Here is a 111,553-nt window from a genome sequence, read left to right on the forward strand (position 1 = left end):
GTTTAATTCCTCATTTATATTAGGTTTCTCTGTTACAGTTTTGTGTAGGTGTAATTACTTGGTTGGGATCTATTTCACTGATTTGTAGGAGATTTAGTTCAAGTTCACTGTACATGAGCTGATTTCAATTGTTTTGAACGTGAGCTGTGTTCAGCCTTTTATAACCCCAGTGGTTTATCCCTCCTTACTGCTGACTGCCTTCCTGCTGTGCCCGCCTGGCACCCAGCGCTAGGTGGCAGCTGCGGTGTTCTTGTGGCGTGCTGAGTTGAGCATTGGCCGGTAAAGTCCGTCATAGCCCTCCTTGTGATTTCGGTGGCAGGAGAGTGAATACACCGCTGCTCTCCACAGTGAGGGACAGTCTGAGACTGAGATGTAAATCAAACACCTGGCAAAAGTTCCATGCTGGATGCAGCTAACAAGGCAGAACGTACTGCTTCCATTAAGTGTTTGTATCAGTAAGGTGCCATTCTGCAAAAACTCAGGAACAGAAATTCCCTTTTAGCTTTATGATTCTTCAGGTGAAGACGGTTGTAGTTTTTAGACTATATATTTAAATCAAAGCCATTCAAGACATTTTCTTGATATGTATTCTTCTGATAGAGGAAGTTTAGAATAACTGAAATAAATGCTCTTATTTACAGGTCTAACATAGTAGGTTTCAAAGTAAAAAATCAGCCTTCCACAGAGAAGTGTAAAACATTTATTTTATTTAAGCAGAGTTATATTATTTGATTCTATTCTTTAAAACAAAAAGGCCAACTCCCATGATTCTCCAATATGAAAAGCCTATCTCCTAGGTTAATTTGCAAACTACTAAGTACATAGACATTGAACAAATCCAGTTTTAAATAGAGGTATGTTAAAAACAGGGTTTTGTTTTTCCTGTGCTAGACTGAGCTGCATGCAAAACACAAAGTTGCAATTCATCTTGTGCCATCCTGATTTTGGCATTTAAAATCTGTTTCTATCACATGTAACTAAAAAAACACAGCAAAACACCTCTTTCTGTGAAAGTTAAGCAATGTATAAAGTACTGAAATGTGTACGTTCTACCAAGTGTTTCTTTTAGTAAGACTCTTCTTTAAGTGATTATATTCTCTACAGGTTAAATAATGCAAAAAATAAATTTCAGTACCTAGTTTTAATGAAACTGTGTTTGTTCTCTTAAACCACATAAACTGTCCCAATCTTCTTCTACCAGCACTTGCTCTTGTTGCAGTGTTTACCTAAAAGCAGTTCCTCATTGAGTGAAACAGCCAACCCCAGCCAGCCAGATGTGCTGGGATCTTCTGAGACCCTACAGTGTGTGTATGTGTCTGCACAGAGCTGACAGGGTGAAAATTTAACCTCTTCTAGGGCTGTGTTTATTGGTAGCTAGAAAAAAATTTCTACCAGAAGTTTCTTGTTAGCTTGGAAATTAGGCTTGTTGTTTCAAGTGCACTGCCCAGCACTCCCTTATGTGAGGAATGGTTACTTCTACCTCAGATGAAGTTGAGGACTGAAGATTGTTTAGCTTTTGATAAAATACAAAACAATCCTCAAAAATGCTTGACTGCATTTAAAAAAAAACCATTTTGCTTGAAATCTGGAGGTGTATCCTGTGAACACAAATATTGCAGCAAATCCTCCTTTTCCCAGCCTTTAACATGAGAAAGCTGTTTGACAGATGAATTTCTGCTCCTTGCAACCTCTGAGTAGTCCCAGGAATGCAGGGGCAAGTAACTGCAGGCAGTGGCTCTTTATCCATAGTACAAGCTTTGGTAGCTCCCAGACCATGAATACTAGATCTCAATGAAATTTGCATGGTAGGGATGTCTTATTTCTCAGGACAGGAGTGTTCAGCATATTTCTAGCAAGCACATTTTGATAATTTAGGTGATTTAACTTTTCATGTTTAACATAGTATCAAGCATACTTCCTCTTTAGGAGAGGAAAAAGAATTCACCTGTTGTGATTACAGACTTTGTAAGGATGAAGATGATTGAGAAAGACTGCTACTGTTTAGTCACTGCCTGGTTTATATTCCTCTTGTTTTCATCTGCATTGCTTAATGGCCTGAAGAAGCTGAACTGTGAGGAAGAACATACACAGTCACCTGTCTTCCTTGTTACAATAGTGGTAGAAAGAGTGACTCTGAGGTGAGCAGGTCATTTTGACTCCCTTGTATCTTTAAATCTTATTTCCAAGTGCAGTCTCCTCTGTTGCTATGAATACTACTGATCTCTGTCACAGAGCTCTTGCTGGTTTATGCTTAAAAATAGTTTAATGCTTGCCAGACTGCAGTTCATGATCTTGCTAGTAGGCAGCCTGTCTCTGCCGATTTAATCTCCTGTGTTTTGGAGTGGGGCTGTGCTAGTACATGTGCTGGTGGCTGAACTGAATTCCCAGCTCACAGGAGGAAATCAGCTGAGGATGGAAGTGCCTGAGGCATCCTGGAACATGGCTGTACACCCAGCCCAGTCCCGTGTCACTTTGGGGTGTTCTCATTCTGCTCAGTACCTGTTCCCCAGCTCTTGAAAGTGCATGGTGTTGTTTTTCATGGCTTCTTTTCATGGGATGGTTTGAGTATGTGGATAAAAACACTGACTACTTCTGTTTGTATTTTTGATGCTCACTTTAATGTCAATAGATTTTTTAAATAGACCTAGCAGCTTCTTTTAGCTTCTCTGTTACAGAAGGCTAGAAAAACTAAAAAATAAATTAAAAGTGACATCCACCTAGCAAAAATTCCCTAAAAAAAATGTATGCATTTGGGTTTTAAAAGTTTGTAGTGTTGCCTGCAGGAAGTTGACATTAAATGAAACTGACAAGTTCATAAGAATGCTGCTAAGGAGAAAACCTTAGATCTAGTGATACAGCCAAGAACTATCAGCTTATACAAAAGGTTAATAGGCCAAGGATATCAATTAGATTATTTAATACAAATCAGAGTCAGCTGGAGTCAGACATGCATGCAGTATGAAATTATCGTTTAGAGGGGATTTGTATAATTTGCTGGTGACAATTAGGATTTTTGTTAAGTCCTATTATACAATAAAGCTAATAAAAGAGCAATATTGTGCTTGCCATTTTTAGGTAACTGACCATTTCTCCATGTCCTACATCCTTATGCTAGAGATCCTGTAAACACAGTCCCCAGCAATGTATTATATGGAGTTCCTTTGCACAGGACACAGCCTCAAGCTGTGCCAGCAGAGGTTCAGGTTGAACATCAAGAGGAATTTCTTCACAAAAAGGGTTGTTAAACATTGGAATGGGCTGCCCAGGGTGGTGGTGGAGTCACCGTCCCTGGATGAGAAATAACTGGATGTGGCACTTACTGCCATGGTCTAGTTGACAAGGTGGTCTTCAGCCAACATTTGGACTCAAGTAACTTAGAGTTGTTTTCCAACCTAATTGATGCTGTGATCCTGCAACATTCAGCACCAGAACAAATTTCTACTCTTTATCTGACCCAAAACACAAATCTAGGGCCTGTTTTCGCAGGAAATTTGTTTGAAAGTATTGCCATTCAGCTTCATCTCCAAAATTATTATTTAGCATTTTGGAAAACAACCCAGACAGTCCCTGATAGCATAGAGAAATATAATAGATAACCTTTTCTTTGGGAACAGGCTTATATTTGTCTCTTAGACAGGTTTGTATTTTCTCTCTTAGAAGTCCATTTTAGAAGCCACAAATGCATATGAGGAGAGCTACACAGCTTAAGACAGGTTATTATTGGCCATGAATGTTAACAGCTGTGAAGTTATCTTCTAGGATTTATACAACTAAAACATCCCACTCAATTAAAAATGCCCCCTGTATCGTACTACAATCCCTTCAAAAAATTTGAATTTAAAAATGGGGAGTAAGCAGCACACAGCTGGGTCCTGGACACTGCACTCTGTTATCTTCTATTTTCTGGAAAACTCCCCTCTGCATTTAGTTAGAGCTTGGTAAATTTCCTCTCCCAGTCCTCTACATGCTGTACATGTCAGCAGCTGCTGACATTGGTAGTCCAGGCACTCAGAGGACCTGCCTACATACAGTAATTGAAGAGAAAAAAGCTACACTCTATTCTTCATGCTATATAATGTTGGTTGAAGGTCTCAACAATTTGAAGCCAGTTAATCTGAACCTGGGAAAAGCTCCTAATTGAAAAAGGAATGATCATGCTGCTGTTGAAAAGTTATGCTGCTGTGTATAGAAGGCACTCTGTGGCAGGGAGATGAAAGTTTGAGTATTTCAAAAACTTAAAGTCCTGGCAGCTTGACTTCAAAAAATCTGTATTATATAAAACTTTTTCTGATGCCTCCTATTCATGTGTCTGTAGCTTGTGGTCCAATCCATAAAAGCCTTTATATTTTCCCAACCAAATAAAATTTAAAAATATTCATGTGAACAGAAGAGCAGGCCCAAGAAGAGGACGTTCATTGAGACATAACTTCTATTCCTTGTTATTAGCTGTCTCTGAAACACATGGAGAAAATTAATTTAGCAATTAATTGAAGGTATAACTTGATATTCACTAAATCTGACAGGAACTCAAAGTGAAAGTTCCCTGGAAGTATCACAGGATGAAGGGGGTATCTGCTCTTCTCCCAAATCTGTAAGAATGTTCTGTATGGACCTAAAAGCAGCCACTGGTTCTGCTTCCTCTTCCGCCATCCCATCATACACAGTTACAGTTCCTGTCACAGACATTAACATCACCTCTGTGAGTCACTGCTACAGTCTCTTCTCCTCCTCACCCTGCTGCCTTTTCTCTTAACAACTTTTGAAATCACTACATCCTCCCAGTCAGATTTGACACAGAGGCAGGCATTTCATGGACAGTAAATCCTAAGTAAGGACAAGAGACAAAAAGGGCACAAACTGAAGTGCCCTTTTAAAGACAAGATTATTTTTTTTTCCTTTACTGTAAGGACAGTTAAGTTATGGAAATAGGCTGCACACAATTGATGGAGTCTCCACCCCTGGGGATTCAAAATCCAGCAGAACAACCTGTTTCTGCTTGAGCAGGACTAGACAAGCTCCAGAGGTATTTTTCTACCTCAGCTATTCCATGACAAAGTATGGCTGAGGAACTGTGTCCAGCCCCTGAAGCTACTGTTGGCCATCAGCAGCTGAGAAGCTCTGGGGCTCACTCAATGGCTAAAAGACAGTGCCCAAGGGGGTGACTGGCTGAAATCACAGGGTCTGGCCATCCCAGCTCAAAGTACTCCTTTCCCAGCTAGGAGACTCAGCAAGGGTAGGGAACATGAGAATGTGGGACTTCCTCACACTGAGTTGTGGTGTTCCATGAGGGTGGGTAAGGAACACAGGAAAGGTGGGAAATTTTGCATGGGAATGAAGGTGACCAATAAAAGACATCCAACTACAGTGATTCTCTGTGACTAAGAAGATTGTTAATATAACATGAAAAAAGCCAAGTCCCTTTAATGGTTTCAAATTCAACACTTAGTATGTTACTGAGCATTCCCTTGTTCTTAGGTGGATATCAGCTACCTTTAGAGCCCTATTTTAAACTTTTTTTGAACTAGGATCAGCTTGTATCCTCTTAGTCATACCCTCCTAGAGACAAAGCTGTGAATGTTTTTGATGTCTCTCAAAGTAAGAATTTTTCCATTCCCTTAAGCAGTCTTGCATTCCTGCCCAGAATCTTGCTTTATTTCTCCAATATCCTTTCAAGATGGAAGAATTGCTCCCTTACACAGAATCCCAGGTTTAAATGATCAGTATTCCCTTCTTAGCATTGTTTGCTCCTCTTGCCTGCAGCTGTTCTCTGAGCTGGGTCAGTGCACTCCCATCATCTGAAATGCATTACAGACACAGAAGTAGGGCTGCTCTTTCTGCTCCCTTACAAAACTGTTGGGGAGAATACTGTCAAAGCATGCAAATGCAGGAAGAATTTCAATAAAGCTGTAATCATCACTGGGTGAAATTTCTAGTAATGTTCAAGACAAAGTTGGAAGGAGCTCTGACCAACCTGATCTAGTGGGTGGCATCCCTGCCCATGGCAGGAGGGTTGAAACTAGGTGATCTTTAAGGTCCATTCCAACCCAAGCCTTTCTACGGTTCTCTTACTCCTCAGGAGCAGGAAGATGTTCTTTGAGGTTTCCTAGAACCAAGTTAAGTGCTTTGCTGAATTCATAGCACAGAGAGATGATTCTTTGCAAAAGCATAGGAGTTTTTAACAAAGAACACCATTTCCCTTAGCCCTCTGGCAGGAGCATTAGCAGCAGTGCAACAGCTGGCTTGCCCTAAGGCTGTGACACATCCTAGCACTGGGAAGGAACCAAAGACTGCTCACCCCAGGTGCAAGGGGCTCCTTGGGAAGTCATGAAAGACACTGATGTAAGGTATCTGCCACCCTTTCTGCTGAAGCTGTTCTCTTCTGAATTACAGAAATACCTGCTAGCCCAGAGAGATTTTGAGCATGACCAAGTACTACAGTGATTAGGGGGGAGGGGAGAGGGAGAAGGTGATTCCAGCTATTGCAATAACATTTGCTGGGGGAAAGGGGCAGCTGCATTACCTACTCATCCTTTTCCACATTCCAGCAATACCACAGGGTAACCTGTGGTCCTGGAATTACCATCCCTGGAAGGTGTTCAAAAAACATGTGGATGCAGCACTTAGGAACAAGATTTAGTGATGGACCTGGCAGGGCTGAGTTAACAGATGGACTCAATGGTCTTTTCCAACCTAAATTATTCTGTGATTCTAATTCTGCCTTCTGTGGCATGTGAGCACCTTACATGATAGACTCACATGTGAGGTTCTTAGTGAATGTGAAGGAAGAAGAAGAAATAACTTTTGTAGCAAGACAGTGGTGACAGAATTTTGACCATAATCTCAAAGTCTGCCAGAGGGATAATCTTATCCCCTTTAATTTTTCTCTTCACTGATGTGACAGTTTTCCAGAGGAACTTTATTTGGCCTGTGACTTTTCCTTCCCACCATGTGACTGAATATGCTGTGTAATGTGCTTTCATCACAGCACCACACTGCTGATTTCAGCTGATAAGGAGAACAAGGGGATCTAAAATGACTGGCACAGAATGGAAATCACAAAGCAGCATTAAGGCTTAGCTTACAAAGACAAGCCTGCAAATAATAATAAGCAGAGTCATGACTTTAACAAAGGTTTTTTATTTTCCAAGACTGCATGTTACAGTCTACCATTCTTCCCAAAGTGGGAAAAGTTATCACTGATAAGGCTCGTGTATTATATAAAGATGACCCATGTAAAAAGCATGACTTCCAATTGGTTGCTTCCAAAAATGTCTTTTACTGTAAAGTATTTTTGATTCTCTTGTGTAAAAATGCAGAAAGCAGCTGTATGCCTACAGGGGAATAACAAGATATGCTCAATAGGGACAGGACAGTCTTTGCTGTCTCTTAAACAATAACCCATGTGGTCCTTCCCTCCTCTGTCAACATACCTATCTCTGTCGCTGCTGCACTATCCACAGCTTCTCCTGTTTCTTCTTCTTTTGTTTCAGGCCCTTCACTTACTGTCTCACTGAGCAGCTCAGTTTCCACCTGTTCTCCCGTCTCACCTGGGAATGGTAACCATGGAGATCAAATTAGGATCCACTAAAAAAAGCACCAAGTGTCCCAGCTTCTTTCTGTAAACCTGATTCTGTTTTGTAAACTCTCCAATGCACATTATCAAGGTATCCCCTGAATGAACCCAGAGAGAACAAACAGGAAAACAAACACTTTTCATCATCCAGCTGAAATATGGTTGCCTCATGCTCATGAAGTTCTCCTAATGCTTTCACAAAATCCCCTTGATGCTGTATCCAAAGGAAATAATGAGTATATTTCTGCTCAAATTATTTTTTCCTGTATTTTATTTCATAGATGTGCAGTTTTATTTGCAATTGGAAAAGAAACAGAAATAGAAAACATGGTAACATCCAAGTCTGGCTGAAACCCTGCTTTCCCAGGGAAGCTGCTGCCTAACTCATTTCCTCCCATAGCTATGAAAGCATAAAGGGAAAGCAAAACAAATGCTAAGTCTCATATGTACCATAGCATCAAAATAGAAAATCCCTTCTTCCTCAGAAGAGAGGAAGAGAGTGCACACAAGTTAAGGCATTCCTTCTACCATGGAAATAATAGGAGCAAAACTTTTATCCCCAAAAGCTTCATTCACTCACCTTGCACACATGACTTGGCGCTAGAAGCCACACAACTCATCTTCAGAGAGACAGACAACTGTAAACATGTTTCTACTGATGAGATATGACAGCACAAGGTCCAGGGTGTGCTGCTCTGCCTCTGGCACGCCCCTCAGGCTTACAAATGGTGAATAATGAAATTGGAGTTTGCAGCTGGGCAGGATGTCTGTTTAACAGGTGAGCAACCCGTCATTTACTGCTTACATAAAACAAGGCTTTATTCCAAAGGATAGATGATTATGTAGAGGACAAAACTCTTCCATGAAGAGACACAGGAGAGAACAAAGCACTCCAACAACTATGCTCAGCTACAAAGGATGAGCAAAGACTGGGATTCATATAGCCAGTTCAGAGACAAGCAGCACAAAGCCACAGGAGTAGTGGCAGTGTGTGTAACTGGCTCTGGAATTCACATGGATCAGTCCTTCTGCACCTCGCACTTCTGCAAGGCCCAAGTGGAGTGAGGATGTCTCCCTGCAGGGAAATACTCCTCATGTGCTTCACCTGCTTGTTCCCTGAAGAAGAGCTACCCCAGGAACGCATCTGATTCCTTACTGAGCTACTTCGTACCTTTTAGGAGAAATTTTATTCCTCCTGTGAAGTGTTCATCTTTGGCAAGTGCAGTCCATGTCCTCTGGGCACTAGCCCAAGGAGGAGCATAGCCTGCAATTTCCAGGAAGGAGCACACCTCCTGCTAGAGGTCCTCCACAGCACATGGAAATCCCCATCACCTCAGACACCACTGCTTCCCCACCCAGTCATCTCCAAGCATTGGTGCAAAAACAGCCCTATATCTCTCCACTACTGCTTCTATTCTGCTTGTCTTGTAGCCAAGCTTCAAGGACACACTGGAGATGCCAAGTGTCCAAGTGTGCATCAAAGAGATGCTTTTTCTTCTACATCCAGCTTTATGTGTGCAGGGACAGTTGACACACAATTAATAATTAGTAATTCATAATTTAATATATAGTACGTGTGACTAAATAATTGAGCCTTGGGCTGCGCAAATATTAAGGAATGTCTCTGAGATACCCAGAGATACAATGTTTTAAGTGAGGGGTATGGTGGGACATTTTACCTGCTAAGAATAAAAAGGACATGAAATTAAATAGAAGAGGTGGAAATGCTGATTAAATTTCTTACAGCTTGGACTTGTAAATCCGAGGCTTCCCCAGCCACATTCTTCTATGCCTCACATTGTACAGACTCCCTGGACCAAATTCTGACTCCAGAAGCTCATTTGAGGCTCTTAGTACAGCCAAGAGGACCCACACAGAAGTCCCTGGAGGTAAATTTTGGTCTCCTGAATTTATGAAAGCACAAATATTACCCTCAGCGAGGTGCTCCTCTTCAGTAATATGTACTTTCTCGACGACTTCCACTAGAGAGCTGTCACTGCCCTCTACCAGCCCACTGTCCTCTGCTGGTTCTGGAGATGGTGCCCCAGCATCTTCTCCTAGTGCCGGTGGTGAGGGGCCCCTGCTCTCCTCTCGCCACACAGAGGGCAGCTCGGAGCTCTCCTCCTCTCCTGCAGGCAGCGGCTCGGTGCCCTCTGGCTCCTCCCTTTTACTGACCGACTCTGTCTGTCCCTCCACGTCCAGGAGCGTGGCTGAAGCCTCCTCTCCCGGCAGCTGCTCGCCTGGGCTGCTCTCCTCCGAGGCAAGGCTCACACGCTCTGCTGGCTCCAGCTGGGCTTGGTCAGCTGCAGTTCCATGGTCATCTGCAGTCAGGGTGTTTGCACCTGAGGATGCTTTTAGTTACAGCCGGGCAAGGAAGGAAAAAGAGAATTACAGATAATTGGTGAATGGGCACATAAGCTGGATGACAACTAAACCCACAGTGAACCACACAAGCAGTACCTGACAAAGAGCTCCCTCCTGGCTAGGGAAAACACTCCCTCACAGGTCTGCTGCACATATCCACACATATCCAGTAGAAGATGGTGTGGCTCTTACAGTAAAAATAAGTTTTCATTTGATGCATGCAATACATTTTTATATTAAGAGAGCAGACTTGTTTGCAAGTCAATGTTCTATTACATTTCCCCTTTTGAATCTGCAGTGTGCAGGTGGTGTGCTGGTGATGGGATACTGCAAGGAAGCACCTTTTCCTGCCCCAAACCAAGCACAGCATCAATGTGGGGAGTGTGAGGGAGCTGCTGTCCTGGGCTGTGTGTGAGAACTTCTGGTGGTACCTTCAGGTGAACTAAATAAAACCCCTGAAAGCCCAGAGGATGAGCAGTATTCACCTCTTAAAACAAAAACCACTTTGTCTTTTTCAATACTAAACTACTATTCATACTATGATTTGTCTAACAAAAAAAATCAGCAACAGGAAGCCTAAACAAATTAAGACTTCCACTTCTTTCATCTTTCATCAACTTATTGGCTAGCAAAGCAATGGGGTTTGGCAGAAAAAAAAATTATGAGTAAAGAATTGACAAAATTACTTTGACAGATATTTAAGGATAAAAGCTGAAGACTCAAAATGAGTTATACCTACCTATCAGACTGACTTACTAACATTCTAATGAAATTCAGTTTGACAGGATTTTGTACTTAATCTTTTCCTAAAGAATGTCAGGATGAAACCCCTGGTAATTCAAGCATGAAATCTGTTTATATAATAATTACAAAACTGGAAAAACTGTATTTTCTGAAAAAAATATGATCGCAGTGTCAAAGCCAGTAAGCAGAACCATATGATACTGTTCACAGATGAACACATCTACACATGTTCATATAGACATAGATGAACAGGAAAAGAAGTAGTACACCCTGCTCTTAAAACATCTGCTTGAATACTGCTGCCATTAAAGTAAGTTTAGAGTTCTTTCAAACAAAACAGCTCCCCAACAAGAGTCACCTTGTCAGCATGTGCCTACAGACCCAGGGAAGGATGGCTAAGCCAGAAGAAGAGCAAGAATTGAGAATCTGGACTGTCGAGACAGACAGAAGGCAATTTTGACTATGAGACAGATAAAGTCTCATTTGTCCCAGGAACTGTCAAATCATCCAAGTTCCAAACAACCCCTCCAAATCCACAGTGGTATGGCAATTTAGAATGCAACAACAGGATGCAAACTCAGCAATGGGTCTCTGACAACAGACCCCCCCCCAGGGCAAGACCCTGCATCTGAGAGCTGCCAGGGGCAGGGGGAAGGGCAGAGGGCCCCAGCCCATGGGGCTGAGTGTCAATCTGTCAGTGGAATTCTTCTGTCAACCTGTTCAAGCCCCTTTGCAACCTGTTTACACTCAGTCTCCACTATACCCAATGGGAATGAGGGCTGCAGCCCACTCACACCCCCTGTAAAACACATCTTCGCTGGTTTTAAGCCTGCTGCTGGTCATTTCATCAAGTGGCAGTTCTTGCACTATGAGAAACAGCAAATATATTTCCCTGGTTGCTTTCTCTAGATCTCTATTACACCTTGCCTCCCAAGCACTCCTTTTCCTAAAATGAAGTTCAAAGTGAAACAGATACCAAATCAGAATAATAGTGAGTAAATGTTTAACTTAAGCTACTCTAAGCAGTGATTAAAAAAGTAATGTATGCTCAGAGACCAGAAATTTGATGTTTTCATTTTTATTTTTCATCGCTTTAGACACTTTTCACACCTTCACCTTGCTCATTGCCAGATGGAGAGAGATCATTTAAAGCCTACAGACAGAAACAAATGAGCCATGAAAATTAGCATGTTATACAGAGTTTTAATTCATGTTAGCAGTAAAAGAAACAATTCAAATGTATTATTACTAAGAATTTCCTGCAGCTGCTATAAGCACCAGCCCTATAACTTCCAGCTAGCTCTCTCTACATCAAAATGTTTTATATAAATTGGATTATAAAACACTGCCATGCAACAAGATCTGCACTGCTGGAAACCCTGGAAGCATTCCTGTGCTCTCATTTGAAATGCAAAGAATTCCCTAATATGGAAAAAATAAATCCTCTCAGTAATCTGTTCAATATCTTTATCCCCAAGAAAAATGAACATCATGTGGCAGTCAGCATTCCTAGGATTCCTTTGGTTTATTTTATTTTTAAATTTAAAATTTTTATTTTTCCTCTGTAGACTCTTTTAGCTGGAGAAAAAAAGAAAAACACAGTGAATGTATGTGGACCATGGCTACAGTATTTTCTCTTTGACTTCTTTCCTTTTGGAAAAGCCTCAAAGTTTTATGAATTACACATCAATGGAAGAAAATGAAATACATTTTCCCATTTTCCTCTATTGACTTATTTAGAGAAAAATAAGAAAATTATCTTTTCTTATTAAAGTAAATAGCAAATTGTTAACATATCTGGTTAGTGATTGCCAAATTAATGCAGATCTTTCAGCTGTAATTACAAACTGCATTTCATCCTTGCCATGAAATTAGCATATGTATTTAGAATATTTCATGACCCATCCTGCCATGAACACGCTTTTATACAGAATAATTAAAATACTCAGAATAAATGACTTCTGCTGTTTCTTTGAGCCCTTTAGTGCTCTTGTGCAGGTATCATTTAGTGGAGGTTGGAAAGGCAGAGCAATTGGTACATTGACCAGGTGACTGAGACAGCAGGTACAGCATAAAGAGGTTTCTCCTGATACTTTCAGCAGATCTGTGCTGGCTCTGTGGGGGCACAGACAATGCTCAGCCCACAACCTGCTCTCCTCTCTGCAGTCACAAGCCACAGCACCACAAGACAACACACAGACTATAAACCCATGCAAAAACCACGGATGCTGCAGGCAGAGAAACAGCAACAGATCAGAACTCAAGAATATAGGAAAGAAATGCAGTAAAATGAAATGCAAACAACTTTTTGGGTCTGCCTTCGAGATGTATCTTTCTGGAGAGGACAATTCCTGTAATTGCAGCATTCAGGTTCTTACAGAAGTGTTTCCAAACCTTCCTTGGAGCAAAGAGTGAAATATGATGAATATGGAAACAAAGTTCTGTTTAGTTCTACTGAATAGCAAGGATATTCTTATGGAACATCCCACAAATATACCTTGCTCACAAAATTAGTCTGCTGTGACTTGAGCCAATTAAAGCCACAGGAACATTGTCGATGCTGCACACTATGTCGGGGTGGATTTTGTAAGAAAAAGGAAGGACAGCGGGGTCAAATATTGCCAGTTCATTATTCTTTTAAAGAAGGAAAGAAAGGGCACTAGACTGGCAAGGTACTACACAAAAAGACCAACAGCAGGATGTATCTGGAAATTAAACAAACAAACAAACAAAAGCCTGCGGAGCGGAGTGGAAGTGACTTGGGCACTCATTCACAAGAAACACCAGTTTCGAAGCCATCACTCGCGGGGCGCAGCTCCCTCCACGGCGCGGGCAGAATTAAAAGCCGAGGGAAGCCCGAGGGCTCCTGGCCCCGCTTCTGGGGTTTCTGTGGGACGCGCACCCGCGGCGCCTTCCCCGCGACGGGACTGAATGGAATGGGACGGGACGGGACAGGAGGGAATGGAATGGGACGGGACGGAATGGGACAGGAGGGAATGGAATGGGACGGGACGGGACGGGACGGGACGGGACGGGAGCACCTGAGCGCAGCGCGGCCCCGCATCCCCGAAGAGCTCTGCGGGCTCCCCCCGCCCGGCTCGCCCGCCCCGCTCACCCGGCAGCTGCGGCGGCTCCTGGGGGCGGCTGCGGGCGCTGCTGGAGCAGCCCATGGCGGGGCCGGCGGGCTCTGCAGCCGCTCCCGACGGCCGGCTCGGCTCGGCTCGGCTCGGCTCGGCTCGGAGCGCGGCTGGCGCGGCCCCGGGCAGCACCGAGCTGCGGAGCCGGGGGGCGGCCCCGGCGCTGGAGCCTCCCCCGGCGCTCAGGCCTGGCCAGCTGCCCCGGGGCGGATTCCTGCGCCGTGTCAGGGTGCCGCAAGGTGTGAGTGGCAGCCGCAGGGAAGGGACTGCAGGTCCGTGTGCCCCGGAGTTTAACCCTGGGGGTGTGCTCGTAAACCTCGCTAGCAAGCTTCGAGCCACGATAGCAGCGGGTAGAGGAGACCTGCAGCCCGGCTGAGAGGGTGCAGGTCTGGGCAGCTGTATTAGACGGACTCGGAGGCCACGCCGGTGTTCGGCGGTCCGTGAATGTGGCTGAGCTTGTGAACCTGAGACTGAGGGTATGGGGTGTCTGCAGGGAACCCCAGACCGGACCCGGGGATAGGAGCAGCAGGGCTGGGTTATCTGCATTACCTGTATGTGGTTTGGGCATCCCGGGGGTGGGCTCCTACACACACAGGAGCCGCAGCCCCGCTGCCAGCCCTCTCTGCACACAGGAACAGCTGCGGGATGCACCCGTGGGATTGAAAGGGACAGACAGACAGATCCCTGGGGTCTCAGCAACTCGGAGGCAAAAAGGAATCCCTGGTTTGCGGAGTCCTCTGGGTTCAGCGGCCACCCGCAACATCCTTACCATCAGCCTGAAAGGTAAAATAAAGATAATATTTTTATATTTGCTTATAGGCAAATCAACAGATGTCCAGGAATGCTGAGGTGACCTAAAAACTTCCCAGAGTGTAAGAATGAAGAATCTTTGCCACACATTTGCTTGCATGAGCAGATAATGTATGTATTGCACCCAAGACATAGAACATAATTTGATTATGTTCTAAATGAACTTTTTTTATCCACCCATAAATTTATTCAGACAAATCATATTGTATTTGAACATTTTTCCAGGGTTTGTGATGTTCCACAGCCAAGGTACAGCCGTAGCAATTACTCCAATAATTTCTGCAATAGTTTCTGCTTCCTCAGTTTGAATTAATTTTCAGGATGCTTTTAGAAAACAACAGAAAAAATATCCATTGCTCTATAGATTTCTATGTAGCTATATATAAGATTACTATGAGACACTAGACACTGAAATGCTGGTAACTTTACAATTAGCAAAATGTGTTGCTCTGTGACAACAAAAGCAGAAGTGCAAAAAGGGGCTTAGCAACTTGAAAATTAATTTCAGAAATATTTAACATTCATGCTGCTGGTGTGAAATCCTTACTGCTGTGGTGGGAGTGAGCTCAATTCCCTACACAGCACGTGGGGATTTCCTGTACAGCACAGATGGAGACACCCAGGCATCCCACTGCTCTGCTGCCACAGGTAGGAAATAGAAGTGCCTGGGACTCCGAAGCTGAGGAAGCCTGACATGCCAGGAAACAAACCTGATATCCCACCTTTCTTCTGTGACCTTTCAGAGAAGTAAGTATGGAGCATGGGCTGCCAGGACAGGCTCGTCAAACACTGGGCACTGAGGGAAATAAGAAAGGGAAGTTTATATTCAGTTCATTCTCTTGCCTGCAGTGCTTTATACCTGCTTCCCTCCTGTCCCAACTAAAGGGTGAGCTGTGCAGAGTGCATCTCCCATCCAGCTGACTGATGCAGCAGAGAAAGGAACTCAGGGTTTACAAGGCCAGAGAGAGGAGCACGGGTCAGTGTGTGCTGGCAGCAAGGCTCACCAGGGGTGCTCTGTACTTCATGTTCTTTAAACAGGCCTTGGATAGGATACAGAAATAGAAATGAGAGCCCAACGGCATTTTGGCAGGTGACTCCCACAAACACTAATTAACAATGTCATGGTCTTCCCTCTTCCTGTGTGAAGGAGAAGTTGCATCTTTTGGGCAGGAAGACTGGGCATAACAGAGCCAGTGCTGGAGCTGGGCATGGGCAGGGCCACGCTGGGACAGGGCTGCACCTCAGAGTTTCGGCCGGATCGCCACGGCCAGGCCAGGCTTGGCCAACGTGTGCCCTCTGCAGAGCACTCAGCACAGACACATCCCCCAGGATAGCTACACACTGCCTCTCTGCCACCCTCCCACCTTCTGGGAGCACGGGATTGCACAGACCTTGTACAGAGTCCCAAAGAAATTCATGCAAGTGACACTGTGGCTGCAGCATGATGTTGGCAGATGAAAATCCTTGGTAGGTTTTCCATCCCATCCCTTCCCCTCGGCAGGGCACCTCTCCACAGACTCTCTGCCTCTAATCCAAACCACCCAGGTACTGCCCCAGCTGAAGGCAGTACCAAGGTAGTGTGAAATACAAAACTTTGTTTCGTGTCAGGTACAAACAGGTGACGTGTGTATTTGTGAATGTGAAGTGTGTGGACCCCGACAATGGGAGAGCTGTGAATTCTAATAACTGAGGAAAATAAAGCATGGAAAAAGGCCTTTGAACCTATCTTTTGTTTGCAATTAACCCTGATTGATTTAGAAGCATTGGAATTAAGGTGTTAAGGATGTTGCTTTTTGCTTGCATTTAATCCATAAAGAGCTCTGCAATAATAACCTTTTGAAGTATAGTATTTTAGATTTGAAGTATAGTAATTTTAGAATATTACTTGTATCCTTGAAACTATAGCTTTGGAATATAAATAAAGGAAATATGCTTGTCTCACGCCTTATTTGAAGCAGAGAAAAACAGCTTGAGAAAGGAACATGAACATCACCTCAAGGATTTATGGTTTCAACCAAAGGGAAGCTGGACATTACTGTTGTTAGATTTGTAAGTCTCTGCAATTAAAAGGTGGACCCACATCTGGGGAGCTGGACTCCACCAGATGGGATTTGTCTTTCTTCTTTCGGAAACTGGACCGCCACCATCTGGGATCCTCCTTTTGAGATACATCCTGAGAAACTAAGATCACAATAGTGTATAGAATTGTGATGTAATAATTTGGAATAAAAATTGCTGATGAGAAAAAAATTGGAAATAGAAACTGCTGAAAAAGCTGATGAGTACCCCTATAAATACCTGTAACCCTCAATGATCGGTGTGCAGTTGGAGGGAAAACTTCCCCCACTGTACCCAGCGCTGTATTGCTCATACTTTACCATATTAAATAATAAATTGATTGCTGCTTGAATATTGGCCTAGTCAAGCTTCTTATTCATAACAGTAGCTAAAAAAAACCCCAAACCTTTAAGAGCAAATAAATGAAACAATTATATTAAGCTAGTTATTTTATTCAGGAATACAAATTGGGAAATTAAAATTAAATGTAAACTATGAGTATTTAGGGATAGCTGTATATCCAGAGGCAAAGTAACAAATACCTATGATCCATTATATACAATCAGCAATCAGCAATACACTTCCAAAAGCAAACTTCATGAAGATTTCTCTAAGGCCCTGATAATTTTTAAGTTCTCCAGGCCAGTACTATATGACCAAACTTGTTGCACTTGAGAGCTCACTAGCTGTTAAGATTTTTGAGTATTTTAGATATTATTCCTACTGCAGCAATTAAATTTATATCTATTTTCTGATAGATATAAGAAAATCTTTTATCTATCAGAATCTTGTTACTTTCCAAATCACAGTGATTTTTCAAGACATTATGTTAATCAAAAGTTTTCTTTTTGATGACTTCTTTTCTCAACTCTTTGGGTACAGGACGACCAATACCTAAACAAGTAATAAAATATTCTAAATTGTTTATTGTGTCAAGTAATTCAGGCCAAATGTTTAATTGTTTCAAATATTTGTAGGTCCATTGAAGGCTGTTCTGTGATGCTGATTTATGAACTGCAGAGAGCTGCCTTCTGAAACAGCTATTTTTGTTTTGCCTGGGATAGCAATGACCTTGAAACTTAGCTCCTAGTACATGCCTTGTAATTTTCTGGAAAGGAGGCAATCTGAAGATTTTCTCATCAAGCTAATTACTGTCTTTAGAAATCTGCACCTGTGGATTTCTGCACAATTTGACCCTTAGAAAATGCAGTTTCTCATTGTACTGGCACTGGATTTAAGCTGGCTACACATAGAGGTATAAAAATGTATGTATTTATACATGTATGTTTTTATGTATGTGCACACACACATCCTTAGCATGCGTTTATTGGCTGAAAATCTATCCAGGTCTGCAGATATCCCGGTATTTGCAACAGACAGTATTTAACCTCAAGGTTTTCCCTGTTCCTAATGAGATAGCCTTTCTCCACCTGACCCATTTTCCTCCACAGCTCTTTCCTTTCCTTTCCTTTCCTTTCCTTTCCTTTCCTTTCCTTTCCTTTCCTTTCCTTTCCTTTCCTTTCCTTTCCTTTCCTTTCCTTTCCTTTCCTTTCCTTTCCTTTCCTTTCCTTTCCTTTCCTTTCCTTTCCTTTCCTTTCCTTTCCTTTCCTTTCCTTTCCTTTCCTTTCCTTTCCTTTCCTTTCCTTTCTCATAGTAAACCTGCTTCAAGGGTGGCTGAAGAAAGGTTTTAATTCAGATCTTACTGTGCCTTACTGTGATTCTAAATTCCCAGTAATCTGAAACAGAGAGCTGCATTTGTCTGCCTGACAATACAGGGGATAGTTCAGTGCATGGCCCTGTGAAAATCAGATGAACATGTTTGCATTTGCTGTAAATGCAATGATTATCAGAGAACACAATCTGTCACTTTTAATAGCTCTGATGTGCAAAACTAGAAAATAATGGCTGCAGGTGTTCACATAGCATTGGTGTGTAATTGTGCAGAGACTTGACCAGACTATAAATCAAAGCAGGACTGTATTTTTTGCATATTTTCATCCTATTGAAAAAAATATGTTCTGTTCATATTTGTAAAATGAAGATATAGGCCTAGCTTGTCAGAAGATCAGTTTTCTTTTTTGAATTGAATCTCATCATTCAGGGTTAGCATGTGACCTGTGGCACCTGAAGGATGGCTATGGACATGCTGTCTCTTTTGCAGTGGCTTTAGCAGAGGTTACAATCTGAAATCCCCCCAGTCACACCACACATTTACTGGAGATTCCTGGTAACAGATCAGTATTATTATTAAACCTTGAGGTTAAATACTGTCTATTGTGAATACCTGGATATCTGCAGACCTGGATAGATTTTCAGCCAGCAAAAGCATGCCAAGTATGTGTGTTTGCACATAACAGTAACATAACAGTACCTGTTACCATCTCAGGCACCTGGCAGCTCTGACAAGGAGCAAGTGCTGAGTTCTACACATTGCCTACTGACACTCAGGGGAAGGGGCTAAGCAGGGGTACAGCTTCAGATGTTCCTCTGCATCACTGGCTGCCAGAGTGATCCCCACTTTTCTCTGAGGATCAGCAGCACTGCCACTTCAGCTTTATAAAGACCTCAGAAGTTCAGAGAATTTAACAGAATGATCCATCCCAGACTGTACCAGAGGGTGCCCATGTACTGCTCATTTTTCAGACTTCAGAATGAATTTTTCTCATTATTCTCTTTCTCTTCTTTCTAACCTTTTCTCTCAGTTAACTATACACTGTCTACAACAGCACACATAATTAGAACACAAACCTATTTTCTTAGTACCTCATTTTACTGTTCATTGAATTTTCCAATGAGTAGTGAGAAAAGCTGATGATATTATTACCACTGCATTTGTGGGGGCAGTGCTTGGGGTTCTATAACACAGAGAAGAAGTAGCTTTGGGATTTCTCTTCAGAAAGGCATGCTGCTTGGATGAACCCACATATGCACTATGTCCAGTGATGATTCCTTGCAACCAAATTGCTGCAAAAGACTCCATGGACGCTGACCAGCTCCATGAACTTGCTTATCTGTCCCCAGGTGTGTGTACCCCTGCCACCATGGTTTGTTGGCTGATGCACTGGCATTGGTGTCAGTGCTGCTGCAGGAGATTGCCTTGATGCTTTAGGATTTTAGCTTTTATATTTTTCATATATTTCTAATCCTGCAATTCTTTAGTGTATAACTTTAAACTCCATATAGAGTGTCAGCTACTGTCTTCCTCATTTTGGTCAGACAAAACAATTCCTCTCTAGGCCTGGGAATCAAGGACACCTTTCTGTCTCAAGCCCCAGGAAATGTAAAACAAAAGTGAGTTGGGAGGGGAGCAAACGTGGGGTAAATGACTTCATTACCTGAAGTTGTAATTGGAAGATTAACCCCCAATATGCAAATGGGAGAAACTTATAAAAGCATGGAAACCATGACAAGTCATTAATTTTTTTGGGTGTGGGTAGACAGGGTGGACTTTATCTGCCTAAAGTGTACCTGAAGGCTTTTCAATAAATATAACCACTTTTTATACCCTTAATTTTGTCTGGCCTCTGTTTTTAATTAATCCTAACAAGGCATCACCGTGACTTCCCTTTTTTAGATACCCTGAGATGGTTTCATTCATCCAAAATGAAGTTGCTTTCTAATTTTGGGGATAGATCAGTGTTCCACTACTGACTTTTCTAGTAGTGCTCTCACTCTTCTACCTCTTCACACCTCCAACTGGTGCTTTCTTACACAACCTTGTCAGCATTTTAGTGGGGAAAAGTGGTGAAAGAACTTCAAGACCACTGCTCTCTGGATTAAGTTCTCCCTCTGTGTTGGAAACCCTGCTTCTGGCCTCTCACCAGAGATTAGTTAGGCCAGGGTGAGGAGTGCTCCTGCTTTCCCCAAGTACTCTGCATTCCCTGCATGCTCATCTCCCCTGCCAAACTGAGCCCCAGAGCCAGGGGAACACCTGGCTCAGCCTCAGAAGGAGCTGACCTCCCTGGCTGAGCATGGTGGGGCAGACAGGGCAGCTGGATGAGACCACAGTGCCTGCTGCTGGTGCTGGGAGAGTAGCACTGCTTTTCCTGAGCTGCTCCCTGGGTCACTCCATCTTGAGACTTGTTTGTTGGAGAGAGAGACATTGTCTGCTGCTTCCCTGCCTTTCTTCTATTTCTGCTGTATCACAGCCCCGTTGTGGAGGGGAGCTCAAGATCCCTGAGGGTGCTGAGGGTACCTGGGTGCCAAACTCCCTCTGATGTGCCTTCCCCCATTCCTTAATCCTCAAACAGCTGCTGTCAAGGCCCATGCACTCCCAGCTGCAATATTCCAACATTAGACAGTGGCTGTATAATACCATTTAAGGATTTTTAGTGGGGCCAAAGCCTTTTCTTTCTTCTAGTGTAATTTTCATCTGGTTTGGACTAGCCCTTTGTCTTTATGAAGGACATTTTATGGACCACAGACCCCCAGGAGAGGCCTTCACAGAAGGGAGATCTGGGGGCTGAGAGAGACAATAGTGCCCATTTCTGCATGGATTCCCACCACCCCCAGCCCAATCCTTATTCCACCTAGATTTAGAACAGAATTTGGGGTCTAATGACAAAAGCGTCTATCAGAAAGTTTCTTTGGAAATGCGGAGATTTTTTAAAAGCACGTTACTAGAAAGACGTAGTTATATAAACAGCTAAAGAAAGTCGCTCTCCTAACCTGAGCGGAGGCTGTAAGGGTATCCTTGGAAACAGCTCCCTCTCCCGGAGCCATGCAAGGCTCCCGCATCTTGCAAGGCGACGTAAAACCTGGAGTAGTCCAAAGGAATGGCACCGAGGACTTCAGGAGGCCCACTGAGCTTTATATTCCCTTGCCAGGAATTTCAACAAGGATGAAAGATGAATGTTTCACCAGACCATAAACAATCGAGTAAAAGTATAAAGAGTTAAAAGCAAAGTCACAGTTTGATGGGGAATAACAGCAATGCACCTGAGTGCTGAGACAAGGGCAAAAAGTGGAACAGGAAAAGAAAAAGACATAGAATGGAGCTTACTTTTCAGTTGCCAAAGAAAAGTTTGAAGTATACTTCAAAATTTATTTAATCATACTCTGTAAAGTATGGGATAGAAATGTGGTTTTTCTTCAATAAAAGATATTGGACTATAGAGACACGTCAAAATGTAACATGTTCATATTATTATTAATATACCACATGTATAATTTATGTGCTTAACATAGACATTATTCCTGAAGAACTTTACCTTTAGAGATGGACAAATGTTAGTTTCACTTGTGGTATTTCAGCTCCATTTAAGTTTAGTACATTTTTTCCAACATACCTTTGTCTCAGTGTTACTTTAGGTCTTTAGATGCTTAAACTGATCTGTCAAAACCCAAGGTTGTTACCCAGAAAAAAATGTTTGGGGTGATGGTTTGCATTTTGACCAAAGGCTGCCTGTCACTGAGAAGGATATCCTGTTGGAAATATTTTTGTTAGGTCTGTGATCATACAGAAGAAAAAGTTACCATGGAGGTAGCCATAACAGGAGAAGGGCATACGGTATATTGCTATAAATTATTTCCCTCATTTGAAATAATACCTGTTAATAAAAGCATACTAGAATAACTGAATGCAACATATTTTCTTTTGGCTTTTTAGTTTGTTGCTCCATATTCCATATTGATAAATGTGTCACACTTCCTAAGGCCAACAAGCCCACCACTTTGCCATGCTTGTGCTAACCTGGGCGAGTGTAGCAAAGCTCCTATGCTGATTTTGTAATTTCATAAGAGATGTACACACTGTGATGCCTTTCTGGGGCAGTGTCTCAAGAGCATCAAGTCACACCAGCAGCAAACCTGTTGTCCTGTCCCCAGGCTGGATCCCTGAGGATCCTCTAGGGGGATGTCATAGGCAACCCCCGCTGCTCACACTCAGAGCATCCACACTGCTCATCCCTGCAGGCACCAGCTGAGCTGCTGCTGCTCCCTCTCCTCCCTGTGCCAGCCTGGCCTGCTTGTTCTAGGATGGACAGCACTGTGGGATTGAGAACAAATGTTCTTGGCCTGAAAATGGCAGGCTCATGTCGCGGCCCTGGTCCTAGACATTGCAGTGTGTGTGTGCTCAGTGAGATCATTTTCAAGCTGTGGTTTCCAGAGTGCATGGAGGACAGGAGGAAGTTTCCCTGCACCATCACTCTGGCACAGCCAGGGACTGAGCTGCTTGAGGACAGGCTAAGGACACTGCACAGACACTGCACAGCTGGTGGGAGTGCAGAGCCATCGCCCCGGCAAACCCGGGAGCTGCACTGAGGGCACCCAGAGCTGAACCTCTAACATAGGCAGCGTCAGGCCCAAGTCTATTCCCAGGCTCAGTGGCTGGTTTCATGAAAGAAACCTGTCTGTGGGCTTGGGCTCATCCCGGAGCTGCGTCGCATTGGGACAGGCCAGTCATGCAGGACTGGGGCCTGCCAGGGGCTGTCGTGCAGGGCTGCTTCAGCAAGGCAGTGCTGACAGCAGGGACATGGGGCAGACCACCACATGTCCCCTGTGCTGGTACCTTGCATTGCCCAAGAGATTTACCTTCTCCATCCCACCATTTCCCCCGTCAGCCCTGTGTCAGAAGTGACAGTCCCCAGGGACACTGTTCTGGTGACATCCCAGCTGGAGTACCGTGCTCAGCTCTGGGGTCCCCAGCACAGGAAGGACATTGACCTGTCAGACCGAGTCCAGAGGAAGCCACCAAGATGATTAGAGGGGTGGAGCTATGAGGAAAGGCTGAGAGAGTTGGGATTGCTCCATTTGGAAAAGAGGCGGCTTTGGGATGACCTGATTGTGGCCTTTGGGATGACGTGATTGTGGCCTTCCAGGACCTGAAGGGAGCCCACAGGAAAGATGGAGAGAGGTTTTTTTAACAAGACCATGTACTGCTAGTGACAGGAGAAAGGGGAATGGCTTCAAACAGAGAGATTAGGTTTACATTAGATACTGGGAAGAAGCCCTTTACTGTGAGGATGGTGAAGACACTGGTACAGGTACTATGGATACAGCCCAACCCTGTGAGGTATTCAAGGCCAGGTGGCATGGGGCTCTGAGCAAGCTGGTTTAGTAGATGGCATGGCAGCGGGGCTGGAACTAGGTCAGCTTCAAGGTCCCTAGCAATCCAGGCCATTCCGTGATTCCATGATGGGAGGCTCAGGCCGCTACGGCTCTTTCCGGATCAGCTCCTGAAGCCTTCCGCGAGGTTGTGATGTGTAACATGCGTTAATGCCCCTCTGCGGAACAACGGAGGCGGCGGGGTTGGGAAAGGGCGGGAGCCGGCCCCGCCGCCGAGCCGGCCCCGCCGCCGAGCCGGCCCCGCCGCCGAGCCGGCCCCGCCGCCGAGCCGGCCCCGCCGCCGAGCCGGCCCCGCCGCCGAGCCCCTCACACAAACCCCGCCCACACACCCCAAACGCCGTCTCTCGTTCAGCCAGGCCGCGCCTACATTAACTCAAGACCCGCCCCCACTCAGTGTAGCCCCGCCACTCCGGACAAGGCCCCGCCCCTCCCGGGGCCGCCGCCGTGGTACGGGCGCATTGGCAGCCGTGGGGCGGGGTGCGGTGTGCGCGGTTCTCGCGAGAGCTGTCGCGGTCTTCGCGCGGTGCTTGCCGGGCGCTCTTTCCTTTCTGGCGGCCCGGCCATCTTGGCGGCGCGTCTGCGGTGAGCGGGGCCAGGCCGGGGGCGCGGGGGCCGCTGCGGGCGCTGCTGCCGGGTTCTGACCGCTCCCCTCCATCCCCCTGTGTTCCAGGTACCGCCCGAGCCGCGCGAGGCAGCAACATGGTGGCCGCCAAGAAGACGGTGAGTGAGAGCGGGGCCGCGCCGGGCGCACGTGGTGGCGGAGCGGCCGGACAGCGCCCTGGTGCGCGGGGGGACCCCGGCGTGGCCTGGGTTGGGGGCCGGGGGTGCTGGGAGCCCTTGGGCACAGCCCATCACGGCCCTCAGAGCTCGGACCGTGCCCTCCTGCCACTGGCCGCGCCCCTGGGCCGCCTCCCGCTGCGCTCGGTGTCCTCAGGTCCCTCCCGTGCGATGTCCCGGGGGCTTGCAGAGCTCCTGAGATGGCTGCAGGAAGGGAGAGGTGGTGCCGAGGGGGTCCTAGTGCGGGTGGAGTTCAGGTTTTGCCTTTCCTGCCATGTTCTGGCCTTTCTCTTACAGTGGTTCTGACAGATCTGAGTTTCTTGGTCAGAGGTGGTGATTTTGTCTGTCAGATGCGCCTAACCTGTTGTCATGAGCATCACGCTCCCATGTTGTAATATCAGTTCGATATCGCACAGAACTCTTTCTGCTTCTCCATGTAACGTTGTCAATGTGTGCCCTGGGGAGAGAACCTGGCTTAGATTTGCAAGGCCTTGACCAGCAGAGCTTGACAAGAGCTTGTCAGATACATGCAGATGTCACTGATTTATGTACATAGCAGCAACAGTGCTTTGAGATGTATTTTTCTATTGAGAGATGTGGGGATAAGAAAGAACTTTCTGAACTTGGGAAAACCCAGTATCAGCAATGCCCCTGTCCATAAGCTTTCTTATACTCTGGTGACTGACTGGCCTTTCCTATTCCATGTTTCAGATTATAGGGAGATTATGAAAAGTGCTCATATTTGAAATTTCTCTATTGTGTTTTCCATTGTTTTGAAAAGCATGAAGTAACACAATAACACTTCTCTACATCTTTTTCAGAAAAAGTCCCTGGAGTCCATCAACTCTAGGCTTCAGCTGGTTATGAAAAGTGGCAAATATGTGCTTGGGTACAAACAAACTCTGAAAATGATTCGTCAGGGCAAAGCCAAGTTGGTCATCCTTGCCAACAACTGTCCTGCTTTGAGGTAAGCAGATGTGGGAGAAAACAATTCTGAGACGGGCTCTTTGTACAAATGCAGTGCGTGCTTCATGCTAATTGCTCCAGAGACTTAATACAGAGGGTTTTGCTGGCATACTCTAGGATGCTCTGAAATTTGTTTGGTAGTTTGCTGTGTAATGATTTCAAGTCTAGAAGTGTTGAAATGCTTCCTGGTGTTTTTCTGGCTTTCTGATTCAAGGAGTTTGCACTAGAGAAAGTCTTGGAAGCTTTTCACACTTGATAGCATTCACTAAGAGTGTAACGGGGCTGAATTCCTATGTTTTTCCAAAGTAGTATATTGGAAAATAATTTTATAGCTAGAAAAACTGATAACAGATGTAAAATATTTGAAGCACTTTGTCAAAGTTAGTTATAAATTTGGGGTCCTGGCCAGTGAAACTGATTTCTTGAGAATGTAATTTGTACTAGTATCATGATGTTTTCCTCATTGACTACCTGGGCCCTTTCTGTTGTTGAGGGATATTGACAGGCTCAAGACAATGTCAATGCACAACCCAGAAATTAGATACTTGAGAAATAGCAAGACTGTTGCAGTGGGCAGCAATCCCCAATATTAGTGGGGATCTGAAAATGGTTGGGAAACAGTATTGACTGCTAGACTCTCCTAGTGGAAGTCAAAAGAGAGGGCAGCATAGATGGACTTTTTGTTTTAAATTAAAATACATGGTTCCTTTCTCAGCTGCAACACCTGTGTCTCTCTGTTCATCATCTGGTCACCACTGGCCATCAACATTAACTCTTAGTTTATGCACTTTGGCACATAAAGAAAGGCCTTCCAGAGGTCTGCAAGTGCTGAATCCTTCTACCATGTAAAAAAGAGCCTGAGTAGGAGCAGCCTGAAGGGTTTGTTGTTACAAACCTTCAGCAGACACCTAAATAAAGGTTCCTGAGCCACAAGTGTGGAGTGATGCTGCCTCACAAGAAACAGCTGTGTTTCTCTGGGTGAGAAGGAAAAGTTAAGGGTTAAGTGTGGTAGGAGTTAAAGCTGCTCTCTCTGTATTACAGTTGGTCAGAATTGTTTGTGGTCCTGTTAACACCCAGTTTTTGGATTTCAGAAAATCAGAGATCGAGTACTACGCTATGCTTGCTAAGACTGGTGTCCATCATTATAGTGGGAACAACATTGAGTTGGGCACAGCGTGTGGAAAATACTACAGAGTGTGCACACTGGCCATCATTGACCCAGGTAATTCCCTCCTGCAGTGTAGGGGCCAAATGAGGAGGTGTCTGTGGATCCTCCCTTCTCCTGTGAGTAGCAGCACTGAGCAAGGAATGAGCAGGAGTGATGACACACTTCACTGCATGTTTCCATCAGGTTTAACACTTAAAATTTTCTCTGACCAAGATCCTGCTCTTTTGTGAGTCCAAGGTTCTCAGAACCTGGAAGCACTGCTGCTTCTCTTGCACATAGCTCTTTTACTGCTGAGCCCTGTGAGCATTTTGTCAGTCTGTAGGGAGGTTTTGGTGTCTGGGAAGCAACTGTATGGGACCTGTTTTTGAACCCATCAGCTAGGACATGAGCTTGCACAACATACTGTTTACAACAGCCCTGTTTGACTGTTCTTAGTCTGAGACAAAGGGTTGTGACTTGTCCTGCTTCCCAGAATAGTATATAGAAAAATAACCAATAGGCAGGTGGATATTCATCAAGGGAATGAAAACAATGTTAAATGCTTCATTTTAAAACTACATTTGTATGTAATTACTATGGTTTGGTAACAGTCTTTGCCCCAGAGAGTTGCTCAGATTCCTTATATAGAATGCTAAGTAGGTGACTTCCCATCCTCTTTCCAGAATGTTTTAAGAGAAGAGTCAATCCCTTGTTCTGTTTGTTCACCAGAATGCATACACATAGATTTAATGATTTCTGTAATGACTTTAACCAGATATTCCCCAAGTCACAATTATTTGAATTTCCTACTGCTTCAGGAAACTTTATTTAGCTTCCTTGTATTCAAATAGTAGCTGTAAACTTAATTGTCAAAATGTCACTTTCAGGTTTGGTTTTGGGTGGGGTGGGAGCTGTAAGTCAGTCCTAATGCTCTGGAGCTGACAATGCGAATATTCTCGCTGTCCTGATATCTCTGTGATCAGGGGAGGCTAGACATTCGCTAGAGTAAAACTATGCATTGTGTCCTCCAGGACTAGATTCTTGTTTTAGTCCTGGCTTTGTAAATGCTGGTGACAGGTGTGTAATTATTGGAAAATACTGTACTTGGATTAGAAAAACACAGTTACAAGTATTCTTATCATCAATTTTATCAAAATTATTTGCTTTTTTCCTAAGCAGACTGTCTGTTCTTTTAAGTTGTTTTCTTTTTCTAGAATCATTGTGGTGATTTTATGAGTAGGGGGTGTTTTTCTTACTTTTATTCCTAAAATCATCTTTCCATGGGTCCTCTTCTAACAATACATTTTTGTTTTACAGGTGACTCTGACATCATTAGAAGCATGCCAGAACAAACCAGTGAGAAGTAAATGCTGTAAAGGTGTTATTTCTACAATAAAACTGGTTACAGATCTCTTTTAAAGAAAAATTTGTATTATACTTTTGTTGGTTTTAGGGAACAAACTATATAAACGAAGATTCATTACCACTGCTGTGCTTCTTGTTCTGTTAGAAATAACCTTCACATGGCCAAATTTGCCGTTCTGTCTGTAGGCATTGTGGATCTTAAGAGGTAAGTGAAGGAAGGCTTGATCATGGCAAGTATGGTGCCAAATCCCAACAGGCTGAGGCTCCCTTAGTGTTTGCTTTTGGAGTGTTAATGCAAACACAAGCTGTAACATAAGGGACAATAGCAAATTTGGGATGTTGGTGGGGAACCCTAAGGGTTTACTTATGATAAATATTTCACACTGTTTTTACCAAGTGAATCAAGTACTAATGTGCATCAGTTCCTTTGTCTTTTCCATCCAAGAGTACATACCTGTAAAAGGACAAACAGGATATAGCTTCTAGGTGTGTAGTATAGGCTTTCAGTAAGATACCAGTTAACTTCACAAAGCTGTTTTTAAATCAGTAGCCTTTTTTTTAAGTTTTCTGAAGATAATGGAGACAGATGAGCTGGTGTTCTCAAGTCAGTTGCTGAGAATGTCAGTATCTTAGAGATTTATGCCTGTTTTGTTTGAGACCATGGCTGCAGGATCTTCCTTATTACTAGGGATTGTGAATTGAGGTGGCAGTGATTTTCTGACATGGTAAAAGCAAACACCTAATGAAAATCAGGATGTACCTGTAACCTCTCAGAATTCCAGAATATGCCAAAGCATGAGGTATCTTTCAAAGCTTGCTGTTGTATATCCATGCACACTCACCAGCTTGTCTGACATCACTTAATCACTTAAGTTTTGCTGCAACTACTTCTGTTATAAAGTGAATGAAGTTTGGTGTTTCCATTTGGAGATAGTCAAGAGGCAGACTCCGAGGTGTGTCAGAGCAAAGGAGTAAGTGCTGGTATATTTACCTATTAAACCACAGATCTGGATGCTTGCAGTCAAGGGAAGGGAGTGAGACTTGAAGACACTTCAGGTGGCCAGAATAGAAGCAGTTTGCTTGGTTTTGTTTGTATTTTAGTGTTTGACAGGTGTGCACCTAGCTGAATTGACCAAGTAATATTTTCAGAATTAATATACTACTTGCATTCAGGAAAGTTAGAGAATCAGTGAATACTGACCAAAGGACAGCAGGGAGAAGTTGAGTAGTCTAGACATCAGGAAAAATTTTTGAAACTTCCAAGTTGTGATGCCCTGATAACCCAGCAGACTTCCCACTTTGATAATTTAATTCCATCATAGTTTAAACACAAATGTGTAACTACATTTTTACTTCCTACTGATTCCAGTAGTAACTTTTTTGAAGAATCCAAGTCAAGCCTAATGGCTGTGAATGCTGTCTCACTTGTTCAGTGTATATCTGTACATAGAACTATATATATACACACACAATCTGTGTGCTTAAAATACTAGGAGTGGAGGAGGGAAATACAGAAAAGCAAGTCAAATTCATACCCTAAAAATACTTCAAAACATGGAGGTTTCATTTCAAAAAATAACACCATTTTATTTTTTTGCATAGCTTATTTCAGTTGTTCTGCTTAATTAGAACTTCTGCTAGTTACTAAATTGTTTATATAAAATTATCAACATTTCTTATCTGCAATCAATGCAAGACAACACATGGCATATAAATGCAAGGGTCCAGAATATTCTTTTCAACTTCAGACACAAAGATGTTATTTTACTTCAAATCAGTTTAAGAAAATAGCTCTGACAAGTTTGTATGTATAAATATACAGTGTAGGGTACACTTCAAATTCTGATCAGTATTTTAGTCTGTTTTCCAAGTCTTCCATTCTCTTTGTCATTTCTTCCAGTAGATAAAAGTTAAGGAAAGAGAGCTACTGATAAAATGCATTAAAAAGTCAGCTACCTGATTGCTATGGTCCATAAACATTCTTGTTTCTCCTCTTAGAATCCCAGTAGTTTCTCATACAATATTCCTTTATTTTCTTTTGATTTGATCAGCTGAGTTGAGAAAGCTGTGTGAAGCCCCATTATTTAACAGGTTTACCTTGACATGGAGTTCAGACTGTAGCTTATTAAAAAGGCTGGTTCTACAAATTGATTGTTTTTCTCTATTTTAAAGTGAAGGTAAATATCTAGTTAATGCTGTTTAAAAATGTTTCACTTAATCATGTGGAAAACTGCACATAACTAGTAATAGATTATAGAATTATGGGGCTCTGAGACCCCAGTAAGAATGTCTGCTCCTCATGATCTGTTCCTGTCCACAGTTGTGACAGTGGTTTCCAGATAAATGTGGAATAGAGCACAACAAAGTCCATGGGATCTAGGGCTGGTTCCAGTTGCAGTAAAAAGCTGTAGCAATACAAAGTAGTGTACAGTATCCCTTTCCTGATAAGCGCTTCCAGTTGGCAGGAATGCTGTCTCCTGCAGGAAGATGTTGGACCAGTACTGTTTACTTCAGTCCCTCTCTGAGTGCCATGGAAAGGCTGTAGCCAGGGGAAGCTGAGAGGAAGAGGAGGCCTAGCATCAAGTGAGATCTGAAGTCACTGAGATCTACCTCAGAAGGAAGAATTTGCTGCACCTCACTCCTTGCTTGTTTGACTAGAGTCTTGATTTCAACATTTTAACATCTTGCACAAGGGAAAATGGAGAACTGGGCATATAAATTGGGATCTTTGACACATTGCTGTTAGGAATTTTTTAGGGCAGACAGGCAAATAGAATTTGGCCTCTAGAGGTTGGCCAGAACAGCTACTGTCCCCCTCATTGTCAGCAGGAAAATCTCTTGCTAGTTAGGAGCAAGGGTGTGTATCTTGCTTCTGTGGGTGTTCGGTCTGCCTGGACATTGGGTTTGGTAATTGCTCATCTGTCTGCTGTGGCAAGGTAACTCTGCATAGGAGCATCATGTGAACTGCATTTTCTTCAACAGCCATATTTCTCAAGTGTTCACAGAGGCAAAGTTGAAACAGTGATACTGCACTCAATTTACTGATAAAAGTTAATGTAGCTGAACACAAAACAGTTTGGACTGGTCCCTCTGAATTTGTATTGTGCAAGTGGAGCTACTTCTGTAGCCAGTTCTCCCTCCCCCACTCCCCAGATCTCTGGATGAGGACTAGCCAGCAGTCTGCAGTTACCAGGGACTAGTGTAGCACCTCATACCTGAGCTTGCTCTTGAGATAAGGCAGAGAAATTAGGTTTGTAATAAAGAGGAAACTGGATTGTTCATACTCTTCAAAGCAGCAGCTGCACAGTGCTCTGAGGAAGTGCTTAGCACTATTCCTATCAAAATTTCTAGTCTCTGGTTTGGTATTGACAGGTTTTCCATTACCTTGAGCCATCGGAGTAAAAATCCCAGTTGCCTGCTCAAATGGTAAAGCAAAAAAGCACACGTTGCTAAGCTTCTAAGCTTAGTAACTAAGTTCTTTGAATAAGCTCAGACCTCCTCACAGCTCAGCTGCAGGAGATTATGGTAAAGAGCTTCTGAAGGGGCAAGAATTGGTCTTTCTTGTCAGCATGCAGGCTGGAATGCTGCATGTCATGTAACAGTAAAGGATGTGGGAAATAACCTAGAAATTTTTCTCCAAAGTTGTTGGAAGAAGTCCTGTCAGAGCAGTATGTGCGTTGATGAGCATTTGAAGCACCTAGCAATAACCTTACATGATGGCTTTCTCCTCTTTTATGAAATCTGCTTTGCATGGAGTTATTTAATAAAGTGATTAGAACATAATTCCTTAAATGTCTGCCAAAGGATTCACTTGGGAAGGTGAGAGATAGGCTGGCTGTTGCAGGTAGGCAATGTTCTGCATCAGGTTACCAGCCACCGAGGGCTCTGCTTGCCTCCCTCTGGACTGACTGTTCACAGTCTGAAGCTGTTCTGTCTGGGAAGCAGTGATGAGCTGTTGGTATCACTGCACTCCTCTGTGCAGAGGAAAAGTGCTTACTGCTCTTGCACACAGTTACACAACTCAAGTAGAAGATGTGATGTCTTGTTAGGGTTTATTTGATCAGAAGCAGCTTTCATGAAGAAGATAGGAATTTGCTGCATAAATAGTGCACAATGAGTTGTATTGCCAGTTTGCTGCTGTTTCCTGAGATGTGGATATTGCAGGCTGGGTAAAGGCTGCTGCACTAGCAGCTCCCTTGAAATAGACTGAGTGGCAGAAGCTAGTGATCTGCACTTTGCTAACTTTTATCTGCGTTTCTTTTAATGCAAGATTAACCAAACCTGAGTCCTCTGATTTCCTCCTTATCTAGAGTATGGTTTTAAATGACTCTGCATATGTGCCTTACCAAGGACTTCAGCAGGGAAACATCTCCTGTACCCCTGTAGCCAGTAAATACTATTTCAGTAGCATCTGAAGAAGTAACCCAAAGCAAAGCATGTTAGTCTTGAATTTGACCAGTTGTTTCTTTACTATTCCTGAAGGTATTTACTGTAAGGAATTATTAAAATTCAAGATCCTTGTTAATATTTTGGTTCCTTCTATGAAGGAGAAGCAGATCAAAAGTTAAAGGCGTTGCTTATTGGCAACTATTACGTAGTTTAGATTTTCATAACAATAAACTGTTTATAGCTATGGAGGCAGTTTAGCCTTGATCCAAGAACATGTAGTTTGTTTTAACCTGCCTTATCTTACCTGTAAGAAGCAGTTACTCAGAAAGGATATATCGCTGGGTGAGTTTTCTTACTTCACTGGTTGCATAGTTCTGGAATGTCACAAGGTTTTCACATTTGCACTGGTCATTGTCTTTTGAGGCTTTTGCTGAAAAACAGAAACACTTAAGTATAGGCTAAACGCTGAATAAATTGAATAGGATGGGGAGGAAATGACAAGGCATTATAAATGCAGAGCAGGTTTATTATAGCTGCCTGTTCTCAAAACAGGTCAACATCCCAAGGAACACCCTGAGGCAGATTCTGTTGGTACTGGAAAACAGTACACAATGTATATTCCTCCATGTTCAAAGAACAGTCTGGGTTGTTCTAAACAAAGGAACCCAATTACCTGTTGTTGAGTGGATGTGACTGTCTTCAAAAAGATACTTGTGGTGTACTGCAAGATGTGGACAGTCAATGACATCTGTGATGGCTATTGTGGTTGATTCAGGTCCTGCAGGAAACCCCCCCAACACTCTAAAAATCAGACCCACTAAATTATAATTTTTTTTCCTACTTGCATGCACTGAGTTCTCCTTAATTAGTAAGTAATCTCACTCAAGGAAAGGATTAGGGATACAAAGCTATGAAGGAGCCAGGCTGTTAGGCTGTATTTACTATATACATGATATAAGTTGTGGGTTGCAAAACTGAAAGGGAATTATGAAGATTCCTGTGAAAAACCGAAGTGATTGAAAGCTGAACATGCTTTAAGTGTGAAGCCCAGTGTTGAAATACAAGCCTCCCCATGAAGTATTTAATTCAGATGATGTAAGAAGCATGCAGCCATGCTTTTCTTATAGTGAATCTCCATTTTTCACATTGCAGGGTGATTCAGAGGGGCGAGGAGGCAGAGACATGGGATAAACCATTCTAGCTGAATTGTGAGAGTTCTCTACAGAAGGCAGCATGAAAAGGCAGCAGGAGAGGACACTTGAGTTAAAACAGCCAACCTGAAGGCTGTGGACCAGTCCTATGAAGCCTCCCAGATGATGCATCCTGCTGGTGAGGTGACTCTCTCAAGGCTGGTAGATAGAAATTTCCAAAGGAAATGATATCACAAAAGAGCAATAAAAATGTTCACATTCCCTACAATTGATGTTTCTTGCCAGTAGCTTGATATTTGTCTTTCATAACACGCAGAGAATGCCTCATACCTGTGTAATTTAGAAGAGGTCCAGTGTTGAAACTCCACAATTTGCCCTTCAACTCAGACTATCAGAATAATTCCTCCAAAACCAAAGTGATTATTTAATAATAGTGAAGCAATCTAAAATGACAGCAATCTACTTTGTGTCCTACAGTGAAAATTCTTTCATGTTTCATTATCATCCATCATCCTTTGGGGTGAACTGAATAAGAACATTGCTTGGAGAACGAAAAAGTTTCTTCCTGTCCTTCAGTTTTCTTCTTTATAATGGGAAACATTGATCAGGGAGTTGGGAGTTTTTAGGTGAGAAGGGTGCAGCAGAGTCTATTTGATACACTACAGGGAAAAAATACACATTTTTAATTCATGAAGCACAGCCTTTAAAATGTAAGGATTTATTTCAGAGTCCGCACCCCGATCTTTTCAGTCAAGAGATGGAGAGGAAACAGAAACCTGTTGGGAGGCGGAACCGCAGCCATTGTGTGCCCTGCCCCTTTCTTGCCGCCAGAGGGCAGCGTGGAGGCGGCTGCGGTTCCTTAGGCGTGGGTCCTTCCCTAGGAAATAAACACTCCACAGTCCACTGACTCCGGGGCCCTTCATGGCCCAGATGAGCTGAAGAGCAGGTATTTAACAACTGCACGTGACCCATGATGCCAGGGTGATGGAGCATCTGGGACACAGCCCCTCCTCTGGAACCCAGAGCTCCTTCCCTGAAAGTGAATGCATGGGGGTAAAAGGTGACAGTGCAAACTCGCATGATGATGATGCCATGAAGATGCAGTAGGGATGTGGAAGATGCTTCTGTGACATCCAGGTTTGCTATAACTATTGGAGTCCCTGCTGGTTTAGTCAGTTTTGACAGATGCATAATAATATACAGCTGTGCTAAATTGCACTGGGAAGAAGATGAGGCCCTTTTGAGTGGAGGTTGAAATTACTGAGCATGAATATCAGGGAAGAACAGATGAGTGGTTGAATAAGGAGACCAGAGACCAGGCAGCAGAACTACAATATTTATATAGAGAGCTATAGATATCTCAGTCTGCATGGGAACCAGCTGCTGGAAGGAACTCAGAATTCGGAGAACAGTTCAGGGCAGACAGGTGTGGGATGAAATCACAAGGGAATGAAACAAATGAGAAATAGAGTCTAGCTGAAGAATGATCAAATGGGAACAAGGATGGTGAAGATTTCTGTTGTAGGAGCAATAGAGCAGGTAAGATGAATTTTGAGTGTTTGACCCTGGTTAATGACTTGCTCTAGAAGTTGTTCAGGAGCTGCAAGCTAATGAGGGGCTTGTTTAGGAAGGGCAGAGGAACTGACCTGAAATGTTTGAGCTTTGGACACTGGGCTGGTATGGACATGTAATTAGGGACAGAAAAATGACAGATGCACTGGTAGAGGTGTGGCAGGAGGTCTCCATTTTGGAATAGCAGTTGGGCATTTAAGAAACTCCTCTTCAGGCTTGAAGAGTAGTTGGGGCTCTAAGATTTCTGATTTCATTGCCTCTGTGAAGCTGAATAAACACACAAGTAGTGACAGAGGCTGATCACCCTGAATCCCTTGGTGAAGTCAATGCAATGAATAAATTTGTTGGGGAACAATGCTGAAGTTGAATGTTGGTTTTTAGTGTTCTGTTTTGTAAAAAAACCACTGATTTGTTAGGAGGAGCCTGTGAGAGTGTCATCAAAAGCAGTGTCTGAATATTTGCTGAACTGATAACGATCCACAATTTGGAAGGAGAACAGAATGTTAACCAGCTGGCTGCTGAGTACTGTCATCTGATCAGGGCTGGGGTCTTGTGACAAAAATAGTATATGACCATGTAATTAAAAGCTCCCACAATGCACATGCCCAGGGCTGAAGCTGCAATCATATTGAGTGCATATTATGTATGACATTGCTGGAGCCTCGTTAGTGCTTCCAGTCAGATGAGAAATTAACATTAACCAAGGCACTGAATGGGAACCTTCCAACTGAATTCCTTTTAATAAGAGGCAAGAGGAAAAAAAGCCCCTCCTTTTTTGCCTTTACTACTAGTCATCAAGAATAATTAATAGTAATCAGCAGCTATTTTACAAGGCAGATCCTTTCTTGCAGAATAAAAGAAAAAAGCCTAACCCTCAAAAAAACATTTGGAGAACTTCTACTTTAGTTGGAAACATGCAGTGCATCCACAGCTGGGATTAGGGATGAGAGGCTCTGTCAGTGGAGTCCATGAGGACAGGATCTCCTACTGTTCTCACAAGGTGGAGCCTCAGAAGACCTCAGCTAAGGACCAAAGCTGGAGTAAAGATAAAAGTCATTGCTACTGCAAAGGAGGAGAAAAACTGTGCTGTATACAACAGAGGGAATAAAAAAAAAGAACTTTTAGATTATGTAACAGGTTTGGAGGCAGAATTTCTGGTGGAGTGAGTTGATGAGTAATAGGTAGTTCTGGAGTGTCCAGAAAAACAAGGCTGGTCAGTCCTCAGTTCACAGGTGTGAGGCATTCATTGACTGTTGTTGAGAGAGGGGTAGGACAGAAGCTGAAGCATCAGTGCTGCCCAGTTACTGGAGGTGTAGACAAGAAACTGCCACAAAGGGGCAGGATTTACTTCTTTTTTCATATTTTAAATAATGTAGTTAAAAGGAAAAAAAAATGTGGTTGCTAACCACTGTTGTGGGTACCTGAAGGATGCATTTCCATCCCTGAGCTCTGGGGTTTGCTGGTCAGTGAGAGTTATTATACTGGGGTTTGCTAATGAGTGAGAATTATTGTTCGGGCTGCCAGATAGTTTTGGGTTTGGCTTCTCCAAAAGCTTTTAAGATGACATGCTGTCAATGGAAGATTGTCTGCCTAATAAGGTTAATTGAACTGACTTGGTTTTATGTTATCATTTAGTATTTCAGAAAGATAAAACTAGGACTTCTTAGGACTGAAGGACAAAGAGTATGCAAGCTAAGAAACATCCTCAAAGTCTTTTTTACAGATTCTTTCTTGAGATCTGTATAAAGAAATGTCCTGCAGCTAATTTTATACAATAATGTAAAAGAAAAAAAAAGAAAAGGCAACACCTGTTTGAATTTAATTCCAAGAAAAACAACCAGATAAAATCTAGTGAAAATTAAATAATCTTGCACAATTCTAATCTTATGACAAACATCATTCCATGTGTTGTTTCTGAATTTTGCTTCAGGTACCAGTTTGAATGTGCAAAAAAATACTGAGTCTTGGAAATGTGTGAGTGGGAGAGATATGCTGTCCTCTCTCTGGCTCCATAGCTTTCATCTCAGCTCAGATTCCCCCTTCCCCTTGCAAAACTTCATCTGGGAAGGTTTATATAAAAGCTGTTTGTTCCAGAGTGAAGAAGGGTGCTTTCTGAAACAAATCTTCCACATTTGTGTAGCAAAACTCAGAGCTTATGCAAAACTGACATCCACTCTTCGTAGCTGTGAATGTATGTTCAAGGAACTATTTTTAGTCTATAAATACACACAACAGGTCTTGATGATTTATTTTGCTGTGGTTTCAGTTTTTGCTGCTGGTCTTAGGATTTTTTTTAAAATTTTCATTAAGGTATTACAAATTCCTGATTATTTTCCCATATTCCTAATGAAATATATCATGTTTATTTGGTGGAGTGGGGTTCATTGCATGGCTGACTTAACCAGAGAAATAGAAAAGAGAAGAAGCGATTAATTCTTCTAGGCATAGAATTGTACATTTTATGCAACTTTCATGAAAATAAAGGGAAGATAATTTACCCAGTGATGGATTAACAGTATATATTCTTCATGTATTCAAGGGCAGAAAAATCCAAAAAAGCAAAACACCTGAAAACATTCACTTCTATAAGGAAAATGGAATTTTTTTTACCTTCACAGATTTGGGCTCTTAGCTCTTCACTTATGTCCTCCAGAGCTGTGAAATCCTCAGCATAAAAGAGATGTTTATATGATGGCTCAGAGGCAATTTCCAGCAGTTCTTCCTCAATTGCTTTTCCTATTCCAATGGCATAGATGATTATACCTGGATTCAAAAGAAATTGCACATACTTATTATTTCAGCAGTTCTAACTCAAAGCACTTGTTTGTCCATGAAAGGAAAATAAGAGAGAAAGGGAGAGCCCAATAAATGTATATTATCTATAACTTTAAAATCAGTGAAGAGGCTTAATATGTTGTAATTACTGGGAGATTTGCAGAAACTCTCTTGTTTGCTGTAATTTGATATACAGTTTTTGTGTTAAAGAGATGACACTTGCCTGGCCACTACTGATAGTAAATGGTCCCTGAAAGAGTATTACAAACAATCCAAGAGAATCACACAGTTCAGCCTCACAATTGCACTGCAAGTCCCTGGTTTGTGTGTGTCTGTAGGGTATATGCAATGCAGGGTTGATGGGAAAACCTGTTGCATATTAGCAAATGGGGCAGAATCCTGAAAGATGGCGGTAATTTTTCAGAAAAATACCTAAGTGATTCATTGAAATCCTCAGAGCAGAATGAGACTTGATTCTTGCTCTCTGAGGGGCACTAACAGGCTGGAAGGCCCATGCAGGGGGGTAAGAATGGGAAAACAGAAATTTATGGGGCTAGGAAAGAAAAAGCCTTACAACAGGGATGCTAAGGACAAGTATTTCCACAGCAGACGTGCTAGGGAGAAGGTAAGTGAGGATGTGTAGTTTTCTTAACTGTGGAAGCAGGGAAGGAGGGAGTGATTCAGAGCCCTCTCACCAGATAGATTTTAAACAAGTAATAACTACAAAACATAGAGATCTTCAATAATCTCTTTTCCAGTAGTTATGTTTTTATGCTCATGAGCATATGATCTGATAGAACATTTCTCTTTATATCAGTTCTGGCTTAGAAAGTGTCCACAAGAAGTACTGATTTTGTGATTCATAGTACAGCTATGAGCTTCATAGCTCTTACATGATTCAAGAGAAGAAGCTGCCTTCTCTGGTTGGTTTCAGATAAAACTTGAGATGAGGAGGTTTGATATCTTTATTTAACATGAGATGATAACTGCTGCACACTCACTGAATTGCAACTTTTAACCTTTTTGCTGAAGAATCGTGGGCCTGATAACACCTCAAAATATGCATTTTCCAAGTTTTTAACTTTTAATGTATCTCTTTACTTTTCTTCATGAATCTGCCTACCACTGCACTTTATCCAGGAAAGGAAATTGTCCACCAGAAGCTATCTCAATTTAATGGATGCACCAGTTATTGCTGAAGTTATTGCTATTTAAAGACTTGGGGATATCAGTGATAAAGTATTCAAGGTCCATTTCATATTGAGCATTACTCTATTGGTTTTGCTGCAATTACGCAGGGAGTGGGTTTGGTTTGTAGCATTGCAGTCAGTGTAAGCAGTCCAGAGCTGAAGTTTCATTCAGCAAGTAGGAAGTTGGTTTGTACTTCTTTCCTTCTGTAAATCCTCTATGTAGTTTCATCTCACTAGCAAGCCTGTAAATGTTTGGGGGTTTTAAAGTTTTTAAAATCACTTTATCTTTCTTTGGAATGCCACTCTTGTTAGCAGGTGCCCTTCTCATATCCTTGGGTGTTTTCCCCTTTTCTCCTTATAGAGAGGTATTGATCCTGATCAATGCTCTACTAATCATGTATCAAATTCTGATTAATATGTCAAATCAATAAAACAAGCACAGAAAAAAAGATGTGGAAAATCTTTTGAAGTCTGGCTATTTTCTCTGTGTTGTGGCCTATCAGCCATGGTTCTTAAAGCAGTTTCTCATAAAATTTAAAAAAAATGTTTAGCAAAGAAAAAAGAGATAGTTTATTTTCTTGACAAGTTTTGAAAATTTTCAGTTCCCTCTGCTAAACAGATGAAAAGATTCTGTTTTGTGGTACAGGTGTTCTAAAGGATGGATGTCTGCCCAAACATATTAGAAATTAAAAATCACCAGTTTTCAGTCATATTTCAGCATATAAGCATGTAGAAACAGTAAGATAGACAGCACTACAGTTATCTTCTTTCCAAAAGAGTCATCTTCCTTCCAGAACACCATTAGTGCTATAAAACTGGTTAAAAATAAAGAATATACCCTATAAACACAAATATAGCAAATTATTACCATAGTATTTCTCACAAGAATAGATTGCTGTATTTTGAAGAGACAGCTTGGGGTTTCTTTTCTTGTTTTCCTAAAATTTTTGATGAAGTTCCCAGTGTTCCCATGTCTCTATACCTAATGTCTATCCTTAGAGAATACACTCAGGGCACGCCAGGTGGGTGGCACCACTACCCGTGGTGAGGCATTCCCCAAGAGTCCTGCTGTGGGGAGAATGCACATGCCTGGCAGCAAAGGCCCTTGTGAACACAAAGATCTGATGGCCACTGTCTGGTGGCCACTGTCACTGTACTGGCCAGACTGCTTTGGCAAACACTCTCTTGATTAGACATCCAAACTGTTACTGCATCTTATTCCTAACAATATTTGCCTTTTAGAATGAGACAATAAAAACATTGACACCAAGCATCCACTTACCACGTTGCTTTGCTCTGGTAGCCCACTCAGACACTTCATCCTGGGCCCGTCCATCCGTAAACACAATGGAGATTCGAGGCACATTTGCTGAGAATGGTCTTGCTCCTTCTGTCTCTGTGAAGCTTCTCTCAGACATTTGCCTCAGTGCCAGTCCTGTCATGGAACCTCTGCCCATGTATTTCATTTGTGACACAGCTTTCTTCATGTCTTTGGCTGAGCTGAACTGCTTTAATGTAAACTCTGTACGAACCTCAGTGGAATACTGAAGCAAACCAACTCGAGCAGCTTTGGGTGAAATCTCAAGTGTATCCAAGACTCCTGAGACAAATTGTTTTACAATTTCAAAATTATCCTCTCCAAGACTTTTTGATCCATCAATCACAAACACCAGGTCAATTGGGCCTTCAGTGCATCCTGTGAAAAGAGCAACAGAGTGTACAGATCAAGAAAAAAGTCCACAAGACTGGGAAAGGGATCCAGATACCCTGGCAAAAATTCAGGGATCATTTAAAGTACCCTGTTCCTGGCTGTTCCTACTGTCAAAATGTGTCTGAAGATGTTGTGTACAGTCTGTCTCAAAAGCTAAGAGTGGGCCAATGACTGAGAATTTAACAAAATTATAACCACAGCAAATATTTACTGAGACATATTCTGCTTTGCAGAATACTACATCTGTTAAAAATGCTTCAACAATCAGCAAATGTTTAGAATTACTCTTCAGTGAAGAGAACTGAAGAACATAGCTAGCACATAGACAGAGTTGCCATAATTTTCTTCCAGAGATAAGCCTGTATACTAAGCTTGCATTTGTCAAATTTGTCAGCACTAAGAGACATGGAAGAGAATCACTGAAGTTGCATTAGTGTTGCAGGCGTTATAAAATAGTTTTAAAACTATTTAATTATTGAGAGAATCAGTATTGGCGAGCTAAGGGTTTTTTTGCTTGTAAGTGTCTACCAATTTTGTAATTATGTAGAAGACTTACGTATTGCTGCTGTATTTCTGGTTGACCCATTAGAGCTGGGAGTTTGTCAGAAGACAGGCAAATTTGTAAAATTTGTATTTCTCATACTTTTTTGCAAATGCACATGCAAAAATCAAAGTAGTTTGTAGGGCATCAATAACAAGGTTAGGGATTTTAGAGATTGGAGAATGTCTTCCAAGCTGCAGACTGCTTCTGCCAGGTGGGTTGTCTTGTTTTGCTTTGTTTTATTTTAAATTCTGGAGAGGAATTGCCTTCAGCAGGCAGAGATTAGTGTGTTTTGTGCAAAGGCTAGTTGCAGGACTCCTATTGGAGCTAGTTCCTATTGGATCAATGTAGCTTCCAGGGAAAATATGCCATACTAAGGAATGTAAGATTTGCCTCTTAGTCTGGACCAAATAAACTTTGACCTCCACTCATCTCTGATCTTTGTACAGGCAGAATGCTGTAAGCACTACACAAAAGAGAATTATTCAGCAGAAATCACTCTGTAGAAATTATTGGAGATATTTGTTACCAAGTCAAAGTACAAGTAACGGATTTTCAGCTTTCAAGCCTGGACTTCTCTTCTTAGGAAATATCTATTTTAAAACTGCTCAAGAAACCCTTCATGCAGTCATCTGAGAAAAAGACACCTCACATGTACTAAGGTGATGAAAATGCAATTAATATACATATCAGAACCACCTCAATACCACTGCATAAGTCAAGAAAGGACAGCATCGTGCATGGTGTCAGTTAGGATCGAGAACAGCCAGAACTTGTTACCATTCTAACCAGTCTCCTCAACTAAGGCATCCATTTTTGGCAGAATAAATGTTTTTACTCAATTCCAGTAGAATTTCTCCTCCAAGTATTAAGAGATGATGAGATAAATACATGTTATGTTGGAAGATAAGCAAATAAAATTAATGAGATTTTAAAATGTAGTACATAAAGATAAAAGACCCACAGTATATGGACCTGATTAAAATGTACATTCCTTAATAATAAGATTCCCTTTTGGCTTTTCCCTGATGTTTCAAAAGAATTATTATTGTACTAAAACAACTCTTCCAATTTGATAGATTTTTGCTTATGTGAGCATCAAGTTAATTGTTTGTGACATCTTCTGCCACACACATATGCCCTGGGATTTCAAATATTATATCATCTTTGAAATGAGAGGTTGTGGCAGTGTTCAAAGCCAAGCTGTATTTGGCTTGGAGACACCTGGTCTAGTAGAAGGTGCCCTTGCCATCAGCAGGGAGATTGAACTAAGTGATCTTTAATAAGGTTCCTCCAACCCAGACCATTCTATGATTCTATAATTTTTTTGAAGGGAGGTAAATTAATTTTAGAAATAAAAGAAACAAATGCTTTCAAAATAAAATATACTTACTTCTGCATGTTTTCTGATCCTCTTTTAGTACATACCCCTCCTGGCATTTGCAGATATAGGAATCGCCATTATTAACACACGCATATTCACAACCATGGTCAACTGATTTACAGACATCTTTACCTAGGAAAAATTGGAGTATTTATCTGTATTCTATTTAACATTTTATAAATCCAAAGACCCCAAACAGGATATCTGAAGAACATATGATAAAGGAGTACAATATCTTTGCTAATTTATGTAGCAATGCCAGAGAAGAGGGGCTGACAGACATAATGAGTTACTTACTTCGACATGTCCTCCCATCTTGTCGCAGGACAAAGCCCTCATGGCACTGACAGCTGTATGAGTTGTTATTATTAATGCACACATGTTCACAGCCATGGTCAATGGATTTACACAGGTCTTTATCTGAGAATTGTTAAGAGAATCCCCTTATTAGACTATTTCTCTAATACAAAACTGTCAAGCTTTGAGTGAAAGTAAGTATGTTATTTCTTTTAAGACTGAAAAACATATTCCCCATAGAAGTTTCAGCTACTCACTCCTGCATGTTTTCCTGTCTCGCCTCAATATAAATCCCTTGTGACACTGACACATGTATGAATCGCCAGTTGGAACACAGACATGTTCACAACCATGGGTGACTGTTTTGCAGACATTTTTACCTTGGAATAATGAAAATTGTATTTAGCACAGTTAGCTAAGTAAATAAATTTCACAAAATATAAAAAATTTGGCTATGATTTTCTATGAAGGAGCTCACATTAAGCTGATTCTATAACAAGGACACAAATGGCACACTACTGTTGCGTAGTGTGTTTGATTAACAGATCAGGAAGTACAAAACAAGATTAAATAACTTACTCCTGCAAGTTCTTCCATCTTCCCTCAGTATGAAGTCTTCATGACACTTGCAGACATAGGAATCACCGGTATTAACACAAATATGCTCACAGCTGTGGTCGACTGAGTTGCAAACATCCTTATCTGAGAAAAGTGGATGGGGTTTGTGAGGTGAGGCTTCTTAGGGAGAGACGGTATCTTTTTTTAAACCAGCCCAAATAGTTGGAAATCACAAACATACATGTGTGCACTCACATCCACAACACTTGAAGACCTCAAATAAAAGCATACTTTTATAGCTCAGGCTACTCACATCTACATGTCTTTCCATCTTCCTTCAGTATGAATTCTTCATGACACTGGCAGGTGTAGGAATCCTCAGTATTCACACAAACTTGTTCACAGCCATGGTCAACTGAGTTGCAAATGTCCTTGTCTGCAAAGAGGAGAGTTGGTAGTCAGCACACATCAGCAGAGGCCTTGATTACTGAATGTGTAATTCATCCAATTAAGTTCCTGTGCTGCTTACTTCTGCAGGTTTTCCCATCTTCTCTCAGTAGGAACCCATCATGGCATTTGCAGGTATATGAATCACCAGAATTAACACAAACATGTTCACAGCCATGGTTGACTGATTTGCAAAGATCTTTATCTGAAAACAGATGACAGCTTTTGCTGGTTAGCCCATTTCTACACGAGCACGAGCTGTAGATAAAGAGTATGTTGATAAATATCAGACTACTTACTTCTGCAAGTTTTTCCATCTTCTCTTAGCTGGAATCCCTCCTGGCACTTACAAACAAATGAATCACCAGCACTAGCACACACATGTTCACAGCCATGGTTGACTGATTTGCAAATATCCTTGCCTGGGAATAGTTAGATAATATTTACATGGCTTGTTAGTTAAATTATTTTTTTTTAAATAAATACAATGACTGGGGGATCAATCCCATGAGCAAAAAGAGATGGAAGCTTGCAAATTGAAAGCAAATCTCTCTCACACTAGTTAAATGATGGACATCTTAGCTTACACTGAGTATCTATTCTTTATCATCTGACCAGAACGTCATGGTTCGGATGACCTCCAACTGAAAATAAACCATTTTAGGATTAATCTGACTAGATTAAGGAAGAGGAGTTTACATTAAGAGCACTAAGAGTGAAATGAGGGAATAATTTAGTACAGTCATTTAGCATAAATGCATGCTGGTAAAAACAAAACTAAGAAAAACACCATAGGACATGATTTAACCATAATTCTTGACATCCTTATATCAGTGCCAAGAGTCTGCATAAACAAAACCTGAAAGAACAGGAACTACTTATATAAGACAATAAACAAAATCTAATTGGATTGCTGAAAATTGATGCGAGGACTTGTATGACTGCAATGTTAAACCACTTAGTTAACCACTCTTCAAAAAGGATAGATGGGGAGAAAGTGCAGAAGAAAGTGGAGCCATCTACCAGCATTCCCTTTTTCTTCTTCATGCCACACAAAAGAAATATCAGTTTCTAATGGAGAACTACCTTTACACAAAAAGTGGCCTCCTGAGAGCCAAGTTCAATTTGACTCTTGAGGTTTGTGTTTTTAGAAGAACTTCAACCTGAGCCAAATTTCTTGGGGGTCTCCTGCTACCAAAAGAAAAATTCCAAAAGCTACTACATAAGACAATATTCTAACTCAAAAATAATTATATTTAAGATATGGCAATCTAAACTAGATCTGGTCACAGTAGATAAGGGAGAAATTACAACATAAGTAAAAATTAGCATCTGCTTATACACAGCTGTGCACAACTCAGAAACATTTGTTTATAAACAGAATAAAATACAGACCAGCAGCAGACATGACTATTACTTCAGAAGGATAAATTTTATGTAGCTGAAAGTAAGTATGAGCCAGACTATTTTGGGATGCAAGAGGGAAATAATAATAATAATAATAATAAAAACCGTCAATGATTGCACTATTTAAGGTTATATTACTAGACACCCCCAAGAAGCCACCTACACTGGCTTGGCTTGGATTAACTCTGGCTAGAAAGGGCTTCAGAACCAATTCTAGATGGGCAACTATCAAGTAACTTTCTTTCTGAGAATTCGCTTTGCTTCTCTACTACTTAATATTTTTATGGACAACCCAGAATAAGCACAAAATAATAAAGTTTGTAGATTACTTCTGAGAGAATAGCAAATAAATATTAAGCAGCTGCTGATAAAAGGTAACATGAATCTTTTTGGATAACAGCAAATCACATGTATTTTAAAATAGCCAGAATTAAGGATATAAATTTAGAAACAAAGAATGAAGGCTGTACTTACAGCCTTAAGGACATGGGACACCTGTAATTCTGAGAATCTTAAATAACTTTTGATCATGGTAGATAACTAATTGCGTGTGAGTATTAGCAGAATATTTTGGTCAGAAACTAACACTGTCTTTTGTCAAAAAAAAAAGATTAAACAAAAGATAAATTATTTTTAAAATGATAGGTAGATTCAAATAAGAATTAGATGGGTTATTGTTCCTCTGCTGTGGATCCTGCTGAGTCTCCTATTAGAAGACTTCCTTTCACTGTGGTGCATCCACAAGAATGCTGATAAACAGCAGAGGTTTTAGGGGAGCAAGAAGAGAGTTATAAAAAGATTAGAAGACATAAAAAGCCTGAAAGAGTTTCATTTGCTTATAATTTACAAAAAAAACCCACAAACATGCTAAGAGGTTACAGAACAAGTTAAGTCATGATCTGCATGAATATAGACAGAAGAACACAGTACAGTAAAATGTAGCAACATACTATGCTCAAGATTAAAACTCAATATACTTAATTTGGAAATGAATGTCCAAATTTCACATTTTAAAACCTACATTCAAACCTTAAACTTGGCTGATTTTTCTGAAATGTATCTTTAATTCAAACAATCCTTAATTCATACAAGTCTTATGGTCTATAGATAAAAATATTCTATTCTGGCTACTATGAACCAGTGAATAATATTCTAACAAGACAAAAAATACATTTCTTCTTTTATTAATAACCTACTTACTTCGGCATGTTTTCCCATCTTGCCTTAGTACGAATCCATCATGGCATTGGCAAGTGTATGAATCATCACTATTAACACAAAGATGTTCACAGCCATGACTGACTGATTTGCAGATGTCTTTATCTAGAAATAATTTAGATTTTATTTACTACAGTTTGATGAATAAGAAGACTTCCAAAACTTTAAAGACTAAAAGTAGTAAACCCCTAGTAAACAAAGAATTTATTCTCCTTTTTGCAAGGAAAAATCTCCTATAAAAAGAACTGCCTCTAAATAATATATTTTTTCTGTAGATGTCTGAATATAATAAATATAGTAACATTAAAATAACTTACTTTTACATGTTTTCTTATCATCCCTCAATACAAAACCCTCATAGCACTGGCAAAGGTATGAACTATCAGTATTCACACAAATATGCTCACAGCCATGGTCAACAGAATTGCAAACATCTTTATCTGTTAAAAAATAAGATTTCCATATTTAAAATATATCTCCAAATGCGCAGATTATAAAGAAATCTACTAAAGAGAAGGAAACTTACTTCTGCATGTTCTTCCATCTTCCCTCAGTGCAAATCCCTCATAACACTGGCAGATGTAGGACTCATCAGCATTAACACAAACATGTTCACAGCCATGGTGAACTGAACTGCAAATGTCTTTATCTGGGAACAGTTGATGATATTTGGTTGAAGAACATCTACAGCAAATGGATCATATTTTCTGTTTCCAGTTTGTTAGTTGATCTATTAAAAGACACTATTTTTGTCCATAGAGTCTCTTACAAGTATTTGGAAGGTCTAAATGTATAAATATATAAATACTATTCCTATATTATACATATGAAGACTACTCCTTTATCATGACAATAAACTCTTGTATTTGTTTGAATGCTTCTCAGATGTACATACTGTAAATAAAATTCTATGAGTAATTCTCAGAGTACTTACTTCTGCATGTTTTCCCATCTTCTCTCAGCAGAAAACCCTCATGACACTTGCAAACATAGGAGTCATCTTCATTAACACAAATATGCTCACAGCCATGGCTGACTGATTTGCAGATGTCCTGTCCTGGGAATGATTGATATCAATGTAGGTTTTGAATGAAAACATGTTAGAGAAATGTAGCTGTCAAAAGGAAGTTTGTTGCTTCTTTTCCAATAGGAAGTAAAAAATCCCCTTTCCTTCCTTGTACATGCAAAAGTGTTCAACAGATACCAGTCACTCACTTCTGCAGGTCTTGCCATCTTCTCTCAGTACGAATCCTTCACGACACTTGCAGATGTAGGAATTGTCAGCATTAACACAAATATGCTCACAGCCATGGTTGACTGATTTGCAGACATTTTTACCTGGAATGAATTTAATATATAAAAAATTCTGTCAGTTAAGGGGAGTAAGTTCAAAGTTAGCTTGCTTTTAGTGTATCCTAACTTTTTGAGACAGGCAGAATCTGTCTGTGCACAGAATAACAAAAGAGGGTGATGTTGTGAAAGAGCAGCTAAGAATAAGAAGCTTTTAATTCATCATGGTAATACCTGGATGCCTTTACTTTTTTTCTGTAAGCATTTTTTAACAGCAGATGTTGATATTAGATATTATAGGGATTGCTGCTAGAAAATACTGAATGCCTGTGAGTTTTTCTGAGACTTATCCATGATTCTTCTCCACTTGGTGACTTATGCTATAAAAGTTGAGAAAAATTTGCTATTAGTTTTTTTCCTTGATATCTGACACTCATCACAACTGTGTAATACAGTCAAATTTGTAACCCAATTATGATATTTCTGTTGCAATCATCTTTATCCTATGTTGGACAAAATAAACTTTCCATTAATGTTGCAAGCGTCATACTGGGTAAGACTTTATAAACATTATATATTTTTGCCTTGAAATTTTAGAAGAAAATCACAGTTGTCCCAGCTCTGGATAGTTTTGGGTCCACAACTGTCCAATTTCAGGGCTATTTTTTAAATGTCACTGATGTTTAGGATGTGATTCAGGTGCCTAAAAGTAGGCATTCAGTACTATTTCAGATGCCTCTGCATATTCAAGATATCACCATACTGCTGGCAAATATGACACCAAAGGGGAAATATGACCTCTAGAAATCCTTGAACATTTAGGCAATCTAATCCTACCTTACAGATTTCTTCTGTGTGTGTAATATTAGACTCTGAGTTGCTGAATAATAACTTACGTTTACATGTTTTCCCATCGTTACGGAGCCTGTATCCTTCAAAACATTGACAAGTATAAGATCTGTCACCATTTACACACAAATGTTCACAGCCATGATCACTTAGAGCACAATGGTCAACTCCTGCAGGAGCAATCAAAGTTATTTAAAAATTTAACCAATAATGACTCAATTATTTTTCATCTCTAGTGTTTGCATTCCATATAAGCAAGTAAATATAAATACACTGAATTGCCTAAACAGGAATTCAATTTCTCATCCAATTATAAAGCTTCAATAAAATGTAAGAGGTCCTAGTGAGGTCCTAGGGGTCCTACTTTTCATTTACTTTAAGCAGAGTTGAGAACTCATACTTTTCTGTGTTTAACATAACTAAACAGAGTCCATGTCTGGATTGGATTAAAGCGGATTAAAAAAACCAAAATATTTTGGCAATGATTTATATAAGACACTGGCAAAGACATAAAAGCTACCTTGTGAACATTCTTTTAATAGTCTCTAAATGGCCTGAAGTGAAGGTGGCAGCCCCCAGAACTCACTTGTGGACCTGACCCAGTTCCTGTGTCAGCAAGAAGAAAACTATCTCTCAGATGTCAGTGGGATTTGGCTTGGACTATTCAAGATTTTACAAAGAATTGCAAATGACAAGTACTATCAAATGTGGTCCACTTTTCATCTCAAATTTCCCAAGTGTTTCTATGTCATGTAAAGACATAGGGCTCCTCCCCACAGGGCAAACAGGACTTGCTTCTGTCTATTGGCTACACACACTTATTTTTTTGTAATGAGTACTCAGAGTACAGATTTGGTTACCGTTCAGGTGTTCCCATAGCTTTCTTAAGATCCTTGAGCCAGTGTATATAATACTAGAACATCCCTCCCAGATGTTTTCTCACAAGGACTGGTGTATGTTAAGTGCTAATCCCTTCCTTTCAATTTATCTTTCAGGAAATTGCAAAGTGCCAAAACTTTCTTCATGGTAGCCTTAAAATTTTCATGAGGTTTCAACATCTCATCTAGAGCTTAGGAACAGAACAAATCTTTCCTAAATATATATGAGGATAGGGTTATAGGGTTAGCTATTCAAAAAATAGTTTCATTGCACTCAACACAATTTTCATAGAATCATAGAATATCCTGATTTGGGAGGGACTTGCTAGGACCAATCAAAGTCCTGCTACTGGCCTTGCACAGGACAGCCCCAAAACTCACACCATCTGCCTGAGAATGTTGTCCAAATGCTTCTTGTACTCTGCTGCTGATAGGTTTCCAAGTACAGCCTGGAGAAAAATAACTCAGGAATGAAAAACAGTCTCTTGTTACTAGGAAGGAAAACGGATTTTCCGTTTGCAAGTTGATAAACCTCCATTATTTGGCTGCTTCTAAATTTTCAGTGGTACTACAGATGAATATCTAAAAAAAATGTTTTTAGTAGACCCTATTGTTGTTACATGTACACTAATCATACTTTTGTGTTACTGTCGGCCCCCTTCTAGAGAGTTGCAGTGGCAGACAGAAGCAAAGTCTGTCAAGGTATTGGATGGGGCTAAAGAGGTTAGTGTGGAGGCAAACACAAGGATAAATACAAAGGCAAATTACCTTTGCTGCTTTGCCTCACTTCTCTCTAGATATTTTTTGTGACTGAGGACTTGAAGTTTGACTTCTCTTAAAACTTTGTGCCTGAGAGCAAGAAAAAGGGTGAACTCTGGAGCTCCTCCAGCTCTACAAGGTTGAAAGATAATGTACTTCCAAAATCTGGAAAAAGTGGACAGAGCACTCTCACCAAAGAGGTCCATAAAAAGTCAACAGGTAAAATGCAGTCATATTCTTATTTTTTTTTGGCATTTTCAATACATTATTTTTTCAGTGAAGGAGGCCATTCAACTGTGTGTGAAATTGTACAAATTCTCAATGATCATTTGATTTATGAAGAGTGGAGGGCTGCCAGGACAACTGCTCACTTTTTAAGGGTTTCCATGCTAAATGTAAAGCTCAGTGTGGGGCTCTCAGTTCTCCTCCTGCCCCAGGTAAGGTGGGGCACTTTGCCTTGGGGACACTGCTGTCCAGATGACCTGTCAGATACATTTGTCATGTGACTGAAAAACTGTCCTCAAACCTGGGGATGAACAGGTCTCCCAAAGCTTTTCTGAAGTCCTGAATATATGAGGACTAACAGTTATCTTGACAAATATTCTTTCCTAAATACTTTTTCTGTTTCTGCTTTCAAATAATTACTAAAGTATTACTGAAATGCAGACAGTAAGAATAAATTGAAGGTGAGTCTTTTTCCCTGTATGAAAACAAAATCCTTTCCCAAGGGAGTTGAAGTAAAGGATGTTCTTGCAAGACTCACGTGAGCAGGTTTTTAGGTCCTCATTGATGACAAATCCTTCAGTGCACTGACAGACATAGGAGTCACCTGTATTTAGGCACAGTTGCTCGCAGCCATGGTTGCTTTCAACACAGTGGTCCACTCCTATTGATTTGTGTTAATGATTGAAAAAATCACATTGATGTCTTAGATACATAAACTATGACACTGTAGTTAGCACATGATGCCTTTGCAGAGCAAGGCAAAAAGATTAGTACAGCTTTTTATTTATGCAAGTATCCCCACCTACTTGAGTAACCTGAGTTGATTAACAACACCTAAGTGGAATTAATACAATACTACAATGAGTAGTCTAAAATACATGTGGTATATAGCAAACTTGGTGAAGTGCAGATTTCCTTTGCCAAAAATCACAACGTGATTGAACTAACACAAAGTGGAGAGAAGGGAGAATTCTGAAGCCCAGTTTGGTCTCACCCACAGAATCATGCTTTCCTTCTTTAAAAAGCAGGCCTCTCTCCTTGGTTCACCATTAAATTTTCACAGCAAATATTAGTATTAGTAATTTTTGAAATAGAAATTATGGCTTTCAGATTGTTTCATAAAGATTAAATTCTTTTCTCAACAGGATAAGAAATCACCAATTTAAAACTTTAACTGGCCAACAGGTTCAAGTAATTAAAGACTCATGGGGGACAGAGAGAAATTATGAGTGAGAGAGTGTCTTAACATGTTTCATTTCTTTGATTTTCCTATTCCTATTCCAAGTAAGATAAAATGGAATATGTCTTTTAAGTCTTGTATGCAACTAGTTGTGTGAAAGACAAAAGGTGGGGGAAGGGAGAAAGGTGTGAACTGGGGGTTTAAAAAATACATGTCCTCACAGTAGACAGCAAAGCTGTAGGGTGAAATACATGCACTTGCACATGTACTATACAATTTGCTGTCTCTGTGAGTTTAGAAAAAGGACATTTTAGGAAAAAAGCTTTGAGCTTCCTCATAGTGTTTTACTGCTGGTTTGTTAATGGCTAGTTTTAGTTATATAGGCCCAAATCACTTTAGCTTGAATTGATCAAAAGTAGTGGAGTTCCCTCAGACACACACACATAGTCTCGCATGTCTCCTTTGCAAATCATTTACAGATGTGAACAGACAAGTCTTCAACAATTTGTTTACATTAAAAAAAACTGTACTTAATATTAAATCACTTATTTTAAATATTTCTATTTATTGGTTTATTTCACTAAGCAACGATATTGCAGTAATTGGTCCAGATTTGCCATTATGCACAGAGAGACAATGTAGGCTTGAACAAATGAAGCTGAGGTGTCAGTTTCTACTAGCTAAAGCAAGTTCCAGCTGGAACCTCCTCCTTTTTCCAAGAGTTCACATCATCATGAAGGCTTGTGTAACTTCTCAGAGCACACAAAAAATGTGGAAACAAAAAAAAGAAAATACCCATATTCTCTGTGAAAAATTACATCTGTTTGGCTCCATCTTTTCAATACAAACACCCACACCAATATGAATTTTTAACGTTTAAATATTTGGGGGTCTTGTGCAGAATTTTGTAACACACTCTTTTGAAGAGTGCAGTAATCACAAAGGTGCTAATTACCAGGCTTTGGAAATCATTATAACTGTAAATGTTGTAATCATATGTGCTTTATTACATGTGTAAAAAAAATGCAAGCTGGGGAAAGGATGAGGAAGGCTCAGTGTTTTTACAAACAAGGAATGTCTTGGGATATATTAATTTTTAGAAATTCAACTTGAGATAGTCTAAAAGTATAATTGGCAAAAAGTTGCAACTCATCCAGGTTACCTTAAATATGCCTTTATCACAGTTTTTTTAAAAGTGATTATTCCCTGTCCTACCAAGTGTTTTAAAAAACTTCAGTGACTGAGTATTCCTTTGGAAAAGTAGGTTGTAACTACATCGGGGAAAAATGCTGCCAATGCTTTAGGTGATATGCAAAATGGTTCTCTGCAATAAAACTATCTTCTAAAACTGGGTGATGCCAAGTGGGCAGTGCTGTTGGGTTTCTCTGGGGAAATACCAATCCTTCATTTAGCAACTTTCTTCTGAAAAAGGACACTTCATTGAATGGATCACTGAAGGTGCAAACACAGAGAAGAGATGGGTCTCTTCACATCCCCACATAGCAGCATAGAGCAGCAGGAGGTGTGCAGGTTACACAGCCCATAGCAATGATATGGGTGTTCAGCAGCAAGCACTGCCTTCGTGTTACACAGTGCCTTTGAGTGAAAGGCTGAACACATTTCCCAGTTACTCGGATTGGAGAAAATGATGCTTTAGTTCTCTGTTGGATCAGGGATCTCACTATAGCATTACTTCACTAGGCCTGGCTTCTGGTGAACTTTGCAGTAACAGAGGTTTGCATGACTCAGAAGCATTTCAAAAGGGACCCAGGAGTGTTTTCTCACTCTGTTCACACCTCTCCCTTGCAGCAAACTACAGATACATGCAGTTCATGAGACACACTCATTGCTGCATGTATCACCATGGTGTTCTTGGGTGTATCTGGGATTACATTTGCACACAAACAACTCTTTCATGTTAACACATTCGTGTTCACAGTCATGCTGACCTAAAGCACAGAAGTTTACTTCTGTGGAGAGAAAAACTGAAGCCAGCCATAAGGGCTTCTAAGGTAAAATGGCTTAGAAAAACTCACTTTTCTCAAACAATACTGGATTCTGTGCTCTGGACACCTACTAAAGCTGACAATGAGATGAGGATCTGAGAGCAGACTGCAAACACTCAGCTATGTAAGGCTTCACTCTGACCCCCACAGATCTCCTCCTGTAGTCATCAGAAGTCACATGTGGTGGTGAAGGAGGAATGCCTGGTGCTTGTCACCACTCACCTATTGTCCCTGATTTCTGAAAAGGGCATATAGGCAAACATTCTGCTTTATTTCACAAGCTTAGCTAACATGACCCTTGTTACAACAAGATTTGGAATAGAAACCTAATCCTGGAAGCATCACCAGATTTGCAGCCAAATCCAAAGCCCCATAAGGAAAATTACCCCAAATGGGAATTACAATTTGCCTTGAAGTTGCAATTACATCCTTGGCAATAAATATTTTATACGATTCTGTTCTTTTGCTCTATTGGCTCTATTTGCTCTACCAAGGCTATTGAATCTATAAAAACCTGAATGTATTAAAATACCATATAGATAATAAAAAGCAGAATAGCATAGATTACTTTAAAAGCAGCATTGTGTAGACAGAATTGCTTTGTAAGAACATATCTTTAGGACTGAACAAAACTACAGTTTCAAAACCAGATACATTTTATGAGTGCCTAGAAATAGAATTAGATTGCTCCAAACTAGTTTTTTATTCATAAAATATCAGTAGTACAATTTTCTCCCCCCAACAACTGAGTCACGAGATCAGCTATTCCATTTTGCTGAATATCTTCTCTCTAAACTTTAACACATCACAGTAAAAATCTGCTGTGATTCCAGGCCTCCAATCAAAAAGAGCTGTAACACTAAGTCATTCTAAAGTAAATGGCACGTGTGACTGGTTTATAACACTGACATTGCTCATGCTGTTTTTACAATTTTTTAGGAAACTTTCATGTGTGACTCTAAGATGATTTTGGTACCTGTGTTGTCTGTTCAATACATTTCCAAGCTGATGAAATGCATCTGTCCTTGGCTAAATCAACTGGATAAAACAAAGTGATTTTTTTTTAAATTTCAAAGCTGCTCATGTCTTTACAAGCCAAGGCCAGAAAGTTTCAGAAAAGTAATGAACTTTAAGTAATTTTTGTTCCTACATTAATCCTCAGGTTTTCATAAAAGTCTTCAAAAAATGTCTAATATACAAAGTAATCTACAAAACAGAGAAATGTATACATTCTCAACATGATTCATTCAGTTAAAATTCAAGTTTATAAAGAAACATTTGTTTCAACCTTAATTACAGAGAAAACTTCCATCCTTTCAGAAGGGAAACAATTCACTCAGGTTCAAGAAATAAAAGCAGATGAACTTTATTATGTCCAAAGGATTACTCACTTTTGCATGTTTTCTTATCTGGATTAAGTCTAAACCCTTCTTGGCATTGACAAAAATAGGAATCATCTGTATTAACACATTCCTGTTCGCAACCATGGTCCTGAAGAGAACAATAGTCTGGTTCTAAACAACAAAAACATTTGTGCCAGTGAGTAATACAATTTCTTGGAAATAAACTAGGTAAAAATTAGTTATTTTCTTTTCTTTTGCCTTTTTTCCCCCCTTAGGCACCATTTTGGCATTTTACCATATTGTTTCAAACCATGAAAATAAAATGCTTCTTTTTTTCCAAATATCTGCTATACTGATGTACACCTGACATATACTACAAAGAATTATTACAGAACACAAATAGTTCATGCAGTAGAGAAGTTAGAACCTTAAATATTTCTTAACATTTTGCAGCTAAGCCTTATACATTTGCTCATCAAAATTGCCTCTACTCACTCAGAGCATGTTAGACATGATGTGTAATAAACACACAAACATGCTTTTGAATGCTGTTTATTAGATCATAGCAGGACAAACAGGTCATCAGGAGTGTGGATGTTTTTAACAGATCTGAGTGCTTGCTTCACAATTCTTCCACTTGAAATGCCCATGGAAGAGAAGATGAGCAGTCTAGAAACAGCTAGCATTGTGGATAAAGTAACTTAAAAAGGACAGCAGTTGTGCACTAAGCACTGAGATATTTCCCCTATAGAGTTTATCATTATTGATGAAGTCAATGAACCTGACATTCACTTAGATGCAGTGTCTGCCCATCACTTAGTTTTGTGTCAGTGTAGTTAATTTACATTAGTGAAAAATGCTCCTAACCCCTTATCACTGCCGAAAGTAGATAAACAAGTCACAAATTACATAAATCACACTTCAAAAAACGTCCAGGCACTTTTGAACACCTCATTATACAACCTGAAAACTCAGGGGGTTTTATTATTCCCAGAAGTTAACTAATTATTATTCCCAGAGGTGATTTGCTTTCAGAGGCATGGACAGTTCTTTCTTTGGATTTGTGGAAGGTTAATGGAATTGAGTGTTTATATATAATGAAAGCCCTTTGTGATAATAAACCACCTATATTTTCAGAATAAATTAAGTGGAATGTGACTTCCTAAGGAAACTCGTAAGGACTATGTTATAATTTCTGTACATCACTCTGTATATTAATTAACATTGATAACATTAATTAACATTTCCTTTACCAAAGCTTTTTCTGACAGCATATGCACATACATTTATACATAACATGGAGATATCTGTTTACTAAAATGAAAATTAGAAAATATATTTTTGTTTAAGAGGGCACTGAAGAGACAGAACCCACAAAGCCTCGTGTGTGCACCAGAGGAATGCAGCTGTATGCCTTCTGGACCTAAGCAGTGCTGTGGTGCATTTACCTGCTCAAATCCTTGCTCACTCAAGGAGAGACTTTTCCTGGATAACTGATTCTGAAGATGACCACAAGGGCTGAAAAATATGTATTATCTTTGTTGCAACCTTGAGGCTATTCTGTTTGGGACACTAAAAACACTCTTCTAGTGTGTTTATCAACACAGCCCAGGTTAAGGATATTAACAGAACCTTGCCCAGCTACAAATTATGTGAACCCAGAACTGAAACAGGTCCTTTGTAAAGAACAGTTGAGGCTCAGCAGCACCCAGTATAAGCAGAAACTGCCATCTGTCCTCTTGAGGGGATCAGCAAGAGTGGCAGGAGTCTCCTTAATAGTGGCTTGAATGTCCTCCACCTACCTCACTGATAAACCAAACTTGTTGTGCTTTTCCAGCAATAGAGCACTCTGATGGTGTTGGCAAGGTTGGCTTCATGAGCACTGCTCCTTGTGTTTCATTCTAAGAACTTTGGAATAGCTCCCAGAGAAAACATTTGTTAGATATGCATGACCATACTGACAACACTTGTATTTCCATGCATTTCTTTGTTGCCATGAGCATACAGGCTTACTTTCTGTTTTTGAAAGGGAAGTCAGGCTTGTGAGACAATCACGAGATGTCAGGAGTGGGTGCCTCAGGCCTGCTTGCTGATGCAGAGAACTGCTCTGGCATGTGTGAGTCTTGACTAGTTGGCCATGCTCCCTGAGACTCAGTACATAAGCCAAATATGTAGAAATTTATGTTAAATTTTTAAAGTCACAAACATTTTAAATCCAGTGATCTGTAGTTTGTTGGCATTGTTTATGCAGACTCAAACTCAGTGTGATCTATAACATATGAGAACTAGGGGACACTTTTGCTCTGAAGAGCTCCTGTGCTATCTTGACTTTTGCAGCATTAAGAGCTACACAGTTCTTTCATTCATGCTTTAATTTATCCACAAAGCTCAGAGGATATCAAGTGTAAGGAATAGTGGCTTAGTAAGTCTTATTTGTGCTTATTTATGCCTAATATACTGTCTCAAGCAACAGATAAAGGATAGAGACAGGTCAAGCCTGAAATACTACTTTCCCAGAATACTCCCTCAGATGTCAACATGCTGTGAATCATCAATTTAAGTATGTTAAAATAATGCATACAGTTAGGCCATAAACTAAAAATCAGTCAAGGAATATGTCTGTTTATGCAGTTTTAAGGACTTTCTTTGGTTCAAACTGGAGGAGAAAACACTGCTCAAAATCCAAATTCTTAAAACAAATTAACAAAAACTTGTGCTTGGGCAACTAAAATAAAATTTCAAATAGGTATGGATGTGGAAGTATAATTAGCCAGCCCTTAGCTGATAGATACTTGACAAATGGGAATGTTAATACAATCTACAAATGATGTTAACCACTACAAATACTCTGGCCCTTGGGAAGCAGAAATTTCACCTTCCCTGACTCTGACCATCTAAAAATTATGTGTCCAGTCTGGCAAGTCATCGAGACCCCCTGTATATTCAAGGAAAATACAGGCACTTCCATAAATTTGTGCCAGAACTGGAAGGGTTCACCTTTGAGAAGTGTATTTCTCTTTCCCTTGATGGTAAGAACACATATACAGACTGGATTACATGTTTTCTCCCTAAATGTTAAATTTAAATGGAATAGATATCAACCATAATACACAATATAAATACAACCTATGGGCTAACCAAATCTCTCACCAGAAGGACTGAAATGCCCCTTACACAAAAATGCAGTGGTATATTGATGTATTTTTTCAGAAATAATGTTTGAACATATTATTCAATGATACAGGCTAAATTCATCACTGGCAGCAGCAATAGTCTAAAACTAATGGAGCTTTCCTGCTTACACAATAGTAATATTTCTTTATCCAAGCCCACATTTTTGAAGAAAGGTAACCAGGAAGGTACATTAAGGTTTTCCCTTGACATTTCCTTAAAGGGAGTTATGAACTTTAAACACTGTGGAGGTTTTAGCTTGTTTTCCCAATTATGGGAGGCCTTGGCATGAATATTTTCTGGTCTGTCAGATCTCCTCCACTTCATGTCCATTCCTAACTCCAGTAATTTTTGATCTTTTTAGCCTGTTATGAAATTTGACAAACAACAAACAAGGAAAGCCATGAAGTTATTACATGGAAGCCTGGTAGAAGACACTGATACTGACAGAGCTTTGCCACACCATCAGAGAACTCACTCTGGAGAAAAATCCACAGAAAAACAGACTGCAGTGTTTCTTCTGATTGGGAAACTACTCATTATTTTAGATCATCTTACAAATATAAATTGTCTTGCACAGACTTGTTTGTTTACCCAGATAGGGAGATTATATTCTAACAAAAAAAAAAAAAAAAAGAATAATCAAAGAGAAATCCAAGACAAAGCTTCAGCTTTTTGCTTTTGAAAAAGAGCTGGGTTTCATGTTAAAAGCTTCCTGTTCATAGGAGGGACCTCTACCCTTAGACCCTCCCCTCAAAACAACTTGCTTTGCTTTCAAGACCTTTGGCTTCCAGGGCACTCCAACCTGATGCATTTCTATACCTGATGCATTAGTCAGCATTCCCAGGACCAGTGGGAGGATTACTGCTGGCAGCTGGAAGACCAAAAAAGTATAAACTGTTCATAATTAAACTTTATCACAACTTACTTCCACAAGTTCTTTTGTCTGGATTTAAAATGAAGCCTGGGTGGCATCTACAGTAATAGGAGTCCTTGGTGTTAACACATTCATGTTGGCAACCATGGTTATCCAAAGCACAGTAGTCCACAACTGAAAAAGAACAAGACAAACGTGCAATTAGGAAAAGAAAATAGAACTATTATGCATGGATATTATGGGTCTAGAGATACACAGTAGCTATAAAAAAAGGAAAAGCTGATGTAATTGCTGTCTTGAAAAGCTTGTCTGCAAAAAGTAGTGCACTCACAACAACAGTTGGTAAATCAGATTTCAAATGAGTCCTGAATCATTTCTCAACTTTGAACATTTATCAGCTATCAGACTGTCAGGAGCCTTCTCAACATGTTTTCTCAGATCTGGAAACCATGCAACAGTGAGTATTTCTGTCCAGATGTTCACACTGTAGGCCAGGGCATAGAAAAGTTTGTTTGATTTAGTTCTGTCTTCTGTCTCTCAAGTCCCAGTCCTGGAATTGCTCTACTTTTGTTTAGTTCCCTCCCAGCTGTGTTAATTCTCAAGAGCTGTTCATGTAGCCCAAGTTTATAGGAGAATCTTGGCATTATCTTCTACACTGAGAACTGTCACAGTACATTCATTTCTTCTAATGTGCTCCAGATTTGTTCTGTACAAAGCAGCTACAACTGCAAAGCCTGAGAATTTCAGGCTGATATTCACCATGGATATTCTGCTTATATAATGCAGGGGGGGAAAAAAGTCACAGGCAGCCCTGTCACCTATTTCTAAGTCTGGTCATTTATTACACAAATCCATATTTAAAAGTTAGATTGCCAAAGGATAATAAAATAATAATTCAGAGTTTATGCTGTCAAGCCCATTCAAAGTTGCTAAAGAAATTAAAGGATTTTTAAAATTTCTTTGCAGGTTAAGCTTCATCTTCACAACAAAAGTCTTAGAAGAAATTAAAGATAAGTCACAAAGCTGGTGCTCTGCCCACAAAGAGCTGCCAGGCCTACATTACAAAAGCATATCTGATTCTTTCTGCAGATGACTACTTAGCTTCATACCAAGACAGGTTCCTCTTTGCCAACTAAGTAAATTTTTTCACAGCTTTATACTGCTGAGCCTCATAAATTTCTTTAAGAGGCAGTAATTTGTTTTAATGCAATAAATTTTTTCTTCAATTGCCTCACCTATGTAAAACATGTACACTCAGGTGTGCTACTATATTTAGTCAACATCATCTAGTCAGGAAAATAGATAACCTATTCAGCTACTTTGAAAGAGTTTCTTTTAACCCTTCAGAATATTTGTGTTGAATAAGTCAAATTACTTACTGGTGACCATGTGATACCATTTTCCTGGCAGGAACCTTCCTGTTTCCAGACTGAATCAACTCATATTAAAACTTATTTACTGAATACATATTTCAAGGATATGATGTGTCATCCAATTAGCTTTCCTCTTAAATTAATTCTAACATGCACACTTTCAAGTGCTTAAAAGGCACATTAAGAAATAGGTAGGCCAAAGAATGCATGCAATTTAGCATCATGCCTGGGAAATAGCCCATATGGATGTCTTTGTAAAGTTATCGCCTCCTCTGCATTTAAACCTTAACAAAATTAATTTCTATTGCAATATCTACAACTGCCCAACTAATTATTATAACAGTGAAAATAGAATATTCAGTTGGAAGAGATACACAATGACCATTTAGCTCAACTGCTTGACCAATTCAGAGTTGGCTTTGTCCAAATGCCTCTCACACACTGACAGGCTTGGACCATCCACCTTGTGTAGGAAGCTTGTTCCAGTGTTTGACCATCTTCTTGGTAAAGAAATGCTTCTTAATGTCCAGTCTAAACCTCCCCTGGCACAGCTTTGAACCATTCCCACATGCCCCATCCCTGGGAGAAGAGCATATTTTATGCAAAGTCATGAGATATACATGAGAATGTGAAAACTTGCGATTTCACTGTTCTGAATTCTATCTCATGTCTATTTAAATAAGAATTTTTTCTAGATGATTTATTAGTATCCTTTTTAGTGAGCAAACTATTAATTCAGTTGTCATCTCTGCATATTTGTTCCACCTTGTTTTTCTCACTTGGTATTAGTAAGTGATGAAAACTATCTTTGACTTCCAGTTAGCAGTTCTGCACTCTGGGTGCTTACATTGCCCTCTCTGAACCATGGACTGCATGGGCCACCTTTCTCATAAGGAGTTGTTTAGCCCTATGATGTTTATAGAGGTTATTCAGGTGTGGGATGATGAAGGAAGTTAAGGAGAAGGGTAGGAGGAAAAGGCGTAAAGCAAGTAAAGGCATAAGGAGGGTGAAAAAGAATGTGAGGGAAGAACAAATCACACTTAGAGAAGACTCATAAAAACCTAAGAAGCAGCCAAAAAGATCCAGCAGTGCCAGGACTGCAGAGAGGTGCCAGCAGCCAAACCACCGCCAGGAAAAGGGGATCCAAGCCCAGCAACTGCAGCAAGATGGATACGGTCTAGCACTAGTGCCAGGAAAGAGAGGACAGCATGTCAAGCAACACCAAGGTGGAGAGACTGAGTGTCCAGCAGCATGATGGAGAAAGGGTAGCTCATTACCAGCAAATATCAGCTGACAGGACTTTGTCCATTTGAAAAACAGTTCAAAAAAGGCAAAGTGATAGTGCCCTGCCAGCCAGATTTACTTCTGAGCAGACAGTTCCAAGTACTGTTTATTCTACAAATTTGTTCATAAACTGCATTGCAAACTCTCAGATTGGTTGGTTGTTCAGAGGTCAGTTTGAATGGATACTTGTGACTTCTGGCTGTGAGATTTCATGTAATTATTGCCATTCAGGTAACTGGCTGGCACATGTCAATAAAGCAATTAATACCACCACTGATCCTTAAATTAACCCATCAGAAAAATTTAATAAACATGCCCATGAAATGAAGTTTTGGTACTTTCTAATTTGCTTTTGCTGGAGTTAAAACTTTAGAAGCCATAGAGATCTGAGATGGAAACCTTTGACTCTTTCCAAGAATATCACAATGTGTATTTCCTACTGAAATTCTCTTTTCATTCTCTGGAAGGGGAGGAGTGACTAACCTTAATGAAGTCACTGCTTTTTGCAAAATTATTATTATTCTCAGTGATCTCTAGTATATGTGTGCATCAAGATCTTTCTTCAGATCCTGCTCATTTGATAATAAATACTTCACAGAAAGGAAGGGTTAACTAGCTTAGGAGTAATGAAAACTGAGAATTATCACTACTGATTCAGTACTACACATATTCTCCCTTAAAAAATTTTCCAGCAAGGATGATTATTCATTGGTGATCACATCTGCAGAAGCTGTACATTCTTAGTAGTAGCATATTCCTCAAAAATCTCAAATTGTTCAAACCTGAAAAGTCAAATTCTAAAGGCTGACAATAGGATTTGCAGACAAATTAGCATCAAATTCCTAAATTACCCAGACAATCTTTTCCTGTTCAAGAAATGTAGAGAAACTAAGTTCTGCATAGACCAAATATAATTAATATACATTGAACCATTCTTGTACATCAATAACAAATTTAAAAGTTAAGTGCCAAATATGCAACTGAAAAAGAAAAATAAAAAATAGAAATGTTAATAATGTGCTTTAAAATTCCAATTAATACTGCTAATTATTGCAGTGGTATGAATAGCATGTATTCTTGTTTTGTTACTAAAAGGTATAAATTAATAGAAATCAAGTGGAGAAGTAAAACTCCTATAAAAGACAAGACAGTGAACCCATGCATGCTCTATTTTGAAAACAATTGAAGAGAGAATATGAAATCTTTAAATGTCAACAATAGTGCTCATAATAAATGTGTATCTCTTCAAGCCAAAGAGAGTCAGTGAGGAGGTAGGAAAAAAAATGTGAAAGATGTATCATGCCTCCAAACAGCAATTGCCCCAGACTTTGCAGATAAGTTATTAACAGACAAAAATCCCAAACACCAATGCAAGAAATTTAATAAGTGGCATAGAAATATTCTGAAGTTTTAAATAACAAAAACATATTTCGCATTTTTACAAAATATAATATTAGACTTGACATATGAAGAATTTCACCACAATGAAAGCTCTGGTAGCTACTTTCCTGGTAAGAATATCTTGGGCTGTCAAGGAACTTCAGCTTAATAGAAAATAGTAACAACAGCTGATGACACTAAGCATGAATGTTTTGGATTAGAATACACGGTAGGAAAGAATCAGGGATGAAAGAAGTTACCAGAAGTCACGGATTTTCTGTCTCAGGATATAGTCAAATAAATAGCAGAGAAGTATATCCTTTATTCTAACACAAGTAAAAGTCAAGAGGGTCAGCTAAGGTTATTAGGTGAATGTTAGATATAGAAATCTGGGCCAGAACATAAAAACTTACCTAAATAACCAGTACTATCTCCATTTTCAAAATGATTTGGTTTCAAGAAACAGGTTCTTGAAATGGTGGCCAAATTATGCTGGAGACAAATTATACTGAGACCTTCAAATACTCCTATACTGAAATCATGAAGCCACAAGTAAAGGAAACATTTTTGAAGAGTAAGCACAGACTGAATATTCTTCAAAACCTCATGTTATCCCAGGCCTAAAAGATCTCAAAACCTTTTTTGTGTGTCTTGCATGAAGCTACATGAAGAAAGTTCCATAAATTTTCACCTATTTTGCATCTCAAAACAGCATTACCCTGGAAGCCAAGGTAATAAAGGTAATAAAATAAAGGTAATAAAAGAAGATATGCTAGAGCTGTCTTAAAAGGACAAGAAAGAGTAGGCTGTTGGAGAAAAGCATTGTGGCAGCCTGTGGCAGCTTTGAGGCCAAGGACTGACTTGGATTCATTTCCATGGGACTTCAATTTGTGTTTGAAATTAAGCATGCATCTAAGTGCTTGCCTGAAGAGAATACTTAACAAATAATGTAATTTTGTATCCAGATCTCACTAGGGCTTTTTGCAGTGGAAACCAGAAGACAGTATTTTCTCAGAATGGAGCATGGAATGAAAGGTGTACAAGAATAGGTACATAGGATTGTAAAAGAGATTGTAATAGAAGTATTTACCACATATGAACAGAGAAGACGACAGATATTTACAGAGTAATAGAGAGGGAAGTATGTTTTGTGCTAAAGAATTATTGTACCATATTTCCACACTCTCTCTTTTGAGCTGTAATTCTTGGAAGTGATATTTATTTCTGCATTGCCCATAGTGAAAATAAAAGGCACATAGTGGATGGGTTCCTCAAGTGGCTAAACTGTCCTTAAAGTCACCTTTCCAAAAACAAGTTGAAATCTCTCCTCATATCACCATAAAATCAAGTGAAAAAACATCAAGAAATTGTCCTCTTTTTAAGTTTTTCTGTGCATAACTTCTGTCTGAAGAGCAGCTACCGACTTTGTCCACCTTTGTTTTTTTAATGGCCACATATGTCATGCCAGCACATTGCTGGCCACCTACATGGATCTTGAATAAAACATCGGGTGTGTTGTCAAAATGGAAAATAACTTTCTGTGTGAAATTGGTTGGAACAATTTTCCCAAGACACCATTCATTATCAGTAAAGGCCTACAAATATGTCAATTATGTGTGCCTTCTCATCTACCACTCATACAGGAGAACATAATTGTCTATAGCTAAAGTGGATACTCATTTATATTGAGTTTTGCTTTGGTTTTGTCAAGAGATAGACGTGAATTGCTGAATTCACACTCACCAACACAACTCTTTCCATTTGCATCAAGTTCATATCCTTCATAGCACTGACAGACGTAGGACCCAGGTGTGTTCACACAAATCTGCTCACAGGCATGTTTCTCCACAGCACAAAGGTCCTGAGCTGCAACACATAATTGCATGAGTATGACATTCTTTGACCTTCTACAATGCACAGGTAAACCATAGATCAAAATAAATTTCAGGAAACTATGGACAGCTCTTTAGAGATGAGCTCATTTTAACACAGATCATGCCAATGTTCTGTCAAACAGTGAAAGACAATAGGATCAGTCACTCAAAGCTGAGGCACTCATTCCTTCAGCTGGTCAAAGTCAAAGACTATTAATGGACCAATGGTGCCTAGTAGAGTTCCTTGAGGTATGTTTCCCTAAAATGTTCAAAGCGCATTTTTCAGGGATTATTTTTTAAAGAAAAGTAATTGTGTTTATTTGTGTATTTTTGGGGCTTTATTTTGCATAACCAGATACACGATGATGAGGTTGGAAAGAGAAAGAAAAGGAAAACACAACAGCAAAAAACTTGGGGATAATTTATTTTCTGAGTTTTAGAATTTTTCATTTTTATGCAAAATACCATAGCAAGTTACCCCTCCCATGCAAAAGATCTCAAAAAAATGACCATGACAAATGAGGTCAGTTCAGCACCTAGCCAAATAAAGCACACTGGGCTTTCTTTTCAACAGACTATAAAGCTTTATGAGAACCCCAAGTTTCCCTAGTGAAAGCTCTGGAAAGCAGAGTACTTTGTGTTGCTCAAAGACTGCTCAACACATAATGGTCATTTACAGCTACAAAATAGGCTCTTGGAACATGTTTGAGGAAATCAGCCAAGCAAAAACAAATTTTCTTTTATAGCTGTCTGCTTCATATCAAGCGGCATGATGAACAGCATAAACAGTCGCTTAACTCTTTTGTTCCAGTGTAAATACCCACAAATAGATAATTTTCCAGCTTGTTTCAGCTACATTCCTCTTTTGTATCATTTTGTTTATTAATGTAAGATTTGAGCATCTCTAGAGAAGAATGGGAGAGATTAGTTAAACAAACAAATACAGTGTAATAAGTAAGAATACCCATTATCTGACACAAACACTCTTCTCTAGAAAAGTTAGACCACAGTACATGAAAGGAGCATCCTTTCAGGGATGCGAAACTATAATAATTAAACAAATGTAAGAATATTTTTAGTTTAAAAAAAAAACCCAAACATTTCCTAGCATGAAATGAAATTGCCAGTTCATTGCTGATTGAAGCCATTTGGTTAAGGGCTTTAAAGAACTGAGTACTGATAGCATATACTCTCACAATATTAAAAAAAGGGAACAGAACAATAAAAACAGAGTATAACAAAAGAATGAAAAGAGAGTATAACATTAGCTACATAGCATTCATCTTTTCTGCACTAATTCAGAAAGTGTTAAATTTTGTATGTAAAGAAACTATTTGTTCATTGAGGAGGTGCCAATATAACCCAACCTTAGATAAATACATCTGGTTGATGTTGATCATGTATTGTACTTAACATAAACATGATGAAGATTTATTTTACTTAGATGTCAAGTGAGGAATCCATTGTCTCTGTGCACTTGTGGGCAATTAACAGCTAGTGAAGGTAACTAAAATACTCCCATACTGTGCATTTTTCTTTCACGGTGGTTCTCCTGCCTCCAGAACAGTCCCCTTTGTCCAGGCTTGACTCCCCATCCTCATGAATTCTGTTACATCTCTGTGGGGGTTTTAGACTTAATTGTTTGACCTCCTCTAGACTGATAGTGCATCATCTCTCTCCTTCACCAGTGATTTGCACCATCCTAGCACATTTAAGGCCAGTTTGATGACTCTCAGATTTCCAGTGCTAATTGCTAAAATTAATTTATAATTTGGTGATGTAAAAAACCCAAAGGCTGCAAACACATTGAAGGACTAATTTCCCTTTCATGTTGATCAAACTGCAATCTGGTATCATCTGATTGATGATCAAAGCAGCTCAATCAAAAAAATAATGTGAGAGGTAAGTGGGGAACACTAATAGATATCATAGCTAATAAACAAGGTAAAGCAATGCAGCAAAGGGCTTTGAAAAATGGTAGAGAGGGAGCATATTGAGGGCTACTGTGCATGGGCCACCAGCAGGAAAATTACATATAATTCCAAAACTCTTGGAAATTAACCTGTATTTGAAGCAGCGCAGTGTCCAAATGTTGAACTGCTGGCTGAGAAAACTATGGAAACGTAACAGAGTAAAAAGAAGAGACAATAAAGAAAGATTTTTTCATACTTGTAATTAATTTTTTTTAAATTTATCGACCTACTTCCACATTTTCATTGGTGTATTTGATATAAAACAACTCTAAGCAAGAGAGACTAAGAATCCACTAATCTCAAGAGACCTGGTAGTTTTATGGCACTCTCCTGAGATACAGAACATCAAATACAATGATGGGATTTAAGTCTGCAGTGTTCACCTTCGTTCTAAATTATCGACTGTAAGAGGTACATCCTATGCTCTCATGATGGCTGCCTCCCACAGTTTCTTGAAAAGATGTTTTCCAAAATTTTTCTTCTGGCTAAAATCAGTTTAGCAGCTTTAATTTGAATCCATGCACTTTCATCTGAATCTGTACACTGCTGTGTAATAAAAACTTGAATTTTTAGCACGTACATTTTCCGCAAGTAATTAAATATAGCGTTACATAATTTCTTTAAAATAAGGTGGATACAGAAATAAATTTGGCATATCTCCCTGATGTAAATTGCTGTTAATTACTTGGAAATATGTTAAAATGGACTAAGAAAATACTGATGACAAAAATCAAAATTAAAGCAAAATAAATTTTGTTATTATAAACTATACAGCCAATTACTCAAAACTGAAAAAAGTCAACTTTTAAAGAGAAGAATGAGAGCATAAGCAAGACTTCTAAAACCATTCTTTAAAAGGTTGCAAACCCTTGTATTTCCACCAGCAGTTATAAAGAGCTTTTCAGAATGGCAGGTTATTTCACAATTTTCTAGTATGGGGTTTATTGCACCATTCTGTACCTTTTAGTACTATTGCTAGCTGAACAAGTTAGTGAAGTATATAAATTCACTTCATTTGAAATTATAAAGTTATTGATTTGGTTGTTTTTAATTGTTGAACTTAAAATACCAATAAAATTCAAATGTAATTTCATATAGTTACAGTGTACCTCTGCAGAGCTCTGTATAAAATTCAGCTGGATGTATTTCAGAGAGATTTATAAGAACATCACTTAAAGCAAGAAAAAGAATTACAACTTCATCTTTCTAGACACTTTCTGATGATTATCATTAAATATGTACTGACCTCAGTTCTTTATGAGCCCAACAGAAAGGGTAAGTGATGTTAAACACTTTTTGGGAGTATGAAAGAGAAAAGAAAGATAACATACTGCTGCAAGTCTTCTGGTCAGCATTCAGAATGTATCCTTGTTTACATCTGCACAGGTAGGAGCCAGGGGTGTTTATGCAGAAGTGATCACAGTGATGCTCAACTATACTGCACATATGAGGCACTGAAAGAAAAAAAGGAAAGCATTATTAGCTGCTGGTCCTAATTACTTGTGGTCACAACTGAAAAAAAAACTGATGTTGAAAATTCTAGTGAAGTAACTCATAAATTTCAAATTAAGTGTTGCTAGTAAAGACAAAAATGAGATCTTGAAAAAATAAAAATGAGATCTTGAAAAAAAATACACAAAGGAGTATTTGAAAAAGCTAATCATTTGGTGGCTCTATGAAGACAATGAAACAAACCTATTATAATCAACTTTAGAAAGTAAGTCAAATTTAAGTGTAAGCTGATATAGAGGACATTCAATTTCTTGCATGAAGAAAATCACCATACAGTACCCAATAATAAAGAAGAATTATTAAAAAACAACTTGATGAAGATACTGTTTTGCTTGGTTAGTTAGTAATGTTGAGGAACGTGCAAATAATACATGACACTGAGGATATGTATCTCCAAGATTCATTATGCAGGAGCTGAGTTGAGCTACCCTCCAGAATGTAAGTCTTCCTGAGTCTATTTTTGTTCTGTTTGTATTTTATGTCTCTAATAGCAGGTATTAAAATGCAGCAGACAGCCAATGAAAGAGAAAAAGAATGAAGGCCCATTCAATCAAATTAATTGTTGAACTATTTTTCTCCAGAGCAGTATTTGGGGATTAAGAAAATCTTGATTTTTTTTTTCCACAGCAGCATTGCTTGTATGTAATCTCTATAATATATAGGTGAATTACTTCTCAGAGAACTTTGTGTGGAAAAGTATCTATTTTGCTCAACAGCAATCAGGGATTGGTGTGTTCCTTAATGTGCTAGGTCGACAAAACCCTAGTAAAAATTATGGAATAGATATTGACAGTAATCTTCTGGATACCAGAACAGAAGCCTGCAAAGTACCTTAACCCGGTAGGTGTGATACTGGTGGAAAAAACCCACATGTGATTTTAAGATATATATTATGTATCTGCTCTTTGGCATGGTTACTAGAGTTAGGTATTTATTGCTAACACACAAACCAACACAGTTCCCTAATTTCTTAATCAGCTTCTTGGATCTCACAAATTTCTCCCATAATAAATCTTCTCAAGTACTTTTATTTATGTGAACACAGATCTTCTTTGACTTCTTGTCTTGTCATCTTTCTGTCATTCTGAAAATGAAAGTGTTCAATGACAGGAGTCCAATAACTCTGTTCCTTCTAAGAGTACATTGTTGCTGTCTGTTACCAATCTTCCCATCTACCACACAAGTACAGTGTACATATTCTGAAGTGTTTCTGTTGCTCCCATTTCAAAGCAGTGATACTCTGGTCATTAGTCTGATTCCTGTGGTAGAGTCTGCTCTCTGAATGATTTCTGCAACCTCATCTCTTGCAGAAGGTGTTTGGTGATCACAGGAAGGTAATAGAAAGGATGATCTCATAGTTAAGGAATCTGAACATGAGCCTTGTTGTGAATTAGATCTTATCTCTATATCACAGTACTTACTTACTGATTTTGGGCAAGACAATAGTATCAGTATCTTCAAGGAAACATCAGCCTTCACACTGTAACTGTTCAGATAGACACCTGAATCTGGATTTGCAAGAATACAAGTGATGGCTGTAGAGCTGTGAATAACATGTTGTATTAGTCCAAATATGTTACACGCCTGAAAATCACATCAGGGATTGCACTGAGTCAAATATTTAAAGTTAGTGGGTGGTTTTGACAAACTTAACCCTGTTTCTGTTCCTCCATTCCTCCAGTGTAAAATGGGGATGACATCGCTATTTACTTTACAGGAATATAATAAAGACTTTATCTGCTCCTGATTGCTCCATCCCAAGTCCTGTCTTTCTCACACTTCATCTAATCTCCATCTCCTTTCCTGGATTCTGTTCCCATTTCCAGTGACATTTTTCTGAGTTTTCAACTCTTGTCTTATTCTTCATGCCTCTGATCCCCCAGGATACTCTTTGCTTTTGTTTTACCTTGCTGACTAGCAATAAAAAGGGGTCCTGGCTTCATCTGGTGTTTCTGACATCCCCAAACCTTTAATAGTCAGGGGCAGCAACTGTAGGGAACTTCTGACTTAATAGAATAGAGCACATCCAGTTCACAGCGATTCTTCTGAGAATATAGGTCCTGGGTACTTAGTAGTCTCCCCCATCCAGTAGTAAGTAGTGGCTAATTTGGCTTACTTCTTGTTTTCCCCACAAAGCTTCACCATTTAGCCATGGTTTTCTCTTGTCATCACAGGAACCACGAAGAGACATTCCCACAGACACAAGGGTGATTCAGACACAAGGACAGCTCAGGGGACAAGGTCTTTTCCCACAGCACGAAGCCCAGCAGACAGCATTCCAGAAGACTTGACCAGAGGGGTGCCTTCAATTGCTTTAGCAAAGAAACAAGGTGTCCAGATGTTCCACTCAGCTAAAATGATACTGCCTCTGGGTCCACACCTGGGAGGACTTAAACTAATCACATTTCTTGGAGGAATGTAGGTGCTCTAGGAAGCAGAAGCTATGATTACTCTCTTGAAATTCATCAAGCTGAATGCTGCTTCACAATCGAGAGCAAATAAAATGTTATGGATCCTATCTCCAATGTAGTACCTTATGTTGAAATCCATATGAATCTAACGGTTTAAACTCTCTGTTGAACCTGGTCTGAGTTTTTAAACATGTCTTAGGATCTCACTTTGAATTCTCAGCACAGCAAATCCTGTGGAGGCATTCCCTGGGAGCAGGAGGCAACTGCTATCCTTGTCACCTCCATAGTCCTCCATCAGCAGTGAGGGGTGGCTTCACTGAGGAACACATAATTTTGATTAAAAGTGAGCTAAAAACTGTAATAAATTTATTGGATATGGCCCAGTGAGAAAAAAATCCCAACCAAGTAAATGGTATTTGTATGGGATTTGTTTCTAAAACACAATCGAAAAAATCAGCATTTGCTGCACATTCCATTCAAACTCTGAATCCATGATTAGTTTACTCTTTCTTGGTTTTTAAATATATCCCACTATGCCAGATAATAATACAGCAAGGAAGAAATGGGAAAAAAATCTATTATCTGATTCATGTCTGTGTTGGTGTTTTGTGCTGAGACAATTCAGCTGCTCTTTGAAACAATTTTGGAAAAGATCAAGTAAGGAAAATCCTCCAGACTATCCTTACAATAAACTGCAGTTTTTTTCTGGCAAAAGCATCCCTAGACATGAGTGACCATTTAATCTTAGCCTGCATTCTTTTTCTGGATTCTAATGAAAAGACATCAGCTAAAGGCCAAAGTTGTAGGAACTATTTTCACATTTATCTCAGGAATAAATAAAAAAGTCTACTAAGCACATAGATTAAAACAAAATTAATTACAAATGCCATGATATTTGCAAAAGCTAATTCCTTATCAGGGAATTACAGATGGAAGTGATATCTCTATTGTAAGTTAATGCTTATTTAAATATTTACCTTATTGTATGAATAAATAATGTCACTGTAAAGGTTTTTCCTAATTTCCTGTATTTAAAACAGATGGAATACAAAACCTGCTAAGTCTGTGTTTCACTTCCAGTCACAAGACATATACAGAAATTATTCTTTGCATAGAATTCGTATGTAAGCTTTGGAAGAGGAATTCATGGACTCTCAAGACTATTTAAATTACTGAAAGACTGTCCAGCAGTTAAAAGTTTCACTACTAAGGGAGACCACTCTTAAAATGAAGAGATGAAAAACCTTATCTAATATTCAAATATCAGAAATCATAAATTTATTGCTATTATGCAATAAATAGGAAAATCATTATATGTGTGTTTGCCTAACTGCTTATGACCATGAGCAATGAAATAATTTTTTATGGCACTTAAAAGTAGCATGAGTTTTCCCCACGTGTGTGACTGCTGTTCTGGATATTGTTTGGCTTATCTCCCTTCAATACATATGTTCTAACAGATAAGGTTTCATGTAAAAGAAAAGTTTAATGATAATGCTTATTTTTTCTGTTTCACTTTCACCTATATATTCAAATCTATAGATAAAAATCTTACCACAAAGTTTAGTCTGGAAGGCAGAGGTCAGTGTTTCAATCTGACTGAAATTAGCAACCAGAAACACATGTTCTTCATGTGGTTCACTCCCAATGGACTTCAGAGTGTTCATATCCACTCTTCCGACTCCAATAGCAAAAATTAGGATTCCTGAGTTACGTGCTTTAGCAGCAATCTCTGCCACAGGATCCTGAGGTCTCCCATCTGTCACTATCATGATAATTCGGGGCACATTCTGCCTCAGGGGTCGAGCCCCCTCTGTCTCTGAAAATGCAATGTTCACTGCATACTGCAGAGCCAGTCCAGTCATGGTGCCAGTGGAGAGGTGCATCATCCTCTTCACTGCTCTTTCGATGTCCTGCTTCCGCCTGAAGGTCTTCAGTGAAAACTCCTGCTTGACAGTGCTGCCGTACTGAAGCAGACCCACGTGCGTGGCATCAGGGCTGATGTCCAGAAACTGCAAGATGGTCAAAATGAACTCCTTCACTTTTTCAAAGTCATAATGACTCACACTGCGAGAGCTGTCAATGATGAAAACAAGGTCCAGACGTTTGTTGTTGCAAGAGTTTTCTAAAAGGAAAATGTAAAAACAATATTTTACAATTTCAAAAGGCAAATAGGTTCAGGTTTACTGTCTAAACAAACTCTGACAAGTGCTGTGAAAATTCAGGAAAAATAGGACAAAGCACAATTAAGAATACTTGGGCAATATAAATTTGTTCTCCAGTATATAATAAAAATGGCCTGATACTTGATCAATATATGTATCTCTGTGTGTGTGTGTGTGTGTGTGTGTGTGTGTGTGTGTGTGTGTGTGTGTGTGTGTGGTAAGTGCCCAGAATGGTTAATGGCAGTGGAATGGTGAGAAATAATCACACAGAGCTTGGGTTGAAAAGGACATTAAAGATCATGTAGTCCAATCCTCCCTGCCATAAGCAGGGACACCTTCCACTAGACTGAGTTTCTCAAAGCCCCATCCAACCTGGCCTTAAACACTGCCAGGGATGGGACATTCACAACTTCTTTGAGCAATCTGTTCAAGTCCCTATACCTAATCTAAACCTGGCCTCTTTTAGTTTATTATCAGTTCATTCCTTCCTGTCCTACCACTACATGCCCTTGTCAAATGTCACTCTTCAGGTATTTTGCGTTACCCTGTTGTGTCACTGTTGACATTTTGATCTCATTCCCCATGCAAGGGTGGAAACCCTCTCTGAATGACACTTAACTATTTAAGTGGCTGCACTGTGATGCTTTATGTGGCAGAGCCTGAAAATTTAGCAATCTAATACTGTGACAAGTCAGGAGGATATAAGCGTTTCATTAAAATCAGAGAAAACAGAACACTGGTCATAAATACAGGTCAAAAACATCTGTTAATTGCACTGACTGATAAGAGAAGTGAAGGGACTGATTTTTCAAGGAAGTTGGCACTAAGCAGTACTTTGCATGTACAAAGTACTGTTCTCAATGATGTCAACTGCAGCTGTGAATGCTCAGCAGTTCTACAAATCAAATGTCATGATTTCAAGCATGTAATTAATACCCATCTGGGGAAAGTTTCATGTATTGGACTAGCTCAGCATCACAGAGAAATTATATGGGTGCATCAGAGAGAAAATCCTGTTGTCTGCAGTGGCACTCCACTTAGCCAAAAAACCACTCATACTGAACACTCCCTGAAATCTTTGTCAGCTATCAGAAACCTTTTTTTCCAAGAGTCACTGAAGCAGAAATATTACAGACAGAGCATGTCTATATCTGACTATGGCACAGATGGGCAGGCCAAGCCATTAGGGATAGCAGCAGAAGTGAAGGTTGACTGTCTTCTAGGAATACTAAGAGCTTTCTGGGACTGTGGGTACGTCCTCTGGCTTCTGCTGAGCATACTTTTCTGAAAGAATATGAGAAATATGAGACACATGCATGAATTGCATGATGCGAATGCGTCAAGACTGACCATTCACAGGAAGCCAGCACATGACAGGCTTGAGGCAAGCCTGTGAGTTGAGCTGCCAAACTTGCCACAGAAAAAGACAGCATGTGGAAAAAGGACTTTGATGGGATGCTGATGAAAAGAAACCAACAGAGGTTTAATGTGTACACTAAAGACTCCTCCAAATTAGGAAATCCCTGCATCATAAAAGCATTGCAGTTCAGGGAATAACTGCAGGTGGCATTTTCTTGCCCTTAAATTATTCCACATGCATCTGCTTTTGACCTCTGTCAGTCAGAACATAGGGTCAGATATACCTATGGCTTCAATCATTGTGTCTGCTCATCTTAAATTCCTGTGGCTATGAATAAACCTGTGAGGTTCTTAGTTGTGTTTGTATACCTGGCTTGAAAGATTAAAGATGGGAAGAATGCTCATCCGACTGCAGTGGAATCCTTATTTTACTAAGATGAGACTCCCCTAATCAGTAGTTTCCTGTATTGCCAAACCCAATTCAATTCCCAGCACACTGTCATCCATCGTGTACAGGGAATGAGGCACTAGGGAATGTTTGGTGGAAAAGCAGTGTCTGACTGTACAATCAAAGGACATGCCATACTGCACTAGTACAAGTGGGCCAATCAAGGACTCAATTGGAAAAACATCTCTCTGTAGATTGTCCTTTAAACAAATCCACTTGTGACTGCTGACGAACACTCACCATGCACTTCTGCCAAGGCAGGGGGTGAGAAAGATGCCTGTTTTCACTCGTTTATTCAGAAGCCTCTTTCATAGATTACCAAGAACATTTTTTGGCATAGAATAAAAATGCTCTTTAATGACAATAAAAATGACTGCCTGGATTTATTCATGTGCAGTCTACAGTACAGCTTTATTCATAAGCGTAGGAATATGCTCGGGTTGCTTATTCTTTCAAAATCAGAGCAGGCTGAATAGAAGCCAAGCTGAGCAGAAACAAAATTCCAGTTCTAATGGGATACTGACATAACTATTTTCCACCTTATTATCTTAATTACCTTATATATAAAAAATTACAAATTATCTTTACTAACATAACATGAATGATTCCAGCAATACGAAGATAATGCTAAGTTATGATTTGTGGGAGCAGACCAAGAGGAAAGAAGGATAATTACAGAAAAAAAGGTATAGTGTGCATATGAGGGGAAGGACAGATAAGAAAGAAGGGGGAAATGGATGCTATTTTATTTTCCTTAAAACATTTCAGCATTGATTCAATAAAGGTAAATCATAATTGACCAGCCTGATTGCCTTCTATGATGAAATGACTGCCTGGATGGATGAGAGTAGAGCGGTGAAAATTGTCCACCTAGAGATCAGCAAGGCTTTCAATGCTGTGTCTTTACCAAATCCTCACAGGCAAACTCAGGAAGTGTGGACTGTTTGAGTGGACAGAGAGGTAGTTTCGTTTGTTTGGCACAAGGTCTGTAATTACAGGCTAAATGACAGACCCCAGAGGGTGGGACAGTAATCAGTGGCACAGGGTCTGGTTGTAGGCCTGTCACTGGTGGTGTCCCCCAAGGTTCAGTACTGATCCCAGTATTGTTTAGCTTTTCACCAATAGCTTGGGTGAAGGGGCAGAGGCCTCCTCAGCAAGTTCCCCAACAGCACAAAGCTGGGAGGAGCGGCCCATACCCCAGAGGGCTGAGCAGCCCTTCAGAATGACCTTGGCAGGCTGGAGAGATGGGCAGAGAAAACCATCTGAAACTCAACAGAGGTGAATGCAGGGTTCTGCACCTGGGGAAGAGCAACCTGCACCAGGACGGGATGGGGGCTGACCTGCTGGAAACAGCTCTGCAGAGAAGGACCTGGGGGTCCTGGAGGACAATGAAATGTCCATGAGCTGCCACTGTGTTCTTGTGGCCAATAAGGCCAAAGTTATTCTGGGGTGCACTAGGAAGAGCATTGCCAGCAGGTCCAGGGAGGTGACCCTGCCCCTCTACTCGGCCCAAGTGAGGCACTGCCTGGAGTGCTGTGTCCAGTTCTGGGCTCCACAGCACAAGAGAGACGTGGAGCTGCTGCAGTGGGTCCAGAGGAGGGCTACAAAGATCATGAGGGGACTGCAGCATGTCTCATATGAGGAAAGGCTGAGAGAGTTGGGCCTGTTCAGCCTTGAGAAGAGACAACACAGAAGGGACCTCATCAATGTCTATCAGTCTCTGAAGAGAGGGTGTCAAGAGGATGGACCAAGCTCTTCACGGTGGTGCCAAGCAATAGGACAAGAGGCAATGGGCAGAAACTGATGCAGAGGAAGTTCCACCTGACCATAAGGAAAATCTTTATTTGTGTGGGTGCACTTGATCAGGCTGCCCAGAGAGGTGGTGGAGTCTCCCTCACTGGAGATATGCAAGAACCATCTGAACACAATCCTGTGCCATGTGCTCTGGGATGGCCCTGCTTGAGCCGGGAGATGGGACCAGATGACCCACTGCACTCCCTTCCAACCTTGTCCATTCTGTGATTCTGTGAAAACAAATCAGACCTACAGCCATGGTGTTGAATCCTTTTAATTGGAATATAAAGATTTGGATCCCAGTCTGAAGAGACTCATTTGTCTATTCTGAAGTCTGGAATGAATCTTGGTAGGAAAAAGCCCAGAGAGTTTGGGTGGACAGAAAGACATCACACTGTGCTGAATTACTTTGGAAAAATCTATTAAGCTGAATGAAACACAGTGTTTTTCAAAACAACTTCAACCAGCAAAGTTCTGTCAATAGAAATACCAAACATTTCCAAATAAAGATGTATTTAAAATCTTTGTCTTCTGATTTGGTATGAATTTTTTTAAAAACTCTGTAATTATTAAAGTTGATTTAACTTGGGCTCAGTGAAAAAATATTATGTAACTCTTCTACAGATAAAAAAATCCAGCTTGGTGGTATTTTGAGGAGTGACAATCAGTAGTAATGACTGACAGATCTAAACACTCATCCCCTCAGATAAATTTTCAGTCATAGTTTTTTAGCAGTTACATGTTTCTCTGTTTGTCCTGTAAACTATAATCGCTTCCTCTGACCTCTCATTTTCAACAGTGAACTTTCTCACAACTTTGGCAAACATCTTCATAACCAAAAGTAATTCCCTTTCACTCTTATGAAAATTTACTCACTGAAAAGAGCTACTCATCCATAAACCTACTTCTAAGTCAGCAGAGGTCTTTTATTGCCAACACAAAAGTTAAAAAAACCCTCAGTGTGGGTTGTATTATCCAAAGGGGAAGCCAGGAGAGGGAAGACAAAGACAGAAGGAAAGATCAAGTCAGTAGTAAATATGTTCATCCTTCTCTACTAAATATCTCCTTCGTAAATGACAGCTACAGTGATGCCACCTTTGGAAAACTAACAATGCAAAGAAATTTCAGTTCTACTGGGAAGAATCCAGCTAGGATCCAATTACTGAGAGAATCATAAAACAAAGCTCAAAAAATAATATTGAGCATCTTAATTTTCTCTAAAGCTGAAAATTTAGTCAAATAATTTTGTCTGATGACGGCAGGTTTCCTTCTATTCCTTTCTCAAGGCAAATTATGCTGAGCCTGTTTTGGCTTTGACAAAGCTCACAGATTTTGCTCACCCATTTAGGGTCTGTGTCTTGAGAGCATGTTTCTATCCTCTCATTTTTCACTAATGTTACATTCCCTTAATACAACTAAAGTAGCACTAAGGAGCTTTCTCGGGCATTCGAATTGACTCCTCTAGACTGTTAAATCATTAGAACAGTTCCTGATACTCTTGTCTAAGGACAGTTCATATTTTCTCAAGCAGTCCTCAGGCATGATACAGGAAACAGCATGAACCAGGGATCCATTCTTTGTGGACAGAACTGGTCTGTGAGCTCAGGGTATTCCCCAGCACAGAAGCAGGCCATGTTGCACCACTGGTCTCAGTGCCAGAGAGCAGTCTAAGGCACCAGCTAAGCTCAGAGGCCACCTGGCTCCATCCACAGTGTTAAACTCACTGTCCTGCTCAGAGTGGCTGTATGCAAGAGGCCTCCTGGGAATAATCCCCTGTAGGGATTATTCTCTGTGCCTTCTGAACCATGCATGGTGATTCCTAGTTTCTGTGGGCCAGAGACAGTTCCAGCCATCTAACAGCAACAATAATGGTGCAGGTTCCAATGTGCAAGAATGTGCCCATCACTGTTTCATTTCCTCAAACATTTCCATCTGTGGATATTCAAACTGAACACATTCAAACACACAAGTTTTAGATGGTCATTTTTCAAAAGTGTTTGCAAGTTGGTTGTCTTGAAAAAATGCTCATTTAAAAATGAATTAGTTATTTTCTGGTATTTGTGATGGTGTTCACAGGGGTCTTAGCATGAGGGAAGAGACAAAGATCTGACTCCATCTTTCAGAAGGCTTGATTTATTATTTTATGATATATATTATATTAAAAATATACTAAAAGGATAGAAGAAAGGATTTCATCAGAAGGCTAGCTAAGAATAGAAAAAGAAAGAATGAATAACAAAGGCTTGTGTCTCAGACAGAGAGTCTGAGCCAGCTGACTGTTATTGGCCATTAATTAGAAACAATCACATGAGACCAATCGCAGATCCACCTGTTGCATTCCACAGCAGCAGATAACCATTGTTTATATTTTGTTCCTGAGGCCTCTCAGCTTCTCAGGAGAAAAAATCCTAAGGAAAGGATTTTTCAGAAAATATCATGGCTACAGGTATTGTCCTACATCTTTGTAACTCCTTAATAATTGTTTTCCTTTCTCTTAATCTAAATATTACTTATTTGGCTTTATCCTAATAGATGAGAATAGATAAATGTTAAAGAAGGCTATTGTTGTATGCAAAGCAAAAGGAGGTCAGCTCAGTTTGGTAAACACTACAACCAAGTTTACACATTGAAAAAGTAATTTATAACAAGTAAATATTAGCTCCATGTAGATGTTATAGAGTATGATAATTCAAGCAAAAAGAGTTAAGAAAAAATAAGATCACAGAATAATTACTGCATGAGCAGACTTTAATGGTAATTTTAATATTTTTTGTTTCTTAGCTCACTCCCCAGTAATGCAGATACAATAATTACATGTCCTGTGACACTGCCAGCAGTAACACCAGGTTTATTTTTAGATTTTATCTTTGAGTAACAGAACAATTCTTTACTGAAAAGTAAATAAAAGGGGGAGAAAACTATTCTCCCTGTTAGCATATTTTACAACTTCTTTCTAAATGTCTCTTCTTTCTTTACCATTTTATTATTTCATTTTCCCTGCCTGTCTTCTTTTTACAACCTCTATCCTTATAAATCTCTCCATAACTCCTACAAAATTTGTTAAAAGATGTATGAACTTCCTGGGTGTCAAATATTTTTTATTGAAGTCTGTAATTCTGGTTTTCCCTAGCTAAATATCCAGCCAGAAAGATTGTGTTTGACATGTTCTCAGATAATTCTAAAAGATTTTCTAGGTCATCAAGAAGGTTTAATCTTCTTGTCATAAGATTATACAGGTAAATAACAGCCAAATTTCCAATTCATACATAAACATACCAAGTCCAAAATGCTTTGGGAAACACATTTTGTGATTGTGATTGTTGCAAAGAATAAATGAAGAAGAGCACTTATTCCAACCTTCCAAGCACTTCTTGTCTCTAATGAGACATTTTCAGCAAGTTAGCTTCCACTCCTTTTGGAATTTTCATTTTAATTCAAAGACAGACAAAGTATGGTATGGTACATTTCATATACAAATATAAAAAAAAAATTCATATGTATATTTCATATATACATATTCATATGTATAATATACATATATATGTATATTTCATATACATATTATATTACATATAATCATACCTAGTTCCTGAAGTAAACATTAGAAACTGCCCAATATCCCTTCCCTAGCACACATACGTGCTGCTCTTGGTTCTGCAGGTGACGCCACCTCTTCCCAGTTCTGGGACAGGCCATGGATCCAAGACCTGCCCCTGTACTTTCTGGCCCCATCCTTGCTGGGAATCTTTCCCCAAACACACAGGCCTATGGCCGTAACCCAAACATTCATTATGAGTTTGGCAGCTCACCCATTTTTCCTTACAAATTTCTTCATCTGGGAACAATCTCTAAATGGAACACAGCCTCCAGACATTTCTTTATTGCCTCTGACAAAATCTTTTCTGAACTTCCAAAATTTCTGGGACAACTATACAGCAAGAGGCTCTTGTCCAGAGATTTCCATTTCCTTCTACATGCAAATGCTTCATTATTAGTCACTACAGTGACTAAAGTAGTATATTATTTTGTTCTCATTTCACCTCACTATTTCTATTCCTTCCCTGTCACGCTTTTCAAAATAACAAGGTCATTATTAACACTAAGTCTCTCTAAATCCAAAGAACCAGAACTGACTAATAGTATTTCTTCATTTCTTTACCTATACTGGTGCTTCTCTGGTATGAAGCCAAAGTATGGTGTAAGGACAGTCTCAAGTTTCTTAGTTCTTTCTGCATATTTCAGCTTCTCTGAGACAGAAACTGTTGGGTTTCCTGACAGGAGCCAAACCTGCTTTCATGGTCAGGAGGACCAGGGAGCAGGTTGTTTTCCTTGCAGGCAGTGGAACACCTGCACAGAAGGATGAAGTATCCTGATATCCCCATGCATATGGCAACATGAAAATCTACCCACCACTCTCTGACAGAAATAAATGTTATGTGCTCTCAGCTAAGGATAGTTTACACCCATGAGAGATGAGGAATTCATTTTCTGAGCCACGATGAAGAAACTCGTGGTACACAGAGTCATGCTACTTTGTATCCTGTTCCCACAGCCAGCCTGGAAGCACTTAACTCTGTGACTGTCTTTTCCTGCACTCACCTGTAAAACATCAAATCACAACCAACATGAAAAAGGCGATTGTATGGGAGAAGGTGATATTTTTATCTTTCTGCTTGAAGATCTGAGACTCCTATCTTACCTCAGCTACTTAGGGTGCTGTTGGTGACACAGAAATTATTAGAGAAAGAATGGAAACAGAAAGTAAACAATTGTCAATTGTTAGTAGCAGCACAGACAATGTAGAGAAAAAATGTGACCTTACTGAGTTTGTGGTATCTTGCTTTCAGGACGTTAGCTTAACCTTTCAAAAACTCTTATAGATACTGTTTTTTAAAGTTGTCCATGTATTTGTTTACGGGGAAAGCTGTTAGCAACCTCAACATTACTCATTGATCAGCTGACCTGAAACTACATATTTCTATCTATTGGTAACAGTCTAAGTATTAGATTCTTTTCCAGAACAAATTCAGAAACAGCATGAGGAGATAATGCTGTATACCATTCCCCTGTCTCCTAAAACATGTGGGATATCATGTCCACTGGTGAACCAGCAGTTCTTCTGCTTCAGCAGTACTTAAATAAGATGGTGTCTTCAAGGTTCCAAAGCAATTTAGAGTATGTTGTCCTCATCCACAATAGTGTCTGATCACCCACTCATGCCTATAAAATGAGATGTTCTTGAAGTCGTGCAAATACTATTTCCATGAATTTAAAATTAATTTTGCACATATGTACTTTTTAAATTAAGAAGGCAAAGTGCTCAAAATGAAGTCAAAACCAGCACACTGCTGAATATCACTGTTCTTTCTTTTGGCCTGATTTTTCTTCAAGACATAATACACAGAGGAGGCTTTGAGCTCCTTGAGTGTACACTCATAACAACAATTTTTTTTTACTCACAGTAATGTTCCTCACTGAATTATTGTCAAGGCAAACTCTTTTTCAAACAGAAATGGTATTTCACAGTAATTTGTGGGGGTTGTAACAAACAAATTCAGAAATACAAAGATCATTTGATGTTTAGTTCATGACTCAAGTTTTTTTTCTGTAACAGCAGATATTCTTTCATCCTGTGGAAATATTACAAATTACCTTAAAAAAAAAAGGGAAAAGAAGAAAAATGGGTGGGGGAGGGGAAAATTAAAAATAAGAAAACAAAGATGAGAGGAAGGAGGGAAAAGGCTTTGATAGAGGAAATACACACTAAAGAAATACAATACAATTTCTTGTGATGCTGGAAATCAAATTATACTCCATATAATTTAAATTACAGAAATACCCCATAGGTGACTTAAAAGTGAATGTGATTTTGACACATGAAAATTAATAATGAATACTAAATACAAGAGTTGGCAAGCAGAATGTTGTTCTGTGGTAAAAAACTGCTAGCACAGACCAAAATCCAAGCTTTCTGATCTCCATGATAATTGGCTACAGATGAGCATACTCAGATCAGAACATAAATCCCTGAGGTCTGTCACGGTCCCAGCTAGTCCTTCATTAGCTGGGGCTGTTTAAGGGATAACAGCTGCTGTAGGAACAACTGGCTGGGCATGGATGTGGTTGCTGATCAGATCTCTCTTTCTGAGACTCTGGGACCTCTGTGAGGGGCTGGGGAGGCACAGCCTTAGCACAAACCAGGCTATCAAGCCTCAAAGCCACAGAGAGAGGGTGTTCTACTGTGGATAAACCCCAGAATCTGAAAAAGCAGCTACTGGGGGGGAGAGGCCGACAGCTGAGAGATAAGGATGAAAGTTGAAATTTTGAGAGTCAGCATAAAGTTCATGGGTGACCTCTCAGCTATTGAAACAAGCACTACTGGGAAGCAAAACACACAATTGCTAATATTGCCTTGAGACACAATGATTGCAGTATCTATCTACACATCTCAGAAGGAAAAACCAGGAGATTTTGTCATCTCTAAAATGCTTTGCTTGCTCTCTTTCCAAATATAAGGTGTTCAAATTTATATGACAATATCATGCTTTGAAGAGAAAACTGATAGGTAAATAAATGGATAGCTATTTGATTACTCTGTATCCTTACAAAAGCTTGGCTAGGATTTTGCTTGTATTTTAACTACTTATGTGGTAATTCAAAAGATGTAATTTGCAGTCACTTCCTACCTTCATCTGCTGCATGGAAGAGTTTTCATCTCCCCCAGTACCATACTAGTACAGTATGTCTAGCAGATGATGTAGTTACTGTGACATAATTCTCATTTCAATTGCAGTACAGATTTCAGTTACAATAACTTTACTTTCTGACAGGATTATATCTGAGGACATAAAACTTCTCAGGCTTGCATTTATGTGAAGAAATAACACATCCATACGTTGAGGCTGTGAATTAGTTCCTTACAGCAGAAAGCATCCCACATTGGCTCAACAGAGCACATTAGCAGAATTTAGAGATCTCTGGTCAGCTCTTACTGTATAAATATACAATGAATTAAACCAAATTAAACAGGAATCTTATCTGCACTCTACAGAAGCATGATGGGTTGGGCTCACTTTTGTCACATACTTTTCCTTCTAATCTGCTGCTAAAATAACTCAGAATGTTTAACCTGATAATGTCTTCAGTCCTAAAGTTACATACACTCAAGTTTAAGAACTGGGTTGGAGATAATAATGCTTGGATTAATTTTAACTGTATGTAGCAAGTGATTCATAAACTTAGTGAGTGTTCCACATAGTTCCTATTACTTCACATATTAGTGGAATCATTCATATACAAGCACAAGACAAATCATGGTATATTTTGTTGCAAAATATAATTTAACGCAGACAGAGGCATTTGTGTTTTGCAGCAGCTTCCATTGAACAGGAGCCAAGTACATTTCCTTCTTGGCCTCCTTTCCTTTCTGTTTTAATTTTGTGCAGTATCTGTTAATTTTTTGTTGTTTCTTCTGGTATCATGAAATATCTAAAGGAATGCCCCCTAAATTAGCTTTTCTCCTTACACAGTTATTTTCAAAATCATGTAGCTGCATGTTTCATATTCCTAAGGAACAGAAAGAATGTTATTGCTTAGAAGAGTATTCTACATTCTAGCTTTCACTGTATTCACTACAGCTTTCATGCATTCACTTCAGATCTTTCCAAAGAAATATGCCCATAAGAAATGAAATACATGCCCAGTTTACTAGAACAGAGTTAATAAAGAAAAAAAGCAAACACAAACACTTGTGGTTTTTGTTTTTACAATGTGGGAATTTTAATTTGCTTTGTTTTGTCATATATTATTAAGATGCAGTAGGGCCTAATCCCAAATCTGCTTCAGAAAAAAAAACCTCACAACTTCAAACACCAAAAAGGCACTACATCTTGGATCTACAAAGACTGGATGCATGTTGCTTCTAGACATGAAACCAGCTGAAGGGTGCTGTGGACCTCTCATTAGCCTTGCAAACATGGTATGGAAATCATCAATCTGGACAAATGACCTTGCTCTTCATCAGTCTGTTTCGGTGCACAAGGCCATTTCATTATGTCTGAAGGGAATCAGCTAATCTAACAGACAGAATTTTATCTTTATAACCATGTAGCCAGCATATCACTGCTTTTCTTTAGAAAAAAACAAAATATTATTTTCCTTTCACAAATCAGGATAAGCCAAATTTGATCCAAACTCTGGATGAAAGTACTGATGAGGGGAAAAAGAAGGCAAAATTTAGTTCATATGTCAGAAAAGGGGAAAGGTGACTGTTATCTGCTACAGAAAAGAGAAACTGACCATCCTACATCTTTCTGTTGTTTCACAAGACCTTGCACAACTATGGAAACAATTCTTTAAAACATAAATACAGCTGCATGAAAACAGCATCTTCCAGCAATATAATACAAATTTTTATTACTTGCATATCTAATATGCTGCAAGAAAGACTTAAGACAATGTAAAAAGTTAATTAATTTGGCACAATTGACAAGTTTTTAATATTTGGAAGTCTGACTCGGTGTTTCATAAAAGAAAAACCTGCAAAGGAGTTTGGCTTTCAAGGGCCACATAATGAGAGTTCCAAAAACTCTATTTCCTATACGTCCTTGAACAAGATATTTTAGCTCTTTCACAGAAATTACTAGCTATAGCAATAATAATTTTAAACAGCAATAAGCAATGCAAAGACCTGCCAAATTAAAACAACATGCATTGAGATTTAGTTGAAAAATTGAGGAATAAGAAAAATATATATCTTTTTAGACACAGCTCATTCCTCCAGAAGACTTTGTTAAAATGTATAGGCAATTAGACCTAACAAGACTGTTAAGAAATCTATTAAGTATTAGTGCATGGCTGATGAAAAATTAAATCCTCCTAAACCTGGATCTCAAAGTACTTTTCTCTCTATATGGACAATCCCACAGAATTTTTCATCCATTCCATTTTACTTATTTAACTTGTCAGTCTCCTAGAACAATGACTTTTACTTCTGTACTTGGAAACTGCTGTTATTTTACCAGTAAATAGTTATCACAGCAGTACACTTTTGTTTTAAAAATGGTGAAAAGAAGATACAAGGAATAAAATTATTCTAATACTGCTATACTTACATAGCATAAACTTTAATTTTAGTCCTGAAAAAGAGACTTCCATCCAAAAAAAATCCAATCCCCAACCTTAATTTTTATTACTTTTCCAGGTACCTGTTGGTTCCTTGCAGCTATTTTGCTCCATTTTGCCTGCCAAGCAAGTCTTTACACAACAGCAGCAATTGTCATCACCACCACTACTTATAATATGCACACTACATAGAATGTGACAACTTCTAATCCCTGTTAAATTGCTGGAATTCTGGAGTGATTTAATTAAGTCTATTACTTGATGTCACTGAGATCATGTTTTGGCCCTGTTCTCTCTCATGGCATTTAAGGAACACTCAACTTTCCAGCACAGTGGCACTTTACATATTCTGTTCTTTACAGAGAGGCATGTTTTTACCATGCCACTGTTTCTAAACGTTGCTGCATATAAGCAGGTGACCTAATTTCTTGAAACAGTGAGCAAGGCCCAAGAGTCTGACTCCAAAATGCCACGTAGTTTTATGGGCTGGCTCAGAGACTGTTCCAGGTTTTTTGCATCATTTCATGTCTTGAAGAGGTTCCTTTAGCCAAAACTGTTTGCATCCTGCACATGCCAAACTGAGTACAGATCCAGTTGTTTCCAAATGGAGGGACCAGAAATCTCTTGGCTTTTGAAAGAAGAAATAAATAATTTAATCTACATGTTTTGGTTGGGTAACCCTTTCATATATTTTCTACTATTTAAATTTGAAAGAGGCTATAAAAGGAATTTTAAAAAAATCACAGGGAAAATGGTAACTAAGGAATGTGACACTTTCTGTTTCTCCACATAAGACCTTGTCTCTGCAATCATTTTCTAGAGACGGGCAGTTTATTTCTTAAAGTAATGAGTTCCCTTAGGGTATTTGCTAGGAATCCTAAAATATTTGGGAAGAGCTCCTATATAATCACATTTTAGAATTTAGGATTTTAGAAAGTTTGGGATTCTTGTTAAGTAAGGTGTGAATGTGGGTATTTCTTTTTATTGTTCTATATCCATGGTTTTTTGTGAATTAGATCTCCAGAGCTGTGGTTTTCAGCGTTCGGTAGCAGAACCCCAAGTGTTTCAGCACTGCATCTATTAGTTTTGAGAAAGATGAATAAGAAATGGAAATCTGTTATCTTTTGTTTTAAATTTGTCCAATTTGAATGTTGAATTGAAAATCAACATTTTAAAGTAATAGATTGTAAATGGTACTTTATGGAGTTTTATATCATGTAAAGGATTACATTTTACTTAGACAAGCACTTCACTGATAAAATTTGGTGCTCTTCTCTCTATTCCCCCATATTCTTTCTTTCTTCCTGATGTATCTTCTGCAGGACATTTCACATTCCTCATGTTCACTTGGGTTAGGTGACCTTTATGGAGCCCACTTACCATCCCCCAGTGGCTGGAGAGAGGTATCTGATGAGATCTACTACTGATGTGAATCATTAATCCCTAATGACAGCCTGTGTCCAAACCCCATCTATGCTGTATTCTCATAACCTGACAATTACTTTAAACAATTAGCAAAAGACAGTTATTCTAAGTCACAAACTGTTAGGAAATGAAAAAGTTGACTGGTTGGTGATGCACAGGTGATGACCAATAATAGAGAGATGAACCTTATGTTTTAAAACATGACAGCCCATATGCTGAAACTGATACACCCTGTCCTAAGATTTTTGGCAAAGGAGGAAAATTATAAAAAATTACTCATTATAAAATAAGCTACTCATTATAAATAAATCTGAAAAAATAAAAGGATTATCATCAATAATGTAATGACAAGACTCATTTCAATAGCCATAGATTTCTATTCAATCATCTTTATGCACATTACACACATGTAGACAGGTAAAACTTTCCAGCATGGTGAAAGGTTCGTTTGACAGAACCTCCATGGACCAACATGTATTTCCTCTAAATACTGAAAACAAAGTTGTTTCTTTTTTTTCAAGCCAACAGTCTGGTAGCAAATATTTATTTAATACCACTTACATAAAGTAACTCTGGTACCCCAAAAGTAAATACTTTCTTTCAACAGCTGCTACCTGGTCAACAAACTATCACATACCTGCTGGCAAATGAAAATCTCCTTTTTGGTATAGACTAACTCAGCCAAGGTTTGGCCAGCTGTTATGCCTTTTATCATTTGTATTTGAGACAGTTTTTGGTAGTGGTGTTTGGGGTATTTTGTGTGTAACTTACCCAGCAGAGATTGTGTGTTAACATCCCTTCTTTGAGTAAAATGTCTTCCAGGGAGATCCTTTGCCATGACAGTGGACAGCAGAGTGTGTGCAAATAGCAGAAGGAAACATGCAATCATTTTCTTCATCTTTATGAAACAGAGGGACACACAAGGATGTAAAACTGCAAGAGGAGGAAATGAGATAAGTTCTTTGATTACATAAAAAGATGCATTCCAACCACATCAGTCACCCAGCAGCATTGCTTCCCTTCCATCACATACAAACATGCAGACACATGGGCACCAAAAAATACCTACAACTTCAAGAAATAAGGTTTACACAATAATACAGCAGTTGGCAGTCCCTGTGTAGCATTTCTAAGTATTGTTAGTCGAAGTCCATCATCAACATTGACAACAATTTATAAAAACCGAGTATTTTTAAAGTAAGAAAAGGAAGTTTGTTTCACTCAGCCTGCCAGCATAAACACATTTCAGGAGGACACAAATATATTTTTGTTATTCCACTCAGTGCTCCTTTGCAATTTTTTTTAGAAGTTTAGTGGTTCCTGTAGTCTGAGGGTTCTTGCTGCAGAAAATCTTGGAGAATTAAAATAGAAAAAAGAAAATATATTTCAGAAACAGCAAATATAAATGTGAACTGGCAACAACTCATGCTTACTTTTCAGAAGACAGTCCATGGTTGCTAACATGAAGATATCAGTGCAAGATTAATCTTGTTTGTAGGAACAGACTCCTGAGGACTGGCAAGGAGCTTGCCATAGGTTCTGGAGCAATTTTATCATACAGAAGAACAAATTGACAGCCAAAATTCCTACATTACGAGATTATTCCTGACCAGGAGCTTGTTAATGCATTATAAAAAGCCATGGCTAACTCTGCCACAAACAGAAAACAAAGACTGACATGCTAGAGATTCATTTTTTGGCTGTGTTCCCCACTGGTGGCTTCCTCAGACAGAGGCTCCTTCTATGCTCCCCCAAACCTTTATTGTTGTGGTTGAGAGCATCCCACAGGAGCTGGATTCAGTCTTGGAGTGGGTGATAGGACAAAACTTAGTAAAGAGCTCCCCTAGGTGTGCAAGAGATGGATAGAACTACCCACTTTTATAACAAAGAACTGTTTTAACTGAATCTGAGTGAACTTCTGAAGCAGTGCAAATTTTAACAGTTATTCTTGGTGAAGTAACTAAGATTTGAAAACAATTTTAACAGGGCCCTAAACCTAACAAGCAGTTATGTAACAGAAGGCAACTAAATGCTTCACTTCTGAAAGATAATTCGTTTTGTTTCCCACCATGAGCAATTCATTAACAGAAAGGAAAATTCTGAACAAACATTTTCTCTCTAATAAAGATATTTCATTCATTATTTTTCAGTCTTTCCCATGCAACCATTACACATAATGTATTTTTCTGACTATCAATCTATTTTTCCTTTTGTGTATCCTATTCAGCAGCTCCAAATGCAGACACAACATTCTGGTGCATATGCCAACATGAGTCTTTGCACTCAAAATGCCCAGCCTTGCTTCAGTGTTCAATATTATCCAGTAATGGATGATACATGATTTAAGAACATTTGAACTAGGAAACAAATGGAAATAGCTGGTGTTTATAAAAATGGCCACAAAATAATTAGATTTCTGGGCATCTGGATGGTATTGCTAGAGTTTTTCCAGTGTACTACTTAGAAACAGATGAACACTGGAAACAGCGCGCACACCACTGGAAATGGGACTATGTTTCCCTGGAGGTAACAGTTGTTACATCTGGAGATCACCAATCCCAGGTATTGCTTCACTCCTCAGAACATCAACACAGACAGGGCTGTGCCAGGGGTCTCCTCTTGCTCAGGCCTGCTCATTCAGCACACGAGGCAAATGGACCCCAAGGGCACATGCCAGTTCTAGCACCGATGTTTTAGAAAACCAGAAGCCATGCTGTCAGGGTGTCACCGTTATATTTTCTGCAAAAATCCCCTTGCCCTGGATTCTTCTCCTGGGAAGCTGAGAAGCCTCAGAGAAAAAGGAAAACAATATTATCTCATTTGCTTCTCCTGTGTTTTGCTGCTTTGGAATGTGTTTGGAGATTGTTTATCCAACAGGTGCATGTTTCATTGGTTTCATGTGAATTGACTTAATGACCAATCACAGTCAAGCTGTGTCAGGACTCTGGAAGGAGTCACGAGTTTTCATTATTATCTTTCTAGCCTTCTTTAAGATCCTTTCTGTATTCTTTAGTATAGTTTAGTATAATATTCTTTAACATAATATAGTATCATAAAATAATAAATTAGCCTTCTAAGAACATGGAGTCAGATTCATCATTCCCTCCCACCCCGCAAATACAAGATCAGGGTTAAAGAAAATAGAGAAATATCCTTGTTGCAAGGCTGTTACAGGAACTGGGTATGAACAGAATGCTCAAGAGGGCTTTCTGGCTCTTAACTACTTATCAGAGGCCTAACTCATCCCTCCTTTCTATTCACCCTAAACAGCTGTGAAAAGGGCACAAAACTCTAATAAATCCATTTTAGCTGTGGCTGATGGCACGTTAAAGAACCAAGTACAGTGCAGCAGAGCCTTCACAAGACATTGCTAAACAACCCAGTAACAGCGTGATGCCAAAGGAAATGGTGGTAAAGCAGTGACTCAGGACAGTCCCACCCCAAAATAAAGTCTCCTATATTCTGACACTTAAAATATTTTATACCTTTGTAGCAATTTTTGATATTTGGTCATAGTTACAAATTCACTAGGCTCATAGCTGTCCATAAGCAACTCCAGAAATAAGAAAAAAGGGTGTTTGTTGTGATTTGAAGTCTTTGAATTCTGTGAGGAAAATGTTTACATAGCATACAAATATATGATTAGCTGACCATATAAACTGAGTTGTCTCCATAATCATTCATTAGCTGTCACTGAATTCTGAAATACATTAAATATTTTCAATTTAGTGTAATTTTTAGCAATCTCTTTGAAAAGTAAGGTTGGAATACTAAAGAAACAGAACCACTGAATAACATATTGTTCAATAGTACTTACTTTGAATTCAGAAACTTTAGATCCTCAGCTCTCAATATCTCAATATCTCTAGTCTGACAATCAGAAAATAAATCTACTTAGAGATCCACCAAAAAGGATCCAGCTCTTGCTAAAATAAAATCTACTATGAACACACTCCTACCCTCACCAACAGTGTTTTAAAATACTGTTTTAAACAAAAGCTATACTTAACAGCAAAGAGGTTCAGTTGCCTCATCTTCAAAAAAAAAAAAGCTATATATAATCTAAAATAAAAATGTAAGAAAAATTTCATTCATTTTCAGTGAGAAGGAAAAACCAAAAAACCCCAAAGCCAAAGGCTGTATGTGTGATAACATACACTGATCCAAGCCTGCTGTCACCCCTTCATCCACACTGAAAGCTTCTGTGCTGCTTTCCTGGGGTGACGACAGCCTGGACTTGTGTGCTTGGCTCTAGCTCCAGGTACACATTTGTGTCCACTGCTGCTTTTACATGATCAGTCTGTATTGTGGTTGCATGGCTGCTCCTCATACAGTCCTCCCAAGGTTCTCTGTTTATCCTCTGGGCCTTCTGCAAGGTCTCCTGTCTACACTCTAGAAGCTGGATGGTGTTTACTGCACCACGTTTGATATTTAACACCTCATTTTTCCAGCAGGCTAAGCTCTTCTGCCACAGTCCTCTGGGGCTGGTTAACCCTTGCTCTACCAGCTGAGAACACATTCCCAAAGTACCAAAGTTGAAAAGTCATATTTTTGTGGCTACCTGGTGAATGTATTTCAGGTACTTTGATTCCAGCTGTCATCACTATACCATTGGGAACCAACTCCCCATGGCAGACCCAAGACCAAGTCACTGCAAGACAAACATCCTGAACAGCTCAAAAAACCAAAACCAAAACCAACAGCAACAAAAAACCCCAAAAAACAAAAACCCAAAAACCAAAACCAAAACAAAACAAAAACACAAAAAAATCCCAAAAAACCAACAAGAACAAAAACCCCAACAACAACAAAAAAACCCCAAAACCAAAAAATACCCAGCAAGAGGAGGTTTGCCAGTCCATGGGGCTTTACCAGGTTGAGGACCAGATTCACCAGCTTTCACTGCTCCACTCCTCTAGCCACAGTGAGAGGAAGAAGAGTGGGGCTCTCACAGCAGCCTTGGAGCACTCAGTGCAGCACAGTGCTGTGCTGGACACCTGAGGAAGCTGCTAACAGAGAAGAGACAACTGCTGTTCACAGAGGTACAGTCTGGTGAGGGCTGCTGGCCATATCTGCAGCTGTCTAGAAGAAGTTTAATATAAAAGAGGAGATTTTCCCAGAAAATGGCAAATAAACAGACAGGCTCTCTGTTCTTTTAAGGCTTCCCTCATTCCCTAACTGGCTGCTAATCAAGAGCTGAATATTGCCATGGTGTGTTCTTATCAATTTTACCTGTGCTAGCTTAGCCATATACCCATGCACCAGAGTAATTTTTCTGATGCACTGTTATGGACTTTCATGAACCACAGTGTAGGAATACTAAAAAATAAAATTGAGATTTCATCTTTAAAATAGCTATTTCCCTTGTTGGACAGCACTGAAACAATACAAGCCTGTTTCTCTGCTTTCAAATATCTTTCCATGGAAGTCTCCTTGTAAGGGATTGATGGCTGTTTTGGGCAGAGACATTACTGAATATTCAGTGTCAGTGGTAATAAATCAGTGACCTTCTCCACTGCCTGCTGCAGGGTATTAATATTTGTCCTCTTCGCTGTGATACCTCTTAAATAATATCAAGGGAAAAGAGATGCTCTGTGGCTTATGTCAAAGTCAGTGTCCTTCCACCTCTTACCACACTTCAGGAAAATTTCTTTTACAGAGAAGCAGAAAACCCCTCCACTGGCCTGTAAGATCACCTTTTTTTCACTCAAGTACCTTAAAATATACCTGTCTTTGCTGAGCAGATCATGCTGAAAAACAAATTGGAAAACAAGTAATGTGTTTCAGCTCATACCTTCTGCTCCTCTGTATGGTCTCCCTCCTTGTCTTGTAGTACAAGTTTCCTTCCAAGGCTAAATCAGAAACAAAAACTCCCCAGATCCCTGCCTCTCTACCTTCTCCAGCTACCGACAAAACTGGCACAATACACAGAAGGGGAAATGCTCAATAGTTACGTGGAACATCAACACCTGTAAATAGTATCCCCCTCTTGAACCTTGTATAATTTCTCATCATAGATGGGAGGGAAAGAGAAGACAAAAAAGCACCAGAGGCAACAGTTTTTAGCACTACCGAGGTTGCCTTTGGCTTTTCTTGTTCCCTAGTTAAAAGACACAGCCATGTACTCTCATTAAGCTTCCAACAGACATAACTTCAGTGTTTCTAAGTTACAAAGAACATAAATTCATAGAAGAGAACCATTCTGAAGTTCTTTCAGCATTCCTTATTATCTCCCCATTTTTAAGGTAACAGGAAACTGTGACCAAATCAAAAACTTTCACTGAATGTAAATGAACTGCAAGCAATCTATGTGAGTCAATAAAATCAGTCTGTTTCCCCAGTTTAGCAAACATGGTGAGTTACTTGGAAAAATAAATGAGGTCTTATTACATGAAAGCCACAAAATACCTCTTTCTCAATCCCACCATCTCAGAAATTTCAAAAAAAAAAAAAAGGCTGCAGGCACTGTAAAGCCCTTTTAACTATCAGTTACAATATATTCCAAAGTACTTCACTATCCACAAGCCAGCACATGCATTACTAGTTCACTACTCATTAAAAGCACTGTGTAGCATGGGCATCAGGACACAGAGTATTAGTAATTTCCTCTGTCTGGACCAGTTGCTGACACATGCATTTTCCAGTTCTAAAAAAGACCTATAGAGGCCCACAGAGTCCAACATCACAAATCATCATTGTATATCATATATATATCATGTCCCTAGCCATGCAGGTGTTGTGTGGGGGCAGGTGGCCACAGCTGGGAGGGTGATATTTAGCACACCAGCAAGAAGCACCATCTTGCCTTCACCATTACAAAGGAGCACTGGATGCCCGTGAACCCACAACTGCACCATGTCCTGCAAAGCATCAGAGCAGTACTCACTTGTTAAAACATTTTTTAGCTCTTTTTAAGAGGCTACCTTGGGCCATTTGTGCTGTCAGTAGTATAAGATAAATCTGGAGAACTCATTATCTGAAAGTCAATTAGTAATTGTGGAGTATTCTGAGACAGCCAACCCAATTACAGCTTTCACAGTAGCACAGCAAGCCACCACACTAACAAAAGGAACTCTTGACTTGGCAACACCAGTCTTGTATCAATCTGAAATAATGAGCGTCCAGACAGTATGAGTAACCTGAACCTGCAGTGGATTTAGGACCAGAAGGTGTGTACTCCAATGTGAGAAGACTGGGACAAATTCTTTGGATGAGTCCATGAAGCTTCGTGGTCACAAGTTGTTTTGTGTCTGAGTGGGACACGATCCTAGCATGTGAGAGCAATGTCTGCTCCAGACATGTCTGCATAGTGATGGGGACAGGGTGACAACCAGACACTCACAAAGTCTTCCACCTTTGTCTCCTATGCTTCCATACAGTCCTCCTCATCAAGCACATATCCCTACCTTGGCAACTAAAAGGATATTCCAGTGCTTTCTATACTGAGAGATGCCCCTGCCTTGTATAGGAATTGGGCTGTGGCTGAATCTCCACCAGCAGCTATTTATTCTAGCTGCTGCTAAAAAATCCCACAGCGCAGCTGTAACTTGGACTAATAAAATCAAATGTGACAGTGGAGTAAATTAACTTCGATTTTGAAACAGTACAGGGAAGACCCAAAATGCATTACAGAGCAGTTCCTAGAAGGGGAGCTGAATGACAGTTGGTAATCAGCCAAATATGCCCAGAAACCCAACCCTGTATAGGACACCCATGTGCAGAGCATAACCAAAGGTGCTACAGGACACAGGAGGGCAACCACATTCTGGAAGCTGTCCAAAGAGTGCTGGGGATGGGGAAAGGACAACTTGTCTATCCAAGCACGAAGGCCAGATAAGCACACACAGGAATTGATGAGTTCAGACACCGAAATATACAGCATATCAGAAAGAGCAGAGATCAGCATTCAATTTTATTGTCAGACGTAAATATCATAGTGGGACTTCTACACAACAGACTTTGTTATTTAATGGGCCTAGAGTATATGTACTACATATATAATTTAATTTTCTACAGCTCTAATGAAATGAAGAAGACTAAGGGACCTGTTGCTTAATTTAAAGTCATCTGTCTCAATGACATACAGACTTCCTGATATCACTGTTGTAAAATTAATAACCTCTAAATCATATAATGATAAAATATTTAGGTCAGAAAGGACCTCTGTAAGCCATCAGGTCCAACCCCTGAGGTGAAGTTGAGGACCATTTCAGTAACTTCTCATCACATAAAAGTTAATGGTGGTGCTATAGAACAGTACACCCATAGTATGGTTTACTCTGCATAGTTTCCAGTGGTCAGACAGCAAGCTCTAGCAGTGGGAATTCTTATTTTATGACAGCATCAATCCCCATGCCATGATTTTCTTCAGTTGCCACTTGGACAATAGACCTTTTCATTATCTTGTTCTTTTGAGAAAGACTCATTTGCACTTTCTGGTACTGAATCTCATCTAGACATCAGAGTTTCCACAACATGCCCAGAAAAGTAGCATGGGAAAACTGAGAAAATTCACTTTTACCATGCACAGTAAGCATTTAAATGAAAGTATATATTATATGACATATTATACACATGTAAGCTGCTTCGTTTTGTCTCTGAAGTAGTCACAAGCCACAACAGAAAATAGTCACTGCAAACAGAAAGGTTTGGGAGAAGAAAAGGATACAACTGTTCTGAAATTTATTTGCGAAGTCACGATGATCCCAGCACCAGCACCACTGTAAACCAATAATTTGGGGATTAAGCCCACTCCATTCCAAATACTCTTTGCTCATAATGAAAACACTAACAATGAGTACACTGTATAAAAAGAGCTTGTTAATGATACCCACAATACAATTAAATAGTGTTTACCGTTTTACCCTCCGATGGAGATGGTTTATAAGTCATGAGAGAGTATTTAGATCTGATTAGCCTTTCTGTAGTTTGCCTGGACTGACTAAAACATCTTTTACCATCACAGCTGGGTCCCTGAGCCCCAGCTCATAAAAAGTAGAATGTGGATTCCCTTGTTCGTGAGAAATCCCAGCGAAGTCAATGGAGACACTCACATAAAGTAATTAGGTGTGAATATTGAGTGCAGGATTAAGGATCTTAACTGCAGCTTTGTGTAACTGAGTGCTGCATTTTCTGAAGATATAAAACAAATCAAATTTAATCTGATGAATATCAGATGATACACATTACATGAGGAAAAGTTTAGAAAATCTCATGCTTAAAGCTGAGACATCTACATGAAAAGTGTAATACTCCAAAACTATTTTGTAGATTTTGTAGGATTTAATGGAAAAGCCATATGAGTGTTTTATTTAGCTCTTGAATTAAGGTGAATTTTTGATGGGATACAGTTTGATGATTTCTTCTTGTCAGCTGTTTGACAGAAGCGCAGCTGTAACATGTAACACGTCACCTTTTCAGACCTCAGTCAGGATCATTCACCTTTAGAACAATGGTCCCACAAGCAAACCCAAGCACTTAGGAACTATTACATAAATCAGCAGGTTGCATTCTTCTCTCTCAGTCAACAATATTCTACAGTTTAGCAGTGATAGAGACCAGTTTGACACAGAAAGGACTGTCTTCTGAAGCAGGAATACATGGTCATAAAAGATGCCATAACAATTTTTGCCAGATTAAGGAGCACCATGTCAGGAGAGTTTCCAGCGTAAGTATATTACATTCAGCAAACCGCCCCTCACTCCAGCAAACGCAGGGCTCTCAGGAAGCCCTGCACGTCCCAGGTGAGCCCTGAGCTACCTGTGGGCTGTTCCCTGGCACGGGGAGAAGCCGCAGCCCGCGCTGCTGCAAGCTGGTAAAGACACCTGCAGGCTGCTCTCGAACACGTTTCTAAGCCAAGTTCAGTTCCGATGCTACACTGATCTTAACAATACACCGAGGGTGTTTCCTTACAGCAGATACTGTTAAATGAGTTACCGCGGCATGCACGGGGAGGAGGATAAATGACAAGTTTGCTCGGACCCACGCAGTCCAAAGGAAAGGGAAACCCTTCTCCGGCGGGCTGCACCACGAGCAGCAAACCGCTCCAGCGGGACCCAGCAAGCGAAGATCCAGCCCAGCCCCCGACGCCGCCGCGGCCCCTCGCCTCGGCCTCCCGCTCCCCGCCGGGCCCCCGCCGCCCGCGGGGCCTTCCCGGCCGCCCCCCACCCGGAGGGGCCCCCGGGGAAGGGCCGTCCCTCCGCCGAGCCGGGGCCCTGGGGCGGGGGTGGCCGCCGGCATTGCAGAGACTCGGGATGGCAGCGACGCCGAGCCCCGCCGGGCAGCCCGGGACGCGGCTGGGTGCGGTGTCCCCGGGCGGAGCGCAGCGGACCCGCCTGGCGGGCGGGAGAGGCGAGACGAGGCGGGGCAGGGCAGGCGGCAGAGCCGGGCTTACCTGAGGGGCTGGCGGGGCCGCTCCGCTCGGCGCGGCAGCAGCGGCGGCCGGGAGCGAGCGCGGAGCCTCCTCCCCTCGGCGCGGCCCCAGACGGCGCTCCCCCGCCCGCCCCCCGGGAGCAGCCGCCTCCCGCCAGCCCCGTCCCCGGCGGCAGGAGCCCGGCTCAGCACTGAGGGCAGGGAAAGCGGGGAGTCCCGCTATAGAGACACCGGCTGCCCTGCCCAGATCTCCAGAGCCAGCGCGGCACCGGGAGGCCGCGGGAGGAGCCGCGGAGAGCCGCGTTCCTCGCTCCTCAGCCGCCTGTGCCGTCAGGGACGCGGTTCTTCACTCCTGCCCCCCTGAGGGGTACGACCTGCCGTCCCACTCCTTCCCGCCTGCCCCGTGTATGGGACCCGGGCTGTTCTCCCGCTCCCTCACGCCTGCCGGGAGGAAAGAGAGGGAATCGACGGCTCTTGCGGGACACGGGCTGTCGGCCCCAGGCGTTCCCGCCTGGTCCGAGGGACGCGGGGCCCGCTCCCTCCCGCCATCCCCGTCAGGAACAGGGGCCGCCGGCCCCTCTGGACTCCTGGCCGCGGTGGCCCCGGCCCGGCCCCGCCGCCCCGTGCACCTCGGCGCCGCTGCTGTTCCTTCCTTCCAGAGCTGTAGTGGGCGGCGAGGGGAGCTCCCGCAGCCCCAGGAGCAGCGCCTGCTCCGGCCGAGCGGGCTCTCCCGGAGGGGGCCGTGGGCTCCCGCTAGAGAAAAGTGGTGTGGTTTCTGTCTGGCGGCTCAGAGCATCCTTCCCCGGCCAGCGCCGTGCTCCCCGGGCCGCAGCCTTCCAGGGAAGCCGACCAAAGGAAACGTCGGGGAATGGAAATCCCATTGCCCGCAGGCCAAGGCAAACAGTCCCTGGTGATTCATGCGGTGTCTGCCACCGCGGCGAACCGGTGGGAGTCTCCGTCGGGGAAAACGATGAGGGAAGCTTGAAATAAGTTGCCCAAGTGGCAGGGACCGTCGTTTCTTAGCTGACACAGCAGTGACGCGGTCAGTAGTCCAGGTGGAAAAACTAAGTGTGGGGTTTATATCAACAATTACAGTATTATGTATGAAGAAGAAAAAATAAAACTCCTGCTTTGTTCCCAAGCAATTGTGATTTCTGTTTCCTGGCAAACAAACAAACAAAAAACCCAGTGAAAGCCATTTAAATGGCAGAGGTGAGCAGGACCCACTGTCACTGTCCAGCATAAAGACATAAATCGTCAAGCCATGCCAATTACAGTACATCAGGTGCCAGAGGAGTCTCACAGAGGAGACTTTTACCCCTCATAGCTGCTGGAATAATGAGTAACTCTGGCAATCAGCAGAGCTACTTTGTGTAAGTTTTGTAAGGCACAATTAATTGCCTGTGATGTGGGTGTACAAAATCTAATCTCTAAAAGGAAGCATACAGATAACAAGCAAATCTAAAACTGAAAGTGGTTGGATTCACCTTATCTTTAATTCTGAGCACTGGTTCCTGAACCTTTTCTGTAGCTAGAGAAAAGGGAAAAAATAAAAATGCAACTGAGCACTGATAGACATTATAGCAAACCCAGCAGAGCCAAGTGCAGAACAATTCTCCCATTCTGTTTCTCCTTGCAATGTAGCATAGGATGAGGCCCAGTCACAGTCCTAATTAATGTTCTGTTGTCTGAAAATACAGAAACCATACTTCCATTTCCCTGTACTGTGGCTTGAGGCATCAGCTGAGTTGCCGGAGGAAGACGAAAGTCAGGAGAAAATGTTGTAGTGACAAGATCATGTGAGAGCCCAGAGTAACTCTGGTGGCTTTAGCTCCAGTTTATACATAAGAGAACCCATCACTAGTGCTCATCCCAGAGGCTGTGCAGCCTGCTGCTGTTGGCAGGATGAACACAGGGAAGGTATCCCAGAGGGAGATTGGAGGAAAGGATGATAGCAAGTCAGCATAAAGCATCTCTTTGTTTCACAAGAGACAGCATAGAAGATTGAGGACTTTTATTTGACTTTATTTGACTTTGGTATTTATTTATACCACACCGGAAGTACTGTGTAATCCCCACATTTCAAAGTCCCAGTCTCTTTGCCGCTTGTCCTTTCTCAAATGATGAGCTTCTGTCCTCCACTCCCATCGTGTGACTTCTTTTTGATTTGGGAGAGCCTTTGTTCAAGTCTGTCAACATTTAATACTGTGCGTAGAGGAAGATTGGAAGATGTTAAGTAAGAAAAAGCTGGAGGCTTCTATCAAGCCATGCTTTGATATGCAAAGAATCAAAAATCTGGCAAAAAAAAAAATCAGGCAATTCTTAAGCTTCATTAAGATTGCTAACTAGATACCTGAGACTTTGAGTCCATTTGTTCCTTTCCTGTCTTCTCTTAGTGCCTGGAAGGATTACTCTCAGTCTGGAAGAAGTGATGTAGGCTGCTTCTCAGTTATCATAGGCAATCACTTAATACAAAAACCACATTTCAGAAAGTAGGTTTTACATTATAAGCAGGTGCTTTAAGTAAAACAGCAATGAATTGATTTTCCTCCTGCTGTTAGAGGACTGTGTCAGACCTTCATGGTAGTTAGACACCTCCTACTAATTTCCAGTCTAAAAGTATTTATGGTAATTTTGTATTTGTTTCCTAATATCAACATTGTCTATAAACCAAAAGAACTCATTTTGATCTCCAAGGCTTGCCTAGGGCATTTAATGACAGCAATAATTTTCAGCTTTCACTCTTGTTTCACTCAGCAAGTTCTTGCTGTGTATGTGGCTCCTGAGAAGGTGTTTGGCAAAACTAAACACAATGCACCACGCAAGCCCTCTCCACTTGTCCTGATGTGCTCAAGGATTTATCATTTTCCATGGCCACAGCCCTACTGATGACTGATGGTCACCTTTGTGTTTGGTTTGTGTATGCAGCTGCGCCTGTTTGCCAGTGGATTAATCCTCTCTAATGTACGATCTTGAGGGTCTCTTCCAACCTTGATGATTCAGTAATTCTGTGATTTTATACTATGGTATTTCATCTCTCTTCTAGTTCTTTTTTTTTTTTTTTTTTGCTTCCAACTAGAATTCCTAAGTGTACTTATTGTAGATATCAAAGTAGATTATTGATTTTTCTGTCTTTTGAAGAAAATGTTTTATTTATCTGACTGTGAGTGAAACTCATCCTTTGGGTTGTGTTCAGTGGCAGTTTTAGAAGCATCTTTTCACTAGTTAACTAGTTTTAACTCAGCTACAAACCATTACGACAGATCTTCTGTAGCATCTCATACCTTTTTTTTTACTGCAGCTTTGCTTTTATGCATTTTCCTGTGAAATATCATCTTACATTTGAATGGATTTTCCAGATATTTAGGGGCAGGGAGAGTTGATTTTTTTCCCCACCATTACCGGGTACACATTAAATTAAGCTATTCTATACCAACAATATCATATCTACTGCTATCTAGTAGTATTTTCAAGAAGCCTTTAATCATTCATCCTTTCACTACAACTTCTTTTTAAAGTTTTCTTCCTCTTCAGTCGTTTGAAACTCAGTGATTGGTGCAGAGCCAAAATATTGGCAAATGCCACCACCACCACCACCACCAGTGATTGTACTAAAAACAATCATATTTTGGAGAGTTCCTAAGGTAAAGTTTCTTGACTACAGGTAAAACAGAAGATTCATCATATGAGGCTATAACTTACAGATTCTGGACACCATCCTTGGGCATTTTTTTGGTCACCACCTACCTAAATTTTTCCATAATACTGTCATTCAATGCATTATTTTTATGGTAATAAAACACAGGACTGCTTAAGGAAACAGATTTTGTCAAAATATCCCTTTTTTCTTTCTTTTTAATGGGCTATGAAAGGATCAATATGGGGTTGAGTGTAAACATTATACACTTGGATATTTCTTAGGCACTCACATAACACAATATTTTGACTAGGGAGCTATAATGCTGCAGCAACAGCTTTGCACATATGAAATAGATTTCAAAACAGATGATAAATCTCAGCTGCATGTGAGCAAAGAATACTCATTAAGTGAGTGTGTTTCAAGACAAACTCTGCAAGGATAAATTTTTTAGTCCATAGTGCTTTAAATTCTTTATCCACAGCAGAGAACATATTCTATTTTGGCTACACCTTAAAGCTCTGAATTCAAGCAGAATGTTTAAAAAATCTTGGAGTGGGATAGCAAAGAACTGAAAGAACCATTAGAGAACTGGAAAATATGCCATCCAGTGAAAAGCCCAGGAAATGCAATGCCTTTAATAACTCAGATTTAGGAGGTGACTTAAGGACACCATATAAGTAAGTATATAAAGGACAAAACTTCAATAAAAGGTGTCTTCAGTGCAGCCAACAGAAATGTAATAGCACTTAATGATAGAAACCTGCAGACAGAAAAATCAGAAACAGGCTGGTTTATCTACATCTCCATCCTTCATATTTTATAACATTTTGTAAGGGAATTTTTTTTCTCCTTTGCAATTTTTTGACTAAGAAAGAACTGCTGTTGTAAGGCAATCCATAAATTAATACAGAAAATAACCAGTTTGGGGTAATTCTTTATCTTTTTGTATACTGAAGACTTGAAAAAGATCTTGTATTTTAATTCCAAAAGGGATGTGTAGAGGGCATATTCAATGGTTGCCCAACCTTCAGCTTGCTCAGTTTCACTGCTCCCTTGGTGCCTGCAGTTCTGCGTTGCAGACCACGTTTTCTCCAGCTGTGGAGCTGGGCATTCACCTCCTGCCTTGGCCCAGAGGGATCTGGTATGGAGAAAGACACCAGTTTGTACAAGGTTGAGCAGGCTGGTGCCCAGCTCATGTACAAGCTCCCTGCAGCTGTTTGGCTGCCTGAGTTCCCCTGTGTGCTCTTACATCACAACCAGCACAAACCAGCAGAAATCTACACCTCACAGAAAGCAAAGCTGCCTCCTAGTGTTTTTTGCAGGACAGTCTGAGATGCAGGTGTGACTTGGCTGCTGCTAACTGCTGTTTGCACAGAGGCTTGGAGCATCTGTCCTGGAAGAGTGCCTGAGAGCGAGCACAGGGTGACCGGCACAAGGTCTCACAGAGAGCTGGACAGACCTGCCAATCCTCCGTGGCTCCCAAGGTCCTCTGCACAGCCCTGGCAGCAAAACCCAGACTCCTTGTCTTCTGGATGTTAGAATAGGATTGGCAACAAAGGGATTAACATTTACATTTCTTTATGAACTTCATGAAGAACCAAGTTTCTGGGGCGATTTCCACAAACCTAGGCATTGCAGGACCAAACTTTCAGGAGCCAAATTTTTTTAAGGTTTTGATTAAAAAAAAAAAAACCACCAAAACCTCTGCACATATACTTAATTTGAAGATTGTGAGTAATCTCTTTTAAATCTAAATCAGTGCAGGGTTTGGTGCCTCCTGTTATCTCCTCAAGATGGTCCATGAGTCAGACTTAACTGTGGCTCAGCATCACAACTGTACCATAGCCAAAAGAAAAGATGCTTCCAGTAGACAACATTAAATCAACACCAAAGCTTTTTTATATATGCATATATATGTACACATCTACTATATATATGAATACCTATGATGTATATAATACATATATAATATATATTAATAAATTATCAAAATGGCCTTTTAACAGAACATATTTCATCCGAGATATGCAGAGTCAGGCAGCATTCTTTTAACTTTCTTTTAAAGATGTACTTAGGAGTTTAAGTACCACACTCCTGTTGATATGTGCTATAAGAAAGTCTCTTTCCTTTTTAAAGTAGTAATATCATCACTAAAGAGGAAATCAGAGGAAATCTCAAGCCAGGAGCCACGGCAATGACAGATCAGGCTGGTATTTCTGCTGCAAATGTTACCACAAAAGCCCCCCAGAATCTGAATGGACTGGTTACCCTTTGGCTGTTGGGCATCTGAAACACCACATTTTAAATGTTGATATAATTTTCTTTTTTTATTCTTTGTATGAACACCATTAGGTCAAGAGCCGTACTGCCTAAATTCTGCCAGAGTTGTAGTTCAGATGATATTTGGGGGTTTATTTGAGCACCACACAGACATTACATAAGATTCTTGAAGAACCTAGTTATTTCATTTAAGATCCAGACACACATAATAATCCAAAGACATTATTACATTTAGAATATTCTTCATTGTGCGAGGACTGATTTAGAGCTAGCAATTTGCATGCTTTCTGGATCATGTTGTAAGATCTAAGTTGGGCTTCTTGTGTGTGTGATGTCAATTTTGTCCCAGAATTGAGTAAGAAAACCTTGTCTTGGATTCTGAAGGAGAGTTGCATTTAAGCATGGCATGGCTTAAATTGCCAAGGGAAATGGTGAAAATGCAGTTTTCCTGCTCACATGTTCAAAGTTACAGCAGAAGTAAAACCTGTGAATATACTTGGCAGAGTAGCAATCCCAGGATGATTTTTCAGCTAGATAAAGTAGGTGAGTGCTGTCTGTGGATGAATTCAGTATATATTTTACCAAGAGTATGTAACTTCATTGAGTCCTGCCTCTTTGATCATATATAAATTTTTTTTCACAGTAAACATTATCCAGCCTGGATGGTAATCATAAGCTGCCACATAGTTCTGAAGAAAATTAAGAAAATATGTAACCTATGCATAAGAAATACTTGCTTTTCAGTTACCATCTGCAAGAGTTCTGATTTTCTTGTTCCAAAAGATTTTGAACAGTCAAATGGAATTTCCAAGAGAATTTCAGTAGGACAAACTTAGTTAATTGCAATACATGGGCCTCAACAATCAAAATTTTGCCTTGTGCCCATTTCTTTGAGCCCCTGTGGCTGACCTCAGCTGCTATCCATGGCACTCAGAAAGATGGAAGTCTGCAGGGGGACAGAGACAGCAAGGCAAAAGGGGCCTGAGCCTGTATGTCCAGCCATGCACACCAGGGAGTTACTTGCCTTTTTCATTTACTTTAAGGATGTGAAATGATTCTTAGATTCAAGTACAACTCATCAAGATTCTAATCCTCAATCATCTAGAAATAAACCACAGCAAGATGACCAAAGAAGTGTGAGATGTGCAAGCTCTTTACTTATTCATACCCTTTGATCGTTTCAGTTCCCCTGTTTTTATATGTATATAATGAAGTCTACAAACCATTAATTATGAACAGAACTGTGTAATTCATGTATCATTGATCTATCAATAACACTCAGGATAGTCCTTTTTACCACAATTGAGAAATAGACACTTTTCATTACATCTGTGTTTGAGTCTTTACCAAATTTGTTTTTAACCAGCAGCATGTTCCTGGAATTATAGAAAATGTTAGCTCAAGGCAGAGGATTCAAGTAAGAAAACAGTATGGGTTTGCAAAATATCTGTCTCTTCATTTCCCTTTAGAGGTGGTATAATGTACCGCATACAAATTAGAATCATGTAAGTGTCAAGCAGGTGGCTAGCTATAGGAAGAGATGCTCAGCAAAGCAAAGAAAAAACTGGAGTGCACATCCAAAGTAGAACCTGTGGATGTAGCAAAAGGACCATGTTTTCAGATGGATGATGAGATAGAGAAAATTATCTACTTACTTCTTCAGGAAAACAGATTAAATTTAGCCTCGAACTCTATATCCTTATCTTTAAAGTGATTTTTATGTGATAAAAAATGGAGAATCATATGGTAACTGACAAATAACCAGTAATAGTTGGTCAGAATGTTACTGACCATCTATAATGTACCTGCTTTACATGACAGTAGTGTGAACCACAGTAGATGTCTAGGAAAAAGAGAAGGAGAAGAGAAGAGAAGAGAAGAGAAGAGAAGAGAAGAGAAGAGAAGAGAAGAGAAGAGAAGAGAAGAGAAGAGAAGAGAAGAGAAGAGAAGAGAAGAGAAGAGAAGAGAAGAGAAGAGAAGAGAAGAGAAGAGAAGAGAAGAGAAGAGAAGAGAAGAGAAGAGAAGAGAAGAGAAGAGAAGAGAAGAGGAAAGGAAAGGAAAGGAAAGGAAAGGAAAGGAAAGGAAAGGAAAGGAAAGGAAAGGAAAGGAAAGGAAAGGAAAGGAAAGGAAAGGAAAGGAAAGGAAAGGAAAGGAAAGGAAAGGAAAGGAAAGGAAAGGAAAGGAAAGGAAAGGAAAGGAAAGGAAAGGAAAGGAAAGGAAAGGAAAGGAAAGGGAAATGAAAAGAAAGAGAAATGAAAAGAGAAAAGAAAGAGAAAAGAAGAAAGTCTTGTCTTTATTTAGGAAGAATAGTAGAGAAAGAAAAGATTGGTGGAGTTTTCCTTTCAAGATACTGTAGGAATTTAAGAAAACTCACTGTAACTAGCAGGAACTTTCATTCTTTATTTTAAGATACCAAACACCTTCTGACCTGGCACTTCAGGAGTCAACTGAGACAGTTTGATTTCAGTCAGCACTGGACCCAGGAAAGGGTGTCTCTTCTAATTAAACAATTAAGACTGATGATTCCACTGATAAACTCAAATTTGCATAGGCATTGCAAATTCTTCTTGATTAATTGCAGTACAGTGTGGTTTATAAAATCAATGACCTAGTATTACACATACATTCTACATTTCCAGTCATAAGGCTGTCAGATACAAATGTTTTAAATTATTTAAAAACTGTGGTTTGATCTCTCTGTAGACTAATAAGGACAGTTAATAGTACAACAACATTATGATCTTGTTGATAAGCATTTCAAACCTTGCATGTCAATAAATAAGAAGCTGAATTCCTCAACTGGCAAAAGCCATGGACTTTTTATTGCACTAAAAACCATTTTAATTAATTTCTTTATTACAAACGACTTTTTACTAAGATCTCATTTTTTCCTGTTTGCAATAGAAACTAACAAAAATTTTATCTAGGTCCTTGAGAAATCTGTCTTGCTTCTGTTTGTCTATGCAATGCTAAAGACTTTGCTATCTATAAATATTTTATTACAGTCGACACAGACAAAGGCAGGATAATGAATGAGAGCTGCAGCAACTACAAACAAGGGAGACATGAACCTTAAAACACATTCACATCAAGGGGAGGAGACAATTTCCATCCCAGCACAGGTATATCAAAATTAAAAGCAATAAATACCTCAGACCATCATGATTTGTACAAATGCCATCTCAACTTCCATTCTAATCCAAATAATACTAAACACTTCAGAACAAAATTCAAAGGAAAAAGAAATTATAGATGTTTCAAACCATGAACAGGTTAAATACAGAATTAGTTTCTCAACATAAGGATGTGCTCTTCCAACCTGTTGTGGGTTTTTTTTGAGGCAAAGGAAATGTAGTAGATCTAATCTGCCTGCATTTCAGAAAAGCATTGCCACAGAGGTGATTTATAACTGAAAAAGGAACAAGCAGAAGGAATGTGAGCTAAGTATGGACCTAGCTCATGTCCAGGAAAGACATTCTGTGTTGGGTGCATGTAGACACCATGAGTACAACCAGAGATCACATCCTAAAACTTTCCCAGCTTGTGACTCTATCTGGTCTCAGAACTCCTGAGACAAAGCTATTTGGTAGATGTTTGTTTGTTTTCTCAAACATCCACCTCCCTTTTTTCTTAGACATCCCTTTTTTTAGCTCATCCTCAGGCTGGTCATGTAAAATGAACTGGTCTGGGCTCAGCTGGGACTGTGCTGCTGGTGCAGCCTCTTGTACAAGAGCCACAGATAAGGCAGCTCACATCTAAATGTTGCTGCTCTACACCTGCATAGTGGCAATTCTGGAACCATGCATGTTCTGTTGCTTGGTGCTAATAGGACTGCAACAGTTGACAGAAGAGTTTTTCTGAGCTTCCCTTTTTAACCAGGGCTACTTTCCTAGACCCCTGGAGTGCTCATACAGTGTCTGTTGAGTGCAATGATACATTACCTTTATTTGAAACTTATTTGTCCAAATTACTATGTCAGGACTTTTTATCCAGGCTGAAATTTTGAATTGCAGAGAGGAATAAGTAACCAAAAGGTAACAATATATTATGTTGTGCTTTGGGCTTTTTTTTTTGCTGACAATTCACAAGATAAAAAAACCACAAAGAAAATATACATTGAAACAGAAACCAGTCAGTTCTAAATGAACATATGGCCACAGATACTGTGACTAATATCTATGTATTTAAAAGGAAAATATTTACATTAAAAAACAAGCAAAGTCAATTTTTTTAAAGAAAAAACCACTCAAAACTAGTGGATCAAATAGTCTGTTTTTAAGAGCTTTTTGAACTTCTTTAGCTGTTTTTTAATGAGAAGCAAATCAGCAGGATCACACAATAGCAGGAAATTTAAGCTGTTCTGTCCAACTGACAAAGCTAATTTCATCCTCTGTTCTAATGCAATGAAAGAAAAAAAAGTCATCCCATTTTTCTAATGATTGAATGGGCAGAAGACTTTATAAATTCCCAGAAGATAAATATTTTTAAATAATTACCAGCTCTTGCCTCTGTTCTTTTACTTCCATTGTCCTTGCTGCCCCAGGTGAGTGTATCTGATATTGCCAAGAATGAACACATTCATATAAATAGTATCAATCTCCTGGAGTGCCCCATTGATTTATTTTTCATCTGTTGATCCTAAGCTGGTGTACTGGTGATGCACAAAATAAAACTATAAAAGCACTGCACCTTTTCTCCCTCCATAAGAGAGAGGGTGCCTGTTTTGTGCTTGCCTCTGGCATAGAATGAAGGCTGAAATATCTTCCACCCATAAAGTAGAACATATTATTAGGATCTCATCTTATTAGGATGGTATCTGAAATTTGAAGAGCACCTTGCCCATCCTGGCCTTGAATGGGATCAGAAGATTTGATGCTAAAAATTTACCTATGTTGGACCTCTAATTTCATGCTTGCCTGTACTGTCATGAAGGTTCATGAAATGGGGAGTTTTGGAGAGGGAAACAGATTCAATATTACATGAAAAAAAAAAAGAATCTGAAAAAAACCCCAACTCTTTCAAAACCAGAAGCATTTATATACTTAGGGAAAGTTTATATGAAACAGAAGCCTGTTAGAGTTATAGAGTTAGGATGCACATAGGTACTGTGATAGAGCTCAGGGATTATGGGCTAAAAAGCTTTATATGGCTCATCCCTGCTATTGCTGGTCATGTCAACCTCAAAGAGCAAACAGAAGTCTTCTGGAATGCCTGCAGAGCCTCTGCAGTGCTGCAGCTCCCTCCCTCAGAGTAGCTTCACAGCTCTTTTGTCTAGCAAAGCTTCTCATGTAAGCCAAGTAGCCAGCCCTGCTGCAGGCCTGATTCATCTCCTTGTTGTTTATTCAGCTTTCCAAGTGACCCTGTGTCCTCCACTCAGACTAATTAGTTAAGTCCAGCTCTGGCTACCAATGAAAACATTTCATTATTTCCTGAAAACTCTCCTATCTGAAACCTTTGAATAATCTGTGTCCTGGTTTCAGCTATGATAGAGTTAATTCCTCTAAAGAAAAAGAAAATAATTTACTGCATTAAACTTCACTGAGGTTCTTCTCTAAAATAAACTACTGTTGTAGCTCATTGTCCAGGGTATAGCTGTAGAACTGCCTCTTTGCTTTGAAATAGCTTTGTGTCTGCTGGCTGGGTGACAATGAGGCTTTCACTCCCAATGCTAGAGTATCCTCTTCTGCTGGAGGTAGACACAGGCTGCAGGCAGAAGGTCACAGATCTGTATTCCACACCCTGCTGAGCTATTCAGCTGAAAAACTGGCCACAGTGCAGAATGATTCCAGGTCAAACCCATGGGCGTGGAGACATCATTTACAAATACCAGAGTCTTTCTCTGAAAGAACACTAATCCTGATTTATCAGAGCCAAGCCTCCCTTTAGATAGTTATAGCTGCTGTTTTGGATTTCTCAGAGCTGGGAACTGAGATAGTGTTGAAATATGTCCATTGTGAATTTGCAAGAAATGCTTTTTTGTGGTATTTGACTGCAGTTTCTACAGCTAATAGAGATGGGTAAATGGGAAAGATACAACCTGGCTCCAGAGAAGCAGCATCTAAGGAGACCAGCCTCTATGGAGAGAACATCTAAGAAGTCTCTAAGGATAAAACTTAGCTCCAGAGGAGCAGTTTAGAATTGTCTGTCTGACTAGACAGTTTGGCAGGCATTAGACCAATCCTCCTTTTGGTTTAGAAATATTAATCTGTAGACTTCCTTGCATTAAAACAAGTAAGACACAGGTATCACCCCCTTCAGTGATAGAATTCTGGAACAGAGCTTATCTAACAGCTAATATAAGAGGTTACACGAGCAGTTATATTTCCTCATGACCACAGCAGAGGAGAAAGAAAGGGTACATAAGTCAAGCAATATTGCAGCAGTGAACCTTGTTTCTGTGCTGTTTAAGAGATGTACATGAATGTTGCCCTCCCATGTTCTGTTTCTGCTCCTGCTCCTTTTTTTTCCCCTTCTGCCCTTAGCAGTAGCCAAGTCTTCCATTTTGCACATTCCAAGCACCACTGTGCACAGACTTGTTATTAGCAACAATTTTTAAACTGTCCATGGTATCCCCAGCCAACAGGGTAGTGGTGAGGAATGCCCTAATTTGAAAGAATTTGGAATTTGTTTGGAACTGGTTATCATTTGCTCTGCTTCCTTGCCAAGACTTTATCTGGCTGTATATTGATTCGATGTGGCCTTTGCTAACATATCAAGACTGGATTGTTTTTACCAACCAGAGGTTTTCCCAAAGAAGTACAGACAGACTAACTCCTAAAATGATGGTCATTAGCAATTGTTTTAGAAAACTTCATGTACTTACAAACACGAGTGCCACATTGTTGGGTCACCACTACAAATTCCTTGTTGCTTTCTCAAATATAAAGCATGGAATGTAGAATAAAGGAAAGCTGCATTGCTGCATTGCTGAATCAGGAATAAAAGCATCAGGCACATATGAGAAAAGTTGGATTTGTGCCTTAGCATGTGTAGTATTTGTGAAGCCTGCAATGTCTTGTAGCACACATAAAAAAAAAAACCCAAAACCAACCAAACAAAAAAACTCCCAAACAAACAAAACCAAAAAGAAGCAACCAAAACCCCAGAAGAGATTTCAGCAAAAGATCTACTTATATTTCTGGTACTAACAAAGTTTAGATTTGCTGGTTTTGGCTTTATATTTATGTTTCATGTCAACATTTCCTCTAAGTATTTTCTTTACACTCCTAAGTTGCTAAAAATTATTAATAAAAAGCAGCTATATTAGAGTTTCAGATAGAAAACCAGGAGACCATCTGAGTAAACAGATGCTCTTATCTCTGTGAGAAAGGAAAAAATGCAAGGAATATTGGAAAAAACTGTTGGAAGTAAGCAGCTCCCAAAACACAGAACTTTAAGAAGCCAGCTTTTTTATAGGTTGTGTTGCAGATGACTGTTAAAAAATGAATTACAGAAAAGCTGTGGTCTAAATTCCCCAGAATTATACATGGAAATGGAGAATGAATTCAGCATGTGAGGATAAAAACCCTTCAGCTGGAGTTTATGTCTCTTCATGTAAACCACAGAATCTCATTTTTGTTTAGGAGGAGTGGAACCCATCTCTCATGGGGATTCTCTGATATGTCACCAGAACTAAACTTATATTATATTATCTGTTACCTCCTACCCAGCTATTTACTCTGTGTGCAAGAATGTAATGGATTTGATACCACAACCTTCCTGCCCTCTTTGACTCAAATTGGACTAAATCCAAGGGGAGTTCTGGCAGGACACACTGTACTCACATTTATGCATGCATGGGGTGTGTGAAGAAGTCTTGATTCCTTAGTGAGACAACTTAAAGTCTTTTAGCCCTGTTCTGTATTATACACTTCATCAGAACCAAAAAAAAATGCCTGTGGTTTTGGACAATGAACT

At 40.0% G+C, this 111,553-nt stretch overlaps 3 protein-coding genes and 1 non-coding gene across 4 annotated transcripts; 2 read left to right on the forward strand and 2 right to left on the reverse strand.

Moving 5' to 3' along the window:
• Window positions 1-7,275: 7,275 nt before the first annotated feature.
• On the reverse strand, window positions 7,276-13,851 carry ERICH5 (glutamate rich 5). Its single transcript, XM_066548325.1, has 3 exons — window positions 13,797-13,851; window positions 7,431-7,547; window positions 7,276-7,331 (listed from the first exon to the last, which is right to left on the reverse strand). The coding sequence occupies exons 1-3, from the start codon at window positions 13,849-13,851 to the stop codon at window positions 7,276-7,278; spliced, it is 228 nt and encodes a 75-aa protein (XP_066404422.1).
• Window positions 13,852-24,250: 10,399 nt separating this feature from the next.
• RPL30 (ribosomal protein L30) lies at window positions 24,251-28,127 on the forward strand. Its single transcript, XM_066565064.1, has 5 exons — window positions 24,251-24,333; window positions 24,422-24,471; window positions 25,350-25,495; window positions 26,586-26,716; window positions 27,959-28,127. Exons 2-5 carry the CDS (start codon window positions 24,451-24,453, stop codon window positions 28,006-28,008), a joined length of 348 nt encoding a protein of 115 aa, XP_066421161.1. The 5' UTR covers window positions 24,251-24,333; window positions 24,422-24,450; the 3' UTR covers window positions 28,009-28,127.
• Window positions 27,586-27,720, forward strand: LOC136567531 (small nucleolar RNA SNORA72). Its single transcript, XR_010785125.1, has one exon. It is a non-coding gene; the product is annotated as a small nucleolar RNA SNORA72 (small nucleolar RNA).
• A 1,446-nt stretch (window positions 28,128-29,573) lies between the features above and the next one.
• MATN2 (matrilin 2) lies at window positions 29,574-88,258 on the reverse strand. Its single transcript, XM_066565053.1, has 26 exons — window positions 88,117-88,258; window positions 72,587-73,156; window positions 68,440-68,562; window positions 65,005-65,127; window positions 59,276-59,398; window positions 55,225-55,347; window positions 51,186-51,308; window positions 48,833-48,955; window positions 47,862-47,984; window positions 47,581-47,703; window positions 47,173-47,295; window positions 46,964-47,086; window positions 46,629-46,751; window positions 44,321-44,443; window positions 44,104-44,226; window positions 43,888-44,010; window positions 43,596-43,718; window positions 43,274-43,396; window positions 43,017-43,139; window positions 42,729-42,851; window positions 40,366-40,779; window positions 37,729-37,881; window positions 33,673-33,744; window positions 33,069-33,173; window positions 32,730-32,825; window positions 29,574-29,905 (listed from the first exon to the last, which is right to left on the reverse strand). The coding sequence occupies exons 1-26, from the start codon at window positions 88,241-88,243 to the stop codon at window positions 29,853-29,855; spliced, it is 3,804 nt and encodes a 1,267-aa protein (XP_066421150.1). The 5' UTR covers window positions 88,244-88,258; the 3' UTR covers window positions 29,574-29,852.
• Between the last annotated feature and the right edge of the window lie 23,295 nt (window positions 88,259-111,553).

Source organism: Molothrus aeneus, chromosome 1 (assembly GCF_037042795.1).
Source record: "Molothrus aeneus isolate 106 chromosome 1, BPBGC_Maene_1.0, whole genome shotgun sequence".
NCBI lineage: Eukaryota > Metazoa > Chordata > Aves > Passeriformes > Icteridae > Molothrus > Molothrus aeneus.

Excerpts from the sequence above, each read along its gene's own strand:
- RPL30 (XM_066565064.1), top strand. The coding sequence starts at position 24,451 with ATGGTGGCCGCCAAGAAGACG. Across the intron at positions 24,472-25,349 it reads TGGTGGCCGCCAAGAAGACG|AAAAAGTCCCTGGAGTCCAT; the intron begins GTGAGTGAGAGC and ends CATCTTTTTCAG. Across the intron at positions 26,717-27,958 it reads ACTGGCCATCATTGACCCAG|GTGACTCTGACATCATTAGA; the intron begins GTAATTCCCTCC and ends TTTGTTTTACAG.
- ERICH5 (XM_066548325.1), bottom strand. The coding sequence starts at position 13,851 with ATGGGCTGCTCCAGCAGCGCCCGCAGCCGCCCCCAGGAGCCGCCGCAG. Across the intron at positions 7,548-13,796 it reads GGAGCCGCCGCAGCTGCCGG|GTGAGACGGGAGAACAGGTG; the intron begins GTGAGCGGGGCG and ends TACCATTCCCAG. Across the intron at positions 7,332-7,430 it reads TGCAGCAGCGACAGAGATAG|GCATACAGCTGCTTTCTGCA; the intron begins GTATGTTGACAG and ends ATTCCCCTGTAG.
- MATN2 (XM_066565053.1), bottom strand. The coding sequence starts at position 88,243 with ATGAAGAAAATGATTGCATGTTTCCTTCTGCTATTTGCACACACTCTG. Across the intron at positions 68,563-72,586 it reads CTTCCAGACTAAACTTTGTG|TGCCTCATATGTGCAGTATA; the intron begins GTAAGATTTTTA and ends TTTTTCTTTCAG. Across the intron at positions 33,745-37,728 it reads AAGAGCCCAAATCTGTGAAG|CCTTGAGAGAGTCACCTCAC; the intron begins GTAAAAAAAATT and ends TCTATCTACCAG.